The 121,896-nt window shown below is 41.5% G+C and overlaps 5 protein-coding genes across 12 annotated transcripts; 3 read left to right on the top strand and 2 right to left on the bottom strand.

Annotated features, from left to right (window-relative positions):
• Positions 1–545: 545 nt before the first annotated feature.
• Positions 546–33,361, top strand: DHX32 (DEAH-box helicase 32 (putative)). Its single transcript, XM_064145298.1, has 11 exons — positions 546–815; positions 4,792–4,985; positions 7,490–7,862; positions 10,361–10,606; positions 13,829–13,928; positions 14,040–14,198; positions 26,540–26,731; positions 28,356–28,505; positions 30,084–30,274; positions 31,026–31,207; positions 33,169–33,361. The coding sequence occupies exons 1-11, from the start codon at positions 546–548 to the stop codon at positions 33,359–33,361; spliced, it is 2,250 nt and encodes a 749-aa protein (XP_064001368.1).
• A 1,230-nt stretch (positions 33,362–34,591) lies between these two features.
• On the bottom strand, positions 34,592–48,611 carry BCCIP (BRCA2 and CDKN1A interacting protein). Of its 3 annotated transcripts, none has more exons than XM_064145300.1 (7): positions 48,445–48,607; positions 45,190–45,264; positions 44,130–44,210; positions 42,958–43,053; positions 41,838–42,025; positions 40,399–40,576; positions 34,592–35,123 (listed from the first exon to the last, which is right to left on the bottom strand). In XM_064145300.1, exons 1-7 carry the CDS (start codon positions 48,559–48,561, stop codon positions 34,953–34,955), a joined length of 906 nt encoding a protein of 301 aa, XP_064001370.1. In that variant the 5' UTR covers positions 48,562–48,607; the 3' UTR covers positions 34,592–34,952. The 3 variants fall into 3 exon arrangements, with proteins under 3 accessions (XP_064001370.1, XP_064001371.1, XP_064001369.1); XM_064145301.1 differs by lacking the exon at positions 34,592–35,123 and adding an exon at positions 37,898–38,086 and having other exon boundaries at positions 48,445–48,609; XM_064145299.1 differs by lacking the exon at positions 34,592–35,123 and adding an exon at positions 38,142–39,141 and having other exon boundaries at positions 48,445–48,611.
• UROS (uroporphyrinogen III synthase) lies at positions 48,598–64,975 on the top strand. 4 transcript variants are annotated; one of them, XM_064145305.1, is made up of 11 exons: positions 48,604–48,807; positions 54,409–54,498; positions 55,272–55,355; positions 56,307–56,403; positions 58,247–58,321; positions 59,161–59,235; positions 60,354–60,437; positions 60,905–60,990; positions 61,841–61,939; positions 62,631–62,684; positions 63,635–64,975. In XM_064145305.1, exons 2-11 carry the CDS (start codon positions 54,436–54,438, stop codon positions 63,704–63,706), a joined length of 789 nt encoding a protein of 262 aa, XP_064001375.1. In that variant the 5' UTR covers positions 48,604–48,807; positions 54,409–54,435; the 3' UTR covers positions 63,707–64,975. The 4 variants fall into 4 exon arrangements, with proteins under 4 accessions (XP_064001373.1, XP_064001375.1, XP_064001372.1 ...); XM_064145303.1 differs by lacking the exon at positions 63,635–64,975 and having other exon boundaries at positions 48,598–48,679; positions 62,631–62,926; XM_064145302.1 differs by lacking the exon at positions 63,635–64,975 and having other exon boundaries at positions 48,605–48,807; positions 62,631–62,926.
• On the bottom strand, positions 64,944–94,269 carry EDRF1 (erythroid differentiation regulatory factor 1). Of its 3 annotated transcripts, XM_064145296.1 has the most exons (25): positions 94,105–94,253; positions 92,808–93,016; positions 90,547–90,613; positions 89,768–89,893; positions 89,221–89,345; positions 88,629–88,788; positions 86,943–87,044; positions 86,526–86,647; positions 84,577–84,688; positions 84,003–84,150; positions 83,820–83,928; positions 83,414–83,525; positions 82,114–82,374; positions 80,493–80,564; positions 79,497–79,647; positions 76,308–76,496; positions 74,758–74,958; positions 73,925–74,143; positions 72,302–72,525; positions 71,731–71,889; positions 71,313–71,462; positions 70,189–70,342; positions 68,600–68,715; positions 67,479–67,642; positions 64,944–65,739 (listed from the first exon to the last, which is right to left on the bottom strand). In XM_064145296.1, exons 1-25 carry the CDS (start codon positions 94,168–94,170, stop codon positions 65,568–65,570), a joined length of 3,690 nt encoding a protein of 1,229 aa, XP_064001366.1. In that variant the 5' UTR covers positions 94,171–94,253; the 3' UTR covers positions 64,944–65,567. The 3 variants fall into 3 exon arrangements, with proteins under 3 accessions (XP_064001366.1, XP_064001364.1, XP_064001365.1); XM_064145294.1 differs by lacking the exons at positions 64,944–65,739; positions 67,479–67,642; positions 68,600–68,715 and having other exon boundaries at positions 70,249–70,561; positions 94,105–94,265; XM_064145295.1 differs by lacking the exons at positions 64,944–65,739; positions 67,479–67,642; positions 68,600–68,715; positions 86,943–87,044 and having other exon boundaries at positions 70,249–70,561; positions 94,105–94,269.
• A 576-nt stretch (positions 94,270–94,845) lies between these two features.
• On the top strand, positions 94,846–111,950 carry TEX36 (testis expressed 36). The gene is made up of 4 exons (XM_064145577.1): positions 94,846–94,854; positions 98,783–98,914; positions 109,737–109,817; positions 111,702–111,950. The coding sequence occupies exons 1-4, from the start codon at positions 94,846–94,848 to the stop codon at positions 111,948–111,950; spliced, it is 471 nt and encodes a 156-aa protein (XP_064001647.1).
• The last annotated feature ends 9,946 nt before the right edge of the window (positions 111,951–121,896 follow it).

Below are 121,896 nucleotides of genomic sequence, written 5' to 3'. Positions count from 1 at the left end.
CCTGCACTGTTTTTCCTGCACCCAGGGGTGAAGCTCATTGTGCTGGGATTAGCCAACCACATGACCATCTCTGCAATCACAATAGTCACTCCCTAGCCTCCTATTCACAGCAGCTGGGAGTGATAAAGGTCAGACTCAGCGTGCTCTTTCCCAACTATTCTCCAGCCTGGTCAGGCTGGAGACAAGAGCAAACAGTGCTCTGGTACTCATGATCTGGGTTTAATATGCTGCCGAAGTGTAAAAGCTTCTGTTTAACAGCTTTTGGGTTAATCACTGCATTTTTGAAGACTTTGGATGATCTTTTAAATACGTTTTCTTGAGGCTCGTTCACATTGCTAAACTACTACAAGCCTGACAAAGAGATCACAAAGGCACCAGATGAACCCCAAAACTGAACTTTGAAACTGAAGAGCTGGGAAATACTAATCCTGAAGCAAGGAGAAATGGACTTCCCCAGGTTTAGGGGGCCTGAATGACCAATCAGTGCACAAAAGTCTCCTTCCATTACCAATGTGTGGTTGCTGGGAATAACACATGTCAGGAAAATGGAGTTTTTAACCTTTTCTCCAGAGATCCACTGCTTCTCAGAATTACTTGACTGCAGCGATGGTGATGAAGAAGAAATACTAGTATGTGGAGAAGACTTAGAGCTTAACCCTTTTGATGGCTTGCCCTACTCTTCCCGTTACTACAAACTTATGAAAGAAAGAGAAGACCTTCCAGTATGGAAAGAGAAATATACTTTCATGGAAAGCTTGCTTCATAATCAAGTCGTGATCGTGTCAGGAGATGCTAAGACCGGCAAGAGCTCCCAGGTCAGTATAACATATTTGGTTGGGGGTATATTTATTACTTTTACAACATTTCATGTTTTACTTCTCAGAGTTACTATTATTACTTTGCTAATATTGCATATTTTTGAAGCAGAAAAATATTTTTTTTGCCCTAACTTGACTGTTCACTGCAGTTGCCCCTTACTTACATTAGGCACATCAAAATCATAGGATGATAGGATGTTAGGGTTTGGAAGGGACCCAAAGAGATCACCGAGTCCAATCCCCCTGCAAGAGCAGGGCAATACCATCTAACACAGGTCACAGAGGAACACATCCAGACAGGCCTTGAAAGGCTCCAGACAAGGGACTCCACCACCTCCAAGGGGAGCCTGTTCCAGTGCTCTGGGACCCTTACAGTAAAGAAGTTTCCCCTTGTGTTGAGGCAGAACCTCTTTTGCTGCAACTTACACCCACTGCTCCTTGTCCTATCCCAGGGAACAAGTGAGCAGAGCCTGCCCCCCACCTCCTGGCAGCCTTCATATACTTATAAACATTTATCAAATCCCCTCTAAGTCTTCTTTTCTCCAGACTAAGCAGCCCCAGGTCCCTCAGCCTCTCCTCATAAGCCATGCCCTCCTGTCCCCTAATCATCCTCATAGCCCTCTGCTGGACCCTCTCCAGCAGATCCCTGTCCCTCTTAAACTGGGGAGCCCAAAACTGAACACAGTATTCAAGATGAGGTCTCACCAGAGCAGAGTAGAGAGGGAGTTATACTAGTCCCTGGTTTCTGTTAGGAGAGGGCTGTTGATATGCTGAGCACTATATGCAGTAGAACAACATCCATCTGCGGTGGAGGCACACCATAGTTGCACTGAGTTTAGCAGTTCTCAGTGTAGGAACAGATGTACAGCCATCTGTTGTAATTTGGAGCATTACACCTGGAGAGGGAAACTGAAATACATAAAGTGAATAAAGATTGATGCAGTCAAACAGAGATTTTTAAGCACATGTCTATGCACACATTTAACTAACTTTTTAATATACTCACAGACAATTGACACTTATTTCATGTGTTTATCTGTTTTGACTATTACAAGCCATTTTTACTTGGTCAATGATGCTTTTTTTGGGCTTCAGGGTAAATAGAGCGCCCAAGAGTAACACTTCCCAGACTGTATTTGTGTGACAGTGTCATAAACAATAAACAAAAATCACAACTACAAGTGTCTTTTGTGTGAAATACTAAACATGCAAATATCAAGCCCTCTCCAAGTACTGAAGATCACACACATTAACCAGCCGTCCCTGGGGCTGTTCAAGGCAAGACTGGACGTGGCACTTGGTGCCATGGTCTAGCCTTGAGCTCTGTGGTAAAGGGTTGGACTTGATGATCTGTGAGGTCTCTTCCAATCCTAATAATACTGTGATAAAGTTCAGAATCAGAAAACCCTAAAAAATCCTGCATTCAATATTATGGTATCTACCAGTGTGTACATTTTTGCTTTGTTTGTATCACAACATCAGCTCTGCCCCACCCCTGGAACAATTCTAGGTGAGCTTGATCAGGCTTCTGAGCAACCTGATCTAGCTGATCATGTCCCTGCTGACTGTAGGGGATTGGACTAGATTACCTTTAAAAGTCCTTCCAACTCAAACCATTCTAGCATTTGTACTTGAAAACCTATCAAATATATCCTTTCAAATGTATTACAGAGTGCAGCAGCTAAAATCCTTCCTTTCTGAAATTACAAGTGCATTTCCATTTTCTTCAGTGAGGTCAAGCCTAAGTATAATAACTTGAGGAGTTATTTCAGATTGCTTTAGTATTTTATCAATAAATCATTCCTTCTACAGTTGGCTGGCTGATATTTTGTTCATTTGGAGAATTTTACTGCTTTCTCCTTAATAATGACTGAACTGTCACTTTACCCTGTTTTTGTCCATTGTCACACTGAACACTCAGTGGAAATGGTGAACTCTGCAATGACTGTGTCAGATTTCAATGCATATTCTTACTTGGAAAGTGTGGTTTAGTTCTGATTAGTGCTATACCAGGAAAGAAATACAAAGAAATACAGTGGCTGGCAGGCAGGTCACATGAGAAGGTGAAAAAAATTCTTAAGGAATGAAGGATTGGAATCAGCAGGGCTGTTCTCAGGGAGAAGTAATGATCTTTCCCTTATTTCTGCCAAGAGTAAATGTTTGTTTTCTCCAAAACTACACAATTATTTTACAGAACTCAGGTTAAAAGACACCACTGAAGATAAAATCTCAGCTGACTCTAAACACCCAATTATCCACTAGGACTACCAAATCCAGTTGTGACTGTATATAATCTAAGTCTGTTAGCCCAGGAAGCAGAGAAGAATTTTGAAGCAAGTACTATAAGGCAAAATATCATTGTTTATAACTGGGATCAGGAGAAAACTTTCCTCCAGATAAAGCTGTCGGACAATCACTGTTGCAGGGCATCACATATCTGCTAGAGATTTTGATGCTGGGCATTACTAGAGATCATGTATTGAACTAGAGACATCAATTTTCTGTGTTCCTGTAAAAAGGATACACACCCACCTGGTGGCTGGAATCCTTCTTGGAGTGCAAAGTCTTTACTTTCTCTTATAGGCTGTCATTTATTGAGAATAAATTTCATGTAATGGTAAGCTACTTGCTAAGGAATGTTATCTTTTTCAATTGTCCTTAGGTTTAATAAGCTGTAACACATTGCTGGCTGCTCTTTAAACAGAAACATAAAAAACTCTACAGAAATAAATGATATGCAGCTGATGCACCTAGTGTGTGTAGGTTAACTGAAAACTAAGGCTTCCACTAAAATAATATTTACAGTGTAATTTCACTTTCTCATGACAATAACAAATTGTTATTCTTTTCTAGTGTTGCTTTTCCACTGTAAACATATGGAGAGCTACTGCATAAGCTTCTAGAGTAGTTCAGTTTCAGTTATCTTAGTTTACAGAGTAATTAATTTGATATTTGATATTCACTGTGGCATTTGCCACTTTGAAACCCTCTTCTTCCTGAGACATGTTTCTCATATTGTACTGGTTTGAGGCTAAATGGAATATTTTAATGAGACAAAATTGATTATAGGCTGTGAAAAGAAAACCATGGTGATGACTAATTCACTCATAGGTTTGCTGAGACATATAAAAGCAAAGACACAAACACAGATAAGGCAGTCAGTGTTTCTCCCTGGCTTCTGCCATATTAACTGCTTCCATCTGGATCTGTGTAAACCAACTAATCATTTTCCTTCTAACCCCTCTTGCCAATTCTTCCAACTCACCCTGCACATAAGGCAGACTCTGGGATAATGGAGAAGGGTTGGAAAGAAGGTGGAAGGGTAGTTGGGAGCCCCTCCTGGGCACTCTGATTTTTGGGAGGGTTGTTGTGTTTCTGTATTATTTTAACTTGTATATATCTGTATACAGCTGCAGGTATCTGTAATATATATTGTAAATATCTGCTTGTATATTGTACTAAGCTGTGAATATAAAGCTTCATTCCTTAACTTCAAAGCAGCTGAGTCTAGTCTGGGTGAATTCATTTGGGGGGGGGGGGGGAGTGGAGGAGCAGGTAACTGAGAACCAGTAGATGTATCACACACCTGAAGATGATATCACACTGGCAGGTTTACTATCAAGCCAGTTGAGAAGCCCCCAGTATTAAAGCTATGGGATCTACCAGCAGATGCTTATGGATGACACAACCAGTATTACCTGTTCCCCAGGGACTAATTCTGTCCTTTCTGCAATATATTCAAATTAATTTGAGTTCAGTCAAGAAATTCCCAGGAATTCTAGCCAATTGCTCCAGCTCTTGACTACTTAACAGATTCTGGGTCTTGATGGTTATCAAGGCAGATAATTTGTGTGAGGTGCACTTCATCTGTCAATAAGCAGCAGGTGCTCAGGTTGACTCAGTTCTTCCACACTACCTGAAGAGGATTACATTCTCTGCCAAATACCAAATCCATCTGTTCTCTGAGTTACAGATTCCTCAGTGGTGTGCTGAGTATTGCCTTTCCATGCGCTACCAACACGGGGTAGTTGTGTGCACACAAGTACACAAGCAGACCGCGGTGTGGCTGGCTCTGCGCGTAGCTGATGAGATGGACGTCAATGTTGGCCATGAAGTGGGGTATTTCATTCCATTTGAAAGCTGCTGTACAACAGAAACCATCCTGAGGTTTGTCTGTTTGGTTTTCAACTCCTCCTAATTAATTTGTAGCTTACATTTCCTTGCCAAGTGCAAACATTTACAGCAGACATCACTCCAGTCCTTAGGTATTCATTGCAGCACTTTACCACGGTCAGGAAGAGAACTAACATTGCCATAACTGCCTCAGATTTTCAGATACAGTGTAACAACAAAAGAAAACCAACACTGCTTTATAAAATTATGTATAATATTTTAAAACGCAGATTCTGGGGATTTTGTGAAAGGCCTGAAGGAGATATTCTTGAGGAGAAGGATTTGGGGGTGTTAATTGATTAAAAAAATCAACATCAGCAGGTAATGGGAAGCTCAGAATGCAACTGTGTCCTGGGCTGCAGGATGAGGGAGATGATTCTCCCCCTCTACTCTGCTTTTTTGAGACCCCACCTGGAATACTGTGTGCAATTTTGCCCCCCCCCCCCCAACACAAGAGGGACATGGATCTGTTGGAGCAGGTCCAGAGGATGGCCATGAGGACAAGGTCTGGAGAACTTCCCCTACAGGGACAGGCTGCAGGACTTGGGCCTGTTTAGCCTAGAGAAGAGAAGGCTCCAAGGAGATGTTACAGCAGCCTTCCGGTACCTGAAAAGAGCCTACAAGAAAGCTGGGGAAGGACTTTTTACAAGGGCTTGTAGAGACAGGACAACAGGGAATGGACTGAAGCTGGAAGAGGGTAGATTTAGGCTGGAGATAAAGAAGAAATTCTTTACAGTGAGAGTGTGAGACACTGAAATATGTTGCCTCAGAGAAACTGTGGATGCCCTGGAAGTGTTCAAGGCCAGGCAGGATGGGACTTTGAACAAACTGGCCTAGTGGAAGTTGTCCCTGCACTGTCAGGGGAGTTGGAACTAGATGATATTTAGGTCTCTTCCGACCCAAATTATGCTATGATTATGTGCTAAATTGTAGTAAAGAAGTAAGTGAGCATGGTTATCATCTGTGCAAAACTTCATTAAGCACCTCACCAACCTCTGGATCATTCTTTTCTTTTCCCTGTTTTCCAGCACAGGAATGCTCATTACCAAAAGTGAATGTGGGATAATCTATCACAAAGTAAAGCTGGAATTTAAGAGCAAGCAAAAATCATGGCTGCAAAAGGGTATATTCAGTAACAAAAGGGGAAATAAATATTTAGAATCATAGAATCAAGCAGGTTGGAAGAGACCTCCAAGATCAGCCAGTCCAACCTAGCACCCAGCCCTAGCCAGTCAAATAGACCATGGCACTAAGTGCCTCAGCCAGGCTTCTCTTGAACACCTCCAAGGACGGTGACTCCACCACCTCCCTGGGCAGACCATTCCAATGCCAAATCACTTTCTCTGTGAACAATTTCCTCCTAACATCCAGCCTATGCTTCCCCCAGCTCAACTTGAGACTGTGTCCCCTTCTTCTGTTGCTGGTTGTCTGGCAGAAGAGACCAATCCCCACCTGGCTACAACCTCCCTTCAGGTAGTTGTAGACAGCAATGAGGTCACCCCTGAGCCTCCTCTTCTGCAGGCCAAACAACCCCAGCTCCCTCAGCCTCTGCTCATAGGGTTTGTGTTCCAGGCCCCTCACCAGCTTTGTCGCCTTTCTCTGGCCATGTTCCAGCACCTCAACATCTCTCTTGAATTGAGGAGCCCAGAACTGAACACAGTACTCAAGGTGTGGAGGATATTTTAAGAAATAAGAAATGCACTTAAATATAGGCAGATCTTGAGCCTCTGTTGAAGTTAGGAGACTTACTTTCTCTTGGTCCTTTAACATGGCAAGGCACAATCAATCTAAATCAAAATCCTCTTTCCCAGTCAATCGGTCTCAGTGAGGAAAAGGTTACTCAGCGAACCTGAAATTGAGTCCAGACACTCTTCCTTTTGCATGTCCTTTCTCTTTCATGGAGAATTCTAAACCTCATCCTGCAGCACATCTTCCTGAGAGGGAGACAAATTCTGTCCTTACACATTAACAATTGATTCAAGAATTCAAAGTTCTGCTGAGCAACACATCAAAAAATATCATTTAAAAGCCTTTCAGTAGCAGGGATAATAAAGATAAAAGTGAGGAGGGCTTCATGGCATGATTTCATCTCACATCTTGTTTCTGGCACTGCCTCAAGTGCATACATACATCCTGCCATTATCTAGAAATATTAGTGACTAGCTCAAGAACTGGTGCTAGCATGCAATATGATTAGCTAGTTTGGGAGACGAAAGGCAATATCAGTTATGATTCCAGGGCAGAAGTATTTCTTCTTTTCTCCAGAGCATCCTTCCACTCGGAGTGCATTTAGTGTTGTTGAATTACACTGAGTTTCTAGCTACTAGGAGGATTGAAATGTGTGGTTGAGACTGTGGTATTGTCCACAAAATAGGCTCTCTACTCTTAACAAATCCTCCTTGTAGAAGAGAGAACCAAGTTGTCCCCAGGACCCTGAATTAATTTCTTACAATCAAGTTCCAAGAAACTTTGTGGAGTTCTCTGTTGATATGTTGCAGATACTGTACAGATGACATGCTACAAAGGGAAATGATGTCTACTCCTCTTCTGACCTATTATGGTGTTATCATCTTGGATGATGTGCATGAAAGAACCATTGCAACAGATGCCTTACTTGGCCTTCTTAAAAATGTCTTGATATCAAGACCAGAACTGAGGCTGGTAATACTCACTGCACCTCACATGTCCAGCAAACTGCAGAATTATTATGGCAGCATCCCCTTCATAAGAGTGGAAAACAAACACCATGCAGAAGTTGTATACTCTTGCAGCATTCAGAAGGACCACTTTCTGTCTGCACTGAGACTGCTCTTTGAGATACACCACACAAAAGAGAAGGGCAACATCGTGATCTTCCTGGCCTGTGAACAAGTAAGTTATTACCCAATTCAGATATTTCTGATTTGAATCAAGAAATTATTTACATCTGTGTTTATATGTGAACTATAAATAACTTGTTGCCAATATCTAAGACACCAGACACTGCCACCATGTTGTAACATTTCATACAATCACAGAGTCATTTTGGTTGTAAAAGACCTCTAGGATCACCAAGTCCAACTGTTATCTAACTCTTCCAAGGCTGATGCTAAACCATGTCCCTCAGCACCACATCTCTGCATCTTTTAAATACCTCCAGAGATGAGGATTCAACCACCTCCCTGGACAGCCTGTTTGAAAACCACTTCAGTGAAGAAGTTTCTTCTGATATCCAATCTAGACTTCCCCTGCTGAAACTTGACTCCATTTCCTCTCATTCTGCCACTTGTTACTAGGGAGAAGAGGCTGACCTCCATCTGGCTCCAGCTTCCTTTCTGGTAGTTGTAGAGAGCAAGACAGTCTCATTTCAGCCTCCTTTTCTCCAAGCTAAACAACCTCAGTTCCCTCAGCTGCTCATCACAAGACCTGTTCTTAAGACCCTTCACCAATTTCAGTGCTTTCCTCTGGACATGCTCCAGAACTTAAATGTTCTTCTGCTAAAAAAAAAATATTTGAAGTACAATTCCCACACAATACAAAAATAATAATATTTTTCTTGATAAAATTTCCAAGCTCTCTCTCCCACAAAGAAAATATCATTCATTGTGTCCTGCTATTGCACAGTTCCCATTCCATGCACTCCTGCTTCACTGCAATTTAAAGGTTCTTATTGCTAATGGCTCACTGTGCCCCAGCACTCAGCTGTCTTTTAAACTGGACAAAAACATGCATAGACTAAGAACATTAAGATTTATGTGTTGTCTTGGTGCCAGCCCTGCTGTTAGGTGCCACTGTCATATCTTTGTAATCATTTTTATCGAGTACTTTCAGCCTTTAACTATTCTGACTGTAGTGGCACTCTCAGACAGATGCTCCATCTGGTTTTCAATGTTGAAAATGCCTGCAAATAAACATGGGGTGGGGGAGGAGGGCAGGGGAAAAAAAAGATCACAGCAGTTTTCAAGCTGAGGAAGTCTATAAATTGTTTTTGTGTACCTTTAAAAATAATCATTCTCGATACAAATGAATCTATATTAAAATATATAAATCTCTTCTATTTATAAATATTTTATGTTTATAAAATTACCCCAAAAATCCTTTTTATAATTAATATTTGACCCCTGAGTTTAGGGCTGTTTTAAAGGTGATATTCCATTAGTAGTGTGCAGGAACATTTGATTGACTTTAAGTCTTCAGAGATTTTATTATTTAAGGGGGGGAACCTAACCAACCATCAAAAACCAATAAAAACCTTTACAATACTTATATCTTCTTAAACATAATAATTAAGGTAAAGTAGGGAGATTTTTGCACACTTTGATTTTTCCAATGTATTTTAATTAGACTAAGACCATCACAATACCTTCGAAAGTGAGCCAAACAGGGGCTCTGCCATTTTAGCCCTTCTCATGATGGGGCTAGTAGGGACTGGAGAAGGTGATTTGCTTGATCTGCTCCGATTCCAGGAGCAGTTCTTGACCTTGGCCATCAATGCAGGTTTCTTTATTGCCAACTTCAGGATGCACCATGAAAGGCTACCTCCCAGAGGACACTGCCATGTGCATAACTTTGGTTCCAGCAAAAGTGAAAACATTTTAGAAGTCATAGAATCAACCAGGTTGGAAGAGACCTCCAAGATCATCCAGTCCAACCTAGCACCCAGCCCTAGCCAGTCAACTAGACCATGGCACTAAGTGCCTCAGCCAGGCTTTTCTTGAACATCTCCAGGGATGGTGCCTCCACCACCTCCCTGGGCAGCCCATTCCAATGCCAATCACTCTCTCTGTGAGGAGCTTCCTCCTAACATCCAGCCTATACTTCCCCTGGCACAGCTTGAGACTGTGTCCCCTTGTTCTGTTGCTGTTTGCCTGGGAGAAGAGACCAACCCCCACTTGGCTACCCGTGGGGTATCTGAGCATCTACTACAGCATTAGCAGCCCTACACACACAAACAAATTATCACCAAACTATTTAGTACTAAACCACTCATGTGGATACATCCTAAATGCCCTACACACATGAAACTTAGTAACAATAATTTCTCAGCCTTGCTATTCCTCTGCTCTATTTTTGCACATCTGCTTTGCCATAGAGGTGGGTTTGGAGAAAATTAAAGCTAGAGAGGACTATTTTGAAAACTGCAGAAGAGAAAAAGACTTTTCAAAAATCATCCCAGCTTTTGCCTTGCCTATAGTTAGTTAACAGACCCAGCAAATCCTCATACATCATTCCATTCCCTTTTTTTCCCCTCTTGAATTGTTAACGATGTAAGGCTTGAGTGTTGTCATAGCTTGATACGTTTTAGAGCTAAAAAAGTTGCTTTCAAATCAGATATTGATATTTGGTGTTCATACTCATGAGGAAATAAATTTTCTTTCTCCTGATTACAGGACATTGAAAAAGCTTACCAAATGATCAGACAGGAGCAGTCTAATTTAAACCCTGACCTTGGAGAACTTGTTCCAGTGCCTTTATACCCCACAAAGCAAGAGCTTATTCCTAAAGTCAACCAAGACAAACAGAAATGCTGCAAAAAATATAGAAGAAAAGTGCTACTCACCACAAGCTTTGGAGAATCTTTGATTTGGATTAAAAATGTAACTTTTGTTATTGATGTTGGTGTGGAGAGAAGAAAGGTCAGTGAAATACACAGGAGTCAGTATACAAAAAAATTAACTATGCATAAGGGTTGTTTTCAGGGTGAGGGAATGGAAAATCTGCAGCTAAAAGATGGGTGCAAATAGTTTCTAGAGGATGAAATATTTGTTTATGTTTTCATAAATCAGATTCCACAATTTTAACACTCAAATTAACAGAATTTAAATAACTTACAAGGTATTATATGTGAAAACCAAGAAAGAAAACACAATTACTTCCTAAATTCAAGCATAAACCACAATTTTCAAGACCAAAGCCAGACAGACAGTCCCAGCTGAAACTGCCACTCATTTGGGCACCAAACCAATGCCATTTCACTAGAAAACCATATTTTACCTTGTAATTACCTCTTCAGTATCTTATACATAGAGCAAAATATAATCATTTCTTGGTTACCTATTGGCAGATTACCTGGATTAGGAGATTAATCTCAGCCCTTGTTTAGCAATTCAGTAAGCAGATGAATGCCACAGATCATATAACATAAAGAGATGCTCCCACAGGGGATTATTCCTTTTTACAGCTGCTTGTGCTCCTTCTGGGTATGTGCTTCCATTCAAGCATCTCAAAACACTGCATCTTATCAAATTAATCTCTGACTTTTTGTCTGTCCTCAATTCTCCTCCAACCCATCATGGGAAGGACTAGTGCAGCCCCAAGCACTTCTCTCATTTCTTTCACGTACACAAAACCGATGTCCTAAATAATGAGTGACTGTAGGAACAAGTCATAACATGCATTGGAAAGCTGCACTTCTACAGGCTCTGTAGCTGTCCTACGTGTTTTGCTAGTCAAAATAACCCCAGTAAGAGGCAAAAGAAATAATATAATAGAGTTTCTTTCAGTAATGGAGAATGAAATCACCAAATTGAAGTTAAGTGTTCCTAAAATTTTGGGTCAGGGCTCATTAATCCTTGATAAGCCTTGAAGTAGTTTCAGGCAAAAGCCTGGGAACTCCCATCACCTTTCATTTTCACTCCAGAAAACTCTGTTTAAAGCTGTCATTTTGAAAGGTTCTTATGAGGAGGTTTACATGACTTGGCCTCAAGTCAAGCCAAAAATAATTGTCATACTTTCCTGTGAAATGAGCAAAAGCCTAGAAGCAGCTTTCAGTTAGGTCATGCACAACTTATTTCTGAAACTAGAGTTGTCCTGGATGACAGATATGAATCTTGCTTCCAAGACAAACTGCAGCCCAAAGTAAAAATCAGAGCTTCTAGACTTCTGTGAATCATAGAGTGGTTTGGGTCGGAAAGAACCTTAAAGCTCATCTAGTTCCAACCTCCTTTTGTGACTCAGAAATATGAAGCAATGTGAACCAAATCAGTTTCAGCACAGTCCTGATGACCATCAAAACCACCTCTATCAATTTTTACCCCTTCATTCAATTATTCATTCCTAACAGCTGAATTTTAGTCCTCTCATATTCATTCCTCAGCAGCTCCAGTTCACAAAATATACAGCTGAAAGTCAGTTGAACATAGAAGGCACAAGCAAAGCTTTATGCAGAAAAAGAAAAAATCCAATATAAATGTTGGCAGCTGGGATGTATCATAAATTTACCTAGAGGAAAAGAAGTTTGTCCCCTGCACTGAGGCACATTTTATAGAATCACCTGGCTGGAAAAAACTTAAGATCATCAAGTTCAGACATAAGCAGACTGTCCTGCTTTTTCTCTTTTTTAACTAAATCCCTGCTTAAACTACAGTTGATTCAGATGATACGCCTGGAAATATGTCTTCTCCAAATATTAGAAGGCTTGCCATGTACTTCAGAAATTTATGAGCTCCTAATTTTCATCAAAATCACAGAATTGAAGCATGGTAGAGGTTGGAAGGGACATCTGGAGATCATCTAGTCAAAACCTCTCTGCTAAAGCAGGGTCACCCACAGCAGGTTTCCCAGGATCACAATGTCCAGGTGGGTTTGAAATCTCTCCAGAGAAGGAGACTCCACAACCTCTCTGAGCAGTGTGTTCCAAGGTCCCAGCACCCTCTCAAGAGAGAAGCTTTTCCTTAAGTTTAGGTGGAACCTCCTGCATTCCATCAATACAGATGATATGAAATGATGACTTTGCGTAACTCTTTGGCTATTATCTATCAACGGATGTATCAATCAAGCTCAGAAGGAGTCACAGGACCTGTTGTAGTAGCTTCTTTATTCCATCACAGTCACCCTCTGGTATGGAATGTGCTTCAAATTCAATGTTCACTTCCTATGAAGAAGAAAATAAAAATCAAGCAGAGTTGGCAAGAACATGGCCTAGTTGACTGGATAGGGCTGGGTCCTAGGTTGGACTGGATCCTGGAGGTCTCTTCCAACCTGGTTGATTCTATTGATTCTAAGAAACTAGAACTAAATTCCCTGCTAAAGCAGGGTCACTCATGGCATTTTGTCCAGGGTCACAACATCCAAGTGGGTTTGGAATCCCTCCAGAGAAGGAGACTCCACAACCCTTCTGGGCAGCCTGCTCCAGGGCTTCAGCACCCTCACAGCAAAGAAGTTTTCCCTCACGTTCAGAGGGAAACTTCTTTGTTCCAGTTTGTGCCCATTGCCCCTGTCTCAGGGTACTACTGACAAGAATCTGGCCCCGTTCTCTTTGACACCTTTCCTTTAGCTATTGATCAGATCCCCTCTCAGTCTGCTCTTCTTCAGGCTAAACAGTCCCAGGTCTCTCAGCCTCTCCTCCTCAGAGAGATGCTTCAGTTCCCTCAGCATCTTTGTAGCCCTAAATATGACTAAAATAGAAAATGGGGCACTGTACCACTATGTTACAGTCCTTATCTCCTGTACCTTATTGACAGATTTCAGTCTTAAGACAAACAATGGAAGACATAGAACAAAGTATTGTCAGACAATGTTGGGATTCTGCAACTGGAATAAATAAATAATCTCTTTTTTTGGATGCTTTTCTTGATAATATTGTAGATATACATTGTGTGCTTTAGTAAGGTACATTTCTTCAGGAAAAAAGATATTTATTTTGTGCTGTACTTACAGTGTTACTGCAGTGTGTCTGTCAATTTATCACAGTGCTGACTGCTCTCATTTCCAAGCTGATGAAATACGTAATAGAAAAATAAATGAAACTGTTGCTACACTTTCTGTAAAATGACCTAGACAAAAATTCAATACAGACCATTAGTATTTTTGTAGTCTTCAGTAACTTATCTGATGCTTAATATCTCTTTCATTTAAAGGTGTACAATCCTAGAATCAGAGCAGACTCTGTTATAACGCAGCCCATCAGCAAAAGTCAAGCAGAGATGCATAAACAAATTCTGGGCATGTCTTCATCAGGTAGAATTATTAGCTCAAAATTTAAATCCATTAGCTCAAATTATTAACAGAATCAATGTGACAAAGCAAAAATACATAAATGAAAGGAAATTTTCCTGAAATCTCTTCCAGGAAAACTTTTCTGCTTGTATCCTGAAGAATTTACACACAAAGAAATGAAAGAACATCTGCCAGCCAAGATACAGGAGTCAAACCTGACTAGCATGGTTCTCTTTCTCAAGAGGATGAATATAGCAGGCTTTGGACACTGTGACTTTATAACCAGGCCAGGTAATGACAAAGTACCCATTTTCTATGTATTTATTATTATTACTATTGCAGTTATTTAAAGGTTGAGTTGGTCCTGTTATGCAAAGCTCTGTTTTTTACTGAAGAACTTGTAATAATATTGACACTGCCTTTACTCCTTACCCGCCTGAACAGTTCACAATGCAGTAGCTGCACTTAGGAAAAATGACATCATCTGTGAACTATTTGCTTTGTAAAAGATGATAAAGTATCTGAATGGAAGCAGAATTATTAAAAAAAAAAAAAATCAATATGGCAAATGTCTTCTCATTTAGGGTTGGTATTATTTTGCTGGAGCCCACAAAGAAAAGTTGTGTCGCCTTGTACAAGGCATCCTACAGATAGCTAACAAAATATATTCATTTAATCAGAAGTTTACAGCCAAAATATGAACTGCTTCTTTTAGGAGATATATTTAGAGGAAATCAGCTTTCTTCCCTGCATCTTCCACCTCAAATTTACAATAAGCTGTTACTTAAGGACAATAATTATATAACAACCCTGAATAAGCTTTCAGTACTACACAGGGAATACTCTGAATTTTGAGGTAAGAGTGTGAAGAAAGTGGCTGCTTGCTCATTTTTCTGACTTCATATCTTAGAGCTTTTTCTACAGAAGGATATTCTTTGTCTGATCCTACCAAAACCCCCCAATTCTGCTGATGACTACCCTTAAAATGAGGGCAACAGAACTGATTTCATCATTTTGGGAATCACATGACCTCCTTAGTAGCTTCATTTACAATACATTTCAATTACAAATAGGAAGAAATTTTATGTTATCCTCTTTTTCTTCATGCACAGACAGGAAATAAGAATCATCACTTGTCTTCTACATGTTGCACACTGTAAATAACCAGTGATAAAGAACTTAATTCCCACTGTTGGATGTTTTGATATACTGTAAGTGAGATATCTAAGAATAATTTACTCTACTTTTCCCTTTTCTGCCTGCTCACCAGAAATACGCCTTGAGAGGGTCATTTTTGTTGCACCTAGGAAATCTTCATGGGAAATGGTTGTGGAATACAGTTGGCTTCCACTCAAATATAGGAGTACTTTAGTTTTAAAATATATTCTAAAACATACTAATGTTGTACTGGATATGAAGCAAGTCGTCCTTGAACTGCAGAATAAATTAGTGAAGTTACATTAGGAAAAGCACTCTGCAGTTTTTTGATTTAAAGGCATAATGGAGACAATTGCTATTCAGAGAGAATGAAATGCTGGAGGCAATTAAGGCTTTTACAGATGCAGAGATTCTAAGTTTTGTCTGTATTTTTGAGACAGTGGAGCTGAAGAAAGCAGCCTGATGATGTGTACAAAATTGTAAAGGCATTGGATGAGCTTATCAAATATGGGAAAGGTTTTGGCTAGCTAGATCAAAAGTGTAAGGTCAAGGTAATGAAAGGTTTGAGGAGTTACTAAAAGAGTGTGAGGAATGCTACACAAGCTATTTGAACAAAGAAAGAAAATCCTGAAAGCACTGTAGAGGGTCCACTGAATGGAGATGAGAAAGTCTGCACAATTTCCTGGTCTCCTTCCCATCTTAAGACCTCACACAACTGAACATTTCAAACATTGCTTTAATTGTCTAGCACAGCTTTTTCCTTTATCCTAGGATGGATCACATTAGCTTTCTTTGCCTTAGGGCTTTCTTTTTCCAACTTCTGAGTGGGCAACAAACCTCTCCTCTGCTAACACTTAGGTTATATCCCTACCACAGCTCCCCAGAGATAACTATAAAGCTCATAGTCTCAGAATGCAGACAGTTTGAAGTACCTGCTGTGAAATACATTTGTCTGAAAGAAACAGGACTATTGATGTTAGCAGATTTGTAAGGAGAGTGTGATGGTTTGAGTGTTCCCTGCCCCCCCACACTTTGGACATCACCCAGACTAGACTCATCCGGCTCTGGAAATTTGAATGAAGCTTATATTTACAGCTTAGCAGAATATACAAGCAGAGATTTACAGTATATACAGTTATAGACAGAAATAGACAAGGTAAAAGGTAATACAGAAACACAACAGCCCTCCCAGAAACCTGAGTTGCTCCCCACCACCTTTCCACCTTCTCCCCCCCATCTCTACCTTACCCCAGTCCCAAGGAAGAATGGAGGTTTGGCCAGAGGGTTAGAAAGTAAAGTGGATTAATCAGAGAAACAGCAGAGAGGCTAGAGAGAAATGCAGCTCAGGCAATGCCCCAAGAAGAAGTGGGAACAATTCACTTATCTATGTTTGGATTCTTGTTCTTATACCTCCCAGCAAGCCTATGAGCAAAGTAGACATCAGCACTGTAATCTAATCCTTCTCACCAAAACATTCTAGCTAGCTGCAAACTAGCACAGAGAGTTAGTTATTGCACTAGACCAACTTACAGAATTCAAAACGCATGTCAAGCTTTCAAGCACATGGCATGTGCCAAAACCACCCTGGCCTTGAATACCTCTAGGGAGGGGAAGTCTGTAACCTCCCTAGATGACCTCTTCCAGTGTCACAACACCCTTACTGTAAAGAATTTCTTTCTGACATCCTCATTCCCTGGACAAGAGGTAGAGACCACACAGGAGATAAGTAAAGAAACAAAAATTACATCAGTAAAACAGTTCACTTGTGCTCAACAGCAACATGCACAAGTGGCTTTTCTGCTGCTCTTTGAGGAAAAAGAAAAGCCTGGGTTAACTCTGACTCACTATTGCATTACAAAAGCAACAAATATGTCAGGCTGACAGCTGTGGCATTTAATTCATGCTGTAAAAGAGACAAACAAATGCATCAGACTTGAGACACTTTTCAGAGTTCATGAGCCATCTGAAAATGTATTTGGCACTGCAGTTCTGAAGTGCACTCTGAACTTCTGTGCCATGCTAACAGGGATGTGTTTACACTTTTGTCAGTTAATCTGCTATATCTTTACTGTGTTCTTTAATGGGACAAAGAACTCGTTTCCCACAGAGTGCAGCACCATTATAGAATGTTGTAAATCACTGGAAAATCCTTATTTAAACTATGTAAATCAGCATAAACCCACATAAAATTTCTGCAAGGGATCAAGGTGAAAGCATTATGTAGATTCTTAATTCATGCTGAATTACCATAAAAAGTTTTAGATTAAAACATTTCTTGATGGTCATGGTTAACACTACATCTCAGAGCTATTCTATTACAGCCCCCATGAGAATATATTTCTAGAGTACCAAGAGTTGTACAATTGCAGATCATTTCAAATTCTACAAGAAACAAAATGTGTTTGTGTAGCTTTTCATTAGAATCAGACTGTAAAGGGCAGAAACTTAATGTGCTATGTAAGGTCTGCTCAACAGAGATCATTTCATGGGAGATTTATTATCAAAGGTTCACTTGCTGGATTTTTTGGTGGTTTAATTCCTAAATTTTACTGATTAAATTTACCTCCTAATGAAAAAAATTCTGCTTTCATAGTTTGTGTTTCACAAATCAGTGGAAAAGCATAAAAGGAATTGGAGGAGGTAAAGACCAGACAGAAAACACAGGAAGCAAAGTATGGACTGGACAACCTGAGCTTTAGCAGCAGTCCTGCATCTATGGGACAAGAGGCATAAGGAACAGTAGTCAGGACAGTTATGTATAGTCCAGTAACAGAGCACACACCACATGGATAGTAGCCAATTGCTTAGAACACATCTGGTATCACAAAATGAGATGGGGTAGTCCATCTGGACTTCCCTCATATCATTTACTGGAGAGTAAAAAAGAAACCAAAAGTGATAAAAAAATGTATGCCATTTTATATTTAAAGTATGCCTTTTGTGGATATACAGGCTGGGTTGAAGGTTAGACTGGATGATCTTTGAAGTCTCTTTCAGACAGATGTTTTCTGTGATTCTGTGTTGCACAGTCACAAAATACTTTGGGATTGGAAGGGACCTTAAAGATAAATTAGACTAAGCCCCCTGCCATGGGCAGGTGCACCTTCCAATAGACCAGGCTGCTCAAAGCAACATCTAACTTGACCAGGGCAGAGGCATCCAAAACTTCTCTAGGCAACCTGTTTCAGTGCCTCACCATGCTAACAGGGAAGAATTTCTTCCTAATATCTAGTCTAAATCTCCCCTCTTTCATTTTAAAATTGCAGCCCTTCATCCTATCCCTACACTTCCTGATAAGAAGTGCCTGCCCATCTTTCCTGTAGGCCCCATGCTAAGTATGTGCTTTAAGGATGACACAAAGCAGAGAGAATGTCACTGAACAGCCACTGCTGCCCCTGGCATGCAGATATTACTTGGCATATTTAGGTTAGGAAAACGCAAGTCAGCCTCTATCCTGACTGGCACCAAAGCACAGGAGCAACCACTATCAGCCAGTTTGGAAAGAGTGAACAACTTAAGACTGCAAAGTAAGAGTTTGGAAAAGTATTTCTTAATGATCAACTATAACTTAAAGAAAAAAAACATAGTTATAGAATTGGTGGCTTCAGCATATGGCAAATGCATCAAAAAAGCCTACCTCAGAAGCTGGAGGGAGAAAAAAAAAGAGAATCAAGATGAAACCTGCACAGAGAAGCTTGTCTTTGCAGAAGGGAAATCTTTGCATAATGTGAAGAAAACTTGGCACTCAGATTCCCCATATCTTCAGTTTGCTATCCAAGGAGCAGTGTTAAAAAACAGTAACAGAAAACACCATTCCACAGAACCATTCTCCCTGCGGTAATTACTTTGGCACCTCTTCATGCTGTTAAACCTAACAGAAGCTGGAAAAACTTGTGGTTTGCCAGGCAGTGAATCAGCTCTTTAAAGGCAACATCCCTTCACCTGTCACTCAAGTCAGCTCTAACTTGGCAACATTTTTTTCTGAGGAAAGGAAAGATCTAAGAGAAGAAGGGTATTTTACATACTCAACATTTTCACAGGGTAGGAAACCAGAACACAAGACCTGTAGACCCTCAACATGAACATGATACAGCTAAATAGACTATTAAAACCCACTAAAATTATGCTAAATTCTTGTCTCTAATATTAATTTACTACATGACTTTGGGTACATCACTAAATCATCTGCTTCCTTATGCAACAATAATACTTTTGTATTTCTTTTATCACACTTTAAAGGCTCCACTTTCAGCCACATGAGATGTAATACAGAAAACACTAAAGAGACAGCTACCTTTAGAAACGTTATTTTGTGCATGCCATAGAATCATAGAATCAAGCAGGTTGGAAGAGACCTCCAAGATCAGCCAGTCCAACCTAGCACCCAGCCCTAGCCAGTCAAATAGACCATGGCACTAAGTGCCTCAGCCAGGCTCTTCTTGAACACCTCCAGGGACAGTGACTCCACCACCTCCCTGGGCAGACCATTCCAATGCCAATCACTCTCTCTGCCAACAACTTCCTCCTAACATCCAGCCTAGACTTCCCCCGGCACAACTTGAGACTGTGTCCCCTTGTTCTATTGCTGGTTGCCTGGGAGAAGAGACCAAGCTCCACCCGGCTACAACCTCCCTTCAGGTAGTTGTCGACAGCAATGAGGTCACCCCTGAGCCTCCTCTTCTGCAGGCTAAACACCCCCAGCTCCCTCAGCCTCTCCTCATAGGGTTTGTGTTCCAGGCCTCTCACCAGCTTTGTTGCCCTTCTCTGGACACCTTCCAGCACCTCAACATCTCTCTTGCATTGAGGGGTCCACAACTGGACACAGCACTCAAGGTGTGGCCTGACCAGTGCTGAGTACAGGGGCAGAATAACCTCCCTTGTTCTACTGGCCACACTGTTCCTGATGCAGGCCAGGATGCCATTGGCTCTCTTGGCCACCTGGGCACACTGCTGCCTCATCTTCAGCTACTATCTACCAGTACCCCCAGGTCCCTTTCTTCCTGGCTGCTCTCCAGCCACTCTGTCCCCAGCCTGTAGCACTGCTTGGGGTCGTTGTGGCCAAAGTGCAGGACCCTGCACTTGGCCTTGTTCAATCTCATCCCATTGGCCTCTGCCCACCCATCCAGCCTGTCTAGGTCCCTCTGCAGGAACATCACTCTAAGTCAACTTGAAACTTTCAGATAAACAGTTTCAGTGCCAACAACAACATTTAGTTACTTATTGGCTTTACTAAGTCTAAATATGATCAAGAGTAGGATTTGTATTGATATAAAACTGGTCAGATTTTCTGAAACAAGTCCAGAGCATTCCAGTCTTAAGTAGCCAAAGAACACAGGCAAAGGAAAGAAAAGAGAAAAAAAATCAGAGCAGGAAATACACTTTAAACTTCCAGGGATATGGCAGTTTTTTGTTGAAAGTACAGGACACATCTTGAGCTTCTTTTAAACTTCACTCTTGTGAAAGCAGCAGTTGAGTCACAAAGTGCTGCAGTTTGCCTCGATGGCAGCAGCAGTTGATGTTGGCAAGAAGTCCTAAAAATAATGATACTGGCTCTAAAAATAACGATACTGGCTTGCTACAAATCATTATAAGACAACGTAGGTTTCTGTTCATTAAAGAAGAGCTTTTCATATCTAAACATTTACTGTACTTGTGATTTATTATAGTAGTTTTTATTTAAATAGGAGCCACACCATAAAAACCTCTCAAGTTAGGTTTTGCTTGTTCATACAATGTTTTTTCCTTGACTGGGCTTGTGCCTCAAAATGCAGATCCATGATTGAAAACCCCTTCTAATTTATTTTCATCTACCCCTTCATCTTCTCTTATCTACCTTTACTATCTTGTCCTTCTTAGTACAAAAAAACTCCAGGAATCTCCTCTTTATATTTTTTTAGTAACACTCACAGCAAAATAGGGAAGTAATTTGTGCTTGTAAATCTCAAGGCAGCTACCTCTAGGGCATAAAAATGCAAATTGCTGATGCTATCAGAGGATTGAAATTGGATGCCATAAACCCATAGATCTTGTAAGGTAGAGCACAAACCACTTTGTTGATTTCAGGAAATTAGCCTTCCATGATTTCCTAGTAATTACTGCTTGTCTGAATGACCATGTCACTCTCCCTGTGTTTTCAATCACTGGTATCTATTCCCTGCCACTGACTCTCATTGTTCATCAGCTGTAACTTTTCAGTTCTCTAACCTTTCTTCTCAGATGCTTTAGCTTTTGCAAGGGCTCATCTTTTATCCCATTAAACCTCATCGGTTTGATAACAAAATGTTCTCTCTAGAAAGAACCACCCCTCATGTTGAACAGGCAAAGATAAGTACTTTAGTACTGAAATGAAACAGGTTCAGAGGCTTAACAGGAATTTACAGACTCCTGAGATAGCCTCTGAAAACTAACAGTAAATGTTTTAAAATTAAGTTAAAGTCACAGCACTACCAGACTTACATGTTGGAGAAGTTCTGTAAAGGTTCATGCAAGGGGAATTAATAAACTAAGTTTTCCTTCAGACATTAGCATCATAAAGAACAGGTGCTGGCTTGCTTCCCTATTCACTTTTAGAACCATAGAATTATTTAGGCAGGAAAAGACTGTAAGACCATCTAGTCCAACCATTAACCTAACCAGTTTAGGACTAAATAATGCTGAACTCCTCCAGCTGTGGGGATTCAACCAGTCTAGGACTAAACCATGCTGAACTCCTCCAGCTGTGGGGATTCAACCACCTCCCTGGTGAGCCTGTTCCAGTCTTTGAGAACCCTTCCAGTGAAGATGTTTCCTCTTATATCCAATTTAAGCCTCCCCTGGGGCAACTTGAAACTATTTTGTCTCATCCTATCATACACAATATGTAGGAGAAGAAACTAACCCCCACCTCACTCCAACTTCCTTTCAGGTGTAGAGAGTGAGAAGGTCTCCCCTCAGCCTACTTTTCTTCAGTCTAAACAACCCCAGTTCTCTCCTGAAGCATGACACTATGGCTAAACATGACTTGCCAGTTCCTCACAGACTTGCTTTGCTTCTAATCTCTGTGGTGCAAAAGTAGCCTGCCAAGGACAGGTTCTTGTTCATAATGAATTCAAGGAAGAAATTCTTTCTAGTCATCTCCTAATGAATCACAGAACTTAAGGGATTAGAAGAGAATCTCAGAGATCATCAAATACAATCCCCCTGTCTAAATAGGATCGCCTAGGGTAGTCTGCACAGGAATGTATCCAGGCAGGTTTTGGAAGTCTCCAGAGAAGGAGACTCCACAACATCTCTGGGCAACCTGTTCCAGTGCTGTCACCCTCACCTCCTGTTGAGGTGAAACTTACGTTGAGGTGAAACTTACGTTTGAGTTTGTATCCATTGTTCCTTGTCTTATTACTGTGCACCACCAAAAAGAGATTTGCCCCATCCACTTGAAACCCACTCCTCGGATATTTATAGACATCGACCAAATCCCCCCTCAGTCTCCTCTTCTCAAGACTAAACAGTCCCAGGCTTTCACTATCTTGTCATAGGGGAGATACTCAAGTCCCCTAATCATCCTCATGGCTTTTTCCAACAGGTCCCTGTCTCTCCTGAATTGGGGAGGTCAAAACTGAACACAGTACTCCAGATGTGGTCTCACTAGGGCAGAGTAGAGGGGGAGAAGAACCTTCCTAGATCTCCAGGACACACTTTTCTTGGTGCTCCCCAGGATGCCATAGGCTCTCTTAGCCACAGGAACACAGTGCTGGCCCATGCAGAACTTGCTATCCAGCAGGACTCCAAGGTCTTTCTCCATGGAGCTGCTCTCCAGTAGAGCAACTCCTACCCTGTACTGTTGCCTGCTGCTGTTCCTCCCCAGGTACAGGACCCAGTATTTGTCCTTACTGAACTTCATGTGGTTAGCCTTCACCCAGCTCTCCAGCCTGTCCAGATCTTGTTGGATGGCAGCACAGCCTGACAGGTGTCAGCCTCCCCTCCTCATCAGCAAACTTGCCAAGGGTACACTAAATGCCCTCATCCAGGTCCTTAGTAAAGACATTGCACAAAACTGGGCCCAGTACTGATCCACTGGGCCCCAGACCTCCAAGTTGACTCTGTGCTATCAATCTCAACCCTCTGAACTGTGTTGTCAAGACAGTTTTCAAACCAATCACAACCCTCTGAACTGTGTTGTCAAGCCAGTTTTCAATCCACCTCATGGACCAATCATCTATGCCACATTTCCTGAGCTTTTCTATGTGAGACAGCATTAAAAGCCTCATATCAAAAGATAGGAGGAGAAATACACATCCTGGCCATGTGGGCAGCTGTAGCTTTGCTTTGGAGTTTTTTTATTTAGAGATTTTTTGGACATTAATATGCAAGCCATCAGCAGCCTGCAGAAGCATGAAGAACTGCCAGTGCAGTCATTAGTTTCTCAGTCCTGGGTATGCTTGGCTGGGGATGAGGCCAAGTCCTGCTGATGTGGAATTTTTGACACTAGCTTCAAGGGGACTAAAATTTAAGTTGTTATCCATAAACCAGAGAGAAAATATCAAACAGTTCCTTAAGCTGGAATAGGAGGAAGTTGCTGCAGTGACAGGAGAGCAGTTATGAATTTAAATGAACTAGCACTCACAAAAGATTTTGACCATTTCAATAAGGGCTGAAACAGAGATCTGTCTTTGAAAGGAGCTGGGAGGAAAAAGCCTTCACACTTCAAGACTGTCCAAATTTCCACCAACATTTTTTATGCTCTAGCAACTACTTTCTTGGAGAGTGTAAGCTTGACAACTTCCAGTCAGCTTTCAGGTTCACTCTCTCCAGCCACCATGGTTGTATATAAAGCTCTTCTATGCCTGCTTTGCCAAAGGGGCCTACTGTCATCAACAGCAGATTTGCTGAATCTTGTCCTTTCAGACATGTTTTCTTATCACTGAATTTATTACATCATTCTTTGACAACAAGAGAACACTTAGACTATTATTTTTCAAAATCTGAAAAAGAAAATATCCCACCCAAAAAAAAACCCACAATCAAAAAACCCCAACAAACCCCTTAAAAAGCTACACACAGAAGAACACTTCACATTATTCTGAAAAGAGACAGGGTATAGCTACATAAGCTGCATCTGTCTTCTGCTGCTTCAAATGCAAAGAAGTGAAAAAATCAAGAGTGGAAAAAGGAGAAATTCAGCCATATACTTAACAAGCAAGAAGCATCTTGGCCAAACTCCTTTGTTATTGATCCCCGCCCAGCTGATGGGTTCAGAGTAGCTACCACAAATGCCACTTTTTGGCCTATCAAAACATGACTGATGAGATGCAACGGTAATTGAAGGCCTATGCATGTAGCCATGTGCATAGGCCATCTTCTGTATCTTTGCATCTTGTAGGTTGATTATATTCACCCTCATTCATGAAAGAGCAATGTACACCTATGACCTGCGACACAAAGAATAAGCTTAGTATGTCATTGAGCAAAAGCTGATTAACTGAACACTTACCTGAAGCAACTGATAATCCTGCAGTCCTAAAAGCCTCCATGTGTGCCATTTGAGTCTACAAACTTGGTGCTCAAGAAGCAAATCTCCCTACTGAATACTCCAGGTGTGATGGATTATGCAAAATTAATAATCTGCATTGATTTTGATATCCAGGTGATGATTGTTATTAACTATGAAAACTGCTTATTAACATTAAAACTCACCAGAAAACTTATTCACAAGGTTCAAAAAGCATAGTTTGGAAATGTATACACACAGGGAACAGGCAAAATTAGAGCACTTATTTCTTAAAGTGGCAAATACAAACATTATACTGGAAGAGAAGATTCTTGTGGTTAATTGTACCGCTTATCCACTAGATGGACACAGGAAGCCCCTTTCTGCTTATGGCAGAAGGCAATTAGTGTGTAATTACAAGAGGCTTTAAGTATTTACTCACAAAATATTGTCAGACAGTACTCAAAGAACATGGAGAGGCTGCTGCCAGTGGCCTCAAAGCCATTAGAGGCTTTGGAGTTTCCCAGGCTCTTTTCTCAGGAAACTAGGGGTCTATTGCATAGTCTCTGACTTGGTTCCTCTTGATACCCAATTCAGCAGAAGCTCTGCAGAGGGGCAGGCAGGATGCAATGTAATGTGCAGTCTTGGCACAATGTCATGCTGGCTATGCAGGCATTTAGAGCCTGTTCCTGGTAAACTTGAGGCAGTGGAGTTTCCAGGCACTTTCAGGATGCAATGAGGCAGAAGCAGCACAGTGTGCTACCTGCTCATCCCTTTTTATCAATACAGCCCGAGACTAATGGGTCTTTGGACATAGATTAGCCAATCAGAATGGCACTTTGCCAAGCTTGACCATATTAGGTGAAACCAGGGCTTTTGTTTTCCTTTCCTGCAGTTGCTTCTCCCAGCACAGAGGGAGGGGGAGCAGAGGAACATGTCTGGACAAGCCAGAGTCCTTAACCTCAGTGGCTCCAGGTTATTTGTGCTCTTTCCTGTGGTTGCTTCTCCTCACAGAAGAAGGGGGTGAAAGCAGAAAAATATGTCTGGGCAAGTCAGGACATGGATGAGCCCATTTTTGGCCTATGAGGCCCACCACAACACCAGGCAGAGACCTTCACTTGTGTTCATCTATCAGCTAAGATAAAAAGCTATCACTTCAGTCTTTGTTCTCCTCTGCTCTCACTGTCCGTATCTCCCATCTTAAATGCTAAACTCTAACTCATTATATCCTTCATTTTTTCCTCTGTTCAGCCCATTTCATCCTCATGCTCCCTACTCACCATGCAGCCCAAATTCATGTATTTCCTACTTTTTCCCAAATTAGCCTCTCAGCCTACCCAATTATTTTCCTACATTCACATGTATTTTTCTGTCTCACTGTTCTCACTTCTACTTATGGAGGTTGTAAGGAAGTTATAACTTGCAATAGGGAAAATTTAACTTCATACAGTAAGAAAATATAGCAAATTGTTAGGGAGAAATTTTCTTTTACTATGTTCCTATTTTTCTTCTGACATCATGAGAAACTATGTTTAAAAAGAAGCAACCGAGAGATCTCCAAACACCTGCCAGAATGATAAGATGGTTATAGTTTCGGTGTGTGCTTGACATTTGGTTATAAGCCTCTTTCCTAGGGCTGTACCTCTCATCACCTCTCAGGTGTGGCCAGCCACCTCTTTAAGAAGAAGATGCACACCATAAAATACCTGAAGTAGATGTAACACACTATTCAGCACTGTGTTTGGACTTTTGACAACAACTGCTCTGACATATACACACAAAAATTCAACAGAGTTATTTGCAGCCCTGTAATTGTAACCCCTTATTCTCTCCCATCCACAATGTTCTCAGCCATTTGTTCATCTCATTTATTATTGTTCAAATCATAGAAGCCAATTTCAATTATTTTCACACAGGAAATATACAGTTGAATATTATAATGGAAATTCAGACTGCCATTTAAATGTAGCCATTCTCAAGAACTTGAATTATCTTCCCTTTTTATTAGCTCCTGAAAGCCTGATGCAGGCTTTGGAAGACCTTGATTATCTAGCAGCCCTGGATAATGACGGAAACCTTTCTGAATTTGGAATTATTATGTCAGAATTTCCTCTAGATCCACAACTGTCAAAGTCAATTCTGGCTTCGTGTGAATTTGAGTGTGTTGATGAGATGCTCACCATTGCGGCCATGGTAACAGGTACTTGTAAATAAGGTTTGACTGCATGGCTTGTGCCACCTGCCAAATGCATGCAGATTCCTGCAAAGCCTGTGCACAAAGGCAACACAAAGGCAAACTTTTGTTATTCACATCCTGCTGACTTCAAGCAAATGACTATCTCTGGCTGTTTAAGTCTTGACTTTAAGCATGCTATGAAACAAGAGTAATGAATTCCTAAGTAGCACTCCATTTCCATGCTTCAGCTGCCTCATTAACTTCCAACCTTTTGTCAGAAAGCATACACAGAACATCCACTAAAATGAACTTTTTTATGTCATATTCATGTACATTTGTAGCAGATAGGAGCAGCAAATTAGGGGAAGCTCCAGTTGTAAATAATACTGACCCACAATTACTTTGTGATTTTGTTTCCTTACATATTTTATAATACTAACACAATCTTAAGGATGTTATTGTATTAATTATTCTGTCCTGATGGATCACCCTGTTTTTACAAGGCACTATGAGACAAATCATCTGGCCCCAAAGACTGGAGATGTCAGGTCTGAAGCAAGAATAGTCATGTTAGAAGGATGTTAAGTACAGAACTTCTTCCACTTGATGAGACAGAGCTTTCACACCAACACATAAACCCCAGATATTTAAAACAGTCATTCTGCAAAAGCTGCTATTGAAATCTTGATACACCAAAGATGCACAAGCCCAAAGATTTTAGGCTAACCCAAAGGAGGGTGACATCAGAAGGTCAAACAGAAAATAAAGACCATGACTTCTCAAGATCCCACCAGATAGAGCAAGACAGGTCCAGATTTGCATTTGTCAGGTCTCACTGTTACATAGTGATGCTGACTCCAGACAGATTGAATTGTCCCACTTCTCTCCACAGCAGCCTCCTAACCACATAGAACTATAAAGATGATTTTGCGACTTAATCCTAGTACAGCACCAATGCTTGACTGCTCTCTAATGCTCAACAGCTACCTGCAGAGAAAGTTCTGGCATGGCAATATCGTGCTTTGCCCAGAGGGAATATCTTGGGGACAGAAACTGGTGAGGAGTCTTGGGCAGCAAGGACATGAACCCACAGGGCACCGAGACGCCTTAAAGGTTCTCCTTGTAGAACAACTTGGTTTTATTCCTGCTATGGCTTGATTTTTAATTATGGGCCTGAACTTGTGAAGAAGTTTTTGTGGTATGTGTAAGTCTAACAATTAAGCACAAAGACACAATTATGCAGCACAGTACCACAAAAAAAGTAAATGACCTGCAAATTACAAATTTCAACATATAGGAGCAAACTGAGTCATTACATCCATAGATTTAGTTTCTTTCTACATTAAAGAAACCGTAAGTTTAGATTCTAGATAAATTTGTTCATGCCATTACAAAGCATTTTTGGCATCAATCTAGAAGAAAGCTGCCCACCTTTTGTTGTGTTTACAGCACAAACTAAACAAGAGTTTGAAACAACATCCACATAAATAAAACCTTAGTGAATGGCAAGGAGTCAGTTCTTCAGCAGTAACCCCACAGTGAAGATTAAAGGAAACTGAGAAAGGAAAAATGCAGAAGTACCAGTAAAATCACTATTTGTGCATGCACTTACATGTCTTAGTAACTCCTGGCTTGATTTTTCTCTAAGCTCCTAATTGCTTTTTACACGCACCTCCTGGAATAGAAGAGATTGCTCTTACATGCTGGAGAAAATTCTCACACCCTGCAGGAGACCACTTTACTCTTATCAATGTCTTCAATGCCTTCAAAGAAGCCAGTGCAAACTCTGCAAATCAATGTAAGTGTGCCCATGCTGGAAGAAATAAAGCCATACTGTAAGCAATTTGGGGAAAACCACTAGTATCTGCACAGTCATTGCTAGTACTAAGTCATAGACATCCTTTTTTAACAGATTCCTTCTCTACTCTGCCCTAGGGAGGTCACAGCTGGATTATTGTTTCCAGCTCTGAGCCTTCCGGTTCAAGACACAGGGAACTAATGGAGAGAGTTCAACAGAGACTACAAGGTGCCGAGGAGCATTTCTCTGAGGAGGAAAGCCCGAGAGACTTGGGGCTGTTTAGCCTGAGAGTGGATCTTCCAAATGCTGAAAAATATCTAGAGGGTTGGGGTCAACAGGATGGGGCCAAATTCTTTATAGTGGTGCCCAGTAACAGGACAAGGGGCAATAGGCATAAACTAGAACATGGAAGTTTTCATCTGAACATGAGGGAAAGCTTCTTTGCTATGAGGGTGTCAAAGCCCTGGGGCAGGCTGCCCAGAGAGGTTGTGAAGTCTCCGTCTCTAGAGAGATTCTAAGCCCACTTGGATATCACTCTGGGCAAAATCCTGTAAGTGACCTTGCTGTAGCAGGGTGCTTAGATTTCCAGAGGTCTTTTCCAACCCAGACCACGCTGTGATTATGTTTCTCTGTAATTTGCAGGAAGAACTGTAAAATAGTAACATCTGCAAAATAGTATTAGCCTTAGTTTAATTAATTGAAAATTACCTAGGAGAGGAGCCTCATCCATGAGGTATCCATAAGCACTACTGAAATTCCCTTTTGAAATTACTTTGTACAAAACCAGACTGATGGCTCCTCCTGTAACAGCACATAAAACATGTTTAATATAGGAAATTACATAAACACAGTTGGAGAAGGGACTCACTTCCCCCAGCAGCCTAAAAATACTGGTCTTTTTCTGATAGTTGTCAACTAAAAGGAAAATTTAAAGGGGGAAAAATAGAAAGTAGTAAAGTTCACATTTACAAGAAAGCAAATGAAAGTCAGAGAACTGCACAGCAGACAGAAACCCTTTATAGCTTTTTCCTGTGCTCAAATATCTCGCTCAGGTTTATTTAGCCTGAATCCAATACTTGAAGTGATAGATTTGCCTATATTAATAAGAACTTGGGACAGGAGACCTTCATGTGCAGTCACACTGAATGCTGAAGAGAGCTCCATGAGGACCTGTCCTTTACCAACATGCAGCATCATCATCACTAGCACTGCCATTGGGATTTCAGTTCCATATTCCAGCCCGAATCCAGAAAGCCTGAAAATAGAGTTGCTATTCATTCCACTTGCAGCTATTTCAGGCAAAATAAGGGATTTTAAGTAATTTTATTCAGAAAGATAAAATTCTACAAAAGTAAGCCTAAGAAATATTGCCCACTCTACAAAAATATCAGTGAGACTAAACTGTCCCATACAGCTCTTGTTATCAGAATTTTGGACAGCTCTGACACAGCTACTCACTCCAAAATGCTTTCTATCTATTGCACCAGTCAAAGAGCACTTTACAGAGCAGTATCTCCGTGGGTAGTACCCACCAGCAAGACTTTGCTTTCAGACAAAACACTCTTTTTCCCTCCACAGACTACAGTAATGAGAAATGGTGCCGTCAGTATTTTCTAAGCTGCTCTGCACTGAAGATGGCAGAAATCATCAGAGCTGAACTAGTGGAGATTATGAAGCGCATTGAACTTCCCATTTCAGAACCGGACTTTGGATCAAAAGAAAATACTCTGAACATTCAGAAAGCTCTCTTATCTGGTTACTTTATGCATGTAAGGAAGAATACTGTTACATATGCTCTGTTACATAGAATGCTATCAGAGATCTTAAGTAGTTATGTCTCTTGAGTTGGTTTTTTCCGTAGTGTATCAAACACTTCTGCCAATTGCAATCTTCTTTCTGGGATTCAGCTATGACAGAAGAAAGTCTACACAATTCCCTGCCTTTCCCTCAAATATTTCTTTTACCTGGACAATTTCTTCATTCTCTCTGACATTATTCCCCTTTTGTTTTTGTGAAAATACACTGGAAAGAGAGAATTAACTTGTTGAATACGTTTAGGCACATACAATATACAGCTTTCTTCATCTCAAGCAAGAGGTACTATAAACATACAAGAGAGATTAATTTATTCCCACTTGAAAACATCATCCTCATCACTGTTCCATCTAAAAATAAGAATGACTCCTCCAAACTACACTGTGCCCTGCCACACATTGTATTTTAGTCTTATAACTCTTTAAGAACACATCTATTTTTCACAAACACTTCAAGTTCAGACACTTACTGTACAAGCCTGCCCTCACTTGTTGCAGATGGTTTCCTTTCAAATAAATAGACAGACTTTTTTTAAACTCTATCTCATCTTAGTGCATCCAGTCCCTGGTTTTCCCATAGAAGTCTGAGAAGAGGTTTCACCTCTCCAGTTGAAAGTATCTGAATACAAGTTTAATGTAACAGGCAAACACTGATCTATGCATCTCTATGTTCAATTACGTAATGAATAACTGCATTTTCTCTTAGATTGCTCGTGATGTAGATGGCTCAGGAAACTACTTAATGTTAACACACAGACAAGTGGCCCAGCTTCATCCTTTCTCATCCTATTACAACACCAGAAGGATTCCTGAGTGGGTTTTATTCCATGAGTTTAATATAGCAGAAGACAATTCCATCAGGGTCGTCTCTGAGATATCACCTGATCTGTGAGTAAACCATGATAAAACTGTTTCTTCACTCATATCTCTACCACAACAGTACAAGCTAAGACAGAAAGAAGGTAAGTGTGTGTGTATACACTGAGAGAAGTCAGTTCTGGTCACCTCCTCCTTTTCTTTTATCTCTATATCATTGTGATGGTTTGGGTGTTCCCTGCCCCCCCCCCCCCCCCCCCCACTTTGGAAAATCACCCAGACTAGACTCAGCCAGCTCTGGAAATTGAATGAAGCTTATCATTTACAGCTTAGCACAATTCACAAGCAGATATTTACAGTATATACAGAAATAGACAAGGTAAAAGGTAATACAGAAACACAACAGCATTCCCAGAAACCTGAGTCCCCAGGAGGGGCTCCCAACTACCCCTTCACCTTCCCCCTACCCCTCTCAACCTTACCCCAGTCCCAAGAAAGAATGGAGGTTCGGCCAGGGGGTTAGGAAGCAAAGTGGATTAGTCAAAGAAAAGGCAGAAAGGGGTGAGGTTAGAGATGCAGCTCAGCCAGTTCCCCAGCAGCAGAAGCCAGTGCCCTATCTATGTTTTGATTCTTATTCTTATACATCTCAGCAAGCCAATGAGTGAAGTAGACATCAGCCTTGTTCTCCTTCCACAGCCTGTAATCTAATTCTTCTCACCAAAACATTCTAGCTAGGCTCAAACTAGCACAACCATAAACACAGCTACCATGGATGGTGGAATACCGCTCCCTGAAGGTGTTTAAAAGAGGCAGAGATGTGGTGATGAGGGACAAGGTTTAGCACCACCCTTGGTAGACAGATAACGTTTGGATTTTGTGACATTAGAAGTCGTTTTCAACCAAAATAATTCTGTAATTCTCTCTCCTGGTTCTGTTGAGAAAGCATTCCACGCATAATTGATTGACTCTAGGTATGGATGTGGGTTTAAAAGAAAATAAAGCCAGCAAAACAGGCTTAAGAGAAAAGCACAATCTTCATACCTAGCCAAGCAAGAAGAGCTGGCATCACTGAAGTGTGAAGAAAATGTTGCTTTTCATATTTTTTGTGTGCACTAGAGAATGTACATGGGATTTTCTTTCTTTGTTGCCAGTATTGTTCTGTCACTGTGTGTAGCTTTGCTTGATGTCTTCATTTTCTCTCAGAACACTGCAGCAGACCTCAGAATTAATGAAAAAAAGAACTGTGATCTCATAACCTTACTATTCTCTTCATGCAAACCAAAATATCATTTAAATCAGCCTTTTCTATTTCCTAATCTGGCTGTTCTGTTAAGGTATTGAAGCAAAGCACAGTGCCTGCCACTGTAACTGTAATCAGTTCATCCAGTAAAGAAACACTTTAGAGGTTATGAAAGTTCCTTGTGAAGTAAAATACACAGGGAAAAAACCATGGAAGAGTTAACATGGCAGTGTACAGATTAATCTAGCTGGAAATGTCTTTGTTCTCTGAAAAGCTGTTTTCCAACCTATCTTCTTCTCAACATATTTTATGTACCCAGCCAGCTCCATCACCTCGTATCAACTGCTTATGGATTCAAGACTACAATCTTCCTTCTGCAAAAGTCTCTTTACACCAAGAAGATGCATTTCATTGTCCCATCTTTTCTGTTTCTAGTGTTTATGGGAAGGCCCTTTTCATAATTTGCTTGAAGCAAAAATATGTTCAAATCCAGAGAAAAACTGCTATTTAATGCAATATGCAGCACTGAGAATTGAAAGACAATCTCTTGAAGCGTAGAGTGAGGATACTGACTGCAAATCTACTGAAAGCACAACTACTCTTACACCTTGCAATGTTTTGATTCTGAGGCACCCTTTGTAGCTGTACTCATCAACACCTTGCTGATTCTTTTGTCCAGGGCTGGAAATAACTATTCAAACATTTCAAAATTCAGTTTAAAAAAAAAATATTTTGTATTATTTCCTTATCAATTAAAAAAATAACAATGTTTTTTGTCTTATTTCCTCACCAGATTCATGGAGCTGGTACCTCAGTACTATTTTAGCAATCTTCCTCCTAGTGAAAATAAGGATATTTTGCAGCAAGTGATCAATCACCTGTCACCTGTTTCAAGCATGAAGGAGGAACAGAAAAATAGCAGTGACAACAAGGAAAATGAAAAACTTGCCCAGACTCCCACAGAACAAAGGTGTATTATTCAGTGATTCTAGACTGAACTAGTAGATACAGAACAAACATGAGCAGTAGATGCAATAATCTTCCCTGTTTTAACCCAGGTAAATATATTTATGTCAAAAGTCCACCATAGTTAACAGAATAAACAGTCATGGGTCAGACCTGAGCTAGCCACTAGATGAGTGACAGTAATTGCTAGGCCACTCTCAATCATCTTTGGTAAGTTGTGGGAAACAGGAGAGGTGCCTGAGGATTGGAGGAAAGCAAATGCCACTTCGCTCTTCAGAAAGGCCAAGGAGGATGACCTGGTTAACTGTAGACTGGTCAGTCTCACCTGGGAAGGTGATGGAGCAACTTAACCTCAGCGCTGCCTCTAGGTCTCAAAAGATAAGGCCATGGGGTGAAGTCAACATGGTTTTACCACAGGGAAGTCATCTTTAACCAACCTGATAGCCTTTGATGAGGAAATAATCAGGTGCACAGGTGATGGTAGTGCATCTTATCTTGATCTCAGGACAGCACTTGTCACTGTCTCCCACAACATCCTTGCAGCTAAACTGAGGGTGTGGTCTGGATGATCAGGTAGTGAGGTGGATTGCAAGCTGTTTGAAGTAATGCAGTCAGACAGTTGTGGTCAGTGGGAGAGTCTACATGGACTGCAACTAGTGGAGTCTCTCAGGGGTTGGTACTGGGACCAGTACTATTCAACATCATGTCCAGTTCTGGGCTCCTCTGTGTGGCCTGACCCAGGTGATCCCATTCAGACAGGGGGACTGGACTCAATCTTTCGATGTCACTTCCAAACCCTAGCATTCTGTGATTCTGCAACAGATGCTGTCCATGAACCCCTCTGCCCTCCCAAAATGGAGAGAAAAAGAGAGATTGATGGGACTGAAACAGCTTTAATGGGAATAATAACAATGAAATAGATTAAAATAGATACAAACCAGTATCAAACCTAACCCCTGACGACAATGATGTCATCACCACTGACACTGGGGACAGGCACTGGGGAAGTCCCAGACTGGACTCAGCAGCAGATTGAGAACTGGATTCAGTAACACATGAATTAGGATTGAAGGCAGAGCAGACAGAATACCTCAAATGCTGGCCAATGAAGAGGCTTGACCTTGGTGATCCTTCAGCTTGATCCTGAAGATGAAGTGCACAGGCAGTAAGAAGGAGCCACTAGACGTGAAAACTTGCCCTGAACTTCAAAATATGCCACCACTGAGAAGAGACTGAACTGAGAAGTCAAATCACAGAACTGAACTTGTTTTGAGCTAGCTCAAACTAGGACAGAAACACACAGAAAAAGCACTTTTCTTAAAAAGAGTTGCACACATTATTTAGTAACAAAAATATACAGTTTTGTTTTGTTTAAAAGCATATTGAGCATTCAAGCCTTCTTGTAACACTGGATTTTTATTGACTAGTTGATGATGATACCGAAATAAAAGACATAGTATTCAAAAATATTAACTTGACAGATAGTTTTTACTGGCACCAACTGCTACAAGAAGGAGCATTTGAGCAGTACAAACCCATCAACTCTTCTGAAAACATTGTGAAGCCATAGTTCTGCATGGCTGCTTTCTAAAATGGTGTTTATAGGAGAGTTCAGAGTGAGAGATAGTCTTTGAGTTTATCCATAATTACATTAATTCCATCAGCTGGAACTATCATAACAGTCCGCCAAGGTTTCATTGGTACATCATCAAAGGACCATCTGCCGCCCAAACAGGTGTCACTTTCCTCTTGCACAGAGTAGCTGAACTTCAGAAGGGCTTTCTAACCAACACAAATAAATGCATTAAGATTAGAATTTTTAATTAGCATGTAGAAAATACATCATCATCTAAAGAAAGTAAAAATAATGACTCTATTATGGACATGCTCATTAAGAAGTTATTTTCTATTCCCCTCAAAAGGTCCACTGAAAAAAAACTACACAAGCATTTGCTGTTAAATATACTAAACTGTTTGCTTTCCACATCACTGACATAATTCATATTTAATAAAAAAATTATTACTATCATTATAGTTTGGCATCAGAAAAAATGCCTAAGAGGAAAAAGAAAACTATATGGCCTCTTTACATGCTGACTGTGCCTCATTTTAGATAGTTTTAAGACAGCATCACATTCCATACTATTGCATCATGAAATGCTAACCTTAAGGAGCTTCTGTGACAACTAAGGAGCGATTCTTAACCAGTAAGAGCAATATCAGGCTCTTAATTGACCTTCAAATCTAGAATAGCAGCAAATAATTAAAGAATCACTAGATCAACCAAAAACTCAGATATAAGGAACAGAAAGAAAATATAGGCAGAATAGTGCCTGTATTAAAGATGATGGCATGGGCAAGGTGTGGAAGGCCTGTAGCAGAGAAACTCTGCTCTTTTTATGTCCTACTTTAAAAATGCTCGAAGTTCTAATAATTAATTTACCTGTAAAGAATATTGCAAGTACAGTGTTCAGTTCTGGACTGCCTAGATCAAAAAAGACAGGGAACTACTACAGAGAGTCCAGCAGAGACTACAGAGATGCTGAGGGGCCTGGAGCAACTCTGCAAGGAGGAAAGGCTGAGAGACCTGGGGCTGTTTAGCTTGAAGAGCAGGCTGAGAAGGGATCTTCTCAATGCTGATCAGTAGCTGAAATGTAGGGGACAAGAGGATGAGGCCAGGTTCTTTTCAGTGGCATCCACTGATAGGATAAGGAAACTACGGGCACAAACTGGAACAGAGGAGGTTCTATTTGAACATGAGGCGAAAATTCTTTCCTGTGATATTGACAGCCCTGTAGCAAACTGCCCTGAGAGGCTGTGGAGATTCTAAACCCATCTGGGCATCGTGATCCTGGACAATCTGCTCTGGGTGACCCTGCTTTATCAGGGGCATTGGACTAGATAATCGCCAGAGGTCTCTTCCAAACCCTCACCATTCTTTGGTACTTGGTACAGCACTTGTCTCTCTCCTGCTGCCAGTTGAAATTAAGTATTAAGGCACTAAAACGAATCCTGAGCATTTAAAAACAAATTCTCAGGAAGTTTCTAGATGGTTTGAGCAACTGAAAGACATCCATTGATAAAGGACGTTTCTTCAGATAGGTAGGCGTCCATAATGCATATTCTTTCTTTTCAGTACCACATACTGCATTCAGATAGGAGTCCCTATTTATCAGCTTTCCCAGACAATTGGCTGACGGATAAGAAGTTAGCTAACAAATGTCTCTGGCTCCCCCACAAGTCAGATGGAGAACTGTGAACTGAATTAGGTAGAAAAACTTCCCTATTTGCTTTCCTTTTGCAGGGAAAGTAAAGACCTAGTCCCTTTAAGGTTTGCTATTTACTAACAGTATCTCAAGGCCATAAATTTAATTTTGGAAGAATCATCAGATTAATTGAGTGATTTTGCTCAAGAACAAACAATTTGAGCAATGGAGACCCTAAACCTTTAATCAGTTTCAAGTCTGGGTATAACAGAATTTTATTTCTGCTCCCTAATTAACATTTTAAGGAACAAAATAAAACAGAGAACTGACAAGTGCAAAAAAGCTTCTCTCTCTTTATGTATCCTGAAGTGTCTGCCTCACCATATTTAATAGTATTTTACACATTTAATAGTATTTTATGACAGCCTAATTAGCATTAAATGTGATCAGGGAGGATATAGACTACAACACTAATTTAACCCATTATTAAATACAGAGACCCATTCCATCTAATACCCTCATTGTGTTTAAAATGTATTTGTTAAAAACATAAGAAAGACTGTTAAAAAGAAGAACATGCTCAGTTTGAGGCAATCCACTTGAGTTAAAAATTACTGCCATTCAGATTAAAGCACACCATTAGCATTTAAAATGCCACTGAAATTAACAAAACAGAGGCAAACACAAAACAGGCCTTCTAGAGTGTGACACCCATGGACACATGGGTAGCACAGGTTTCCCCGCCTCAGGTTTTCAATAATGTGTTTACACAGCATTCAGGTGAAGTTTGTAAAGTTGTTGTGGCAGGAACACAAAAAGAAAACGCCAAACTTGTCACTGCCTAGAGGCTACAAGTTCCAGGGCTACAATGAATTCACTCACTTGGATTTTTTTAGTTCCTAGGAAATAAAATTACAGCCAGATCACAGCCTCTAACAGAGAACATCATGAAGGATTACACAGAGGAACCTTTGCCATTAACCACATGATGTGTGTGCTAGTGCTTTATCCTGTAGGCACTGCCAGAAATGAAAAATAATGGTCTCTTGACAAAGCAGTAATACTGGAGAATGAGATTTTTAAAGCTTTGGGAAAAAAAAAAAAGGCAAACTAAAAACCAAAGAACAATGCAAAAAATCTTTATATTTGAGTACATTTTAAATTTAATTTCCTGCATCTTCCCCTCACCTGATCTGGCAGAGTTGTGTGCAAAGGCTGCTTAGAAAATAGGAAGTAGTATTTTCAGCTCAGTAACTCAGCATTTTTTATTATTATACTTGAGTAGAAAAGAGGCAGAAAAGGGAGGTAGTAGCCTCTTGTTTGCATCTTCAAAATTTTTTATTTTGAGCATTTTGAACACTGGAACTGACTCACCAGGTTGGTGGCTGAGTCCCCTGGAGGTGTTTAAAAGAAGCAGAGATGTGATACTGAGGGACATGGATTAGCCTTGCTAGAGTTAGACAATGTTTGGACTCAGTGACTTGAAAGGTCTTTTCTAACCGAAGATTCTATGATCTATTTTTTGCAAATAACAGTTACCTGAAAAGGAACAGGTAAATGAGCTTTTCACATAAACCCAACACCACCACAATCTGCAAAGTGTCTTGGGAAGAGAGATCTCAGGGAAACACATTTAACTGCATTACCAAATATAAATAAAGCCTTCACAGGTGCTTTATTTGGCACAGAATAAACTAGGTAAGGGTAATGCAAAGAGATCTGTACATTTAAGTCTTAACATGTTCTGCAGATGCCAAATGAGACTCTAACAGATTTCCTCTGGCTTTTTTTTGAAATCTTTATTCTTCTAAGTGCTTAAAGTTGTGACACACAATTAAGTTACAGTACCCTCACAAGCTACAACCTGGTGTGGATCTGCCACTTTGCTTGACTCTCACTGAGATACTGAAGCTGCACTTTTTCCAGTTTATGCACCCACTGCCAGCCCTCTGCTCAGCTGACACAGCAATTTGACATGTCTTTTCCATTCCTTATTGTCCAAATTAAAGAAGACAACTGCACTGCTCCTTAAGCAAAAGAAATTCCAAGTGTTTGTAAATTCAGACAGCATGGGACACACTGCTAAATTCTACATCCAGATGTATCACCATTTGTTTGGCCATTCACAGTATCTCAATATACCTGATAATTACTGAATTCAGGTTTGGTGTATGAGTCAAAAGATTAATGTTGTTAAGCCTCTGAAGCCAAGACACTGGCCTCAAGACAAAGTAGTATCTGATTCTTCCCCTAAATCCTCTGCTTATTTCAGGTGTTCTTTGAATTTTTCCATTAACCTCATAGCATAGGAGACCTGATTGGGTAGTAAAGCTGTCACAGGTAATCTAAATCATAGCTTCTTGGGCCAATTGTGACAAGATGTTGCCCCTCAACACAAGGGGGAACTTCTTACTGTAAGGATGACAGACCACTGGAACAGGCTCCTCAGAGAGGCTGTGGGGTCTCCTTCTCTGGAGACTTTCAAGGCCCATCTGGATGTGTTCCTCTGTGATCTGAGCTGGATTGTATGGTCTGCTATGAGAGCAGGGGGTTGGACTCGATGATCTCTTTGGGTCCATTCCAACCCCTGCATCCTGTGATGATATAATTACTATATTAATAAACTCATGTCAATATAGGGGATTGAGTAATTTGGACTAATGGATGGCAGAGCTCTCCACAATACACAGTAATAGGCTGCTTGCTCATCTCTCAACACTGCTGTAAAAGCATCTGTATTTCATCTAAAAGATACAATGGCTTTGCTGGGAAGGCTACTTAAAGGTCATCTAGTTCTAACCTCTCTGTCATGGGCAGGGACATTTTTTCACTGTGAGGGTAAGAGAACACTGGAATGGACTGCAAACTGGGGTTGTGGAGTCTCCCTCTCTGGAGATACTCAAAACCCACCTGAACGTGTTCCTGTGTGATCTGGTATAGGTGATCCTGCTCTGGCAGGGGGCTTGGACTGGATGATCTTTTGAGGTCCCTTCCCACCCCTTGCATTCTGTGATTCTGTCATCTCCTACTCAACCAGGTTCCTCAAGGCCCAGTCCAATCTGGCTTTGAACACTGGAGGGTTGAAGCCTCTACAACTTCTCTGAGCAACCTGGTAGTGGTTTGAGGGGTTCCAGGTTATCCCAGATATTCCTAAAAAAATACAAAGGCCAAGATCCACCCCAGGGGATGAACCAGCTACCCCTGAATATTGTAATTTTGTTATTCAATCCCATAACTCCTGCAAACACTTTAAGCAGCAAGGTCAATTTGATCTTTTTTCCCTGCCTTTCGAACTCTCCAGAGGGACCCTTATCTGGGTAACACTTATGTAGGTAGAAATACCCTGTGGTAGGCTGTGGCCTTGAAGGCCATGGCCCACAAGTGAATCCAGCCTGTTTCGAGCCTAACTGGGAGACAATGGGGGATGGGAGAAAACGAGCACTGGGGGTTTTGGTGGTTTTTCATTTGCCTGGGGGGAAGGTTTTGGGGGAATTCTCACATATCCTGTATCTGTATTAGGTGTTGAGGATTCATGTATGCTGTATCTTTCCCTGCACATTTTTAGATACAACCTCTCTGTACTTTCTTCGCCAAATCAGTGAGTTATTATTTTACTGCCCTTTTTCCTTAGAAAAAGACTAAAGCAAGATAACCTCAGTCCATCACACTCTTACACAAAAAAACCCTAGACAGGAACCTGTTCCAGTGCCTCTCCATGCTCATGGTGAAGAATTTCCTCCTAATGTCTAACCTAAATTTATCTTTTTCCAGTTTGAATTTAAGCTGAACCATCTTTTCTTTTATAATATATAAAGAAAACGGAATATTTTAAATTAAAATAATCACTTTACCTCATAAAAGAATTCTTCCTCTGCATTTGCAAACATTAACTCCTCCTTTTGTTGATTTCTCCCTTCCCTCTTCTTAGAATTGCTCTTTGTGGCTTCTGTAAAGGTCTTGCTGATAAGAAGATAGTAGTGGCACTTTCCACAAGGTTTGTTTGTTCTCTGTGCCTCAACCAGCTCTTTCCTAAGGATAAATAAGCATTTACACATACAATTTAAAAGTAAGTTTACATACAAGACTTAAACCCTCAACAAGTATTTATGTAAACTTTACAATGTACCACTATAGAAAAAATACTCACATTGCAGCCTATTCCTTTATGAAATAAATTGTCCATAAACATATCTGCACTCATTAATAAAAACAGGGATGTTTTTCCACATCTCACAAAATAACCCTTTTGCCCCAGAATCTTGTCCATGGTAGACAGTGTGGAAATGATTCTAAGTGCAACTCTCCTGAAAATACATCACACTACCACTTCCACAAGGAACTGTAACTGAAGAGCCAGGAAATATTCTTGTCCACCCTTGTACTAAATATGTTATCACTGCAACACTCTGAAACTGTTAATGTGGTGGCTAAGAATTTGAGTTGTACAGGTGCTGTACTAGTGGGTGACATCAAAGCTAAGTCTTCAAGAACCTCATTTCTTTCTGTTAAAACCTTCCTGACCCATTGTATTGACATGTTTTCTTTCATATGGAAGTAGTGATATCTTAAAGGTCTTTTTACTGTTTAAGTGAGCCATGATGGCAGTCAACTTCATCTGACTTCTTACATAAGAGAAAAGAAAACCAAATAAAAGGAGAAAACACCTAAATATTTGTTTGATTACTTGAGCTTCTTATTCAAAATAATGTCCTGGCTCTCAAGATGGCACTAATGTAACACTGTATCTCAGTGGATTAATGTGTTTCCTGTCACTCAGCCTATGACAGAAATCCATGAACTGGCAGATACCAGATGGCACCTAACCTGCCTCACTCATTTATTTGAAACTAATCAAAACATTACACGTGGATTTCAAAGATCAGAACTCCTCCACCTTGTAAGTTCCAAATCCTCCATTCTAGAGCACACAGAAGTAGAAATATCCAAGTTGCTCACTACCAGCATGCTGTAAAAAGTTCTTATTTTACATTTTTTAGATCAATATGAAAACAATCTGCAACACAAATATAAACTGCAATATACTCATAGCTATTTCTGCACTAAACCAACATATATTCTTAAATTACTTCCTCTATCTTAATGTATAAAGAATCTGGAAAGCCCAGAGATGTTAAAATATTAAGAGATGATTAAAATTACTTTTTTCTTCTTGTCTTATATTTGTGTAGTCTCACCTCTCTTAACACAGTTCTACATACAGATTTCTGAAAAAAACATGAAGGAAAACTACAGGAATACAACATCAGGTTGAAAAAAACCACAAACTTACTGCAGCTGTTGGTGCATGGGCAGGGCAATCTGCGGTGGTACATTGATGAATCTTTCATTCAATATAAGACCCACAGGCTTAGTGCTGTCATTTAGGATCTTATCCAGTTGTTCAACTACATGCTGCTCACAGCTCTTCTCACATTGACTCAGAATCAGCTCTTTGATTTGCTCAGTACACTGTGTACCCTAGAAGCAAAAGGTTTATTTTCTTTACATTATAAGACAACTATTTGTGCACAAAAAAACACCCCAGAGTGGGAGCCTCGTAAGAATATTCTATAGGGCTACTAGCAATTTCCTTAGGCAGTCTCTAAAGCACCACATGATCTCTCCAAAGTGATTCACCAGCCCTGATGCTGAGGGCAACTAAAGTTCTAGCTGATAGGGATGCAGTCAAGAGCTGCAACACTAGTATATTACACAGCAAAAGACAAAAGATGCAGAAGCTCAACAAGTTCAACTTGAGCACCATGTCTGGGTCAGGACCTCTTACAAAGGATGAGAGGTAGTGATTTCAAAACAGAAGAAGCTGGATTTAGATTAGATATTAGTAAGAAATTCTTCAGCTTGAGGGCAGTGAGACACTGAAACAGATTAGCCAGAGAAGTTGTGGAGACTTCAATCCTGGACATGTTCACAGCCAGGCTGGATAGGGCCTTGAGCAATGCTATCTAGTCAGGAGCATCCCTGTTCAACGCAAGGCAGGTTGGACTATCTAAACATTCCTTTCAACCCAAACCATTCTATGATTCCACAAGATGAAAGTGAAAAAATGCAAGAGGCTGGCAGCTCAGTTATCATGGAACCACTTACTAGACGTAGTTTTAACTCTCTGTTCCACATTTTGCGTTAGGTATGACATTCAGCATGCAATGCTGAACCAGATCCAAAGAAAGCTAAGTGACAGTTTAATGAATTAGCAGCAGACTTGGCAGTGCTGGGTTAACATGGTTGGACTCAGTGATCTTAAAGGTCTTTTCCAGCCTAAATGATACTATGATTCTATGTGGAACTTCTAAGACCACAATCTTCTATGGTAAAGTTCAAAATCTGTCAGACTGAAAAGCAGGATGTTGTCTCAAGTTATCACTCTCTAGAAGTTAATGAGGAATACCAACCTTCCTTTCTGTTAAATTTAAGCAGCTTATAAAACCAAAGACTTCATCATCATCATCATCTTCATCATTGTCACTCTCCTCTGGGACTTCTGCTTGCTTTTTAAGGAAAGAAAATGCAACAAGTCATACTGACACTCAAATCACTTCCACTCTCTGCAGCAAGAAGTGTTTTCCTTTCCAGAAGATGCTCAACAGATGACAACCATCTTGGTAATCTGTACAAACACCCAACCTACAAATTCTGCTTACAATTACAGAAGTGCCGCATCACCAAATGTCTGTGTGCTTAGAGTCAGCTTACAGAGAGCCAGGTCACGGACCTTCTATTGCAGTATCTTCTGAAAGGTATTCAAAACTTGATGGCTCACATATAGGGAGCAGTATCTTGGTACAAAAGATGGCAAGATATTAAGTGAAACCAATTTTCTTCCGTTTCTATGTAGGAAAAAAGACCTGCAAAGTCTTAAACCCCAGAAGGCAATGGAGCCTTGAGAGAGAGTTAAAGAGCTCAGCAAAACTGCAACAAAAAGCCTGGAGAAAGAGCTGAGAGTCACATAGTTGTAATTTAATTAAACTTGGGCAGGAAAACTATTGGCAGAAGACAAAAAGGGAATGTACAGCAATGATGCCATGAAACACGGCACAATACAACTATGCCATGAGGGGAGCTTGTTAGAGCTTGAAAGCAAGATGGCCACGACCTCTTAAGCACTCTACAGCACTGAACAGCTTCCTTAGTAATACAGGAGTAACTCTGCAAAGCACTTCACAGGCACAACAGGATGTGTTCAGGGCTACTCTGGGATCCTTTCCTATGCTCAAAGAGCACTGCACAGAAGGAAAAATGAATGCAGGATATTTTGGGGCTCTCTTTCTGCACATCTTGAGAATGCAGGGAAAAGAGAAGGTCCTACTTATGGAGATGGCAACAACCTTCTCCACAGCATTTTCAGCATTGAAACTGAAAGTGAAAAGCCTTCCACATATTGAAAGAAACCAATCAAAATAATTCCTTGTTTAGTGAAAAATTTCAGCTGCCATAGAACTGTGCTCAAAGCAAAAATGGAAGAAAACATACAAATTATGATGACCAGATTCCCTTCTTAAGTCTGCTCTGTAATTTCAACATAAAAAGCATTGAACTTCATCTACAAATGTAAATTCTGTCTTACCTTGATAATACTTCCAATATGATTCTGTTGTATTAATATATCAGTTAATTCAGCAGTGTTAAGAGGAGCTTTTAGGAACAACTGGAAAATAAGAAACAAGTTACTAAGTTTTAGACCTGATAATATCTCCCCAATAAAAGCAAGAGAACAAGAGGAAGCAGCCTCAAGTTCCACTAAGTGAGGTTTAGGTTGGAGATTAGGGGAAAATTTCTTCCCCAAAAGTGTTGTCAACCTCTGGAACATACTGCCATAAGATGTGGTGGAGTCATCATCCTTGGAGTGATTTAAAAGCCATGTAGATGTGATGCTGAGGGATATGGTTTAGGGGTGACCTAGCAGCACTGAGTTATGGTTGGCCTTGATGATCTTTAAGGTGTCTTCCAACCAAAATGATGCTATGACAAAGAATCACAGATGCTATATATGATGGGCCACTTGAAGGAAAATAAACAGGTCCTCCATTGACACTGTAGCCACCTGTGGAATTGAATCTGAGATGATCCAAACATTTGGTGAGTATGTGTTCATAACAGAAACAGCCAAAAGAAGATTGGAAGTTGTCACAGAATAGAGATGTTACTTGCTTGTCTGTTTTTTGTAGGCTGTAATTTACAAAATAAGCCTCCAGGAAGCTGATTAACATTGCATGAAGTTTTCTGGGCAGCAGGTAAAGAAACGAGGAAGGAAAAGCAGCCCTACAGATAATTAGGAAAACTTCCTAAAAGCATGGTTTAGGAGATTCATCTTCACTGTAGGTGTAATTGTTTAATCTTCATGAGCTGAAGTACAGAAAAACTACGAATCACAGAATGACAGAATGGTAGGGGTTAGGAAAGACCTCTGGAGATCATGTAGTCCGATTTCCCGGCTAAAGCAGGGTCACCCAAGGATCACAATGTCCAGGTGGGTCTGGAATCCAGAGAAAGAGACTACACAGCACCCTCACAAGAGAGAATTTTTAGTTTACACTCAGATGGAACCTCCTGATAATATGAAATTATGACTTTGCATAACTCTTATCAATGGACATATCAATCAAGCTAAGGAAGAGTCACAGTACCTGATGCAGCAATTTCTTTATCCCATTATAGTCATTGTCTGATATGGAATGTGCTTCAAATTCAATGTTCACTTCCTATGAAGAAGAAATAGAGAAGATCAAGCATAGTTGGCAAGGAGGTAGAACAAAACAAAGCTAAAGAAACTGGAAGACAAGTAACGGGAAACATCAGAAATAGGATTTACTTCCCTTTTTTCAAGGATCTTCAGAGATCATATCTGAAAGTCACTTTCAAAACAACTTATAAGCTGTGCTGTGAACACACCTTTCATGCTTTGTTCCTGCAGACCGGTTCCCACCACTATGTTTATCACAGCCAAACAGACTCTCTGTAAAGAGGCTTAATCCAGATAGTTAAACTCTTAAAGTGCAGGACTGGAGAGTAACGCTTGGCTAAAGATTGCTGCTGACACTTAAGTAATCATAGTTCTGCTATGTCCTCAAATCACAATAGTATCCTCAGCCCCACTCTGGAAGTTCACTCAGTAGGCACATGATGAGAACAAACTCTGTCCTACTGTGATGAGTATTGCTTCTCCTTGTACCTAATGAGCATTTCTATTGGTATTCTGTATTAACTGTACTGCCTGCCAAGGTTCCTCGTATTCTTCTGTGAACCACTGTTCTAGAGCATCTAAATTTACTCTATCTTTTAGCTCCTCGTTTAGATTTCACATCCAGAACAAATGAGCCTTTTTTTTTGTCACCAGTCAAGACTGCTAAATCTCTCCACTCCCATATTCAAGTAATTATCCTTACTGCTACTAGGAAAACAGCTTCAAAGGTCGTTTAGAATTTCAAAAGCTAGTATACAAACACTCAGGAGGGGATTAAAAATCAGGAGACACTTCAGATACTTTTATTTGGTCTAGTAAAGCAAGAAAGCTCTACAGGAAAACAGAGTGCATCTTCAACATATGCAGAACTGACTCCATTCCTGGCATCCAGGAACTTTCCAAGTGCTTTAAAATTCAAGGATCTCACTGAGTGATTAAGCCAGTAAATTAAGAACAACAAGGAGCTTACTGTGATTCTGCATACTGTGCAAATCACAGCCATAAAATTGACATAAACCACTGGAGCAAGGTTCTAAAATTGGTCGTGCTTCATGGCTTTTCCACTACTCAAAATAACAGCCTGGTATGGTAGAGATTACCAACTCAATTTTTCATCACTTAAAAAAACAACAACATATAACCACCACAAATAAAGACCGAACATATATTTTAGTGTGTTCAAAGAAGCAAAGCTCCTTCTTAGCGTTACTTGGCAATCAGATTGTGCTCTCAGACTGACTGAACTACCACACATTTCTTCTCATGAAGAAAGTGCATAAGACATTTCCTTTCCCCTTTTTCTCTTTGATGTCTTACATAAGAATTAAGGGAAATTCAATATACCTTTAATCTAGACTTCCAAACTGAAACAAATGTCATAGTAATAGAACATCCTCAAAAATTGAACTACTAAATTAAAATGAGCACTGCTGATTTTATCCAGTCCACCAACAACTGTAAATAAAACACAACAGTGCAGGGCAGATGGAAACCATACTAACCCCTGTCACTGAAGACTCAAGAAACTTCATCCACAAATACAACAATCACAGATCAGGTTGGAGAAGACCTTCGAGATCATCAAGTCCAACCTATCAGCCAACATTATCTAATCATGGCACCAAGTGCCACATCCAGTCTCTTTTTAAACACTTCCAAGGACAGCAACTCCAGCACCTCCCCAGGTAGCCCGTTCCAATGGCCACTCTTTCTGAGAACTTCTTCCTGAGATCCAGCCTAAACGTTCTCTAGTGCAGCTTAAGACTGTGTCCCCTCGTTCTGTCACTGGTTGCCTGGGAGGAGACCAACTACCACCTGGCAACACACTCCTTTCAGTTAGTTGTAGACAACAATAAGGTCCCCCCTGAACCTCCTCTTCTCCAGGCTAAACAAGAATCACTGTCCCACCTATACTATGCAAGAATGCCACTTTAAGGAAAAAAGAAAGTAGTCTTATTGTCTCTTAGCTTTAATTTCACAGTATCTAGATGCCAGTTCCACATCTTGTATCAGTTTAGGAACACTGAACAGTACACGAAGCACTAATAAGTCGAGAACTTGATAAACATGTATCAGTTCAAAGTGCCACCTAATGTGGCACACACATCCAGCTGCGGTAGGTTGGCCACCAATTCTCCGGGGAGAATTAACTCCAGGTCAGTCAAACCAAATACAACAGCAAATGGGAAATGTGCTTTTCCACAATTCTACTGGTAGCACAATTAAACCTCAGCTTTTAATCATGGCGTTAAAAACACAGACTTCAGGAGGTTTCTGGGTAGCATAAGGTAACTAAGGCCCCCTCTAAGAAGGACAACTCAGAGTGAAATCCTAGTGAAGACAAAGGAGTCAGCAGAATGGTTAATTTGAAATACACAGAATTAAAACCTATAGGAACTTCTCTTCTTCGACTATTGTAAGCCCTGTGAAAACGACACAGATTGCCTTATCGCCTGAGATTTTAATAGCAATTCCAAGTCAGTGCATACCTCCTTTTCCATATGGTCATTTTCACCTGTCCAGGTGCATGAATAAAGAGCTCAGAAAAGACACTAAAATTTTACTTCTGTGAAGTCTGAGTTTCTTTCATTCTTATTCTTTTTAGTGCCCCCCTTTTCTTAAAAAAAAAAAAAAAAAAAAAAGACAGACTTTTTTCAGTGTCAAAAGCGTTATTTTAAGTGTCTGCCTTCAATCCTACACAAGAACGCAGGCAGACAGACAAGGGCCAAGTCACAGTATCACCAAGGTTGGAAGAGACCTCACAGATCATCAAGTCCAACCCTTTACCACAGAGCTCAAGGCTAGACCATGGCAAGTCTCTGTACACCTGACTGCAACCCTGAGGATTCTAATATTTACAAAAAAAAAAAAAAAAAAAACTTAAAAGTGAAGACTCTCAACAACAATCAACCGAACACGGCACAGCACCGCACACGCTAAGGTGTTACCTACACTTCAACGCGGGAACCCACCGCTCAAGGGGTTTTTACAAGGGGACGACTCTCCGTAAGCAGCTCCCAGACGCTGTGTCCTGCCTATCGCACTACTGGTTTATAACTTATCTTCGCTACAGTGAATGGAGAAAGACAGAGAAGCCTCTGGAGAAGGGTAGGCGGCGGCTGAGAGGCCGTGACGGGAAGGCCCCGCGCACCGGGCGAAGGCCGCGACCGCTGGAAAGGGCCCCGTTCCCCCGGCTCACCTCTTCGATCCCCTCCTCTTCTGAGTCCGACTCCGGTTCCGACTCAGACTCCGACTCGGAGCCACTGTCCCCGGCGGGTTGCTGCGGCTGGGCCCGCCGCTTGGCCGGCGTGGCCATGCTGCCGCGGTGCGCAGGCGCTCGGCAGCCGGAAAAGGCCGCAGCGGCGGCAGCAGCGGCGGCCCCGGGCAGGCGCGGTGCCCGCGGAGGGTGGCCTGGCGGCTGGCTCCGAGCCCAGGTGAGCGCCGCGGCGAGCGCGGCCTTGCTGCTTCCCGCGGGGCCGGGATCTTCAGCAGGGCCCAGGGCAGGGCTGCGGTCTCCGGGTGTGTTGTGACCCTAGCGCGGCAACGCTCTGCAGTCTCTGGGGTATGGTCGTGCTTGTCAGCGGTGAGTGCAAGGGAAAGGCTGTGTAAAGCTACGGCGGGGAGAGGGGAAGAGGCCCGGGGAAGGCGCTCGGGGCCGGACTTGCCCCGCCGGAGCAGGGTGGGGCAGTGTGTGTACCCTCCCGGGCCGTCCCACTCGTTCGTCAAAAAACAGGATTCCCTCTTCGTGCCGATGATGTCACTTGGTTTAAAAGAGACGGCAGGCTGGGAAATCCCCGACCTCTGCCGGGACGAAGAGTCGCAGAGTGGTTTTGGTTGGGAAAGACCTGTAAGATCATCGACTCCAGCCATTCTCTGACTTTACCCAGGCTGCTGCTAAACCCCTGTCCCTCAGCACCACATCTCTGCGTCTGCAGAACACTTGCAGGGATTCAGCCGCCTTCCTGGGGAGCCTGTTCCAGTGCTTGAGAAGCTTCTTCTGATATCCAACCTAAACCCCCACTGGTGCAGCTTGCGCCCATTTCCTCTCATCCTCAAAATACACTTGGAAACTGCGCAGTGAATTATAGTTCCATGGTAATTCTTGCTTCTGGAGCGTCCTCTGATGAAAGGCTTGTCTGATTAAAGGCAAAATAAGCGTCCTGCGAAACAGATCTCCCTTCCCTCCCAGCCGAAACCGTTGTATGATTCTGTGACACCCACCCAGGGCAGCCAGTGCCGAGCTTTTCACGGACCACTCGTGCAGTGTGTCCGCAGAGGTTTGTCCTCAGCCCAGCCAAGAGCACCTGAAGGCAGGGAATGTCTAGGGATCCAGGGGGCATTTTCCTTTACCGTATGTCTCATTTATGCCTCACTCTCTGCAGCTGCCTGAAAGGAGGTTGTAGCAAAGTGGATGTCGGTCTCTTTTCCCAAGTAACAAGCAACAGGGCAAGAGGAGACGGCCTCAAGTTGCACCAGTGGAGGTTGAGGTTGGACATTAGGAAAAAAACCCTTCCCCAGAAGGCTGCCTAAGGAAGTAGTGGAGACCCCATCCCTGGAGGGATTTCAAAGCTGCGTAGATGTGGTGCTGAGTGGCATGGTTTAGTGGTGACCTGGCAGTGCCAGACTGACAGCTGGACTTGATCTTACAGTTCTTTTCCAACTGAAATGATTCAGTGATTGGGAGAAGAGTATTTGGTGCAGGCTATTTCCAGACAGAAGAAATGCAATTTTTGCTTTTAAAAATACAATCCAAATATGTTAGAGTCTGCATGCCTCTTTAAAGCATCAAGCATGCCAATATTTATTATTATTTTTAGAAGGCTGTGTCTTCTCTGGGAGTGCTTAGGTAGTTTCCAAAAGATGAGTAAATATACACAGGGAAAGAAGTCATTGTGGAGAAAGATGCACTGGCAAAACTCTCTACTGCTGCATTAAAAATTTGTGGAGATGCAACCTGGATTTATATAGAATTTTCCATTTATTTTTGAAACAGTGTAAGTCAAGAATGACATTAATTTTTACCATCGCCTGTGGTGAAAATCAGTATGTATTAGCAGGATCTGAATCATATGCTTGCTCTTGTGCATTGCCGTGTCAAAGAACCAGTTTTGCTCTTAGGTTTTGTGACATAGACACCCAAATAGTAGAATCATTCTCAAATTTTTCTTGTTCGTGTTACTTAATGGTACTGAAAGAGCTTAGGTTTATGCTAGATACTAGGTGGAGAGACTCTGGAACAGGTTGCCCAGAGACATGGAGGCTTCAACCCTAGAAGTGTTCAAAAACAGGTTGGATGAGGCTTTGAGCATCCTGGCCTAGTGGAAAGTGCCCCTGTCCAGGAGTAATGGTTGGCACTAGGTGATCTTTAAGGTCCTTTCAAACCCAAACCACTGCACGATTCTTTGATAGATATATTACTTTATCCGTGAATTTGGTAGATTTCTGAACTATACTTCAATGCAGCCTTACAGGTGAGCTGGGTTTTTTTTTTGGTTATTATACCAATCTAATCATAGTAAAACAATGTTAGTAAGAAAAAGATAGCATGACAAATCCTAGCCCAGGGGTTTTTAGACGTTTTTAAAATATCATAACAGCATCTCAAAATTCATCTCCAGTTTATGATGGAAAAGACAATTCCCTTTGCATTTAGCAATCCAACTTTATTGCATGACCCATACTGTTGCTTATAATCAGAATAGCATTAGAAAAGTTTATTATATTTTGCAGCTCTTTGTGCCACCCACTTGACAGCAAGAAACAAAAGGACCCATTTATTTCTTTTTACAGACTGTCCTGTCTATTAAAGACAGTTCCAATTAGTTTGGGGACAGCTTTTCCAATTAAATTTGAGTGACCCATGGAGATGTTCTTTCTGTACAATGTTGTATATTAAAAAAATCTGCAAAGGTCTTTTTAATATGAGGGAGTATTGCTCATTTTTCCTGTACTAATATCAGGGACCTAGAGATACACATTGTAATCAGCTTTAGACTTTAATTGAAAGCACAAGGATGTTGAATCTTACTGTGTGATGCTGTGAATAGAAAGCATTTCAATTATGTCTGCAAGGATAATACTCTGAAAATGCAGTGTGACCTAAATTACCCTCCTTCTAAACTAAGGTGGACTTAAAATTAAGTAATTTGGACTCAGAGAAATAGCAGCAAACTGTTTTAGCCTTAGTGCCTCAGTCCAGTCCTCTTGTAGTTTAACAGATCTAACTGGGTAGTTCCCAAACCTTAGACTGACTAATAGAAGTCTTCTTTCATCTTTGTATCTGTGTGCTCCAGACCCCAAAAAAACCCAACCTGTTGTCCCCTTCTTAGGTGTTTGCAAGCCTAATGGGTTTTAAAAGTTGGAGTTTAACATTTTGAAGAACACGTTTTGCAGACTTGTTGTGGCTGCTCAGACAGACAAAGTGCTTGTTTAGTGAGCTGAAAGCGGACAGCCGGCATCACTCTGAACACAGAACTGGCAGTGTAAAACTTGATGAGGTTTGGGCTGGTTTGGACTGTGGGAGAGTTACTTTCTTCCCAGTAGCTGGTGTGAGGCTGTGTTTTGGATGTGTGCTGGAAACAGTGTTGCTAACACAGGGAAGTTACAGTTATTGGTGAGCAGTGCTTACAGAGTCAAGGCTGCTTCTGTTCCTCACCCTGCCCCACCCGGGAGGGGACAGAGAAAGGACAGCTGACTCCAGCTGACCAGTCCATTATGGCATTGTGCTCAGCAGAAAGAGCTGGGGGAAGAAGGAGGGGATGTTGGGAATGATGGTTTTGTTTGTCCAGGTGACTGTTACATGCAGTGGCTGAACACCTGCCTGCTGATAGGAAGTGGTGATTGAATTAGTTGGTTTGCTTTGCTTGTGTGTGCAGATTTTCTTTTTTTACCTGTTAAACTGTCTGTATCTCAACCCATGATTTTTTTCAGTATTACCCTTCTAATTCTGTCTCACATCCCACCAAGGGGAAGTGACAGGTCATGTGAGGTTAGTTACCAGCTAGGTTCCAACTACAACAAGGTTATTCATGCACATTCTCTTCATCAAATACAGACTGAGCAGTGCTGGACCCTGCTTAGTTCATTGTTTAAAGCAGAACCTTTCTGTGGTTGTTCAGATGATGTGCACGCAAGTAAACTAGCAAAAACAGTGTCTTTCTCTTGCTGTCAGCAAATCTACGTGGACCTGTTTGAACTACTTAGGCATAAAGAATAGAAGAGTCCAAGAGGTTTGTGGCTGTGGAAAGAAGCAGTAAACCCAAAAGCAGTTGGAGATCAAAATACACATTATCCATGCAAAAAGCTTACAGATTCCCTAGAATAAATTTGTCTCCTCTTGGATGCTTGCAGCCACTTTCTGGAGTCAATAACCAAGCTGCCTTCTGATGGAATGAAAATAAGCCAGTGGCTTCTAGGAGGGCCAGAGCTGTTCAGTCTTACAAGCTGTGCAGTTTACACAAGTGAGCCAGATGGCTGAGTCTAAACTACAGCTTGTAAGATTTCTTTGTTGAGGAGACAGCTAGGTAATTGCATCTCCCAGTTGTTCATGGTGTTCTGTGATGTTGTAATTATTCTTTGGTTTCAGTACCTATTTTCTATGCAGGATATAAACAAAATAATTAATTTGGTTATTATAAGTCACCTTGTTAAGCAGGGATGTTTACACATTTCTTACTGTTATTCATTACTTGACACAGTAATAAGGCAGAGGATGGGAAGTAAATTCATTTCTAACTACCCAAAGTAATTAATGAGAGATCTGCTTTCCCCAGAGGTACCTGAAATAATTCTCTGATGACATCTGGGAGGTTTATTGCAATACTTTCAGAAATGGCTCTTTCCACAAAGCATTACTGTCTTCTGTTAGGCAGCTTGGAAGGATTTTTGTTTGTTTCCCTAGGTTTATGTTGAGATAACATCACAATGCTATTAAACGTTATCTATTTTGGAAATAGGAAGGTTGGGCAGCTTTGAGTTAACATTCTTTTTGTTGGTGCTGTTAGACTTTAACAGTACTAGTAGGAATGGAAGCGTGTCATAAAGTGTAAGCACTGAAGGCAGAGTTATGGTAAACATAGTAACGTGAGTATCAGAACAACAGTCAGTTGTGCATCCCTGTCTTCCCAGGAATGTGGATTTTTACTTCTATCGTGTTGAAGTGACTGAAGAAAGTCACAGAAGCACAAAACCTATCACCTTTCTGGGCAGCCTGGGTCAGTGTTTCACCACTCTCAGTGCAGATAAATTCTTTCTTCTCTCTAGTCTAGATCTCCCACTTTTAGTTTAAAACTACCATCCCTTGTCCTGTCACAACAGGCCCTGCTAAGAGGTCTGTCCCCAGCTTTCTGGTTGTCCCCTTTAAGTCACTGAAAGGCCACAAGAAGGTCTTCCTGGAGTGTTCTCTTCTCCCCACTGAACCAAGTCTCTCAATCTGACCTCACAGCAGAGGGGTTCCAGCCCTCCCATCATTGTTGTGGCCTCCTCTGACCCCTCTCCAGCCCGTCCATGTTTCTCATGTGCTGAAAACTCCACTGCTGACCCCAGCACCACAGGTGGGGTCTCAGCAGAGCAGTGGGGCAGAATCCTCTTCTTCGACCTGCTGGCCATGTTTCTTTTGACACAACCCTTCTAGTCTGTGAGAGCACTTTGCTGCCTTATGTCCAGCTTTTCACCCACCATGTGTTTCTCTGGTTTAAAAAAGGTTTTGAAACACTGCCCTGCATGTACTTTCCTCCATGAAAAGAGACCCCAAATATTAAAACTCTTCATACACAAACTGTTGGATGATCATTACAGTGAACACAGGCTGGCAACCAGCATGGAAATCAATGGAAGTTTTTGTAGATAGAAGCTTATTGCAGTGCTAGAATTTGACTGCACAGGAGGGTAGTTCCTTCTTTTACAAAACATTATCCTTTAAATTGTGTTCTTGGTGACCTGCATTACAGTTCCTCCCTTTAAGGAGTGTTATCTGAAGAAGGCATGTTATTTGTTGCCCTTATCAGGGTGGATGTTCATCCCCAGAGAATGTAAGTTAACTGCTTACTCATTGTGTAGCCAGCAGTGCAGCTGTTAGCCACCCTGTTTCTTTGACTATTGAAGTCACTTCTGAGTAGAAAGTCCTCTAGATCTAATTTAGATAAATTCCTTTATTTCATTTCAGAGTTCTTGTGCAGTTATTTGGTAAACAATGAAGGTTCTGCTGCTGAAGGATCCCAAAGACAAAGATTCAGGACCAGATCCATACATTACAGTGAGTAAGCTTTGAAAAAAAGTGAACAGTTGTGTCACTTCACTGTTAAATATCTCGTGTTCAGCAAGGTAGATGACTTTAATAATTTTAACTGAAAAATACACTTAATCAAAATTAGGAGTGCATGTCTGAAATGATATTTTTTAGGTCAGAATTAGGAGTGTCTGAAATTAAGCTACCAAAAAACTCTGCTAGAAAATTTGCTGTTACTGAACGAATTGTTTTAGTTATGGGGAACTTGTACTGAATTCACTATTAAAGCTTTCAGCATAATACTGATATTAAAACAAAATTAATTGATTAATATTGATTGTGTTAGTATTGATGGAAGTAGGTTACAAAACTGTTAGTAGTCTTACTCGGAGGATGATGTGGAACAAAGTTACTTGTTGCTGCAGTTGTCTTTAGTCATGTGAATAGGTTTTACTTGTAAGAGCAGTTCTGTTGAGTAACAAATAAGAGAGATACACAAGAATATTTGCAGGATGATGCAATCATTTGCCACTGTGGGACTTCAGAGCTATGTGTTGGTGCATACTTTTCAGTAGCTATATAGGAGGCCTCAGATCCACAACTATTTGTTTGCTATTATGTTGCAATTCTAAATACTAAACAACAAAGCCAAACTAAATTCCCTAATAAAAGCAAATAAGATGCCTTTGTGTTTACTTTAGTAAAAAGAAGATTTTATTCTCCTTTACTTACTTTTAAAAAACAAAAGACTACTTTTTGAAATTTATTCCAGGAGCTATAAACCTTTTTTTTTTTAATAGGAATTAGGAGAATATGGATTTGAAGCAACTTTAATTCCAGTTCTGTCATTTGAATTCATCTCTCTTGAAGGCTTATTTGAAAAGGTAAATTTGAAATTATTTCAGTTTTCTTATTTCCAACAGAATTTAGGCTATAGCTGCCAAGATGTTGTGTGTAAGCTTGATTTAATAATTCCCTTTGTGGTACCTCTTTTTGTTTCCAGGGGCATAGCTGTATGCAATACAGCATTGAGAGATTAACTGTGTTGCCTGTACTCATTAAAGAATTAAGTTGGTCAGGCAGAATTCATATTTAGGTTGAGAGACCATAGATAGTCATAGACTTTGGAGGACTTTTGTCACAATGCAAACCTAGAAGCTTGTAGTAGCTACTAAAGGTTTACCTGAGGTTCTCCCTTACATTGTGAAAGTGTGTACTGCATCCCCTAGTTACATGGAATGAAATTCCATAATCTGTATTCTCTTCTGCTTTTTTTTTAGTGTATATATTTAATTGTAAAATGTGTAAAGGGTTTTCTGAAGGAGGTCCCCTTTGTTGGCAGTCTGCAACAGAACTAAACTTTGTTAGGTGTTTGAATATGTCATGATCTGCATTTACAAGTGATCCAAGAACATTTCTCTCCTTTTTGTACCCATTCTTGAGACCCTATCAAGGGTCTCAGCTCTTTAGAGTGGGGTTGTTTAGCTGTTACCTTCTGTGTTAGTACTTCAAATAGCACTTCACTTCTCTGACATGAATTTTAAGTATCTCATATAATTTGCCCATCCTTCCAGCTCATTTCAGTCACAGGAGTCCATTTTTACAGCTGTTCAGAATTAATATACTCTCTGCAGGTTTTGTTCCGAATTTGAGATTTATTACACATTTCTCTTATAAATACTCTGGCTACTAAGAACAGTGCAACATTTGCTCATTTTTGTTTCAGGCATTTATTGGAACTGGTTTGGTTTTTACAGGATTATAAATAATGATCAACTTAGTTTGTTTATTTATTTATTAATTCTTTTCTTCTTATGATTACTGTTTCTAAGTAGCTCTCTTGTCCAGAGTCGTATGGAGGCCTAGTTTTTACCAGTCCAAGAGCATTAGAAGCCATCAAGATATGTTTAAGAGAGAACAGTAAAAATGAAGGTAAGGACATATTTGTGTTCCTTAGTCTCGCTGTTTCAGTGTTTTGTGAAGTTTGTGATTTCATTTCACCCACCAGGAGGTGCATGGAGCCTGCCTGTTTAAAAACACTTTATCTCGCTTTATTCTTCTGGCATCAGAAAGGCCTCATGCAAAATTGGGCTTTTAAGGGATTGAGAGTTGAGTTTTCTGCACTTAGGCTGTTGTTAGAAATGAAACGAAAGAGCTTTTGGAGTAAATTACTACTTAGTGTGAGCTTTTCCAGTTGTATTTATCTTTGCTAAAGAAAAGTTGTAAACAGAAACTCATGCCTGCAGAATAATCTGCTGCAGAGCCTAGTTTTGCTAACGAACCCCTTCCCTCCTTTAGAGAGGCATTTGGTAGAATCTGATAGCTGCTACTTCTGTAGGCTTCATGTGGAGTCTCACAGAAACACAGATTTCTCTGTCTTGAATATAGAGTTTATCGAATGAAATAAGCATTAGCTAAAAAGCAGTAAAGAAATAGTGGGACATAAAAGCCAGCAGATTAGTAGTAACAATCCTACAGGGTGCTAAATAGAAATTGGCATACCAGTGACCTATCATATTCTTGCAAATTCCTTGAACTTCATACTCTAAACAATAACTTCTGGCTTTGAGAATCTGTGTGCACTTGAATCCTCTCTTTAGTTTATCTGCTACATATTTAGGCTTGGGTCATACTAATCAAAATACAGTGAGTAAGGTTACATCCTTGAATAAGGTTACTTTAACCTTTCCAATAGAAGAAGGCTGCATTTGAGGATTTTTTTTTTGTCAAATGCAATCTTTTACCTGGAGTTCATTCCTAGGAACATTGGGAGTTGCTGAAATACTCAATAAAATGAGTAGTTCCTGTTTGGGTTCCTTTCAAACCTAATCTATCCTTTTCTTTTTGTCTTCGGAATAGTTTCCTTTGGCTTTTTTTTCCCCCTTTTTTACTGTTGTAGTTTCTATTTTTTTCCTCCAAGAGTATTAGAATGGAACTCCATGTCCTGTGTTGTACCATAGTAAAAGATCCAAGTGTAATCTATAACATGCTTGTGGCCTATAAGAGGAAAACCCTTTCCTATTCATTTTATTTTACAGTCTGGAAATATATAATTTTATTTCTGAGCCAAAAGCTTTTCATATCTGTTTAAAATATAATCAGTTTCTGTATTTTTCTTGTATAAAAGTTGCAGACTGTTGTAGTTCATGGATACCTAGTTTTACTCTTTAATTTAGTGTCATAGAAGATTATGATTATTTTGGCCTAAGCCTTCATAGAATCATAGAATCAACCAGGTTGGAAGAGACCTCCAAGACCATCCAGTCCAACCCATCACCCAGCCCTAGCCAGTCAACTAGACCATGGCACTAAGTGCCTCATCCAGTCTTTTCTTGAAGACCCCCAAGGACAGTGCCTCCACCACCTCCCTGGGCAGCCCATTCCACTTTCAAACTACTAGATTTTAATGCCTGATTCTCCTTTTGTAACATGTGTTGTTTTTTCCTGTGATTTTAGATAGAGAGTATAAATGAACATTGCAAGTTGCCTGTGATCTGGCACAGGGCAAGCATGCATTAAAAGTGCTACTTAACAAAAGCAGCTAAAAGCAGTTTATTCAAATTAGGATTTTTAAACTATGTCAAAGACTATTATTTACACAACCACAAGAAAATACATTAAAAATTCGTTTTGTACATCCAGATTTACTGAAATATGCAATGGAACATTAGTTACTCTTATTTTGCTGTATTTGTAGATTAAGCAGCAGTCCAAATACTCATTTAACATTCATATTTTGTTGCCACATGCTTGAATTTAATCTCTTGTTTTTCAGCCTGGTCAAAATCTCTTAAACAAAGGTGGAATACCAAACCAGCGTATGTGGTAGGAAAAACTACAGCTTCTCTAGGTAAGCTGGGGGTCAAAGAAGGAAATTTTAGATAAATCTGTCTTATATATATATAAGTACAGTTTGGGGAACATTAGGTGCTCAGAAAAGAAAAAAAAAAGTAAGTTTCATAAATGACTAATTCTGCAAACAATTATATACACATCAGAACTACATGTGCATAGTTCAGCTGTGGATCTGGCTTCTGGTCTTTCAGTACTTTATTGTCATGAGAACTACACAGGAAGCATTACAAGAAGACTAGCATTTGAGAATTTTAGATCCTGGTGTTTCCCTGCATGCAGTCCAAAATCATTTGAAGAACTGGCTACCTCTATAAAACTAAATTAAGGCAGGCTGGTAACAACACTGGATCACTAGCTGTGACACCTAGCAGGCATCTTGAGTCAGTCAACTCCCAGATTAGTTAACTTCTCAGGAACTCATCTCTGCATACTTGCTTAAGATGAGTGTCCTACTGTCAGATTTTGAGAGGACTTTAAACCTTCCCTGCAGACAACAGCAGTACCCTAATTGGGAAGCTGCTACAACCAAACCAAGACAGAACTGCAGCCCATTCAGCACAGTGCTTCCTGCTTCAGGTATGAGAGTTTAAAAACTCTCCACAGCATCTCAGCTATTCCCAGAGTTCTCCTTTTGTACTTTTTTACATCTAGAGCCAAAATCAAACATTACATAGCATGTTACTACTTGAAATGCTCTGATTTTGTGCTTTTCAAAGAAGTATGTGTGTGCCTGGAGCAAGTTGTGTGTTTCTTTGCAACATAACTTTCTGTGATAGTAAATGTGAATTGTTCTCATTGATTTCAGTGGTTTTACTTTGCTGCTTTTGGTTCTAGTGGAAGAAATTGGTCTCAGTTCACATGGAGAAAAGTCTGGAAATGCTGAAAAATTAGCAGAATATATTTGCTCAAGTGAGTACATCTATTTGAAATTAAGCTAATGTGCCTTCCATTGTTTCAGAATTGCCTGTAAGTAAAATCAACTTTACACTGAAGCAGAAAAGTCCATACTGTCTATGTGCCTTATATGTAGAACTCATGAATTCAGCTCTAATAGATTTGTGACCCAGTAAACATGCATGCTGCCTTCAGATGCCTGTCTGAACATTGACCAACTACACCAGTATGAGTTAGAAACTGGAACCGGAACCATTCCAGGCCAGATGGTTCAGGGCTCTGAGCAATCTGCTCTAGTGGAAGATGTCCCTGCTGACTGCAGAAGGGTTGGATTAAGTGACCTTTAAAGATCCCTTCCAACCAAAACCATGCTGTGATTCTGTGGTTCTGTGATTCTATTTCCTGGTGGTATTTTTGAAACAGAATTTGTCTACTCTACTGCATTAGAACCACACAAAACCCATGGAAACTGCAACCCAGGCATATCCTGTCCTACAAACTCTAAGTTAGACACAGTCATGCGTTAGAAAGGTCCTTTCAAAATCACCTTTGACATGTTGTCTGTGTAGCAGTAATTGAAGTTAGAGGTGACTTCCATTTTTAAGGACAAGAGCAGGTGAGGATATTCACTTCTACCCTGGCAGTAGAAGCAGAATCCTTGTTTCTTGAGATAGAGTGCAACTTTTCAGCCCAGTGTTTCTGTCCTCTTCTTTGCCTGAACATTCTTGTCTATATAGAGAGCTGTCATGTATTGAGTGGGACTAAGATTTTTAAATAGAGCAGAGGATGACTGTGTTTTGGGAGGAGGAGGAGATAACTCACAGAGTATTTGTTTTGCTTTGTGGAATGGGAAGGGGAATAAAAATGCAGAAAATCTCTGGTGAGATCTTTTTAACCAATGTATTCATATTATAGTTATGGAATATTTTTTAATTTGCATGCTAAGTAGCCTCTGTCCTCTGAATTTTGGATGCAGTTGCACTGCAAATGTTTTCAGATAGCTTAGGGCGGTGTCTGGTGAAGCATTTACTGCAGTATTCAACTTCTGGTACCTTTAAAATGCATTAAATGTATTGTGTTTACTCTTTATAAAAGACATGAGTTAATTAAAACTTTTGTTTCTGTGTTTACAGGAGAGAAACTTAATTCCTTGGCCCTTCTTTTTCCTTGTGGAGCCCTGAAAAGAGAAGTGCTTCCTACAATACTTAGAGAAAAAGGTTGAACTTCCCTTGGAGCCTCATTTTAATTAATCAGTTGTGAAGAAACTTGGATCTAAAGCTGGTGAACCAATTTCAATTAGTAAAAATGGAATTTACTCTTATGTTGGCCAGAAGTTAGAGGGTGGGAACAGAAACTGAGGTTGGATTGGTACCCACAGCTCTGGGACTGAGCTGCAGCATGATGTGAGCAAGGTTATTTGCCTTGTTCTTCACCTGAGATGGAAAATAACTTCTTTACAGACACCTCGCAAGACTTGTTGAGTTTCCAGTATGCTTCAAGGTCCTCTGCTTACAGATATTTTTAGTATAACTTGTAAATCTACTTACAAATCCTTCTTAGGGTTTTTTTATCTATCTTTTTAACCTTAAATAGTACAAAAGGACTGTTAGCACATTGAGAGTGTTTTATGGAAATGATATTAGTGAAAACTCTGATTAATGATGAATATATGTCCTGGTTCCAGGTATTGCTCTGGAAAGCCTCATTGTTTATCAAACAACTCAGCACTCTGACCTGCAGGAATCTTTGAGCAGTTATTTCTCACAACAGGTACTGCATGTTGATGTCAGTTGAGAATTTTTGCAGTCCTTGATAATGCCTAGCAGAGTACCTGTCTCTGGAGACTTTTAAAACCCACCTGGATGTGTTCCTGTGTGAACTTCTGTAGGTGGTCCTGCCTTGGCAGGGTGGTTGGACTCGATGATCTCCAGCAGACCCTTCCAACCTCTACCCTTTTGTGATTCTGTGATACACTCCTTGTTTCCAGCTGCTTATAAATGATAGTTTGTGGTGATAGATGAATATCCTGCATAGGCTTCTTTTTTTCCCTTGTTGACTACCAAGAAAATCTTCTGGCAAAAGTTTCAGAGTGAGTCCTTCAGCTAGGGCTGAAAAGACACAGAGCTCCCATGTAAAGAAAAACAACCTTTTACATTTTGTCTTTCAAATCTGTTCAAAGTTACTGGGTAATAATTGCATGGATAAGCACATACTCAGTATTTTATCTTAGAATCATTTGGGTTGGAAGAGACCTTTAAGATCATCAAATCCAACTGTCAGCCCAACACTGCCAAGTCACCACTAAACCATGTCACTCAGCACCACACCTACACTTTTACGTCTTCTAAATCCCTCTAGGGATGGGGACTCCACCACTGCCTGCCCTAAGCAGCCTGTTCCAGGCCTGGACAACCCTCTTGGAGGAGAAATTGTTCCTCATATCCCATCTAACCCTTCCTTAGTGCAGCTTGAGGCCATTTCCTCTTGTCCTGTCACTTGTTACTAAGAAGAGACAGACCCCCACCTCATTACAAGGGATGTATGTGAAGGGATTTATGTGAAGGTGCATTGATACACTGCTGCCAGAGTGAATAATCTATGCCAACCTGTGGTTACTTAGGGAATTCCAGCATGCATCGTGTTCTTCAGCCCATCTGGTGTCAGATTTTGCCTCCAGCACATCCAGAAGCTTTCAGGGAATTTTATCAACACTATCAAGGTATCTTCTCTTTAAAAGTGGTGGAATACAATAGGGGGTAAGCTTGGGACGGGCAAAGGAGAAATAGGAAAGCTGTTACACCCACTGCAAACCTTCATTTTCTCTTTTGTTGATCTTATGTCTTTGAATTTCAGAGAGGTTATAGCAAATGTTGTTATGGAGCTGGGAGCCTTCTTTTAAAAGAAGAAAAAGCAATTGTTTTCACCTAAAATATTTTTCTTTAACTTACTCAGTCTCCACTGATTTTAGGATCACAGAATGACTTGGGTCGGAAGGGACCTGTAAAGCTCGTGTAGTACAACCCTCCTGCAGTAAGCAGGGACATCTGCAACTAGAGCAGGTTGCTCAGAGCCCCAGTCAACCTGACCTGAAATGGTTCCAGGACTGAGCTTCATTTTCTCTGAGTGATGTGCATGTGCCAGTGACTCTTGCCTGAAATCAGCAATTCCAGGCTGAAACACATTAAAATTGCTTTTGCAGTAATCTTTCCCTAGTAACTTCTAAGTAGCTCCATTGATGGGTGTGTTTTAATGCTGAGAACCTTCAACTTGAAAGGGTTAGGAGCATCTAATAAGCTCAGCCATGCAAGCTGAGCTTATGTCAAAGCAAGAAGGATATGTAGCTAAGTAACTATTAAGAGATGATACCACACCTGATTACACTTGTGTAACTGTAAATGATGTCATTTCAGTTTGCTGCGATTGGTCCAACCACAGCAGAAGCCATGGAAGCAGCAGGAATTCCAGTAAGTTGCACTGCAGAGAGCCCAACTCCACAAGACTTGGCTGCAGGGATCCAAAAAGCACTTAATTTACAGAACCACTCGCTGTCTAAGTGAGAGTACAGCACACAGTTGAAGCTGGATATGGTGCTATAGAAGATTTTCCACTTTGCAGTCTTGGTGTCCTGCAAGAAGGTATTTTTCAGGATTGCACAATGCTGTCCTTAGGATCACAGAATTGGTTTGTTTGGAAATGACCTTTCAAATGACTTGGTTATTTGTTGGTTGTCCTTGTAAGAAGCTTGTATCTAAATATCTAAGGAATCTAGCTCATGACCAATGTATTTTAATGCATGTAGCAACTCTCATTTTTCCCATGTGTGCAGTGTATATATTTTACATGGATTTCTCTTGACAACTCCTTGTGAGAGGCTGATCAGTGCATTGAAATCCATGTATCACCTCAGGTATCTCCTGCCACACCAGAAAAGGATTTTATTTCTCTTCACAGTATTACACATCTTTTTCTTTTGCAAAAGAAGCATATTTAAAATTAAGTATTTTCTGTTGTAAAGCTTCACTTGTTTGTTATTCTGCTTTTCAAATATTTACATTACACTGATGAGTGCAGATTCTCAGTGGAATAGGGCACTCCTTGCAGTGAAGTTGCACTGTGTGAAGCTAATAGCAGCTCAGCAGTTGCCCCCAAATATCACACAATTATAGATTAATTTTGGTTGGAAGAGATCTTTAAGATCATTAAGTCTAACCCTTAACCCAGCACTGCCAGGTCACCACTAAACCATGGCTCTCAGCACCTCTACACAGCTTTTCTGCCCTTCTGGGGATGGAGACTGCACAACTTCCCTGGGCAGCCTGTTCCCCTCTCCATGAAGAAGTTTCTTATACTATCCAACGTGCTCTCTCCTGCACAACTTGAGACTATTTCCTTTTGTCCTCTCACTTGTTTCTAGGGAGAAGAGGCAAACCCTCAGCTTGCTCCAACCTCCCCACAGTACACGATCTTAAAAAAAAAAAAATTATAAAGAGCTTTTGGTTTCTATTCCTGCAACGAGGGAGGATTTATTAACAGAAATAAACTGGCTTACCATCGTTAATGATAGTGCTAGAGTTGTCTGACTTGGATGTGGTTTCTGCTTTAATTGTTTATCTGTGAAAGGAGGCAAAGTAATCCTGTTTAGCACTAATGCCGTCTTCCCTAATGCTGGGAAATTCATGAAAGATTTAAATCATAATATACTCAATTATAATCCTCATGAAAGTCATTTGTATTGTCAGTGCAGTGCTGGGCTGCAGCAAGGAACAGAGAAATCCTTACTTGCTGTAAGCTTCTGTTAGCTTCACTGAGCAAACGATCTGAATTCCCAATTAGGTGAGGTGCTCCCTACTTAGAGGAAGAGTTAAGCTGAACCAAATTACAGCAATAGAACCTGAAGTGATTTCAGAGTGGGTATGTGGCTTCATCAGTCAGACTGGGTGGGGATAGACAACCATTTGGCTTTAGAAATCAGTTCTGTGCCTGGAAGTGAAATAGAATCTCAGAAGTACACTAATTGCTGGAGGATAAGTTCAACAGTAGGAGGAATGCTTCAAGACTATAAAAATATGATCCTAGAGGGTACTAGAATGGTTGTGGGAACTAATGTAGCTGCAGGAGCCCTGGTACTCAACAGTTGCAAGGCCATACCTCAGATAATGGGTTCACTTTTAGGTCCTTCACTACACGAAAGAGATTGAGGTCCTGAAGTGGGTCCAGGGCAGGGCAACACGGCTGGTGAAGGGTATGGAGAACAAGTCTTGTAAGGAGCAAGGGAGGGAACTGAGGTTGTTTAGGCTGGAGAAGCAGAGGCTGAGAGAAGATCTCATTGCCCTCCACAGCTCCCTGAAAGGAGACAGAAGTCTCTGCCCCCAAGTAAGAAACAAAAGGGCAAGAAAAAACAGTCACAAGTTGAGCCAGAGGAGGTTGAGGTTGGACATTTGGAAAAAATTCTTCCCCAAGAGGGTTGTGAAGCCCTGGAACAGGCTGGCTGGGAAAGTGGTAGGATTGAAAATCCATGAAGATGTGGTGCTGAGGGATATCATTAGATAATGGTTGGACTTGATCTTAAAGGTCTCTTCCAACCAAAACAAATCTATAATTTTGCAGATATTTTTCTAGCCCCTACTACCTCCAAAATAGTTTGAACGCTGTGGGTCTGTTTGTTTCTCTGCTGAGGGTCGTGACAGTCATAACCACTGAAAGAAGCAGAGTGATTTGTCAGCTTTTATGTAATAAATAGAAGTTTATTTAAAAATATGCTCTCATTTATTCACAGTTTCAAGTCTGAAAAAGGTAATACTAGTCTCCAGATAAACACATTCACGCTCAGGTAAATGAAGCCCAAGGGATGCCCAATCTCAGCAAGAGCCTCACAGCAGAGCTCAGAAGGCACAAGTGACTGTGCTAAGAGCAAGGTGTCTGTGTTCAAGATACCCAGCAGCCACTTCTCATACAGCTTCATGTTACCTATTGAAGTGCACCAACAAGGCTCTGCTTAAAACATGTATTTTAGGACATATCAAACCAGAGTACTGGGGAGATCACATTTTTATGCAAAACGTCTCTATCACTGCAAAGCCCATTTCCTGTGAAAGAAAAATCAGTAATTTCTCCAGCAAATAAGTGTTACATTCACATCCAGAACCCCAAGCTGGCACCAAAGAAATGCTGGTAACCAAGCCCCTGTGGAGTTCTCACAGGATGAAGTACAATTCCTGCTCTTTCCCCAGAACATAACAACACAGGTGATGTTAACCACCTTCAACAAACACACATTCCAGATGAGAAAGAATCCCACTTATCCCATGAGCACAAGGCACTTCTTCAGCTGTTGTGCAGTTTCTCAGTCACTGAACTCCTCCATTACTGGCCTCAGCATTTGGAGTTAGCTGCTCCAGCAAGTTCAAGATCACCTCTGTCCGTTCCAGCAGAGTCATACCTTTGTTAGCAGTTGCACGCAACAGCAGAGAATAAACTTGTTTGTTTGTTTTAAGCACAACTTCTTCCTCATTAATGCCCCTAAAAAGAAAACAAATCATACAAACTTAACCTCAGCATAATTCATCCATCCACTCAAGGGAGGTTCTCCTTCCCCTCTACTCTGCCCTGGGAAGGTCACATCTGGAATACTGTATCCAGTTCTGGGCCGCTCAATTCAAGGACAGGAAACTGCTTGAAAGACTCCAGTACAGAGCCACAGAGATGGTAAAGGGAGTGGAACATTTTCTTGATGAGGAAAGTCTGAGGGAGCTTGCAGAGGAGGAGACTGAGGGGTGACTGCATTCATATTTAAAAGTACATGAAGGGTGAGTGTTGGGAGGACAGAACCAGGTTCTTCTCAGTGCTGTCCAATGACAGGACAAGGGCAGTGGGTGCAAGGTGGTACATAGGAGGTTCTGCATGAGCATAAAAGAATGAGGGTGACAAGACACTAGAAAAGGCTGCTCAGAGGTTGTGGAGTCTCATTCTCCAAGGACACTCAAAACAACTGAATGCATTCCTGTGTGATCTACTCTAGGTGAGGTGGTCCTCCTCTGGTAGGGAGGTTGAACTTGATCTTTTGAGGTACCTTCCAACACCTAGCATTCTGTGAAACACTAAGTCTGCCACCCATTCCGTTGTCTGCCAAAGTGCATCTGAGACCCTGACCAGGCATATGAGCTCAAATTTCTTCCCTTTTCAGCCCATTATTAGAGCAAAAGGCAGATGTTGTCTTACACAAAGCATAACTAAGGAAACATCCATCAAGTACCAGAAAGGATAAGTGAAAAGCAGCCTCAGTCCACTGCTGCTTAAAATACATTTCAGCAATAGTTCCATGTTGCAGTATTCAAACTGTAACACCTTCCCCTACATGGAATCTTCAGCACAAAATCTTCAGAGACAAGAAAGTAAATTGTGGGGAACCCCCCAAAGTAAACCCAGAAAGGCTTCTGTCTACATCACTTATTATGAGATAACAAAGCCAATTTACTGTTTACAACAGCTACATACAAACCATACCTTAATCCGCTGCCTCTCACATACTCAGACTGCCACCTTGTGGAAGCTCCTTAGAGTAAAAGCACCCAGAACTGCAACTAAACTGCAAAGGGAGCGCACAGGATGCCTTCCTGTCTGCTGTTTTCCTGTTTACCAGTCTCCTGCCATCAGCAGACCAGTTACCGTGCAGAATTCGTTTCACAGTTTACTTTTAACAAAGCAGCCCTTGCAGCAGCAGTGTTTCCATCGGTCAAACATCCAGCAACAAAAGAATTCTCCAGAACTCTACTAAATTGATGCCACATTTTCATAATTGAACATAATTGGTTTGGGTGTGAATTTAAAGCCATAAAGGGCACAGGATTTTTATCCTCTATAGGATAAAGCACACACCAAAGTGCACGATAAAGTGCCAGTGATACACAACTGCTCTGTGCAGTTCAAGTGGTTACAAACACTTATTTTCTGACTTGAATCCAGTCATTCGAGCCTGACTTTGCCCTCACTCACTCCTGGGCTGCTATCAGGAAAGCCGAGTGAAAAATAGCTGCCTAGACACAGTAAAGAGGTTTCTTGGGAATTTCCTCAATTACACAGAAATCCCACAGAAAACATGCACAATTTGGATGACTGAGGCATATCTCAGCTCTTTCTCCACACAGAGGACTTGAGTCACCCCCATGAAAAAAGTATCAGAATTCCTTTCACATTCAAGGGCGTATAGCTTGCATAGATTCATAGATGAGACTCATCACACATACGAAGGTTCATCTTACCCAATTTTCTTTTTGCTTGAAGTTAACAGTTTAATGGATTGGAGGAGAAGGAATGACATTCTGGACTCAAAAATACTGAGCAGCTTCAATACTTCTTCTTTGTTCAGGCCAGGAGGGGAATCATGAGGTGACAAGTTCTCACCACTACTTTTGCCCTTACTTATCTACGAGAAAAACAAAAATCCATTTCACTTGACTCCACCATTACAACACATTTCAATCAATCACAGAATCCCACCTGGTGAGGGTTGGGACCTCTAGAGGTCTAGTCAAACCTGAATCTAAAATAGGGTCACCCACAGCAGGTTGCGCAGAATGACAATGTCCAGGTGGGTTTGGAATCTCTCCAGAGGACACCCCACAACCTCTCTAGGCAGCCTGCTCCAGGGCTCCAGCACCCTCACAGGAAAGAAGTTTCTCTTGACAATTAAGTCAGGACACCACTCTTGCAGATCAGCTGACCCTTTACTGGAGTGGTACCAACATCACAACTGTTGTAACACCCTATTTATGATGTTTCAATAACTCACACTGCACATAAGTCACACCAACTGCCTATGAATCATAGAATATCACCTTGTTCCAAACCCCTGCCATAGGCAGGCACACCTTTCACCAGACAGGTTGCTCAAGGCCCCATCCAACCTGCCTCTGAACACTGCCAGGCTGTTCCAGTGTCTCACCACCCTCATGGGGAAGAATTTGTAATGTCTAACCTAAGCCTGTTTTTCTCCAGTTTGAAGCTACCAGCCCTCCTCTTCCTGTCACTCCAATCCTTTCTAACATGTCCCTCTCCAGCTCTCCTGCAGCTCTCTTCAAACACTAAAAGGATATGGCTCCCCAGAGCCTTCTCTTCTCCAGGTTGCACAACCCCAAGTCTCAGCCTTTCTTCAAAGCAGAGGGGTTCCAGCCCTCTGATCATCTTTGTGGACTCCTCTGGACCCACTATAGCAGTTCCATGACCACTTCCACTTCCTAGAAGACAACTGCAGGAGGTTCAAACCCTATCCACACTACTTAAGCAACTAGCTCTGAGAAGTAACCAATCAGTACCTTCAATGACCAATTATATGAACTCCAGAGACAGAAGAGAGCAGACAACCACCGCCTGACTGGCTTACCTGTTCACTTTCTGCTATCAGCTCCTTCCTGATGAGCTGGATCGCACCCCTGGTTTTTGCCATTATATCCAGGGCCCCAGACAGAGTCTTTAGTTTCCCAGCATTGCTGTTCTGACCTAAAAACAAAAGTAAAAATTAAGGACACCAATATTAGTGTTTGTACTTTGTCTTCCTGAAGGATTTCAGGACTTGATGATCTGTGAGGTCTCTTCCAACCTTGGTGGTGGTGATACCTCCACCACCTCCCTGGGCAGCCCATTCCAATGGGAAATCACTCTCTTTGTGAAGAACTTCTTCCTAGGATGTTAGGAAGAAGTTCTTCACAAAGAGAGTGATTTCCCATTGGAATGGGCTGCCCAGGGAGGTGGTGGAGGCACCGTCCCTGGGGGTCTTCAAGAAAAGACTGGATGAGGCACTCAGTGCCATGGTCTAGTTGACTGGCTAGGGCTGGGTGATAGGTTGGACTCGATGATCTTGGAGGTCTCTTCCAACCTGGTTGATTCTATGATTCTATGATACTGTGAAAAGCATGCATGGTCCTAGTCAACTGAAAACCAAGAAGATTAAAATGTCTCTTCTTTTGAGGAAGATCCTGCTCTGCAAACCAGGTTGCTCATGCTCTTGTATACAAAGTTATCTAAAATGAAATTATGTAAATGCAGTTTGGGAAGCTGGTTTAGTAAGACATAGCTGTCATGGAAGGGAGCAGAGCCCTTTTGCCCTATTGCAGAATTTTCATTTATACACAAAATTGTGGCTCAGAGGCCTTCCATCGAAAAAGTCAAAATAATAGTTTCTATCTGCTTGCACTGACGTAGCTGCTGTATCAGCAGACGTACAGGCCTTGGGAGAATCTCTCTCTCGGAGAAACAAAAGACATAAACATGGCTATGTTCTGGAAAAAGGTTTGAATTCTCAGATATGATGACCACTCGACAAACAACTGCTGGAGGCTGACCCCTGGGTGGTTCCATAAGTTGTTTTTGGTAAGAATTAGCCAATTGTGTGGATTGATTATAACTTTGTGCCAATCTGTAAGAATAACATAAAGTAGCCTGGACTGGTGGGTTACACCTCTTTTGAACATTATAAAAATGGTGTGCCTTCCTGGATCGAGAACTAGAGCTAGAGCTTGAGCTTTTTGCTAGCTTGCTTGCCTGCCTGTTTGCCTCACTCCTGCCGCGGTGACCTCTCGTTCCTGATCGGCCCTGCCCGACGAGGGACTCGCAGAGACCTGAAACCTGCTTGGGACCGATCCTGACAAACAAAGGGACACCGCCCAAAACCTCGAACTCTGCTGAATTGAACTACGGAACAGTGAGTAAATCGGAGAAAGAACTCTTTACCTAAAGACTGAGTAACTTTAAAGACTCAAAAGAACTCTAAAGAAATCACAGACTCTCTTTTATCCGCTATTTTCTGAAATGTTATTCTACAACTTCAATCCTAAAAGAACTCACGTGGGGAATTTAGTTCGGGAGGGGGATCTCCGTGTTTGAGCAATAAATCACTTAAAATCCACAAGTGAGCCTCCACGTATTTTCCCCACAACCTCCCAAACTACCTTCCGTGACAATAGCTGGACTCACTTGCCATCTGGAACTCTGCAAACGCCACTCGCTCCAGCTGCACACGAAGAAACTCACAGGGCGCATCCTTCAGGAGCTGGAAGAGTCGCACCGCTTTGCTGTAATGAAGATCAGCAAGGACTCGGTGCTGTTTCCTCAAGTGCTCATCACCAACCTGCACTCAAAGTAGGCACATAGTAAATCCCAGACAATATGTTCTTCATGAGGTAATCCTTAGGAAAAAACAACTCCTTTATGATGGTACCTGAGGTGCCAACAATTGCTTCCCAGTTCACTTCATAATGGTTCGACTAAACATTCCTAGAATACACCACCAGCCTGAAGTGATTAATTTCTCGGCTCATGCTAGCAAACTGACATCAAGTAAAATTAACTATAAAGAGTAGTAATGTGGTAAAAAGTTAATTGCAAAGGAACATGCAAGTGTACACCAGAGCTTTAAAAAAAATTAAAAACTAATGCTCTAGCAGAAGGCTGCCTGCTTAAGGATCCAAAGACTGGCTGGAAAGCAAAACCAAACAAAAATACTGATCATCAATGCCTTCTGTTGTAAGAGCAGTGAGGCACTCAGGATAGAATGATAAAGCTCTCTGTAAATATATAAAATACTTAAATACATTCCATGAAGGACAGACTGCTCTTTGAAGTAATGCTGCACTTCATGATTTGCAAATCCTTCTGGATAGCTCAAGAGAGACTTTGTAAACCGTTAACCCTCATGCTGTCACTAAATGATGACTTCAAATTGGAAGAAGCTGGATTTATATTAGATATCAGGAAGGCATTCTTCCCCACAACAGTGGTGAGGCACTGGAATACGTTGCCCAGAGAAGCCATGGGGGCTCCAAGCCTGGAAGTGTTCAAAGCCAGGCTGGACGGGGTCTTAAGCAATCTGGTCTAGTAGGAGGTGTCCCTGCTCGTGGCATACGAGTTGGAACTAGATGATCTTTAAGGTATCTTCAACACAAACCTTTGCACGATTGAACTAAACCACCTTATATTTGATTTAACCAAGACAATGCATCTCATCTATATAGGTAGAAGTATAAATATCCACCTCCAGGCATGCTGGACACGTCAAGAATGGAAGCTATTGAGAAAACCAACACCTTTAGTACTAATACCTGGTTTCTCAGGCAACTGTGGTACATTGAAGCAAGCCTGTGGTGAATGGTTGCAGCTCGATACTGGCAGAGAGGTTGCCGTGCAGACACTGTGTCAACATCACAGTATTTCAAGGATTTCATCATGGCTTCACTAACTTCCTTCTCTATCTACAAGATAAAACAAAATGATGCAGCATGACCACTTTGAAACCAGCACACCACTACACACAAGTTAAATCTCTCTTTATGGCACCATCTTTTCATCCCAAAAAACCTTACAAATCCAAGCATTGGAACATTTTATGGTTTGCAAGAACTACTTCACATGAGTTGAACCAATGAAGACTTCTTCCAACATCTATTGTGATCGCTGTTTAGTTTTTCAGGAAGACAGTAACTCATTTTACCAGGTGTTGTCACAAATGCTCTTCCTTACCTGTTCCTGAGCCTTTCGGGAGAGGGGAGCATAATCCTGCTGTAGAGTTGCCATAGTGAAATATGTAGTAGACAGTTCCCAGTTCACAGAATCCCAAACAGCTGGATGCACATCTCTCTTCCCTAGGGATCTTAGTGCCTTCAGGTAATAGTCAATAGCCTTCAAGTTACAAAACAACACATGTCCATGGTTACTGCTAGGTTTATAGAAAGGAAATTACTTCCCCCTTGGTCACTCAAGGAATCATTCCAAAATAACCTGAGCCTTCTTCAGTGTTTTCCTTGCACCCATTTTAGTCCTAACTTTAATCCTGAGCATGTATTTCCATTTCTCTCATGTGTGCCACTACAGTCAGGATCTGAACATCACAGTGTTCGATTTATAAGAACAAAAGAGTCAAACCTCAGCAACAATACTGAAGCCTCACCAGGGACTGTTAGGATAACATGAAAGCAGGGAAGGGATCTCAACTTATCACATCAAGACCTACAGAACTTTACAAAGATATTTACAAATATTCCACCATAAAAGGCATGTTAGGGTCTAAATTCTCAAAACAGCATGATGTTACCTTATTATAATAAAGTGCCTCTTCTGGGGAAAACTCTCTTTTGAAGTCCCCTTCAGCTGCACAGTGTGCCTGAGCACAAATGCGCATCAGCCTGCCTGTGTTGCACAGCAGAAGGGCAGCATTGGTTGAATCCTCAATCAACTCAAAGTTCTGTATTCCTTCTTCAAAGCAGGAGAAGCTTTTCTTCCAGAGCTGCTGCTCAGTCATTGATACATTTTTACTCACTAGGACAAAGATAAAAGGTTTATCATCACTCAAACTTTTGAAAGATTACATAATGGTGAGAGGAGGAGAGAAAATAGCCTGAATTGGACCACAGGATGTTTAAGGTTGGACATCAGAAGAAACTTCTTCATTCAAAGGAATAGGCTCCCCAAGAAGGTAGAATCATAGCCCTAGCCAGTCAACTAGACCATGGCACCAAGTGCCTCATCCAGGCTTTTCTTGAACACCCCCAGGGACAGTGACTCCACCACCTCCCTGGGCAGCCCATTCCAATGCCAATCACTCTCTCTAGTAAGAACTTCTGCCTAACACCCAGCCTATGCCTCCCCCGGCACAACTTGAGACTGTGTCCCCTTGTTCTGTTGCTGGTTGCCTGGGAGAAGAGACCAACCCCTACCTGGCTACAACCTCCCTTCAGGTAGTTGTAGACAGCAATGAGATCCCCCCTGAGCCTCCTCTTCTCCAGGCTAAACAACCCCAGCTCCCTCAGCCTCTTCTCACAGGGTTTGTGTTCCAGGCCCCTCATCAGCCTTGTTGCCCTTCTCTGGACATGTCCCAGCACCACAACATCTCTCTTGAATTGAGGGGCTCAGAACTTGACACAGTACTCAAGGCAGCTGAATGCCGATCCCTGAAAGTTTTTCCAAGGTGCAGAGATGTGGTGCTGAGGGACATGCTTTAGCACCATACTCAGAGTTAGAAAGTGGTTGGACTTCATGACCTTGAAGGTCTTTTCCAACCCAAACAATTCTATGAAACAAACATAAGATTCTTAACACAAAGTGCACTATTAGACATATTGTACTTTTGAAAGAGTTATGATAACATGACACACATAATCCAGGGGAAGTTAACAGGACAAACAAGATCCTAATTTCCACTGTAACACTCAGGGCATTGCAGTTACTTGTATAAACTCACAGCACGAAACAATATGTGACTTTTACAGACAAGTGAAATTCAGTATTTTAGCTTCAACTTCAGCTAAATCATAATCCTGAAAAACTATGCAGATGAAGAAAAAAATATAGTATTAAAAATTCCAGCCCCAAAACCTTTCCAATATCAGTTGGACAGAGGTCATAGAAAACAGCTGCTATGGGAAACTGGAGATGTTTACACTCAGCATCTGATTTCTGCTCCTTTTATATTATATAAATCTTTCTTGTACATAAGACATTCCTGGTTTTGCTTCAAAACCAAAACTCCAAACACCTTACCCTAAAAGGCAGCTTAGGCAACCTCCATTTCTTGTAAAAAAAAACAAAATACCAAACCAAACAAAACACCCAAACACACACAAAAAATCCACCAAAAAAGCCCCAAATTAAACCAGAAGTAAAACTTTCAAGGATTTACTTACTTAAAAAAAGAAAAGGTAGATGAAAGAATGCTTACCCACTCTCTCAGTCTGCACAGCTGCAGCCTGGTTCATGTAGAACACTCCAATCTCATTCCTGATGTTGCCCATTCTCTTCAGTATCTGTACATGCTGTTCTGGATTTTGGTTTTTCAAGTTGCTGAAAAGCAGAATTTCATAAGCTGCCTCGTAACATTTACAGCTGACAGAAAGCTGGCACTCCAGGTCTGTAGACAAGTCAGTTGCCCAGGCAAATGCTAGAAAACAAAATGCAAATTCAGTGTAGAATCATCATAGAATAGTTTTGGTTGGAAAAAGCCTCCAAAATCATCAGGTCCAGCCATCGACCCAACATCACCATGCCCATTATGCCATGTCCCAAAGTTGCCATGTCTACACAAATGAAGTCTTGAGCAATCTGGTCTAGTGGAAGGTGTCTGGGCCAATGCCAGCTCTTTGGAACTAGATGATCTTCATGGTCCCTTCCAACCCAAATGATTCTATGAATCTATATCAAACAGCAATTCCAAACAAACTTCAAACTGATACTCCAGAGGACAATGCCCCAAAAGAAAACCAAGTACAAAACCTATCTCAGGACATCCTGCAATGTGTACAGATCAGTGAAATGTACCCATTAAACAATTACCACCTTCAGTGCCTTTACAGCTTCAGGCATGCCACATGCTATCTTGACAACCTCCTTAAACATGACAGGCAGAGTAAGCTTTTTCTGAAGAAAACACAACTGAAGTGTATTAAACTCTCCTCCAGAAGGGTTTCTCATGCATGGTTTTGAGGAAGCACAAAGAAATTACTTATGTCTGTCATGTAACTGAACTACAGCTGTTATCTTGTATCAGTATCATACCTTGACACCTGGATTCTCTATGCAGACTGTGCAGTATTTCCTGATCTTCTTTTGTCTGGTAATTGTATTCTTCCAGATACGCTGCTCTGTTGTTTGCATTCTGAGCAAGCATTAACTGGATATCTCCACAGAGTGTTAAGCACTGACAGAGAAACATCAACACCTCAGGGAGCATACTGGCACAGAGACAGCAGTAGGTATCTATTAAAGATAAAACCCATGAGTGAGGGAGGGGGGAAAAACAGAATTAAACAACAAAAGGTTTGACACAGCCTGACAATAGAATTGGTTTCTATGCCACCTGTCACATGCATCCTCTGTATGAAGACAACACATGTTCTTCTAACAATCACCAACCTATTCTGAACTCATAGTTGCTCTACACAGCTGACAGCTACAATAGAGTAACTAAGTTGTTCAAGCCAAGCAGTCAATCTAGTAATTGTAGGCACCAATCTCAGATTTCACTAAAGGAAAACTGGCTGTCTACAGAGTAACTCCAACAGATAGAGCCTGAAAACTTCATTTCCAAACAATGCAGTTTAAGCTTGCTTCCCAAGCCTTTAAAACACTGAAAGCTAAAGAATGCTTTGAGTTATTGATAAGTATATTGATACTGTGTGTGAAGAGCAAGTGTCCTTGCTTTGTAAGCTTCCTCTTGCCTCCTCCCAGCCCTACACATACAGAAGCAAAACAGCAGCACTACAGTACTAGGCTTATGACATTTACTATTAATTATTCTCATTATGGTTGTAATCTATTCTCAACAGTCTGATTTTACTTCCTACCCTTTCCTTAGTAATACCTGAAGAGACTTTTCAATAATGATCAACATCTAAAAGGGCAGAGGACAAGAGGATGGGGCCTGACTTTACAGTGGTGCTCAGTGACAGGACAAGGGACTATGGGCCCAAAACAGAACACGGGAGGTTCCATCTGAATGTAAAGGGAAAACATCTCTGCTGTGAGTGTGCCAAAGCCCTTGATCTGGCTGCTCAGAGAAGTTGTGGAGTCTTCTTCTCTGCAGTGATCTCAAACATGCCTGGACATGCCCCTGCTTTAGCAAGTGGGTTGTACTGGGTGATCCCCAGAGGTCCTTTCCATCCCCATCATGCTGAGATTCATTTTAGAGGAGTACCCAATTCAGCAGAAGAACAAGTTTAGTACTTCTGAGAGTCAGGGATATATTTAAATGAAATGGGAACCACCAGGCATTTCCAAGGTAAAAAATAATTTGCCTACAGCAATAGCACTTGGACTGCAGAATACTATCTTGGTCTTGGCACAAGGACCAACCCTGCCACCTTGAAGTGCTCTGAAGCTCTACGTCTGCACTGTTAAGTTTCCCAGAATGTCTAAACAGGACTACCTTTCTAGAAGAGACAGAAGTTATTCTTAGTAGAGGCTTCCCTACTAATGAGCAAGTTTAACTAAATGCACACTTGTCACTGCATGTCATCAGAATAAACCATGCACAAGAGAAGTAATTGATACCGAGACAGATCTAGAAAGGCAATGACACAGATGACAAATATATTCCAGCAACCTACCATGGCACTGTAAAGCCAGCTTGATGTATCTTAAGGCTCTCCCATACTTCTGTAGAATCATAGCAGCATCAGACAGGACGTAATAAGCCCTTGAGGATTTCAGAATGAGCTGGAGTTTCATTTTATATTGCCATGATCCAGGAATCATTCCTGACTGACTGGAATGCTTACCCTTCTGAAAGGAGCCCACTGTAAGAGGAAAATAACCTTGTTGGTAAATCTCATCCTCATAACTTATGCTAGAGGTTGGTCACAACTTCATCTACATACAGACAGAACATAAACTGCCTTCTTTACAGCTCTACACAAGGAGAGTTATGCCAACTTGTCTGCTGCCACATTTTTCATCTGCAAAACGAACCCAAGACTTGGAACTTTTCCATGTATTCAATCTGATGGTGGGATGCTTGAATTCAGTGAGTGGTTTCAATGCAGCCACCTATCATATTTTAAACAGCTTTGTAAGTGCAAGCGCAGTGGCCAAGACTACTATTAGGTAGCAACAGAAAAAAAACCAAGCAAGGCATAAGCCATAACTTGTCATGTTTGCCACCAAATCCTTGGGACACATGCTCTGCTTCTGCAGGAAATGTCTCAAAAGGAGAAAACCTCCATTTGTGGGCTTAGCTTCCAGCACAGAAGGAACAGGATGACCCAATGTCTGTCTCACTCATTTCAAGACATTCTCTGCAGAAGTTTATAAAAGGTCCTTCTTCAATGCTGCAATGGTTAAGGAACCACAGAATGCATTGGACAGAAAGGTACCCTCAAAGGTCATCTTGTCCAGCTCCCTTGCAGTGGCCAGGCACACCACCAACTAGATCAGGTTGCTCAGAGCCCCATCAAATTTGAATGTCTCCAGGGATGGAGCATCAACCACATCTCTGGGCAAACTGCTCCAGTATTTCACCACTCTTACTGTAAAGAACTCCCTCATTATGTACAAGCTAAATCTACCCTGCTCCAGCTTAAAACCATTGCCCCAAAACCAGGAAGAAAAAGATCACTGACTTCAGATATAAAAAAGGACATAATAAAGGGCAGAATTTTGGTCCTGACACCATTTATGGACAAATGATTCTCTTGCATACAGGCAGACCTACAAGGCCTGACTTGGAAATCTCCATCTTTAGTTCTTCTACAATTTACTATCTGTTTACAGTAGCATAAAATCAGATCTAATACAGTAACATCTCATATAGTTAACGACAGAGAATACAAATCTGCTGTGCCTGCTATTCAAAAATAGTTCTCTTCAAGAATTAATAGCATTTATGCTTTCTGCATGTACATAGACATACACACAGAGCAGAGAAGATACAGAATTTGCATCACAGAAAACAACCCACATACTGAAAAGCACAAGTTTGTCCCTTATCTTTGAACTACTTTTCTCAAGGCTGAATTCAACTTTTTTAACCTACACAAGCATCACCACTGCTACTTCAGGACAGAACTGCAGCACAGCTCCAGACATCAACTAAAATATTATTCTTTCTCCTGATTTGTGCAGTATTTACCTCCCACATCCCCCAGGAAACATTTGTTCCTAAACAGAAAAAGTTAACATGCGGACACTCTCCTTGCCAGCTGGCAAGCAGCTGCAACTTGTCATTGGTTCCAAATTTTGAAGGCAGAAGACAAGAGCCTGGCTGCAGAAGCACTGAAATAAGCACTATGATCTTGCTGAGCTGACCTACGTAAAAAAATCTCAGTAGGTCTTGGTAAAACTGAATTTCACAGTGGAGATTAATAGCACAGCGTAGAATTTATGCAAGCTCAACACAAAGTAACCTTCCAATGGAGGTGTTACATTCTGTGGCCACATATCCAGTAAAAAATAAGAAAGTATGCAGACATCTCCAAGGTCCTTGACCCTCAAGAGACAATCATGAAGTCGGAAGAGAAACATGAGAATACTCAAATGAGTAAACTGAACTCGCTTCTTATTTTTCAAAAAAGCAATGGAAGAAAAATGAAAGGCTAAGAATTGCAAAAAATCTTTCACAAGAACCTTCTTTGAGTTATGCTCATGGAGCTTCTTGCCCTGAAGAAAACTCTACTGCTTTCAAAAGAGGTGGCTTTCTTATACCTTTTTGTGCTAGTTTGAGCCTAGCTAGAAGGTTTTGGTGAGAAGAACTAGATTACAGGCTGTAGAAGAAAAACAAGGCTGATGTCTACCTCATTCATTGGCTTGCTGAGATGGATAAAAACAAGAATCAAAACATAGATAAGGTACTTCTTGCTTCAACTTCTGCTGCTGGGAAGCTCCAGGCTGCATCCCTCTCTAACTGCACCCTCTGTTTCTTTGACCAATCCACTTTGCTTCCTAACCCTCTGGCTGAACCTCCATTCTTCCTTGGGACTGGGGTAAGGTTGAGAGGGGTAGGGGGAAGGTGAAGGGGCAGTTGGGAGCCCCTCCTGGGGACTCAGGTTTCTGGGAGGGCTGTTGTGTTTCTGTATTACCTTTTACCTTGTATATTTCTGTCTATAACTGTATATACTGTAAATATCTGCTTGTATATTGAGCTAAGCTGTAAATAATAAGCTTCATTCAATTTCCAGAGCCAGCTGAGTCTTGTCTGGGTGATTTCCAAAGTGGGGGGGGGCATGGAACACCCAAACCATCACAGTTTTAGGTGCACTCCAATGAAAGTTAAAACAGACTACAGTCTGAAACTCCTGGGGTTTGGGTATTCAAGCAAGCAAAACAGCTTTAATTTGCTGCTTCCTTCCACAATTGTAGAGGTAGCAGAAAGAAAACCTAGTTAAGACCCCTAGTTGATATTTCAGAAGCAATTCAGCAGCAAGCATAAAGTTGGAGAAAAACCTGCCAGAAGTTCTCCCACTGAACTTCCAAGTCAAAAAGACCAAAGAATGAATATGATGCTACACAAACCAACCCCCATAACAATAAACCCTTCTGGAAGACGTCTGCAAGCGATACCTAAAGAGGGTCCAGTAAAATTTGTGTGCTCACTAAAAAAGGACGATCTGATATGCAAAAATATCCCAAATGGGCTATTTTCTTCATATTTAAAAAGAAACAGACCATTCTCTCATTTTGTACCTGTAATTTTTGCTTATGCAACAGAGTAATTACTGATTTACAAGTACACTAGACCAACAAAGTGACAGCAGCTTGTGCTGGCACTGGAAAAGTCTTATTTGCACAACAATATAACTCACTTTTGTCTAAAAATAATGCCATCTGTTTCTCCAGACACTCAGGACCACCACTAGTGGATTCATCTTCATATTTCAACGGGATTGGTGTGCTGGGATCAGCTGCAGGAAGATCACTTTCTTTTTTAATACTGCTGTCTACAGACTTCAAACCCTGTAAGAAGAGATCAATTACTTCACCTTGAAAGCAGTATTGAGCACATACAGAATACATCAAGAATTGGGCATGAGGTGAAACTCATTAGAAAGTTGATGGCTGCACTGTGTGCCGCTAACAGCAGCTCAGCTCTTGCCACTAAATATAATACAATCCTTTCGGTTGGAAGAGATTTAAGATCATTAATCCAACACTGCCAAGTCTACTACTAAACCATATGCCTCAGCACCACATCTACACTGCTCTGAAATCCCTCCAGGGATGGGGACTCCACCACTGCCCTGGGCAGCTATTCCAAGGCTTGACAACTTTTTAGGGGAAAACATTTTTCCTAATGTCCAACCTAAACTTCACCTGGTGCAACTTCAACCTGTGTTTCCTTTTGCCCTGTCACTTGTTATTATTAGGTAGAAAGGACAGATCTCCACTTCATTCCAACCTCAAGGAGTTGTAGACAGCCAGGTCTCCCCTCAGCCTCCTTTTCTCCAGATTGAACCACCACAGCTCCCTCAGTTGCTCCTCTTAACATTCATGCTCTAGATCTTTCACCAGCTTCACTGATCTTCTCCAGACATACTCCAGCACCTCATACTCCAGTCCATCTTTGAGTGTGGGGCCCAAAACTGAACCCAGTACTTGAGGTCTGGCCTCACAAGAGACAAAGTACAGGGGAACAATCCCTGCCCTGGTCCTGCTGGCCACACTTCTGAAATAGGCCAGGATGCTGGTGGGGCCTTCTTGGCCACCTGAGCACACTGCTGGCTCATGTTCTGCCATGAAGCTTTCCAGCCACTCTGCCCTAGCCTTTAACAATGCATGGGGCTATCGTGACCCCAACTTACCTCCAGGACATAGTTGAGCACCAGCCGGCAGCGCTCCTCAGTGCCATGGCAGACAGGAAATGCACAGCTAGGCTTCATTGAGAGAGCATCAGGGAAGAAATAGAAAGAGAATACATATTCAAAGTATGAAATGGCAACATTACTGAAGATGCAAATGAGAGATAGCATCAAGAAAATCTGTTAATGGAACATCTGAACTGTATGCTAGAATGTCATTGTATTTCATTCCTTTTAGTGAGGAATTCATACATCTGGTCATCTACACTTGGTCTCTCTTTGTAATCCCAAAGAAAATGCAGAGGGGTGAAGAGATGACTGTTCTGGAATGGTGATCACAGAAGCACTCAGAGACTGTCTGCAGTGCAGACCTGGGAAGATATGTACATTCAATACTACACAGAAATCATTTCCTCAGCTTATACAACACACTTGCACTTTCACGACCTCCAAATGACTCCATTTTTTGTGTGGCCTTTTTTTTTAGGGGGAGTTATTTTTGTCTTCTGTAATAGAAGGAGAAGAAAAAAGGGAAAATTGAATGCTTCAGCAACAATGTTAAGTTGTTATATTTTCGGCTGATGGACCTTGAAGTGGTAGCAATTAAGACAGCAATAAGAGTTACAATTTGATTTCACTTTTTTTTAGGCAATGTTGTTCTCTGCTACTCAGACATTAGAAAAAAGGCTTAGCTTTTGAATAAGTCATTTCATAATCACAGCCCTATGTAGGGAAGGCAAGCAAAACATCAGCAAAGTAAAAAGCTATGAACAGTTTCTTCACTCAACTTCTCACATTCCTCTTTCCTTTCAGTAATCACTGTGATGAAGTAGCAGTGTTACACTACTTCCAAGTCACTTATGAAGTCCATGGATGGTAATAAAGCTTCAGAAATACTGTGGTTAAGCATACAGCTGTGCCTTGGACACAAGATACACCTATGTGCAGAGTAAAGCTTTCTTTCTTTAATAAAAAGAGCTCTAAAACAAAATTTCAAGGAACTCAAACTGCTATATTCTGACCTTGGAAAGATAAATGAAAAAAGGGGGAAAAATATCAAAAACTAACCCTGTGGACATTCTGTGGACTGACTTTGATGCTCCCAATAACAAACCAACCAACCCAAAGAAAAAACCCCAAAAAGAAACAAACCAAAAATGAGTAAAAAACCCAAACCAAACAAAAAAAAACCCAAGAAACAGAACAACGAAAAGCAAAACACCACACAAAGATTAAAACTGCTCCAGTAGAACAAGGCAAATTAAGATGACCCAGCTATCCACACAAACTTGTGGTCAACTACCACTCATACACATAGCCACGTGGCAATATTTACTGTTGTCATGAGAACACTAATTTTCCTGTAGCCAGCTGTGCAAAATCATGCCATAAAAGACGTGTGCAAGATGCTAAGGGAAAGATCTACATTAAACCTGCTATACTGTAAAATTGAAAAGACCTGCAAGCTCTACGAGCAGATCATGAGAAGTTCCTTTCCCTGTTGCCCCTTATTTCAGTTAAAGCTGAAGACAAAACTAACATCTAGCTGGACTTCAGTGACAAACTTGGCTACATGAACTGAATCTTTCAAGAAAGCCCTTTGAAAATCCCCAACTTCACTTACACGGATTCTATGGACAGACTTGTATTTTTCTGGCACTGACAACTCTCCAACAGATTTGATGATAGCCACAGCTTTATTGTCATCTGGTGGATCAGAACTGTTGCTGTAAGAACCATTTTCATCACTGTCTGGCATTTCTTCCTCTTCCTCACTGTAACTTTCATCAGAATTTCCATTTATTGGGAAGTCTGTACTGTCTTCCTTTTTAGGTTCATCCAACTGAAAAAGCTCTGACAACATGTAGTTTGCTGAAGCACTAATCTTTTTAAAGAAAAGAAAACAGCAATATTTGCAAGTTAATTTTCTCTTCTGGGAAGCAATGTCAATATAATTTGTATTAAAGAGTAAACAGTTGATGCAAGCAGGCATTTGGTAAGCTGTGAATACAGCCTGTACAAACACACAATGGACTTTCCACAGAGCTGTTCCAAGAAAATTCCAGAAAATTATTCCATCAGGCTGTTTTCTGAACCACTATAGAACTACTGATATGGCAAAAGAGGCTACCACTGTGCAGGAGGCTGAATTCAATCATCTAGCTCAAAGAAACAGTCTCCTGCCTTACTAAAGGGTTACTTATGGAGTTAAAAATCTCATCTAGGAAGGGGAAAAGGATTTGAGCCCAATAAAATTTAGAAGAGAGAACAGAAGACTCATGCAGCATTGAGGGTCAGTGAAGGCTACTGAAACGATCCTAAGGTTGGAATCCCTCTGCTGCGAGGACAGCCTGAAAGAGCTGGGGTTGTTCAGTCTGGAGAAAAGGTTCTGGGGTAACCTTACTGTGGCCTTTGAATACTTAAAGGAAGTGTCTAAGAAAGCTGGGGACAGACATTTTAGCAGGGCCTGCTGTGACAGGACAAGGGTTGATGCTTTTGAACTAAAAAGGAGGAGATTCAGACTAGACAGAAGGAAGACATTTTTAACATTGAAAGTTGTGAAACGCTGGTCTAGGTTGTCCAGAGAGGTGGTACAAGCCCCATTCCCTGGAACCATTTCAGGTCAGGTTGGCACAACCTGCTCTAGTTGAAGATGTCCCTGGCTCACTGCAGGAGAGTTTGACTAGATGACCTTTAGAGGCCCCTTCCAACACAAACCATTCTATTATTCTACTAAAACAACAAAACAAATCACCAAAATGGTCCAGGGTTTCTTTAAACATAAATATATTTCCACGTTCATAAATATGTTTCAAATTCTCTGCATTGCAAAGGTAAGTGCTACACTAAATATAATGTAGTTTATTACCATGACAGCATTTTTACTCTGTTTACAAAGCTAAAAGAAAACAAGTAGTTCTTACTTGAGGATGTCTGCCATTGTCCAATAATTTAAGACAATTAAGGAGTAATGTCCTGATAGTGCCGTAGTGTTTCTTGTTCTGGTTTTTCTTCAGCATCATATTGCAAGCAACTCTAAAAGAAAGTTGAATAAAACAGTAAATCCCTGGATAGTTTCTTTGTGCTGGAAGGAAAAAAGCATGCCTTAAACACTACTACAGCAGTGTAACAGAAGACATGATCAGCAATTGCTGAGTGTAGTTTATATGGATAAATGTCCAAAAGACATGCTTTGATTTAATAAGAATAAAACTTAACAAGCTTCTGAGAGGAGATTTTATTTCATTCATTTCCATTTCATCATAATTTTTATTCTTAATAGACCTACACCCAGAATGAAGTGATACAGTAAAAATGGCAAAAACTCACTTGTACAGAAGAATTGCCACAGGCATCGTAAAAGGGTTTTGGTATTTGTCCTCTGTCTCTTCACAAAGCGTGGTCAGGTCATAGAGCTTTACTATGTCACTCCCACTTGCTGTAAGGTAAGACCTGTCATTAATCAACATGCCACTAACATAAACCTTTTCAATCTCATCTAAATCTGCTTACCTTTAAATAACCAGTATGTATGTCCTTCTTTGGTGCAATTTGATTTCAGAAAAGATAAGATATTTTGAGCAATATCTTTTATTACTTTGGTAGAAAAATTAGAGTTTTCTAAATTGGGAATATCTTCAGTCTTGATCATCTCATACTTCTGAAAGGAATACATATTAAAACTTGAGATTAGGGGGGTTTTCTGTCACCTCCCCTCCCCCCATCCCTAAAATAAAATATCTATAGCATGTCTATCTACTGCTGAAAGAAAAGAAGGCTACTATTCTGACAGACTGTCACAAAACACTGAGTTAATTTCTATGATTTACTTTAAAAGCAAGCACATGACTACACTACTCAGCACAAGCTTTAATGAGGATTCACTTCTGTGACAAGATAAATGAAGAACAAAAGGCAAAAAAGCGGCGTGTGCGCAACATCTAACATTGAGAGCCACAACAATGATGTGAGGGCTGAAATCCCTCTGCTGCAAGGACAGGCTGACAGAGTTGGGGTTGTTTGGCCTGGAGAAGAGAAGGTTTTGGAGAGATTATAAAGCAGGGTTAATGAAAAGAGCCAGACTTACCTGAACAATTCCATTAACATGAAAGCACATCACAAGCTCTGGCACATTGCATATTAAGTTGTCCAACCAATAGTCAATTCCTGTTAGTACATTTATTGGCTTGTTGTTATCCCTAAAAGCAAATATTGCCAGTGTAAAGTCATTATTTACTCCTCAGAAAATACTAGGTATGTTTACAAACAGGATTTAGATTGAAGTCACATGAGAGTGGATGGGTAACAATTAACTGTGAATCATTAGAAAAGAGGCAAACAGCTAGTTATATCAAACCAAACATACACAGGGATCTCTCCAGTGATCCCTCACCTTCCCTCAGCAGTGTTGAATTTTGGCTCCACTTATACTGAAACTTTAACAAGAGTCAGATGTCACGCTATTACCAAGGTAATAAGGTCTAAAGGAACAGCAGTATTAGCTGCAATTAATTACAACATAGGCCTTCTGCCAGGTAAGGTACTGTTAATTTCTAGAAGTGTCTTAAAAAGATGACAAGTACACCCAAAGAGTTTCAAGGTTTTGCTCATTCTTTGCCTACGAATAATCAGGAATGGAGAGCTTGGCAATCTAGTGATCCATATAAAGTATTACTGAACAGTAAGACAGTAAAACCATTACAGTCACAAATTTTAAGCACTCAAGTCCAACCAGTATTTACTGGAATTCAGAATCTTAGCAGGAGAAACAGGACTGCCCTAATTGATAAAAATAGTAATAGAACGACATTAAAGACTAGATGTGCAGAATTGTTTTAACACTCAACACTCCCAAGGTCAGGAAAGGTTGCAAACTGACAATAGTTTCAAATTAGTATTTAGTAACAGAGCATTTCAAGTCCCAAGTGCACTGGCAAAGGCACTGGGACTTGTGTTTGTTTCCTACACTTTGCAGGGGCATCACCGTTCAAGTCTGAAGAATGGAATTTACCTTTACACTGCACATAAACAGTCAATCAAACAAGATCAGAGAAGCACAGAATGTCAGGGGCTGGAAAGGACCTCGAAAGACTATCTCGTCCAACCCCCGCTGCCAGAGCAGGATCACGTATACCAGATCACACAGGAACACATCCAGGCAGGTTCTGAATATCTCGAGAGGCTGGGCAGCCTGTTCCAGCATTCTGTCACCCTCACAGTGAAAAAAATCCTCCTCATGTTTACATGAAACTTCCTATGCCTCAAAGATGCAGAGAGCCAAATAGAAAGCAAAGGAACAAGTCAGTCAAGAACTCACACTTTGAGGCAATTCCAAGCACAGGCACATGCTGGGCAGGGAATGGATAGACAGCAATCCTGAGGAGGACCTGGGGGTGCTGGGTGATAAGATGGACTTGAGTTGGCAATGTGCACTTGCAGCCCAGAAGCCAAGTGTGTCCTGGGCTGCATCCCCAGCAGCAAGGGAGGTGATACTTCTCCTCTACTCCACCCTCATAAGATCTCACCAGGAGTAGTTTCACCAGGAGTCCCAATCACAAGGATATGGAACTGCTTAGAGTGGGTCCAGGAGGCCACAAAGATGATCAGAAGGCTGGAGCACTTCTGCTGAGAAGATAGGCTAAGAGAGTCAAGGCTATTCAGCCTGGAGAGGACAATGCTCTGGAGAGACCTTAGAGCAGCCTTCCAATATTTTAAGAGGGCTAGAGAAGACCTGGAGTGGAATCTTTTACAAAGGCATGGAGTAACAAGAGGTGTAATGGCCTCAAACCGCAAGAAGTTTGATTTAGATTAGACATTAGGAGGGAACTATTCCCCATGAAAGCTGTGAGGAACTGTAACAGGTTGCCCAGAGAGGTTGTGGAGGCTCCAATCCTGGAAGTATTTAAAGCCAAGCTGGACAAGGTCTTGAGCAACCTGGTCAAGGAGGTGTCCCTGCCCTCTTAGAGGGAGCTGGAACTAGATTTTGTCTGAGGTCTCTTCCAACCCAAGCCATTCTGTGATTCTATGAAAACTCACCTGAGACGCAAGCTCACAGCAGGGTATCTCCCACCTCCAAATATAGGCATATTTGATCCTACTAACATGTGGATGTCTTCAAAGGTCCACAAGATATTACGAACAAAGTCATTTTTAAGTCCCTTCATTAAGATAAAAAAAAGAAGGATTAGAAATCACTCATACAAAACTTGCTCCATAAAAGGTTCTGTGGAATTATGAGGAAGGAAGAAGCAAAAGCAGCAAATAAAAGACAGCACGTAAAGAACTACACTAAGCATTCACATTAACTTAAAAGACTGAGGTCACAGATGCCACAGAAGCTACTTCTACACGGGTCTTAGTTCTTCTCTTTGTTCTAATTGAGATCAAATTTTAAAATGCTTGTTTAAAATTGGAGGTTTCAGTGTTTGAGCTCAAATTTCACGTATAGCATACCTGACTGTTTTCCCCGTCATTGAACAAAGGAGTCAGGTTTTGTTCTTTGGGGGCTGAGGCCACATGCCCCACTAGATATGAGGGTTCAAGAGGCACAGTGCCCTGTGAAAAGCACAAGCATAAGGAGTGATTCTGTTGCTGAGGTAGAGTTAGGCCATTGAAAAAAAGAGAAATCCAAACAACAACAGCATAAGGGAAAAACCTTCACCTCTAACATATTTAGATCAATATGCACTCAATTAGAAAGTCTCTGCTCAGTGACTAGAATGTTTATTTTATGCAGACACTAGCAATATTTTGTACTTAAATTTTCAGAGGCTTTGGAAAAAAAATAAAATCAGAAAAGGACCCCTCCAGGGTCAGCATCAGGTAAGTATCCAGAAGTAAAGCAGCTATCTTAATGTCTGCTATTAAATGAATCCCCACCCCTGGAGGTGTTAAAAGAGGCAGAGATGTGGTGCTAAGGGACATGATTTAGCACCAGCCTTGCTGGAGTTAGACAATACTTTACTATGGGGGTGATGGAACACTGGAACAGGTTGCCCAGGGTGGTGGCTGAGGGCCTTTCCCTGGAGACATTCAAGACGAGGCTTGACAAGGCTCTAGGCAACCTGGTCTAGTTGAGGATGCCCCTACTGAATGCAGAGGAGTTGGACCCAAGATGACCTTTGGAGACCCCTTCCAGCCCATATCATTCTATGGTAATAGTAGAACGTGATGATCTTAAAGGTCTTTTCCAACTAACATGCTTCTAATTTATAAATCAAAGACACAGACACTGTATGGATGCATGACAAGTTCTTTCCAATAAGCAGTCTGTTGTGTTGGGTCATTGTTGGTCAAGAAGGTGGAAAACTTCTTTTTCTAAAGGCTTTCAAGGACTGAAATATCTCTCCACTTTAGAAGACTGCCACACTCCAACACATAGAGATAACAATTTCATGGATAATTTATCAGAGCCTTCCTAAGTTAGCTGACCAAGGCACATGGCACACTAGTCAGCAAGTGTTAACTACACCATTATTGTTATATTAATGTAGACTGCAGACCACAAATTTTTCAACCTCTCAAAAATGTAATCAACTTCTGTATTCTACTACTCAAAACCCACATGAATTAACATGTTTTCATTAACAAGTTCAGCCCCAGACTGACCTAGACTTGGGCCTAATACTAACCATAGCTTGTTGCATAATTGCTATAAACATCTGCCTCTTACACTTGTGTAAGCTCACAGCAAGTACTTGTACATGCCGCTTAACTGTTTTGCAAGCATCTCCATTGATCTTCATTTTCCTCTTCACCTCAAATTCAAGGCCACGACAGATTCACTTTACTGACAAATTCAGAAGCAAAGGCCAAACCCTTCGGTTTCCATACACTTGAAAAATCAGGTTTTCCTATTTTTAGCTAAGTCATTGATGAGCATTCCTAGCCAAATGCTTTGTGTCTCAAAAGTGCATAGCCAAGGAAGTATTGAGTATTACAGAGAGAGAAAAAAAGTGACTTCCAAAATTTGGAGCTCTGAAACACTGGTATAAGCTAAACCACACACTCTGCCAAGTCCTTCTAATGCCAAAGTTAACTTCTTTCAGCAAATACAGCAGTAGCTACTATGAAAACCTTTCAACATGTATCTCCCCCTGCAAGAACTAAGGTGCCATTCAAAACATCATACACACTAACCTGGTTAGAGGCACCTGGCTCTTCAGATAACGAAGAAGGCATTTCAAAAGGAGCTGGCCAGGAGGCCCTTCCTGCTTCATCACTCTCACCTGAAACAGGACCCTCTTGGTGCGGTTTTGAAGTGGAAGGAACAGGTTGAGCAGCTCCATCACCATTTATGCTGACCAAGAAACAAAAAAGTTCAGTCAACAACATGCAAACAGATTCATTCCAGAATGCTTAGATTTGATGCACCACTCTCAAAGTATGACTTGTCAATCTTTTAGAGTATTAGCAAAGTTGCTCATTGCCCAAACTCCTAAAAAATTACCTCAGGTGTCACAATCTACCTTGTGTATTTTAAGTTGTTCTTCCTGCAAAACCAGATATATTGAGATATGGGGTTAAGTAATGCTATTTATTTTATTCTTTAATACTTCCATTTTACTTTATTTCAGTTTCTGTTAAAACATTTACATGTTATTTCCTGATCTCACTCCTCAATTCCCTCTGTGTAAGGATAAGTCAGCAAGTAAGGCAGGTAATCGTGGAATTTTAAAACAGAGCACACAAAAGTAAGTGGAAAATTCAAGCTTCATGCAGACAAAGTTACCTGTAATATAAAAATTTAGACAGTATAGCCTTCTGGTACCAGTGTTCTTTACTCTTCTTTTTTCGCTGCCACTTCTGATCAATCAGCCTTTGATAAAACTCTTTCAGCCATGTCCAGTCCCCTGTCTAAGCAAACCATCAGCAAAGTAAATTAAGTTACTTATTAGGTTATGAATAGTCAGCCACAGCAACAAAAAATCTCCAGAAAATAACTGTTCATTTATTGAATATGTATCTTATAGAACAGTTGCTTTCATACTAAAAAGCTGACTTCATTGGGAAGTCACATATGTGTAAGAGGTTACAGTGACAAACAGTTATTAATAAAATTAATAATAGTACAGCAACAGTGAATTGCAGCAAACTGGGACACAATTTTAGTCCAACAGTGTCACAAATCTAGGGCATCAGACACAGTTTGTGAAGAATAGAACACCTTTTATACTCACTCAGGAATTTTAATACCTACACTGCTTTCTTGCTGGCTACATCACCCTTGAAACAATGATTTGTGACCACACCACACACTTAAAATCCAAATGGCTAACCTGAGAAGATCTCATGAAGAGTTCTTGAATATCCAGCTCATCCAACAAGAGTGTCCGCCCGATACGATGTACTGCCATGCTCACATGGCTCTTGCTATAAGGGATCTTCAGAAGCTTTTTAATGTTCTTGCAGGAGAAGAGAGAACAGAGATGATATTTAATACAACTATGCTGCATTGTAAGCCAATTCTCAGGAGCTTGTAAGCAAGGAACACACTACTACGCTGAAGAGGCATGAGCTGGCAAGGCAAATAAACCTCAGAATGCCAGCGATTAAGACTATTCCACAAGAAGTTGTATTTGTTAAGGTCAGAGAGCATGAGCGACAGTGATCAAGAGATGACAAGGTCGGTATAAACCACATACATAGTTTAATCATGATCTCTCTTTGAAACATTGCAATCAGGTATCATAAGAAATGACAAAAAAACAGGTAAGTGGATAGATGGGATTTTAAAAGCTGTATCTTCACCATGGGAATACCGACATTTTGTCAGATATCCAGAGGAATCTGGACAGAGATCTAAGTCTGAATAAAAATCTGCCAAACATCAGCACTGAGGCAGTAAATGAGTACACTTCCTCTTCTCAGTAGCCTCATCTGAATGCTACAGCTATTACCAGCACCAAAACAAAGGCTGACAAACAGCAGAAAGAATAAAAAGGGGGTCTACTTTCCCTCAAAGGACACAAAGATAACAGAAACTATGACAAGATCTTAAAATAACTTCTATACACCATAAGAATTGGAATGAGCCAAGTTAAAAAGTTATACATACCTCTGAATCAGACACAACGTCAACATCATTTCCAACGGAGTCAATGAAGTCATACGCCATCCCAAAGCTATTTAAAGCATAGCTCAAGTTAAGAAACATGCAGTGTCACATGTGTGGGTTTTTAAGTTTGCTAAATCTTTGAAAGTTCATTCTTCATTAAAAAAAACAAACCCAAACCAAAACAAATGTCAACCTAAACATTACCAAGTATAATGAGACCCCATTAAAATAATTTCATTTTTACAGTTTACAAGCTTTTCAAAGATATCTTTGTCAGGGCTTAGATCCAATTTCAAGACATCCTAAAAGGTAGCATAAGTTTTCCTGAAATCAATAAAATCAGAACCATTAATTAAGACAGCTAAGGGGAAACTAGAAAAACTGATGTTTTAATTTATTTAACACTAAAAATAGTAACAGTTTTTCAAAGAGTTTCTCTTTAAGGCATTAAACACATTAAATACTTTACTTCCACTTTAACAGTTATGATTTCATTTCACCTCTTTGTGCTAGTTTGAAGCAGGCTAGAATGTTTTGGTGAGAGAAAGTAGATAATTGGCTATGAAAGGAAAACATGGTTGTGTCTCTTCTCTCACAGTCCCACTGAGAATTATGGGAACAAGAAGTAAATATTAGATAACATTCTCCATTTTGTCCCTCACTCTGCTTTTGTCCTCAGACTGAGTAACATCTCATTAACCTCGCTGCCACTAACCTTGCTCCTTAACCTCTTGGCTGCACATCTATTCTTTCTCAGGATTGGGGTAAGGTTGAGAGGGGCCAGGGGAAGTGCTGGGGTGGTTAGGAGCCCCTCCTGGGGACTCAAGTTTCTGGGAGGGGAGTTGTGCTTCTGTATTGTTTATCCTTTGTATATTTCTGTATATTACTGTATATATTGTAAATAGCTGCTTGTATATTGTGCTAGCTGTAAATAAATAGCTTCATTTATATTCCCAGAGTCTGTCTGAGTTAGCTGGGGCATATTAAAAAGTGTGGGGGGGCGGGATAGAAGCCAAACCACCACACTCTTGAGTCTCCTAAATCCAGCCTAAAAGTAACAGACGTACCATAGAATGGTTTGGGTTGGAACAGACCTCTAAAGGATCATCTAGTCAAGTTCTCCTGCAACAAGCAGCAACATCCTCAACAAGATTAGCTGTTGAGAGCCCTGTCAAGAGTATCTTCATTTTCATTAAGGCCTCTCTAAATTACAAGCTATTTACCTTAGAATACTTCAATGTCCAGATCATTCTTTAAAATTAAACCAGGTATTACTATAATCCAAACAAATACATGATGTAGAAGTGTCCCAAGTTGTGTTTTTGCTGTTAGCTTTTAAACACTGACACTAGAGACAGAGATTAAACTGTCATCCTCTATGTGAAAAATAGAGTAACTAAAGTAAACAGAAAAAAAATATAAAGCCCTGGGAGACATGCTACTCTACTTCAAAAATGTACATCTCCTAAAACAAATCATGAGGACTTAGAGACAGACTGTCCACAAACTGTTAGCTTTCACCAACTTGTTGACTCAGCGTGAATTTGCCTGTTCAGCACAGGATTTAAGCCTCCTACTTATAAACATTCTGAACTCAAACCATTTATCAAACACCTACACTGAAAGGTAACACTGCTCTCTGGTTTTGTTTTGTCCCTTAATCCACTTTGTGTTAGCTCTCAAGATGACTTCAAATTTCTTTTGCCACTAGTTAGCCAGGTCCAGCTTCTCAAGATCCAAAAGCCTCTGCCACTTTCAAAGGGAGTCACATTTGGTCCATTTTCACCTGTTATCAAAAGCAGAATGGCTGGCTGAACCAGTCTAGTTTAATTTTGGCCAACTGACAACAGCAAACCAAGACAGAACATGAAGTCACTTTGACTGTCTCAAGCAAGGTGTCAACACCCACTTGAGAAAAAGTAATAATAAACAGTATTACCAGCATGATGAGGTCAGACTGGATAGGGCTTTGAGCAACCTAATCTAATGGAAAGTATCCCTGTCCGTGGCAGGTGAGGTGGAACTAGATGATCTTTAATATCCCTTCCAACCCAAACCCCTCTGTGATCATTAATCCTTTACAAAGGAGGCAAGAGCATACGGGCAAGAACTAAAGATGAAGAAGAGTTATAAAAAGTAGCAGCTAGTTGCTATGGCAAAGCCTGCATGTTATAGTCTGAATTACATATGTTCCAAGATATCTGTTACAACTATTCCTAAAGACCTAAGAGGAAAAAAAAAGTCAGCCTGCTGTTATTTACCTTGAAAATGGTTTACTTTTTTTGTTGTTGCCAAGAATGGTTGTACCTGCTGCTCCCAGCTTTGCACTTTCACGCAACCAGTTGGCAGGTGGAAGCTTCAAGTCTGTTTTCTCCTGCAGACGGGCGAATGCTGCTTGTGGAGGGGCAGAGGAGTACTTCACCACAGCACTGCTTTTCACTTCATTGCCTCCAAGAAACAGCACTGAGCCCTAGTTTTCAAAAAGAAATTAGTAGTTCATTTCCATTTACCAGATCTGCTCTGTGACAAGCTATTTTTAACTACAAAGGACCAAATACTGTCCTGTATACAACTCTGATTTTCTTGTGCACATGCTTGAGGAGGTTAGACTAGTATTTAGAAAGAAATCATTTACAGTGAGGACAGTGAGACACTGAAAAAGATTGCTCAAGGAGGTTATGGATGTCGTCCCCCCAGAGGTATTCAAGGCCAGGCTGGATGAGGTCTTGAGCAACCTCGTCTAGTGGAAAGTGCCAGGGCGGTTTGAACTAGATGATTTTCTAGATACCTCCCAACTCAAACCATTACATGAATCTATGCTTGAGTTCTCCAAACTTAAACACTTTCACCATGCCTATGCTCCACTTTATGAGTTATAAAGTGCTAATAACAGTCAGTTCCCCAGAAAACATGAAGTTACTCAGAAATGCCAAAACCAAAACAGAATTCTGGTAATATCACACAAGTTTGGGAAAGTGTCCACTAACAAACAGTAACTTTAGAGCTAAACAAGCTTCTGCCTTCTTACTGCCTACAGCTAAACAGCTGCCACACTCGGGCTAAGAGCTTTGAAGTGAGGGATGTCAAGGGAAAAACAGATCCACAGGACACTCGTTATGCAAACATCATACACTTAACAACAGAACAACAGAAATCCTGCTTATAATTAACGCTTAATCATAATTACCATGCTCCCTGCTGTACTCCGGTCCTGACAACAGCACTCCATTGCTGGCCAAACTGGAAGGAGGCCGCATACACGCCTCAGAGGAGGCTAAAAACATCACTGTGGGCTGTGTTTACAGGGGCTGCGGCCAAACCGGCAGCGCCCGGGTCCGCCCCCGGCAGCAGCTGCCCTCTTGAGTCTCAGCCTGGCCTGTCCCGCTCCACCGACCGCCCCGTACTGGGCAGTCTAAGGCCGCCGAGAGGCAACTCCGTGGGACCGGAGGAGGCTACGGAACAGCTGATACCCCTCAGCCGCGGGACCCCCAGTCCCCAGTAGGGCACTCCAAACACAGTCACGTCCTCCCTTCATTCTTCTCCCCTCCAAATCGTTACCTGCTTGGGCTCCTCCGCGTCTGTGCGCAGAGGGGCAGCGGGCCCCGCAGCGCAGAGCTCCTCCATGCCGCGGCGGCGGAGGGCTGGGGGGGGCCGGTGAGGCAGGGGCGCTGCCGGCAGGAACGACGGAACACGGCTTCCGCTCGGCACCGCCACCGCCTCTCGCGAGACTTCCTCCGAGCTGGCAGGCGGCGCTGGGCGGGCAAAGGGCGGGCAAAGGGCGGGCAAAGGGCGGGCACTGGGCGGGCAAAGGGCGGGCAAAGCGCGCGCTGGCCAACAGGAGAGCGCAGGGGTGGTGCCTGAGGGCTCGGGGACCGAGGCGGGCAGGGCGCAGCGCCGGGGGTACGCTCAGCCCTGTGGCGTCTGGCCTGGCCTTTAGGGGTGGGTGCAGAGGGCATACACCATCGCCAGCTGGCCGTGCCACGTCCTTCTGTGGTGAAGCTCTGAGGCGTTCAGGGTTTGTGTGGCAGCTGCTGCGGAGCCTCTGGGAGCCTCTCATGGCAGGTGCCCCTGCAACCCAGGTGGCCTGGGATGTCCCGTTTAGGTCCTGACAAAGGAGTGATACGTTGCCATCCTAAGTACCTTAGGTAAGGGAATCAGAAATATTTGGGTTGGAAAAGACCTTTAGGATAATCATTGAGTCCAGCTGTTACCTAACCCTACCATGTCTCTCAACACCACATCTCTGCACCAGAGACGGTGACACAACTGGAGGCCACATTCTCTCGTTCTGTCGCCACTATGGAGATGGTGAGACCGAGGCCTACTTCACTCCGACCTCCTTTGAGGGGAGCGTTAGAGAGCAAGATCTTCCCTCATCTTCCCTTCCTGGAGGCTAAAGAAGCCTGGTTCTGTCAGCCAATCCTCACAAGACCTGTTCTCTTGACCCCTCACCAGCTTTGTTGCTCTTCTGTGGACCCATTCTGGCATCTCAATGTCTTCTTTGTAGTGAGGGCCCCAAACGGGAACGTTAGTGAAAATGTGGCCTCACCAGTGCGGCATATAGGGGAGTAGGACAACAGGGCTTATCGGTGGGGTTTGCAGACCTGCTGAATAGCTGTGGCTGGTTTGACTCTGCTGAAAAATTCGGGATGAGGCACCTTAGAGTGTGGGGTGTCAAGAATTCATAGAATTGTTTTGGTTGGGAAAGACCTCAGATCTTGAAGTCCAACCCCCGGGCCAGCACTACCATATCCCAGAGTGCCATGTCTAAACATGTTTGAACACAGGGAACTTAAGTTTCATCTTTAAACATGTTCAGCTTTACCTATATCTCACTAGAAGATTACAGGAAATGCAAGACTACTGCCAGACTTAACTGTATACATTCTAATGGAGTGATACTAAAACCAAAGTGCTGTTTGAGTATGGAATAATCAGCCCAAATTTACTGAATATGAAACTGAATAGAATGAAAACAGATTCCAGTTTCCTCTGCCTGTCATGTTCTTTATCCTTCTCTACTTGTTCCTATCTGACTTAGTCTTGAAAATAGTCTGAGCTATCTCCCCAGCTTTCTGCTTTGGTGCTGGCACATCCAGGCAGTTCATTATAGTTCATTAAATTCAAGGTTAACATGACAACAGTCATGAAAATGTTTCAGACCATATTGCTCTTTGAGGTGGTTTAACTTTAGCTGGCAGCTGAGCACCATGCAAGCTCTTGCTTGCTCCTCCCCTCTCCCAGTGGAAACCAAAAAAAAAACCTCATGGGTTGAAATAAGAATAGTTTAGAAAGTAAAACAAAATATATTCAGAAAATATGTTAATCATAATTGTAATTACAAGGAATATAAGAAAAATAAATAGAACCCAAGAAAAGGGAAGGAATACACAATGCCGTTGGTCGCCACCCACTGACCAGTGCTCCAGCACTGATCAGCCACCCCCAGCAAACTCCCCCCCTAGGTATGACATTCTGTGGTGTGGTATGGTATACAGCTTTGGCTAGTTCAAGTTAGCTCTCCTAGCCATATTCCCCTCAGCTTCTTGTGCTCCTGAATACTAGCAAAACAGAATGTTGCAAAGTCCTTGATTCCTTAGCAACAACTAGCAACATCAGTATATATGTCAGTATATTTGCACCCATCTTACACTGAATCCAAACCACAGCATTATTCTAGCTACTAAAAGCAAAGAAAATTATCTCTAGCCCAGCTTGTTTATAATTAGGGATTTTTTTCGTTAACCAAACCTGTTATCTGGAATAGCTTCACTTTTATAAACAAGGCTTACATTATCCTCTGTAAAGCATCATAAAAGTAATTTACCTACTTTTGTACTTAAAGTAACTTGCAGCATGATATTATTAATAGTAACAAGTTCCAAAAAAATTGCTCAAGTCAAAAGAAAGATAAAGTAGAGGAAAGCCTTGGAAAAACTCCACGATGACAGCGAGATTCCCAAATACCATGACCTATGTCTGATATTAAGATGGAAAACTAGATTATCCCACAAGAACTTTGCAATTGCACTTTGTAAATGTCTGAGACTGAATCCTGTGCATTAGCTCATACAAATACTGTGTTTTTCTCTTGTTCCATTTGCAAGCCAGGGTATCTGATTCCTGCCGGAGTTAGCCTTGAATGTCAGAATACAGGAAAACAGCCACTTGCCATAGGAGTGTCATGTTGTTTACAGGCAGTCAAGGCTTTGGAGGCAGTCTTGTTTCGTGCTTGGTTTAGTGATAAGTTCTGCCTTGTCTACAGCTTACCCACAGGCACATTTCATGATAAGCAAGGGCTTTCTGACTCCATTTCTACTTACGTGAAATGAGCTTTACGTTTTGGCTGGTTTTTTACTTCCCCATCCATAAAGTTTCATCCTTGCTGGCAGAGCATGCAGCTGATAGCTGAATGGTGTGGATGTTTGCAAGTCAGTGCTCAACCTTGAAGCCAAAAAAATCTATTTCTCTCCCATTTTGAGGCAACATTAAAATATTTTATCAAGTTTTATTTTCCCCTTCTGCAGCTGACAAGGAAGAGCAGCATTGCCTCTGCTCATCTGGGTCTCACAGAAACACCAAAATCACTTAGTGATGTAATCAGGGAGGATCTAAAGTCACAGCAGAGGGTTCTGCCCCTCACTCCACTCTGTGAGTGGGCCAAGTGGTCACCATGGTAACCACAGTGCCCAGGGAACCAGGCAGAGCGGCCAGGGGAGTAAAGGTGTGGAACCATGCCGAAGGGCAGGTGTTCACACCACAGAGAGCAGCGTGCTGGAGCCTGGGTGAGTCCCTGTGTCCCCCGTGGGGCTTTTTTAACCTTACTTCTCACCATGCAGAGGGTGATTTTGTCCTTCAGCCAGAAACAAGGTTTCCTGTTCCTGATGTTTGTTAGGAAAGGCATTGGGATGTTTTTACTGCTTTCCAACAGTGCTGAAGGTCTTTCATTTTACATTTAGCCCTCGATGATTTTCTTTACATTCTGGAAAATGGTAGTTGATATTTACCTCAATTCACATCCTCAGGAGAAGTGCTGTGATCCCCATCAGTGGCCCTGTATTGGGGCCTCGTGGCATCCCAGAGCACTGCAACACATGCCTAGCACCGTCTGGTCTTCAGTCCCTGAATTCATGGTCCTAATGTTTGGCTGAACTGTTCCCAAAAGTTTTGTGCATTCAAACTTATAATCATACAACAGCAGACAGTGTGGAGGGGGGGGAAAAAGACATTATAGCATAGGGAGCAGTTAAGTGCTGTTGAACAAAAAGGTCACCATGCATCGGCCATGAGCTTTTGTGGACAAGAAAGCCAATGATCACCTGGAGTGCATGAAGAGCGGTGGCCAGCAGTGGCCAGCAAGTCCAGAGAGGTTCTTCTCCTCCTCTGCTCTGCCCTCTTGAGGCCATATCTAGAGTACTGTCTTCTGTTCTGGGTTTCCCAGTTCAAGAGGTATGAGGAACTAATGGACAGAATCCAGCAGAGGCTACGAAGATGCTGAGGGGACTGAAGTATCTCTGTGAGGAGGAAAGGCTAAGAGACCTGGTGCTGTTTAGCCTAAGAAGAGCAGACTGAGAGTGGATCTTCTCAATGCTCAGCAAGAGCTAAAGCATGGAGGGCAAGAGAACCAGGCCAAACTCTTTTCACTGGTGCCCAGTGACAGCACAAGGCTCAAACTAGAACACTGCAAATTCTCTTTGAACACGAGGAGAAACTTCTTTGCCGTGAGATTGCTAAAACCCTGGAGCAGGCTACCCAGAGAGGTTATGCAGGTTGTTCTTCTCTGTAGAAGTCTCAAACCTCCCTGGACATTATGATCCTGGGAAATCTGCTGCAAGTGACTCTACTTTAGCAGGAGAGTTGGACTAGATGATGTGCAGAGGTCTCTTCCAACCCCCACTCTTGCTCTAATACTGATAAGTGTTTTGTTAGATGGATTATCTCTGTATAAACAAATTGTTAATGTTCCTGGAGAAACAATATTCTTTTCTGGCTACTGTTCTGTGTTGTAAAGTCTTTATCGTAGCGATTGTGTTGTGTGGGGAGGCTCCTGATTTTTCCAGAGGCCACTAGGTGCTGCTGCAATCCAAATAATAAGAAATAAATGGGAAACTACGTTACTCACATTTCTGGGCGGATTGATTTAAGGTTTTGTTCTTAGGTTGCTTTGGCTTTGTTTGGGGATTTTGTTTGCTTGTTTGGTTTTCTTTAATGAGTCACATTTTTTGTTATTTTGTAGTTTGCTCATGTTGGAGCATTCCAGGGTCAATTTGAGTCAACAACAAGCTCTGCACTAAAACAGGTCCACGACTTAGAAGCAGCTCAGTATATTGAGGAGAGACTGTTGCCAGCATACAGAGTTCGGGAGCAGGTGAGTGACTGTGGCAGAACAGTCAGTGTACAGAGCTCTTTTCTGCAAGATGCCACTTGCTAAGCTGTGAGTTAAGAACAGCACTTATGGCAGTTAGGAAGGCACTTACAGCAGCCTGGCAGACTTTGTGCCTCAGGGGATAAAATGATTGCAGTCTGTACAAGGAAGGAACATATTTCCCTGTTACTCCGTTATCATTTTGGATGCTCAAAGTCCTGCTGTAGTTATTGCTGATCTTCAGCGTCATTTACTTCATCAGCTCTTTGAGACATGTTCATGTGCCAGAATATATTATCATCAATCTGAGTCCAAAACCTGTGTGGAAAGCCTTACAAGAACATTTAATTGAAATGTTGTGATCTCTTTTGAATTAAATGTACAGAATTTCTATATTTTTTAATAATTAGCAATGTAGAAAGTTCCAATTTGAACCATAAAAATATTTTCCTTCCAACCCAAACCATTCTGTGATTCTATGATATTTAAGAATTGCCTAAAATATGGGAGGATTTGGGACAACTTTGGAAGCAAACAAAATGCAGCATTTTAAAATCACAAGTATTTAAAATGTTACCATTTCCTAAGCAATTTTTTTGTCTTTATTTTATCACCACTGAGGTTTGCTTTACCCACCCACATGGTGCACAGAACATTTTCTATTTTCATTTTCTCTGTACAGAGCAATTCCATTGAGTTCACTTCACAGAGTTTGCTATGAAGAAGAGCAGAAAAGGGCAGGGAAGAGATATTTGAGAGGGAAGCTTAGGGCTATGGAAAAGAAAAGAAGATTTTACTGTGACATGAGTATACTTTTGCAGAGGTCTTTAGTGACAGGATGAGGGGTAATGGCTTCAAACTGGAAGAAGCTGGATTTAGATTAGACATTAGAAAGAAATTCTTCCCATTGAGAGTGACGAGACACTGGAACAGGCTGCTCAGAGAAATTGTAGAGGCTCTCAAGCCTGGGAGTATTCAAAGCCAGCTTGTATGGGAGCCTTGAGCAACCTGGTATAGTGACAGGTGTCCCATGCCATGGCAGAGGGTTGGAATTAGATGATCTTTAAGGACACTTCTAACCCAAGTCATTCTGTGATTCTGTGATTTTGATGATACTCCATACACCTTTTGCTGAAACAGTTGGCCTCAGTCACTGCTGGAGAGCAGCCAGACAGAGAGGGATCTGGGGGTACTGATTGATACCCGCCTGAACATGAGCCAGCAGTGTGCCCAGGTGGGCAAGAGAGCCAGTGGCATCCTGGCCTGCATCAGGAATGGTGTGGTCAGCAGGAGCAGGGAGGTCATTCTGCCCCTGTACTCTGCACTGCTTAGACCACACCTTGGGTACTGTGTCCAGTTCTGGGCCCCTCAGTTTAGAAGGGACATTGAGATGCTTGAGTGTGTCCAGAGAAGGGCAACGAGGCTGGTGAGAGGCCTTGAGCACAGCCCTACGAGGAGAGACTGAGGGAGCTGGGATTGTTTAGCCTGGAGAAGAGGAGGCTCAGAGGTGACCTTATTGCTGTCTACAGCTACCTGAAGGGTGGTTGTGGCCAGGAGGAGGTTGCTCTCTTCTCTCAGGTGGCCAGCGCCAGAATGAGAGGACACAGCCTCAGGCTGCGCCAGGGGAAATTTAGGCTGGAGGTGAGGAGAAAGTTCTTCACTGAGAGAGTCATTGGACACTGGAATGGGCTGCCTGGGGAGGTGGTGGAGTCGCTATCCCTGGAGCTGTTCAAGACAAGATTGGACGTGGCACTTGGTGCCATGGTCTAACCTTGAGCTCTGTGGTAAAGGGTTGGACTTGATGATCTATGAGGTCTCTTCCAACCCTGATGATACTGTGATACTATCTAAAAGGGAGAAACAAGTTAGATGGACCTTTTATCAATGCTAATGGGACTGTTCAGCTGGTGCTTTATGTCCTGTACTTACCAGCCCTTCACTATTAGAAGTGAATTCCTATCTCTTGTAAATCAAGAACTGAAATGAGATCAGCAGGGAGAGTGTGAAGATGTGTCACAGGAACAATCTGAGGAAGTTTGTTTACGTGACCCTTTTTAAAGGGCTGACAGAGTGTTGGGAGCTTGCTGCATGTCAAGCTGAATGTCTCCAATCTCTTTGTATTGATGAACTCACTGACTCTGAGGTTAATTAATTTTCACAGAAATCCAGTGCTGTTTAAGCTGATATTACCTCTGATTTCTTACTTCATGATAGCCCAATAATTATTCTGTAATAGATTTTTGTTTTAACCATTAGTTTATACTGGAAATCCTTCCAAGAGATGATATTCAATATTTACCATCTTGGTTTTCAATTTTCCTGCAGCATGTGGGCCCTAGTAATAAAGTCTGTTCAGAAAATGTTAGTATTGACGTGGATTTGCAGTGGGATGTTTTAGTGAGTCTTACATTTACTGACTCAGGAGGTGCTTATTTTTAAACACATGTATAAGAACGTATCCATTTAATTTCCTTATCCATAGAATGACAATCTGGTTGAATCTGTATGAGAAAACAAGTAAACAAGTGGCACAAACCTAAAAAAGGTAGAGAACCTGTTTAGTTTACCCAATACACTAAAATATGATCGTGCAACTGACTCCATACAGGCAGACCTGGTGTGTAGTGATTCTCCTTTCTCATTCTGGCCTCTGATTACATTTACCTTTAGAACAGGCTAAGATTAACTTGCTCTTGAAACATGTTTTAAATTGTGTTGCATTAAAATTTGCTTTCTTCTTTGGAGGTGAATATCATAGCTGGAAGATGAAAAATGTATTCCACAAGGTTGAAAGTAAAACTTATTAGAGTATTTACAGATAAAAAGCCATAAAACTCCCAACATGAAACAGGAAGAAAAACCCAAAACCATACTCAGGGAAGAACAGAATCAATCTAATAGTCCAGAAGAGTTTTGAGAGTTTCAATTTTCCCATATTTTAATAACATTGCAATGATACATAACAGAGAAACCTTATGGAAATTAAATATGTTAAATTACTTCTAAAATACTTTTTTCCTGCAGTTGTCCTTTTTTCTTCTAAAACTCCAATTTAATTTTAGAGGCTGGTTGAACATTATGGTAAAGAATGAGATTATAAATTAGTTATGCAATTAATACCTCCTCCACTTCGGCTGCAACAAGCAGTGTACATGACATTCAGCACATAAATCATAGATTAATTCAGTTTTGAGGTCCCTTTTGTCGTTCATTTTAATTAGCTTTAGGCTCACTCGTGAATCAAACAAGCCAGTGCTGACATCTGTCTGGTGTTTTGCTGCTTTGAAAATTCACACTTTTCTGTTAATCATGTAGGTATTCAGCAAGCCAAGGGAACACAGATCTCCTGATGATTTTGCTTGAAAAAACAATAAAGTAAAATATGGAAGGTCTACATTATCCCTATAAAATAATGTGCAGTTGAACATTTAACTTATCAATGTGAATTACTAGTGGTGAATATAACATTGTAGTGGGTGAAAAGCTGGACTTGAGCCAGCAATGTGCACTCTCAGCCCAGTTGTGTCCTGGACTGCAAGTGTCCCCAGCAGCATGGACAGCAGGTAGAGGGAATGGATTCTGCCCCTCTGCTCCACTCTGCTGAGACTCCACCTGCAGTGCTGGGGCCAGCTCTGGAGTCCTCAGAACAGGAGAGCATTGGACCTGCTGGAGCAGGGCCAGAAGAGGCTGCAACAATGATGAGAGGGGTGGAAGCCATCCCATGTTGTGAGCTCAGGCTGATAGAACTGTGATTGATCAGCATAGAGAAGAAAAGGCTCCAGGGAGACATTCTTATGGGCTTATAGACCCCTTGGTCTATAAGAAAGCTGGAGACAGGGGTTTTAGCAGAGCCTGTTGTGACAGGACAAGGGGTGATGGTTTCAAACTAAAAGAGGGAGAGAATCACAGAATCACAGAATGTTAGGGGTCGGAAGTGACCTCAAAAGATCATCTAGTACAACCTCCCTGCCAAAGCAGGACTACGTAGGGCAGGCTGCACAGGAACACATCAAGATGGAGTTTTAAAGTCTTCAGAGATGGAGACTTCACTACATCTCTGGGCAGCCTGTTCCAGTGCTCTGTTACCCTCACCATCCAGTGCTGGCTTCTACCATCGTCAGCACATACTGTTTGCCAGAACGAGATCTAGGTAAAGTGATGTAGTCAATCTGCCAGGCTTCACCATACTTGTACTTTGACCATCTCTCACCATACCATAAGGGCTTGATTCGCTTAGCCTGCTTAATAGCAGCACAAATGTCACAGTCATAGATGACTTGGGTGATAGCGTCCATGGACAAGTCAATTGACCTATCACGAGCCCATCGGTATGTTCCATCTCTGCCTTGATGTCCAGATGAGTCATGGGCCCACCGAGCTAAGAACAACTCACCTCGGTGTTTCCAATCAAGGTCAATGTCAAGTTCAGAGTTGGTATCAACTTGAGCAATCTTAGCAGCTTGATCTGCCTTCTGGTTGTGTTGATGCTCCTCAGTGGCTCTGCTCTTAGGCATGTGTGCATCTACGTGCCGCACCTTCACTGGAGTTCTCTCCAGCCGTGCATCAATGTCCTGCCATAGATCAGCACACCAAATAGGCTTTCCTTTCCTCTGCCAACCATTCTTCTTCCAGTCCTTTAGCCAACCCCATAGAGCATTGGCTACCATCCACGAGTCGGTGTAGAGGTAAAGGATAGGCCAATTCTCACGTTCAGCCACATCAAGAGCAAGTTGAACAGCTTTTACCTCAGCGAACTGACTGGATTCTCCTTCGCCATCTTTCGTTTCGGTAACTCTCCTGGTTGGACTCCAAACCGCTGACTTCCATATTCGCTTGTTCCCAACAAGACGACAGGAACCGTCTGTGAACAAAGCATAGTTCTTTTCCTGATCAGAGAGATCACCATAGGGAGGAGCTTCCTCAGCACGAGTTATTTTCTCCTCTGGAGGTTTGGAACAGTCTGTGCCTTCCGGCCAGTTGGTGATCACCTCCACCAGACCAGGTCGGTCAAGATTACCCATTCGTGCTCGTTGGGTTATCAAAGCCATCCATTTAGACCAGGTTGCATCTGTGGCATGATGTGGTGATGAACCTTTGCCTTTGAACATCCAGTTAAGAACTGGCAGTCTAGGAGCTAAAAGCAATTGTGACTCAGTTCCAATCACTTCAGAAGCTGCTTTCACTCCTTCATAGGCTGCTAGAATCTCTTTCTCAGTTGCAGTGTAATATGTCTCTGAACCTCTGTAGCAACGTCCCCAGAAACCAAGTGGACGACCACGTGTCTCATTTGGAGCTCTCTGCCAGAGACTCCAAGTTGGACCATTATCACTGGCAGCCGTGTACAGAATGTTTTTAATGTCTGGACCAGATCTCACAGGACCCAAGCCCACTGCATGGACTACTTCTCGCTTGATCTGATCAAAGGCTGCTTGTTGTTCAGGTCCCCACTCGAAATTGTTTCTCTTACGAGTCACATCATGCAGAGGTTTGACAATCTGACTGAAACCAGGAATGTGTAGTCTCCAAAATCCCACCACACCAAGAAAAGAAAGTGTGTCCTTCTTACTGCTGGGAACTGCCATGGTAGAGACTTTGTTGATCACGTCCTGAGGAATGTAACGGCGACCATCCTGCCACCGCACTCCCAGAAACTGAATTTCCTTGGCAGGTCCTTTGACCTTGTCTCTCTTAATGGCAAAACCTGCTTGCAACAGAATGTCAATGATTTTGTTACCTTTCTCGAAGACTTCCTCAGCAGTTTGGCCCCACACAATGATGTCATCGATGTACTGGATGTGCTCTGGAGCTTTACCTTTCTCCAGTGCATTGTGGATGACTGAGTGACAGATGGTTGAGCTGTGTTTCCACCCCTGAGGCAAACGGTTGAACTGGTACTGGATTCCTCTCCAGGTGAATGCAAACTGAGGCCTGCACTCCCTTGCTATGGGAATAGAGAAGAAAGCATTAGCAATGTCTATGGTTGCATACCATTTAGCCTCCTTTGATTCCAGCTCGTACTGGAGTTCCAGCATGTCCGGCACAGCTGCACTCATGGGTGGTGTCACCTCGTTGAGGGCACGAAAGTCAACTGTCAGTCTCCAGTCGCCCGTAGGTTTACGCACAGGCCAGATGGGACTGTTGAAAGGTGAATGAGCTTTCTCGATGACAGCCTGATCCTCCAATTGACGAATCAGCTGATGAATGGGCAACAAAGAGTCACGGTTAGTTCTGTACTGCCTATGATGAACAGTTTGAGTTGCAATTGGCACTTCCAGGTCCTCTATGTCATGATGTCCCACAACTGCAGATTCATCAGAAAGTTCAGGTCTAATAGACAATTTCAATTTATCATCCTCAATCTCTACAGATGCTATTCCAAAAGCCCATTTGTGACCCTTAGGATCTTTGAAACAACCTTGTCTCAAAAAGTCAATTCCCAAAATGCAAGGCGCATCAGGACCAGTTACAATAGTATGTGTCTTCCACTCTTTACCAGTTAAACTGATCTCAGCCTTTACCTTAGTTAACTCTTGAGATCCACCAGTGATTCCAAAGATAGAAATGGACTCTGTCCCTTTGCAATTAGATGGCAATAAAGTACACTGAGCACCTGTGTCAACTAAAGCCCTGTATTTCCGAACTCTTGAACTGCCAGGCCACCTAATGAATACATTCCAATAGATTCGGTTTTCTCCACTATCCCTTTCCTCCTCCTGGCTGGAGGCAGGGCACCCCTAATGCTGAACATGGCATGTGGGGTGTACACAGTGATTGGTGTTGTTGTGAGAGGAACTGCAACTGTTGGAACAATTGCAATTGCTCTCGGGAGCTGAAGAAGTGACAGCGACTTTCCTGGCATTTCTGCCTCTGTTTCTGCCACTCTGCAGATCCCTGACTCTCTTTGAAAGAGCTGAAGTAGGTTTACCATCCCATTTGTTCATGTTCTCCCCGTATGTGTCACGCAGAAGTATCCACAGTGACGCACGTGATTGCTGCTGTCTGGGTGGAATTTGTCTCCTCCTGGGCTGGAATTGCCTTGCAGGAGGTGGGAGTCTGTTCCTGACTGCAGAAACATTCACCCATTCAGATGATGCAGGAACGGTATCTTTTACCAGATTTTTGAGATCCTCCTTCAGTTCTTTCATGGTATTCTCAAAACCATCTTTCATGCTCTTTATTTCAGAAGTCATAGTTTTTATGGCACAGATTATACCAGAATGTGACAAGCTGTCCTCTATCTGCCTGAGCTGGTCAGTGAATTCACCAACAGTGAAAGATCTTCCATTATCACTCCTTGCTAGGAATTTACTGGCCAAGATGTTAGCATAGGATGAAGGAGCAAGCTTAATCAGCTTCTTCATGAGACCTGTTCCCAAAGGAACATCATCAGGCTCATGAGTGCCATGATCTCCATAAAGCACTTCCTTCACAGCAAACTCCTTCAGAAGCTTAATTCCCTGCTCAACAGTGTTCCACTTCTTGGCAGCCCATGGCAAATCATCTCGGGAAGGATATCTCATAGCCACAGCCAACAAAAGGCGTGTCCACAAGCTAACCCTACCAAGAGGACTTGCTAGGTGTTTGTCCACTCCACTCTCCTTAGTGAGTGGTCCCAGCTGCTTGGCAGACTTGTCTCCTACCTGCAGAGCATTAGCACCAATGCCACGGCATCTCACTAGCCAGCTTAGGATTGGCTCACCTGATTCTCTTGTGTATTCCTTCCTAACTTCCCTGACCTCTCTAAGTGGATCCTTGGAACCCTGGATGTCATCTTCCTCCTCTTCCTCCTGTTGTTCTGGTGGTGCCTGGCCTAACACAATCTTCCTCATAGCATTCCTAAACTCATTGGAACCATCCTCTCTCTTGGCAGCTAACCTCACAGCACTCCTCTCACTTGAGTATTGTTGTCTCAGCACATCTACAAGGTCTCGCAGACTAACTGCCTCCTCTTCCTCCTCTTGCTGCTGATCACCAGAGGTCCCCTGTCTTACATCCTCCTGCGAACCACTCTTTGTTTTAGCTTTTGCCTTAGCAGGTGCTAGAAGGGCCTGAGCAGCAACAGACTTGGATGTGTCTGCTGGAGGATTTGAATCTTTAGGAGTCAGACCTGAAGGGTTTGAATCCTTAGGGGTCTGACCTGGAGCATTTGAATTATTGGAGGTCTGACTTGGAGCATTTGAGTTCAAATCTGCCTTGCTTTTAACAGGAGGATTTTGGTTCTGGTCTGCTGGCTGGGGGTTTGAATTGGCTGAGCTGGTGTCAGTAGGATTTGGACTGACTGGGCTAGCGTTACCAGCATTAGTGGGATTGTTTGCCTGTCCTCCTGGGATGCCTGCCAACCCTGAGGTGTTTTGATTGTTGCTAGGGACATTCTGATTTTGGGTATCTGCCTGTGCTCCTGAGGCTCCTACCGAACTCTGTGGATTGTTGTTGTTTTTGTTATCAGTGTTTATGTTAGTGGTGGGAACACTGGCTGTGTTCCCAGAACCTATAGAGGAGGGTGGAGAGGCTGGCAAGGGGGAAGCCGATAACTGCGTTCCCTTGTTTTGCTGTGAAAGAGACTGCTTCTGAGACACAGAATTTTTCCTAGCTCTTACAGAAGCTGGTTTTGAATTTTTCACCAATAATGCCAAAATTAATATGAATATTAAAATCATGAGGCAAATATTAAAAATTGTGAGAAGAAAAACAGTTTTACAAGAGCATGTACCTAAACAAACAGTTGGAATTCCTGTCTTAGGCTGAATAACTCTCATTAGAGCCATATTTAAAGCAGAATTTCCATTGATTGTCACATTATTGACCAGAGCTCCTGTAATGTCCTTGGTAATATTCTCAGAGATATTAAAACCAGCATAACCAAGAATCAAATCACCCCAGCTCCAGAACATATCTGAAACCTTAGCTTTAGCCTTATTATAAGCCAGATCAATGAAATAAGCAACAATTTGAGCTTTTATCCAATTAAATGCCAAGTAAACAAAACCAGACCAGAGCAATGCACCAACCAAGTACAATAGCTGCTTGATTAGCTTCATCTTAATTCCCAGAGCTAATTTCCACTCACTGAAATATCTAGCCCCACGTTGGGAAAGCCAATTAAAAATGTGATGGTTTGGGGGTTACCCCGCCCCCCCACACTTTTGTCTTTGCCCCAGCTAACTCAGACGGACCCTGGGAATATAGATGAAGCAATTTATTTACAGCTAGCAGAATTTACAAGCAGCTATTTACAATATATACAGTTATATACAATTATATACAGAAATATACAAAGGATAAACAATACAAAAGCACAACTCCCCTCCCAGAAACCTGAGTCCCCAGGAGGGGCTCTCAAACCACCCCAACACCTCCCCCCGGCCCTCTCAACCTTACTCCAGTTCTCAGGAAGAAGAGAGGTGCAGCCAAGAGGTTAGGGAGCAAGGTTAGTAGGAGCAGGGTTAATGAGATGTGACCAGGTCTAAGGCAAAAGCAAGAGAGAGAAACAAAATGGAGAATAAGTCTTTCTTCTTCCCAGAGTTCTCAGCGAGACTGTGAGAGAAGTAGACACAATTGTTTTTCATTTCACTGCCCATTATCTAGTTCTTCTACCAAAACATTCCAGCTTGCTTCAAACTAGCACAACTACATCTCTGGGCAGCCTGTTCCAGTGCTCTGTTACCCTCACCATGAAGAAGTGTCTCCTTATGTTATGGCAGAACCCATTGTTCCTTGTCTTATCACCAGGCACCACTGACAAGAGGTTGGCACCTTCATCTTGACACCCACCCCTCAGATATTTATGTACATTAATAAGATCTCTTCTCAGCCTTCTCTACTCAAGACTAAACAGCCCCAGGTCTCAGTCTTTCTTGACAGGAGAGAAGTGCAAATCCCACAGTCATTCTTGAAGCTCTCCATTGGACTCTCTCTAGCAGATCCCTGTCTCTTGAGTTGGTGAGCCCAACACTGGACACAGTAATCCAGGTGTGGTCTCACCAGGGAAAAGTAGAGGAGGAGGAGAACCTTCCTTGACCTGCTGGACACACTTTCCTTAAAGCACCCCAGGATGCCATTGGCCCTCTGGCTACAAGGGCACATGGCTGTCTTGTAGATGACATATTGTCCACTAGGAATCTATGGTCCTTCTTCATGAAGCTGCTCCCCAGCAAGATGACCACTAGTCTGTGCTGGTGCCTGCTGTTATTCCTCCCCAGATGCTGGAGTCTGTACTTGGCCTTATTGAACCTCATGAGATTTGCCTTTCTCCAGTTCTCCAGCCTGTCCAGATCCTGTTGGAAGGTGGCAAAGCTTGATGGGCTCTCATCCATCCCTCCCAGTTTTGTATCACCAGCAAATTTGCTGAGGGTACACTCAATCCCTTCATCCAGGTCACTGATGAAGATACTGAACAAAACTGGACTCACTACTGATTCCCAGGGAACACCAGGCTTCCAGCTGGACTCTGAGCTGCTGATCAAAGCTCTCTGAACTCTATCGTTAAGCCAGTTACCAATCATGGTCCAATCTCTAGTGCAAAGTTTTACACTGAGGGTACTGAGACCCTGGCCCAGGTTGCCCTGAGAGGAGAGAGATGCTCCATCCCTGGAACCATTTTAGTTTGGGTTGTTTGGGGTTGTGAGTAACCTGCTTTAGTTGTAATTATCCCTGCTGAATGTAGGAGGGTTGGACTAGATGACCTTTAAAGATCCCTTCCAACCCAAACCATTCTATGGCTTCTCTGTTTGAACACAAGCTGGAATTTCAGCATCTGTCCAAATACAACAACAAACAAATTATGTGAAATTTTGTATTTTTTAAACTATACCTTCTTTTTTTTCAGAGAGCAGTGAACAACAATTTCCCTTTTTCTTCTCATGACAACAGACACTGTCTACGCAACTTTGGAGAGTATTTTGATTCTGTAAGTACCCAGCACTGGTAAAAATAAAGGAAGTCCATGCCTCTCAATCTGCTAGAGATTAAATACAGCAAAAAAATGAAGATGCTGAAGATTGTGATGAAAGAAAAATGTAAACAGGAAAGAAAAACACTCTTTCAATTGATGTAGGTAGGGATGGCACTCTGCTGTATACCTGGCACAGCAGTACACATAGAGGGGCAAAATTCAAGGGGACCAAAACTCCCATTATTTGTGTCTCTGAAGTGCATTTTCTAGTGATCCTGGGTGTTGTAGGTTTTTGTTTATGAGTGTAACAGACTGAGATTATTTCACTTTACTCTTTTTCTATGGAAAAGGGGCAGTAAAATAGTAACTCTCTTGCTGAATTGGAGAAGAATATGGAGAGGTTGTATTTTAAAATGTGCAGAAACAGATATGGCATACGTGAATCCTTAACACCTAATAGAGATACAGGATACATGAGGATTGCCCCAAAGCCTTCCCTCCAGCCAAGCCAAACCCACCAAAACCCAAATGCTCATTTTCTCCCATCCCCCATTGTCTCCTAATTTCGGCCTCAAACAGGCTGGATTCACTGTGACCCTCAGCCTTGAAGGCCACGGCCTACGGCATGGTATTCCTACATAGTTACTTAGTTACCCAGATAAGGATCCCTCTGGAGAGCTGAAAAGGCAGGGAGAAAAGAGAACAAATTTACCCTACTGCTTACTTTCACAATGTTTGCAGGATTATGGGATTGAATAACAAAATTATGGTATCTGGGGTCATCCAGTTTGTCCCTTATGATGGATCTTGCTCTTTGTAGGTTTTAGGGAGTTTGGAATAACCTGGAACCTCTCAAACCACCACTCCGGATTTTATGTCTTAGCATGGTTTTATATACAGTTATGTGCCCTATTAGTGGTAAAGGTGATTTGCCTTGTGGTGAACATTTTGTTGACTCAGCCACTCAGAATTCACAGTCCTACACATTTGGTTCAGACTCCTCTTTATCATGTTTAACCAAAATCCATAGGACACCCACTATATATCTCCAGAATGTGTTCTTTCCCAGTCCACATCTCTTTTTAATATACATCTTGAAATGTTGCAGAAGCCACAACTCTTAATAGAATTTTTAATTGGGTTTTTTTGTTTGTTTTTTTTTTTTTATGTGTGCAACAGTTTGTTTTCCCACTTTTCTTAGATGGTTGACATCTTTCTAAGCAGCAAAATAAATCATACAGCTCACAAGATAACAAGCAGAGGAGGAAGGAGCAAATTGAGATAGTGAAAATTTGTCTGACTTTGAGCTCTTTTGGCCCTGATTTTTTGCTATTCATTATTCCCCGAGTGTTCTCCATTTCTGTGCACTTTGTACAGCATCTCATAGTTTCAGTGATACTGATCAACCATAATTCCAAATAAATTTTCTGCAAGCTATGGGGTGTGAAAATCAAGCCTCATCTCTCTGTTTGGACACACAAGGGATAGCTTTGAAGATTCAGATTTCATGGTCTGTCTCAGTTTCTTTATTGAAGGCTAAGCATAAAATTATTAACCTATTTCTTTGGGTTACTCTGAAGCTTCATTTAGCACAGTACAGCTGCATAGCCTTGAGTATAGAGTATGCTACAAAAATGCAAACTGTAAGTGGTTTATTAGTACTAAGAGGTGGAAGGCCAACAGATTTCCCATTATATCTGCAACCAGAAGCATTCATACAGGCAAGTCTGACAATATTATTTTTAACTTGCTAGAGATCAACCCTGAGTTCTTGAAATCACTGTGGTAACAGCTTGGTTAACTTCCCTGTGGGGTAGTGACTGTTGCAAGATTCATCTGTGAAGCTGTGATTCTAAGTCATATGTTTACAGGGATTTTTCCTTCCACTTTTTGATTTAGGGTATGGGTCGGAGGAAGGTGAAACCAGAAAGACAGCAACAGAGCTCACAGAACTTCCAGCTACAGGCTCATGGAGCAGTTCCTAGCAGCAAGGATGGCTTAACCATTTATCAGACATCATTTGTGAAAAATCCAAAAGCTGAGGGTCCGTTTTATCGGCGGTATCCAAAACACCACTCAGAAAAATGGTGCAGTGGCAAACATGCTCCTGAGAGTGAAAAAAAGCTGCAGCCAAACAAGTCACCTTGATTATAAGAAGATCTTTGTAGTGCCACCTCCTCAGGGCATTTTCTCCAGAGCTGAACTACTTGTTGCTCAAATGGCTAATGAAATAAACATTTGTGTAAAGTGAATGTGGTAGCACAGTTGAGAGTTCATTGAAATGAGCTATCATGTTACTCTAAAGACACATTACTATAAAAAAGTTAATGAAGAGGAGCATTATAAGGAAAACATGATTGTACATCTCTTTAGAAATACCTCACTTAGAAGAACAGAGGTACTGATTGTACCTGTGTTGTTTGATATTGACTGACCCTCGTCCTGATACAAAAGCTCCTTCAGCTTCAGAATCTGTGGCATGACTGTATCTCAAGCAGCTGACAGCGTCTATGTTGACAGAAGTGTATGATGAAACTGGATCCTTCAGAGTTGTCCACACAGGAGCCAAAACGGAGCTCAGGTAAGAGAGAAATTTACTGACGGGTTTCATGGCTGTGAAGAAAAGTCACTATCCACTCACTAGTGAAAACAGATAAAGGAAGCTGCATAACAGATTGCTGTGCAAAATTAGTAATGTTTGGTTATAACACAGCAGTGGTGTAAGGAAGGAAAGAATGGGTCTTGTAAGAAATGTTTGCATGCCTGTGTCAGCACTCATACAATGTGACTCTATCCATGTGCATCATTTGTGTCAGTGAAGGGAAAAGAACTCAAGGTAAGAGGGGAAGCTGCATGAAAGTTTGAGTTTGAAGTGGACCTGATCTGAAAAGAAGTCATAATTTTACAGTTACATGTCTGTAAGGAAATGAATTCTGGCCCAATCATCTAAGCACTCTGCTCCCAGGATCCTGACTCACTGTAGAATATGGAAAGCATTAGAGTCAGACCTCCCAATAGTGTGTTTCCCTCTCCTGCATAATTTCTATTAATATCAGTAAAATAATAAACTATCTAGCTTGAAATACATTAGAAATAAGCTCACTGCTATGCAAAATAATATTGACTTTAAAAATTTAAGCAGATGTTTATAGGATAATTTCCTTTGTTTACAAGATAAATGGAAAAGTAAACCCTAACCCCTTAGAGTTCCCTGCCTTGATACTGAACTATATTAAGAAAGTATTTGTGCTTCTCAGTGAACAGCTCTGTATTTCTGTATCAGCAACTGCCTGTGCTTTTTATTTGTGTGCCATCAGAGTAGATTTTTTTAAAGGCTATTCCTCCAAACATGGAATAATTCTATTCTGAATTCTGAAACTGAATTCTATTCTGAATTCTGGAACTGAATTCTAAACTATATTTTTCTTTTATGAAGTTCCTCCTACTGAAGTTCTCAGGGTGCCGCACAACGTGTAGAAATGCAAAATACTAATGGACAGTGTTAAAACAGATAAAAAGCTGAGAAACATGGAGCTATTAAAAATATTTTTTTCTCAAAGTAAAGACAGCCTGACAACTCCAGAGTCACAATTTCCAGAGCTTTAGCCAAAAATTTCATCTCCAAAGTAATTCTGAAGTGTGTGCCAATCACATGGTAGATGAAGTACCCCATACTGTCTGGCATACTCAAGAGAGCAATTTTGGGCCTCCATCAGAAGAAACACATTCTTGCTACATTGGTAATGTTTATCTGTGGTCTAGCATTGCAACTGGATCTGGTGAAATAAATTGCTCTAGTTTGTTGTGCCTTAAAACACCAACAGAAAGATTCCATTTTTGTTCCCCCCCCCCCCCCCCATTTCTTTTGTTCCTTCACATTTTGTTCCAAACATGATTGTTTTTCGTTTGAATAAATGTGAATTAATATATAGAATTCCAGAATCCCAGCATAGTAAGGGTTAGATGGGACCTGTGGAGATCATCTAGTTCTGGTTCACATGGCCTTCTGGTAAGCTACAGGTCAGCTTTTAGAGCTGTCTTATTTCTTAAATGTTGTGACCTTGATATAGTTTTAATAGTCAATGGCACCCTGATAGACAAACTGTGGTTGTCGTATGCTAAGAAGCAAGATTCAAAATCAGCATTTTGTTTACTTGGTGTCTAAAGAAGCCTAAAGAAATACTTGAAGCCTGTGGGGAGGGTTGAATTGAGAGGGAGTGCTGCTGCTCATGGAGCTTGACTCCCAAGTCGTCTGCTGCTAATCTAATCACTCCATGTTCATAATGTAATCACTCCATGCAATTGGAATGTTGGTTTTTAGCCTGTACTTTCAAGGTTAGTCTAAGTGGAATCACTTGATAAAAATGTTGCACTGAAGATGAGCCCTTTTTCTTCCCTGGGCTGCACAGTTATATAGTACATGTATTGCCATAGATCTGTCTAAACTCAGAACTGGTGCTGATTTATTGACAGTGGTAAAGTGTAGATAACATCACGGTTCTATAAATGCTCTTATGTTGGTTTCTCTTTTCACTAGTTGAGCAAAATATTTGATGGTTGCTGATGCTGAATCAAAAATATAGGCCTGTATCTAGTAGAAATGTTTATGTGGATACAGTGGTTGACATAAAATTCCTGAAATTAAGTAGCAACAGTGGATTAGGCATCTCCAACTTTAAATCTCAGTCAGCAAACTTTTTTTTTAATTGTTCCTTGTTCCTCCCTGCTGCTGCTACATTATCTAATGAGTAGTAGATGCCAAGCACAGAGATCTGTTCCTCTCTAGAGTGAGAAAGGACTACATAGAGATGCCTCATCCCTTACTTTATGCCTGCCTCTCCAACGAAGTAATGAAATAACGAGCTGTTAAAACATTATCTCTGGAATATCTAATTAAAAGGAAGTCTATTCAACAGGGAAGTAATCCTAACTGACCTTAATGTGGATGTATGGCAATAGTGGGTGTGAGTGATCCATTAAAGCACCCAATTTATGACTCAGGCAGGCAACTGTGTGGCATTTGTGAAAAGCCTGTTGCCAGCTTGCTTTTCTCAGATCACTTCAGTATATTCACCTGGAAGCAAAGTATCCCAAATTATAATTTCTTAAACAGGTTGTACATAAAATTGCAATGTGAAATATGTAAGTTTCAGCCAAACAGGACCAAGTAATTGCTGCTCGGAGAGGACCTCTGGACATGTCTAGTCCAGCTTCTTGCTCATGCCTGACCCTTGGCAGCACAGAATCAGCTGAGATGTAGGTTTGTTTCTGTGTCTAGAAAGCCTCTAAAGAGGGAGCTTGCACAACTTCTCCACCTGACCTGTTCCAGCAGTAGAGTGCAGTGCTAGAGGTCAATATTTTGCTAATAACCATTCCAAAACTCCCATCCTGCTCTGTGACTGCTGTCTTTTAGTGCATCACTGGGCACTACCAAAAAGTTTGGCTGGATCCTCTTTGTAAGTATTCCGCAAGTATTCACAAACTGCTCTTAGCCACAGCTCTACCAGACCAAAGAAACAATTTTCTTCAGTGTCTTCTCACAAGTCTTGTGTTTCTGACCCTTCTTGTATATTATTGGATCCTGTTCTATTTCTCTGCAACCCAAAGTTTGTCACAGTATGCCAGGTAAAGCCTACAATATTCAGGGAATAAAATCTCTCATTCTGATGGTGGGGAGTGATTCTCAAAGCCTTGTTCTGTCAGTGGGCTGAAATCATCTGTTTGGACAATCTGTAAAACAGTATTTAAAAAACACACAAACATCTGGGCAAGCTTGTGTTTTCTCCTTTTTGAAGTTGTGCAGCTGATTCTGTACATAGCAGAAGTGGAAACTGGAATTTACAGGGTATTGTCAAATGGAATTTGCAGAGACTACTCCAGCAGTTCAGTGTCCTTCTTGTGTTCAGGGACCCAGAGATGGATGCAGTATTTCTAGAAGTAACATCTCTGCAAGACGACATTATCACTGTGAGCATGATGCATACCTTTCAGTATCAATGTTATGAGGATGTGTAGGCTTAAGTGGAAAAAATGTCCAAGTATCTGTAAATGCTTGAGTTTCTGATATCTATCTGACCCATCACAAACATATCAGGCTAGTTTTGCATCTCTGTAAGTGGAGAGGACACTGAAGGTGGAACCAGTGTCAAATCCTCCATTTTTATCTTCTTCTTGTTTACTTCAAAGAGGTCCCATGAAGAAAACTCTCCTGGATGTCTCAGAGGAGACACACATCATCTGTGCACTCTATTTATGCTTTTTTCCTGACAAATAGCGTGTTGATAAACCATGCCAGCAAATGGAGGCAGTTTGTTGCTGTGGAGGAGTAATGAGAATTTATACATAAGCATGATTGGACATTAGGAAAAATTTCTCTGTTCAAAGAGTGGTCAAGCATTGAAACAGGCTGCTGAAGGAGGTGGTGGAGTTACCATCCCTGTAGGTGTTCAAGAAACACGTGGACATGACACTTTGGGACACGGTTTAATGACCATAGTAGTCTTAGGTTGATGGTAGGACTCAATGCTCTTAGAAGGCTTTTCCAATCAAAACAATTCCATGCTTCTATGATATGTGTATTTGAACTCCTGTTAACTGTTGGCAGATGCTGAAGACACTCAAGTCTCAAAAGTCTACCATGGGTGCTTAAAATCCTACTTAAATGCTACTTCTGGACAAGTGTGAAGCACCTTCATCTTGACAATACCAAATTTAAACCTGTGTCAGGCAGAAGGCCCACAAATTAATTATTCTCATGTCACCACTGTGCTTTCAATTGGGAGGATGCTCAGACACATCAAATTCTTCAGAGGATACATGAAGAGCTGTTATTATCATGTCTGTATGTAAGAGCTTGATTATTCCAACACCCATATGAAATAGGTTCTATTTTTTGCTCTCCTTATATTATTTCAGGGATAGGGTTATGGCTTATTACACAGTGGTACACGTTTTCACATTCTTCTTCCTGAAGTTGTCTCATGTGCCTGGAATATTTTCATGTTCATTAAATCAGCAAGAGAAAGCTTCCATGTATTCATGATGGTCTAGCCCAGGAATTAGGACACCCACAAGAGAAATGGAGTTACCTGGGTCAGACTCTTTATATGTTTCAAATTTGCAGTAAACAATTCTGGTGACCCCAGCACAAGAAGGACATAAGACTGCTGGAGTGGGTCCAGAGAAGGCCCTGCAGATGATCAGAGGGATGGAGCACCTCTCCTATGAGGACAGAGTACAATAATTGGGGCTGTTCGGCCTGGAGAAGGCTCTGGGGACACCTTGGAGCAGACTTTCAGTACCTGAAGGGAGCCTACAAGAAAGCTGGGGAGGGCTTTTTACAAGGGTTTGTTGTGATGGGACAAGGAGGAATGGTTTTGAGTTGGAAGAGGGGAGATTTAGAGTGGCTATATAGAAAGAAATTCTTTACAGTGAAGATGGTGACACACTGGAACAAATTGCCCAGGGAGGTCATGGATGCCCCAACCTCCCCAGGGTGTTCAAGGCCAGGCTGACCAAGGCCTTGAGCAACCTGGTCTAGTGGAAGATGTTCCTGCCAATGCTAGGGGAGTTGGAAGTAGATGATGTTTAAGGTCCCTTCCAACCCGAACCATTCTATGATTTTATGACTCTATAATTAATGGAAGCAAGGACTGAAACTCAGGTCTGCCTGCTCACTGATGAGTGTCCAGACCTCTAGAGAACAGAAGAAAATCTTGTGCTTGCTTTCAAGCCCACCGTTTCGCTGTTTCATACAACATGTAGCAGCTCTGTCAGGAGTATACAGTGATTGTTTCTTCAGGTTATGTGAATCAGTTCAGAAAATCAGGAGAATCTTAGAAGTAACTTTTTTAATTTCCCTTCCTGTGGGATGTGTACAAATAGTGGTATGAGGATCATAAAGCACTACCTTAATAGCAATGAATTAATCCTTACAGAAGTCCCATGAAGTATTTAAGTAGTAGTACTCGTTCTGCAGATTACTTTACTGGTGGCTTGCTGTACTGAGGGTGGTCGCTGTCAGCAACCAAGCCATGAATAGAAGATGAAAGAGTCCTGACTCCTCAACTTCTGCTGTAACAAGCACTTCTTTCCTTGCACACAGACTTGCTATGGCATATTTAGAGTTTCATTAGAGACCTAGTTGGCTGCCACTGTATTATTTTAAGAAATTAATCAGAGAATCCTAGCATGGTGGGGGTTGGAAGAGACCTCTAGAGATCATCTAGTCCAGCCCCCCAGCTAAAGCAGGGTCACCCAGGGCTGGTTGCTCAGGATCACAATGAACAGGCAGGTTTGGAATCTCTCCAGTGGAGACTCCACAACCTCTCTGTGCAGCCTGTTCCACTGCCCTGGAACCTTCACAGCAAAGAGTTTTTCCTTCTGTTTAGACTGATGGCTGTGTCTTGGTGCCATGGTCTAGCCTTGAGCTCTGTGGTAAAGGGTTGGACTTGATGATCTGTGAGGTCTCTTCCAACCCTGATGATACTGTGATATGTTTTTACAATCCCTTTCCATAGCCTGTGAAAGGAGAGATAAAGGACTCAAAGCATGGAGTTTCTGAAACAGAAGGTGACTTTTTAGATTTAAAATCAACATCCTCTATCCCTCCCTCATCGCTTCCAAAAATAAAGGCCCTGGTTAGTATAGTCCAGTATATTCTAAAGCTACAAATTGAGAGTATCTGCCACATGCACAGACCAACAGAAGTATCAAGTAGTGTGCTCAGATGTAAATTGTTGTGGGATCAGGCTCTATAATACTAAGCAGACATTCATGCCTCAAATGGCATTTTAGGCATGCATTAATGACCCTGAGAGACAGACCTTCTCATCTTATTGCTTAATTAATCAATGGCCCAGTGGCACGTTGGCAGGGCTCTTTTTCAAGCTGTGCCTCCCCTCAGATGGCAATCAGATGGTATATGGCTCTATCTACTTATGGGAAAGCCATAGCCCCATAAATAAAGTTTAATTTCCTGATTCCCCTAGGATACAGAGATTCTTTTTAACAATGCTTCTTCAGTTGAGTTGAAATTAAAAAAGCAGCATGATCAACATATTGCCTAATATTTCATGGATGGAATTGAGTACCAGGTTTAAAGACTTCAAGAAAAAAGGGAGGGGAAAAGAGGACTGATGAGGGAAGGACTTAATACAGAAGGAGAATGTTTCTCATAAAAATACCTAATTCTGGTTTTGTTACTGGTGTTAAACTCTGCATTGTCAGCTCTTAAACATTACTGTGAAGGTTTTATGTGTGTGTGTAGTGTCAGTTTTCACTTGGTCAGGCACCGAAATAGATTGCCCTCGGAGGTGGTGGAGTTAGTGTCCCTGGAGGTGTTTGGGAAATGTGTGGACGTGGCACTTCAGGACATGGTTTAATGGCCACGGTGGTGTTAGGTCAACAGCTGGACTCCATGGTCTTAGAAGTGTTTTCCAGCAAAGCAATTCTATGATTCTAAATGACACTCGCAATCATTTGGAGTAAAATGAACATTTAATCTTCTAAGTATTTTGGAACCTGCAATACAGCCAGATGCCATAGGAGGGCAGATGTGCCGAACAGCTTCATTTTGACCTGTGAGTGCTACATTAGTCTAAGATCCACGGTAGTGATCTGAATTACCAGATTTATACTGGTATCTGTGAGTTCTCAGTCATGTCAGAGAAAGACAACAACTTGATTCAGACACAAATGGAAATAAGTCCTGTGGGTTTATGAATTTAAATATCTTTTTTTCCAGTCATTATTTTTTGATGCTTATGAAGTTGAAAGATTTTTTAGTCCACAGTTATTTTGTTTTGCCTTTGAGAGCTCATAGTCTGGCTACAGTTTGTATTTAGTCACAGATAATATCCAGCAATTTAACAAAATTAATTCTTTACTACTTATAATTAAGTCAACGTTTTGTAGCATCAGGTTTTCAGTATGTGCTAATTATGCCAGTTTTCTTTATGCTTCAAGTTAAATTCAAGCTCAAATATAAAAGAGCCTTAACCTCTGGGTTAAATAATTCCTTGTGAAATCTGAAATTCCATTCAGTCCCTATTTGCCTTTTCAAGTGGGTGACGAAATGAATGGAACTTTCTAGTAGAATAAATGTGTGTCTGTACTTTTTTTCATGGCTTAGATGATCCCTTCTTGTAGAGTAATTGGGAGGGACCCTGATACAGGCCAAGTTTCTGCATGCTGAGCTTGTGCTGAGATCCTCACTGATAGACTGTTAAATTCAGAAACACTGTCTCGGAAAATAGTTGTGATCTCCTCCGTCTGTCCCTTTGGCTCTGTTGTTCCTGACCTCTGAGCATCACAAAAGGGGGTCTCCTGCAGAGTTATTAAGCAGAGGCTGTCCTGCAACCTGGGAATTCTACTTTCCTGTCAGAATTGTAGCACAAAGGTTTTTGATGGGCAAAACTATTTCTTCTGTGAGTGGAGACAAATTTCCAGCATCCTGTGCTGAAAGAAGAAGATGAACATTTCATCTATCTCGTATAACGAAGTCCCTGAAGTAGAAGAGGCCTTGTTAAAGCAGTGAAGACATTAAGAGGCACAATTTCTAAGACAAATCCAATCCTTCAGATACAGGAATGACTGTGTAGCAGCCTGACCTTGTCTTGCTGTCCCGCTGACCCAACTTCTTCCCTTGAGACTGGCTCAGTCTCTCTCCAAATACACATAGCACCTGCAGAAGAGATTCAGACAGATTTTCTGCAGCATGAAGCAGCTCTAAACTGCTGTGGAAGCAAATATCCTAAGGTCATGGGAGGATGATGTGAAAGAGTGGTATTCTGTTGTCCCTAGCCCAAACAACCCACAGAAGGCAATCTCTTCTGTACTCTAAAAAGAAGTTGTCAGAAGGACTGTTAGCTGATGAGTCAGCCCTTTCTTGCAGAAGTGGACTGTTTTGTCCAATATCCTTCTTTTATCACACAGCTTAAGCCTGTCCCAAAACTATGCCCCAAAACTTAAGGAGAAAGATCCTCATCGCCTCCATTCTCTCCCTTATTCTCTGGTTACTCTTTCATTTAAACTATCTAGATTCTGATCTTACTGCTAAAGTAGGTATCAGAAGGCAATAGGCAGCTGACATACAGGCAAAGATCCTGCTGAGATCTGTAAGACTGATTTCGTATGCCAGAGCACAAGCCAGCTGATCGTTTTATTTATCTTCATGTGCAGGTGTCTTAGTAGGTAAATTCAGAATAGTCTGAGCCCACTGCCCGGTATATGATCCAAACACTGGCATCCCATACAGGAATAGAGTCTGTCCCAGCTGTTGATGTCTGTAGCATGCTATGCATAGGAAGTCTATGTTCATGTTTCTTTGCTCTCTAGTAACAAGAATCTGCAGCTTTCTTTGTATCATGAAAACCTCTCTTGCATATTCCTGACTGTAAGCTAAGAGGATTGTAGCACCGCTCCTGTGAGTTCAGGCTGATAGAATTGGGGTTCTTAGCCTAGAGAAAAGAAGACTCTAGGGAGACCTTATTGTGGCCTTTCAGTACTTAAAGGGAGTCTCTAAGAAAGCTGAGGACAATCTCTTTTGCAGAGCTTGATGTGACAGAACAAGGGATGATGTTTTTAAGCTCAAAGAGGGGTATTCAGACTAGAAAGAAGAAAGGGTTTTTTTTACACTGAGGGTGGTGAAACACTGGCCCAGGTTGCCCAGAAAGGTGGTAGGTGCCACATCCCTGGAAGTATTCCAGGTCAGGTTGTTTGGGGCTCTGAGCAGCCTGCTCTAGGTGCAGATGTCCCTGCTGACTGCAGCAGGGTTGGACTAAATGACCTTCAAAGGTTCCTTCCAACCCAAACCATCGTGTGACTCTATGATTCTATGCCAACATTGCTCTGTAATGAAGATTCAAAAACTCTTTAAGGCAGCTATGTTTTGCTGTTTCTTCCCTACTTCTTTCTGCTCCCATTTAACTCCCCCCCAGTAGAATTTGGGCAATGCACGTCTGCAAATACTCCATGTGCTCTGACACAAACCAACACCTTCGGCACTAATAATAAATTAGACACAGTGGGAATTTCAGCTTGTTCTTTAGTCCAAGGTGATATAATGGAAGTCATTCATAATGAAGGCAAAAAG

This window comes from Pogoniulus pusillus, chromosome 6, assembly GCF_015220805.1.
Source record: "Pogoniulus pusillus isolate bPogPus1 chromosome 6, bPogPus1.pri, whole genome shotgun sequence".
In the NCBI taxonomy this organism is placed as follows: Eukaryota; Metazoa; Chordata; class Aves; order Piciformes; family Lybiidae; genus Pogoniulus; species Pogoniulus pusillus.
This window is presented reverse-complemented; position numbering and strand designations above follow the sequence as displayed.

Bases quoted from the DNA above. Each gene is read 5' to 3' on its own strand.
- DHX32 (XM_064145298.1), top strand. From the start codon at position 546: ATGGAGTTTTTAACCTTTTCTCCAGAGATCCACTGCTTCTCAGAATTA. The intron at 26,732-28,355 runs GTACTTGTAAAT...TTTTTCTCTAAG, and splicing joins CATTGCGGCCATGGTAACAG to CTCCTAATTGCTTTTTACAC. The intron at 28,506-30,083 runs GTAAGTGTGCCC...TTCCCTCCACAG, and splicing joins TGCAAACTCTGCAAATCAAT to ACTACAGTAATGAGAAATGG.
- TEX36 (XM_064145577.1), top strand. The intron at 98,915-109,736 runs GTGAGTGACTGT...CTTTTTTTTCAG, and splicing joins CATACAGAGTTCGGGAGCAG to AGAGCAGTGAACAACAATTT. The intron at 109,818-111,701 runs GTAAGTACCCAG...TTTTTGATTTAG, and splicing joins TTGGAGAGTATTTTGATTCT to GGTATGGGTCGGAGGAAGGT.
- BCCIP (XM_064145299.1), bottom strand. From the start codon at position 48,561: ATGGCCACGCCGGCCAAGCGGCGGGCCCAGCCGCAGCAACCCGCCGGG. The intron at 43,054-44,129 runs GTAAGACAGAAT...TTCCTTAAAAAG, and splicing joins ATATTGGAAGTATTATCAAG to CAAGCAGAAGTCCCAGAGGA. The intron at 39,142-40,398 runs GTAAAGTGATTA...ATATCATCACAG, and splicing joins AGGAAGAATTCTTTTATGAG to GATGCAGGGGTTGGAATGGA.
- EDRF1 (XM_064145296.1), bottom strand. From the start codon at position 94,170: ATGGAGGAGCTCTGCGCTGCGGGGCCCGCTGCCCCTCTGCGCACAGAC. The intron at 83,526-83,819 runs GTGAGTTTTTGC...ACTTTCTTTTAG, and splicing joins GTGGCAATTCTTCTGTACAA to AGTTGCTTGCAATATGATGC. The intron at 79,648-80,492 runs GTAAGTTGGGGT...CTCTTCTTACAG, and splicing joins TGCTCAACTATGTCCTGGAG to GGTTTGAAGTCTGTAGACAG.
- UROS (XM_064145303.1), top strand. From the start codon at position 54,436: ATGAAGGTTCTGCTGCTGAAGGATCCCAAAGACAAAGATTCAGGACCA. The intron at 55,356-56,306 runs GTAAATTTGAAA...GTTTCTAAGTAG, and splicing joins TTGAAGGCTTATTTGAAAAG to CTCTCTTGTCCAGAGTCGTA. The intron at 58,322-59,160 runs GTAAGCTGGGGG...TTTTGGTTCTAG, and splicing joins AAAAACTACAGCTTCTCTAG to TGGAAGAAATTGGTCTCAGT.